Here is a 144,179-nt window from a genome sequence, read left to right as displayed (position 1 = left end):
AATACACAATCCGTACGTTACTTTTGATATCGTAACATTCGTGATATATGGTAATAATAACGGTAATATGGTTGTTGGTGAAACACTGGAATTTTTTCAGTTTTCAAAAAGGGGCATCTCCACCGCACGCTGTAAATGTGCCATTCATATCTTCACATATAAAGGTATCAATGTCGTCATTACAGCCGGATTCATCAACATGACAATTGTACTTTCCATGTGAGCTCTTTTAGGAATATTTTAAAATTTTTAACTGAAGCTGAATTCAATTATTTTTTAAGGAAACAGTTCTTGTAATGAGAAATTGTTGTATTACAATGTCCGAAATTGAATTGTTTTCCGGCGAGCTGAGTTTCGGTGCAGTGAATCTCTGTTTTCGATGCTCCTATTTAAAAATTTTATTTCATTCAAATTTACAATCAATATTCTTGAATAAAGAGGATGATACATGTCCGCTTGTGGATACGGATTTGTCTGCTTCAATTGAATTATCTCTTTGGAGTAGGAATCGAAAGAAAACACATTTTGCACTCTTGGGTAGCCGATCGGTGCACATGTTTCCTGTTCGCTCACGGGTGCCACCTAAACATATAAATAGTAGAGAAATTGGGAAAACGTGTCAACAAAAGTGAAATTTTCAACACCAGAATCACGATGACTACGATTTCTTGATTACGTATGAAAACGAAACCTCGTTAACGACACGATTAACTATTCTGTTTTTTTTTAAACGCTTTGGAACATCAATCTAACTCCTCGCGAAACTTGACACGGAAATCGTCGACGGTGAATAAATTTCTGTCTTCAAATGTTCAAACTACGTATCTACAAGGTGGTTAGTAGTATCATTTCTTACTGGTTATCTGTCAGAGTTTGGTTTTAGTAGATACACCTTTTCGCGCGATGACTGACTAAATGGGTACAATGTTTGAGTGTTTACATCGTGCACTGGAAGATAAAACTGTGGGCTCAGTAAATACTGATATTGGAGCAGAATCCTCTTCTGTAGGGCAATTTGTAGGGCAACTATAATATTGAAAAAGATTCTTTTTTGATCAGCAATTCGTTCACAAATAATTTTTCAGTTTCATTTCGCTTTCAGTCTACTTCCTCCGCCAAATGCTCATGGCCTGGCAGTGAATTCATTCGATGGCCTACAGGATTAAGCTATGCAGGAGTCTGTGTGTTGCGCATGGCTTTCAATTTGTTGTAGATGAAGTTTCTTGATTACAAGAGTTTTGATGAATAGGTCACTTCCCAATGTCATCTTCTCCAGTCCCCCAAAATAACCTCGTATTTAGTGCCTTTTTTGAATTCGAAATGAAAAAATCGGATCCTTCCCCAACATAATTTGGAGAGGGACCAGCTCCTCCAATATTCTAAATTTCCTGGTTCCTTCAAAAAAAAATTAATGAGGGAGTTTATTGACTAGAACTTATAATTCTGTTAATAAAAAAAAAGACTTTGTTCAACAATTTTTCGATAGCTTTGAGGGACATTTTACACATGCACTTTGTAGAAGAACAAGGTCGATAAACGTGTTTCTTTACGCAATAGGCTCGCGGGGTGCTGGTAGAATTCGCGACTGTAACGCAAACCCTCGAAGGTGCTTTTGTTTCGGGTAAGTTTCGCGAATTCTCCCAGCTCCACACGCGATAAAATGAAGGAATTAGAGAAAGAGTCTTTTATTGCATCATTTTTGATCCATGCTTATCCATGTCCACCGGGTACAACTAGGTTGTGTATTGCCCGCGGAACTTGACTGGAGCTGTCGCGCAACCACAATAACGTGGCGGAGAAAACTTTGAGATTCTCATTCTTCCTCTATGATAAAGTATACAACGTTTTCTTTAGATTACTTTCATCTGAGTCTCTTCTGCTCATATTTAACAAAATAGCGCAGTACAACCGATTTGATTTGATTTCTAGCTATGGCAGAAGGTAACCTCCCAACAACTGGAGGAGAACTGGAGGAGAAAAATGAGTTTCCAGCCACAGGTGAAAAAAGGCAACAGGAAAGACTTATTTATGGTGATTTGTACTGTTTATTAATTAAGTATATCTTAATTCTGGTGCACAATTTTTTGGATCATTTCGACTTGAAGGTTTTTAGAATTTACCAAACGCGTCAGTATTAGAACACTAACTGTAGGTGAACATAGTTGTGATCACTCAGGCTAACAAAGTTGAAATATCTTCTCGGTAATTTCAGCAACAGAGGAAAGTCAAGTTACGTCAAGTGACGCTGAACTGGATGTATACAATGACCCTTTAAGAGGTAAGAACACCGGGTGAAACAAGATTTTTGAAAGACGCCCCAGTGAAGTTTTTGTCACATTTACATCAAAATTTGCGTATGTTCTGTAAAAAAGTTTTTGAAACAGAAAAAAGATTGTTTATTCAAATCCAAACTCTGTTACCAGTAAAATGAAAAACCAAAGGAAAAAACAATTTATTGCTGGATCCGATCAAGTAAAATGCATAGACATTATTAATTATTCATAAGCAATAAAACGACAGATTTGAAGGCGACTTCGCTTTGAAGAGTTAAAGAAGAATCGGCCAAAATTTGCCTACTAGGCTATGTAAAACTCAGTATTCTGAGTTTTAGAAGTGCTTACTTGTAAATCAACTCATATTGTTTTGGAGATTAACGATGTATCTAAAATTTACACCTAAAATGAACGATATTTGCGCTGAAAAGGTATTATCCTTTTTGCACTTGAAAGTGTTCTAAATTTGGTCACTTTTAGCATGAAAGTCATTTTCGGCAAGAGAGAGCTGTTAGTACCCATAGACCCGTCAAAGTCGAGTTTTGAAAAATTTGTAAACGGGTAACTTTTCGAGGCCGCCAAAAGGAAAGTATTTACGCTAACACCTTCTTGTACTTTACTGTTCAATACATGTTTGGCAGAAATTTTACGCAATTTGGATATATAAAGTTGGCATCATCCGTCAAGGGTCGTTTCACTCATTACTAAATCATTAACACTAAAACGTTGTGTTTTCAGAAATAGCGAAGGTATGTCTGGAGAAAGGTAACAAAGAATACAGACAAGGAGAAGCTAATAAGGCGATAAACTCTTACACGGAAGGACTTAAAGTGAACTGCAAGGATGAACGACTCAACGCCAAGCTTTACAGCAACAGGGCAACAGCTCATTTCCGTTTGGGTAACAATTTCATATCTAAATATATAAATCTCTCATGCAGCGTTACAAGATAACGGAATACACAATCTGCATCAAGAGAAGAAAAAAATTGAGCAACTGCAGAAAAGTAGCATAAAAACATAAATCGCCCTGTAGCGGATGAAAATGAAGCAAAGAAATGATCCTCATTACATTTTAAGCAATTGTAATTTTTAAAGGCTTCTTTGTTGCAATTCCATATGATGACCACTTTTTTAAACCTTATTACCTGAATCTCATAGAAAACTACGTGGAATGTCTCGATGATGCAACAGTTGCTGTTCAATTGGAACCCACTTTAATCAAAGCTATTAAGAAAGGTGGGTGTTTCAGACATAAGCCATCAACATTCTATTCTCTGATTTTGTCAAAAGAGGATTTTGTGGTCTGTGGCAGGTGACTGCACCCCAAGTGTCAATTGTATCTGGTGTGTCAATGTCTGTCATGTGGGTAAAAAGCAGAAGAAAATGTCAATAAGCTCTCAAATACCGCTGCCTGGTTAGTTCACGTTGTAGAGCACCGGAGGTCGAGGGTTCAAGCCCTAGACCGAACCAACACTCAGAGTCGTAAAATATCTGAGGAGAATGTGCTGTCACCCAAGCTATGACATCTGCAAATGGTCTGATATTATTGTCCCGGATATGAAAGGAAGACCGAAAGCCCCGTTTCTTGCATCTTCTCTGTGACCCTTAGCAGGGGACGTTTAAAAACCCGGCAAGGAGGCACCTGAAAAATTCTCTTTCAAAAGTTAAACTGCTCACTGCAGTCTGCCCGAAAACTTCCCCGAAAAGTGCTGAAAAGCGCATAAGAGCACATTAAAATAAAGAATGCGCGAGATAAATTCGTCGTTATCATCATCGGTTGAACCTTAATTGGTAGCCGCTTTGCATTAGCTCCTTATTGTTCATTTTCAATCCTTCTACAAGTTCAGATTTCCTTTATTATCGCAGTTTTTGTTCCCAGCCAAATGACAAATTAAGTCCATTTTATCAATGCTTTTATACCTTAACAGTGATAAATTACCTCGCCTCACCAATTATTCTCTCCTTTTTAGGAGCAAGAGCTTGTGTCGAACTTTGCTGGTATAAAGAAGCAAGGAGCTGGTTGCATATGGGATTGACCGTATCCTTTGACGAATGTTTCAAACGTGATACGAGATGCAATGCGACTAATATTTCAAGAATAATAAATACGTTTCAGGCAGATTATTCTACACATAGTGCAAGCGATGTTCTCTTATACTGCACTGAGCAGTTTAAAGAAGCTTAAATATTATGAAGGAGTTCTCTCGATTATTCCATGAAACTTTGCTTAAAAGAAGAGACCATATTAACTAATTCTCAGAGTTTCTGCTGAATGCCCCTCATATTTCTCTTGAGACGAATCACCATGACGACCGAACCTAAACTAATAAATGCACTTAAGAGCTAGTCAACACTCTCGAATAACTTAAAATCAAATCTCTTCAAGAAACCCAGGCTCGAATTATCATTCCAATTTGAAGGTTTTATCCAATACTCTCATTATTTTTTAAAACACACATTTCCATTGCATTTTCGCAAATCCGCTCATGATTTAGCAACCCTTGACACGTTTTAAGATTGAAAACAACAACGAACGTCTTCTTCAATTAATAAGGAAATTGAATGCTGAACTAAAAGTCAAAGGAAACACTTATGTCATTCTCGGATGTACTTACTATAATGTTGGGCAGTTCAAAACAGCAATCGTGTACCTTCAACAATGTCTAGAAATTGCTAAAGAAGTGGGAGACAAGGCCGGAGAGGGAAGAAGTTATGGCAATCTCGGCAACGCTTATCAAGGTCTAGGAGAGTTCAAAACAGCCATCAAGTACTATCAACGTCATCTAGAAATTGCTAAAGAAGTGGGAGACAGGGTCGGAGAGGGAGGAAGTTATGGCAATCTCGGCAACGCTTATCAAGGTCTAGGAGAGTTCAAAACAGCCCTAAAGTACAATCAACGTGATCTAGAAATTGCTAAAGAAGTGGGAGACAAGGCCGGAGAGGGAAGAAGTTATGGCAGTCTCGGCAACGCTTATCAAGGTCTAGGAGAGTTCAAAACAGCCATCAAGTACCATCAACGTGATCTAGAAATTGCTAAAGAAGTGGGAGACAAGGCCGGAGAGGGAGAAAGCTATTGCAATCTCGGCAACGCTTATCAAGGTCTAGGAGAGTTCAAAACAGCCATCAAGTACTATCAACGTCATCTAGAAATTGCTAAAGAAGTGGGAGACAAGGCCGGAGAGGGAAGAAGTTATGGCAATCTCGGCAACGCTTATCAAGGTCTAGGAGAGTTCAAAACAGCCATCAAGTACTATCAACGTCATCTAGAAATTGCTAAAGAAGTGGGAGACAGGGTCGGAGAGGGAGGAAGTTATGGCAATCTCGGCAACGCTTATCAAGGTCTAGGAGAGTTCAAAACAGCCCTAAAGTACAATCAACGTGATCTAGAAATTGCTAAAGAAGTGGGAGACAAGGCCGGAGAGGGAAGAAGTTATGGCAGTCTCGGCAACGCTTATCAAGGTCTAGGAGAGTTCAAAACAGCCATCAAGTACCATCAACGTGATCTAGAAATTGCTAAAGAAGTGGGAGACAAGGCCGGAGAGGGAGAAAGCTATTGCAATCTCGGCAACGCTTATCAAGGTCTAGGAGAGTTCAAAACAGCCATCAAGTACTATCAACGTCATCTAGAAATTGCTAAAGAAGTGGGAGACAGGGTCGGAGAGGGAGGAAGTTATGGCAATCTCGGCAACGCTTATCAAGGTCTAGGAGAGTTCAAAACAGCCCTCAATTACAATCAACGTGATCTAGAAATTGCTAAAGAAGTGGGAGACAAGGCCGGAGAGGGAAGAAGTTATTGCAATCTCGGCAACGCTTATCAAGGTCTAGGAGAGTTCAAAACAGCCATCAAGTACTATCAACGTCATCTAGAAATTGCTAAAGAAGTGGGAGACAGGGTCGGAGAGGGAGGAAGTTATGGCAATCTCGGCAACGCTTATCAAGGTCTAGGAGAGTTCAAAACAGCCCTCAATTACAATCAACGTGATCTAGAAATTGCTAAAGAAGTGGGAGACAAGGCCGGAGAGGGAAGAAGTTATGGCAGTCTCGGCAACGCTTATCAAGGTCTAGGAGAGTTCAAAACAGCCATCAAGTACCATCAACGTCATCTAGAAATTGCTAAAGAAGTGGGAGACAAGGCCGGAGAGGGGAGAAGTTATTGCAGTCTCGGCAACGCTTATCGAAGTCTAGGAGAGTTCAAAACAGCCATCAAGTACCATCAACGTCATCTAGAAATTGCTAAAGAAGTGGGAGACAAGGCCCGAGAGGGAGCAAGTTATTGCAATCTCGGCAACGCTTATCAAGGTCTAGGAGAGTTCAAAACAGCCATCAAGTACCATCAACGTGATCTAGAAATTGCTAAAGAAGTGGGAGACAAGGCCGGAGAGGGAAAAAGCTATGGCAGTCTCGGCAACGCTTATCGAAGTCTAGGAGAGTTCAAAACAGCCATCAAGTACCATCAACGTGATCTAGAAATTGCTAAAGAAGTGGGAGACAAGGCCGGAGAGGGAAGAAGTTATGGCAATCTCGGCAACGCTTATCAAGGTCTAGGAGAGTTCGAAACAGCCATGAAGTGCCATCAACGTGATCTAGAAATTGCTAAAGAAGTGGGAGACAAGGCCGGAGAGGGAAAAAGCTATGGCAGTCTCGGCAACGCTTATCAAAGTCTTGGAGAGTTCAAAACAGCCATCGAGTACCATCAACGTCATCTAGAAATTGCTAAAGAAGTTGGAGACAAGGCCGGAGAGGGAAAAAGTTATGGCAGTCTTGGCAACGCTTATGAAGGTCTTCGAAAGTTCAAAACAGCTATCGAGTGCCATCAACGTAGTCTAGAAATTTTTAAAGAAGTTGGAGACAAGGCCGGAGAGGGAATAATTTATGGCAATCTCGGCATTGCTTATTGCAATCTAAGACAATTCAAAACAGCAATCGAGTACCATCAACGTCATCTAGAAATTGCTAAAGAAGTGGGAGACAAGGCCGGCGAGGGACGAAGCTATTGCCTTCTCGGCAGGATTTATCTCCGTCAAAGAGAGTCGAAAACGGCAATTGAGTGTTATCAACGTCACCTAGAAATATCCAAAGAAGTGGGAGATAAGACTGGAGAGGCGTGCTCACTCTGTTCCCTTGGAGGCAGTTTTGAGTACCAGGGAAATCTCATGAGAGCCTTTGACAATTATTACTCGAGTGTAGAATTGTATGATAATATCAGGGCCAGTCTTCAACTCAACGATCAGTGGAAGATTTGTTATCGTAATCAGCACAAAGCAGCATACAAAGGTTTGTGGCGTATAAATCTCAGTCGAGGTCAAGTTGTGAAGGCTCTTCTAGCTACAGAGAAAGGACGTGCTCAAGCTCTGAGAGATCTCATGGTCACAAAATATCAGCCTGGAGATTCTTTAACGCCCAGCGCATCCCGCATTTCTCTGAGGTGGGTTCCATTGAGCACAGTTTTCATAGCCATTAATGGACCATGCGTTTACTTCTGGGTTTGCCTCAGTGAAAATAATATCCAGATGAGGCAAGTACACGTCAACAATTATAAGTTTGAGGATGAATTGGAAGTTTTCATCCAGCACCTGAACAAAACTGCTCTTAAAGAAATCGGTGCAAGAGGTACTATTACAATCGAAAATCCTCCGCTTGACTCGCTGACAGAAGAGGAAGTGGGCAATGATGCGATCCGAGTTAATGTGAAGCACTCCCAATCAAGTGCTTTAAAGAAGCTGCATGACATCATCGTTACTCCTATTGCTGACCTGATCGAAGGCAACGACGAGATCACAATCGTTCCTGAGGGGCCATTTAGCCTTTTACCTTATGCAGCGTTGCAGGACTCCAACTCATCATATCTAAGTGATTCTTTCAGAATTCGTGTGCTTCCCTCTCTGACGACCTTGCAACTAATTCATGATTGTCCAGCTGACTTTCACGCGAAGACTGGTGCATTGCTAGTCGGCGACCCATGTTTCAAACATATCATCTATGAGGGAGGACTTTTGGTGCAACTTCCAGGAGCAAGGAAAGAAGTGGAGATGATCGGACGTATCCTCAATGTTTCCACTCTCACTGGAGAAATGGCAACAAAAGATGAAGTGTTAAAACGAATATCATCAGTGGCGTTAGTTCACATAGCAGCGCACGGTAAAATGGAGACTGGAGAAGTTATCCTGGCACCAAACACCACAAGAGATAACCCTCAGCCGCAAGAGAGAGATTATCTACTGACGATGAAAGATGTCGTAGAAGCTGGGTTGCGAGCACGTCTGGTTGTACTTAGCTGCTGTCACACTGCTCGTGGGGAGGTCATGGCCGAGGGTGTGGTCGGCATGGCGCGTGCACTTTTGGGTGCCGGTGCCAGATCTGTTGTGGTAACCTTGTGGGCGATTGGCGACGAGGGAACCCTGGAGTTCATGAATTTCTTCTACGATGCACTTGCTGAAGGCAAGAAGGCCAGTGAAGCTCTCAATCAGGCCATGAAGTGTCTGAGAGAAATTGAAAATTTCAAGGAGGTTTGGCACTGGGCACCATTTGTACTCATTGGTGACGACGTCAACCTGGATTTCGAGGAGATTTAGAAGCCGCAGCAAGTAATAATTCTGTTGATACATTCTATTCAATAAAAGTTACATTAATTCACTATCTTTGCTCATATGTGAGCAGTGATACTTGCGAGTTATTTTCCTTGCAGTTGGGTTACGAATTTATCTTTTGCTCCGGCAAATTGAGATGCAGCACAATCAAGTGGACACGTTTACGATGATAACATTCTTTTTTGGAAACATGATGGGAGTAAAATAGCAAATTTCTTTTAAAACAATCCTGTTGTGCAATGTATCGTTTCATGTGCTAAGAAATATTTCATGGCAACTCAACTATCCTCCCTAAACTTAGATTCTTTTATTTTTCAGTTAAGGCAGTGAGCATTGGAATCCCAGGGAGTTTTCGGATACCAACAAATGCTGATATTTGGACCAAAAACCAGTAGGCTACCGATGAAACCTTTGTCAAGAGTCTTCTTTTCAAAGCAAGAAGAACCAAAAGACGGCCAAAGTCAAGTTTAACAAGTGAACAGATTTCCATTGATTCAAAAGTTGCCTTTTTGCTTGTCTGAACTGCTTTTACGAGCTTAATCTTTGATATCCTTCTCAAACTACTGTTTGTTTGTTTTTTGATTTTTTGTTTTCATATGATGTCTTAAAAATTATCATGACTAGCTATGTGAGAAGTTATTTTCAATCTAAGTATTTTCTACAGAGAGGATTTGGGCGTAACATTTACGTCGAAGTTGAAACGTCTTGAAAACGTTTTCCAGAGTTTTTTACAGACTTTTTCTCAATCGGTTTAATCTCATGAGCGATATAATGCTATTACAGCCATGTGTGTGTGTAGAGAATTTCCATAGGAATTGGAGAATAATCAGTTGTCCGATTGCTCGATTATCTTAGTTTATGTCAGATGGAAATTGTGATTAACTTTTCGAGGATTTATACTCAGTCACTGGTACTTAAAGTTATTTTCTGCCCATCAGAATTTGGTTTATCTGGACTTAAAATGAGAGATTTTGGCCGCAATGGCAAGGATTTAGTCTTGGTATTAGCTAATTTTTGGGGGTTTCTCCTTTAATTTTGAATGCGGTAAATTGTGTTATTTTTTACAAGCAGAACGATGCATTTTAAGTATATTGTTTATACTAATCGTCCAATGGCAAAACGAGAAGTTTTATTTTATAATTTTAGTTATGGCTTACAAAGCATTGAAGGAAGCTCAGAACGAGCCAGAAAGTTGAAGCCAAATGATTTTATTTAGTTTCTCCGATTAGATTGTTTACTTATTATCTAAGTAGAATAAACTAACATTTAAATTTCAAACAATGAAAGAGGTCGCTTGGTATTTTGTTAAAATGGAAGAGGAAATCAATAAGAAAAGGAAGAAAATTTCTGCATCAACCTGCATAAGCCATTTCTTGTCGTTTGAATTGGTATTCGCTTAATAACTTTTGCCCATTTCTTTGAACAGGTTTACTGAATGAGAGATAAACTTCGATATTTTCTGACTCTAAAACTGCTAATATCGATCATTGGCAGCCGTTTCTTAGGATGTCACGCGACGCACTTCTTTAGCACGTTATCTGTCAGATATGATGTTTTGTCACATCTTTTCGTTTGGAGTAATGAGCGCACCTGTGTCTCATTCGCTCAACCTCTTCCCATTTCCTTGGATAGAGTTATTAAATGAGATATAAACTTCGATATTTTCAGATTTTATATCTGCCAGTTTCATTGGCAGCCGTTCCTTAGGATGTCATGCGACGCTTTTTTTTAGCATGTAAAGCGACATGATGTTTTAGTCATATATCGTTGAAGGGGCAAGAAAAAAGAAATTACCCTTCACTTTAGGAGATGGTGCTTTATTCTGTTGATAGAAAGCGTCCTCATCATGGGAGGTACTCTAGGTCGGTGTGGTTCCCCGAGTGTAAAAAATATTTATGATATTTTTTTCCACGATTGCAAACTTAACTAAAACAGCCTGTTAAAAAAACCGAAACTTTCTTAAAACTGAGGGCCGACCGATAAGAACTTTTTACGGCTAACGGTTGCAGCTAACCCAGAATAACAATAAAAACACATTGTAAGAGGGAAAGATTTTTTAAAGTTAATTTATTCAACAACAAAGGGTTCAAATTTGTCTATTTTTACGCCTAATAGCTGGATTTTCGACCGATTTACGGCTAACGGTTAACCCCATGGAGACCCTCGACTGAGTGACGTGCAAGATGTGAAATAAAAACGTTTTTAGTATTTGAAACTCGAATTTAGAGCGCTGGTTTATGAGGGGTAAGGAAAACCGGGAAAAACAAACCGTGGAAAAATCGTGGAGGTAAGGGTCAACCTGGGAGAGACGGGTATGGGAAGAGTGTTGTCGCTACGCATTCCTGTTCTGTTTAATCTGAGATGCTTAATGAAGCTCACGCAGAAAAAAAAATAAAAAATAAAAAAATATATATATATCTTACGAGATATTCACCGATATTAAGGCAAGCAGGGATAAATTTCCTTCTCACGTTGGTACCTTGTACCGGTTCCGAAAAGTCAGTAAGCCCTGATATTTTGACTTCACCGCAGATCTAAAAAACTGCGACAACGTAAATGTTTCAGCAGAACATCTCAACTGACGATAGCATGTATTAAAATCATTTTCAAAAAAGAGCCATGGGAAGGGGGGGAGGGTGAGTCGAGGTTCCGTTTGTCCCTCCGGGCTGGGAGTATAAACGGCTACGTGGTTACAGGACAGATTCTCAAGAATCTTAGAGCTACGATTTCACAAGGTAAGGATAAGAATTTCCCTGAGTAATTGCTGGACTTAGGCTTCTTTCGTCTTCCTAGATTTTCCCCTCGTGCTTCATAACTCTACTCCATCTGATCACCCTACAGCGTGAATAGAGCACTTAGCGTGGGCTGATTAGCTAATTCGGAATTAGTACTCGAACCTGTGTTAAGCGGTCGGTTGTCAAATTCCCGAATTTTTCCTCTCATGCATGGTCACTTTCACCGCTTTTCAGCGGTGGTCTCTATAAAGCGATTGTGGTCATCCTTGACTGAGTCCCATCGGCCTGTTCGGGTTGTATGGTACGGTTTCTTAGGGCGGAACCACTCGAATAAAACGACGAATTCTCTCTGAAGTAAACTTTATTCCATATTTGTCTCCAGAAATCAGTGTTAGTATTTAGAATTCAAATGTCCTCAACACATTGCAAATTATCTTTCTTCTTAGGACTGTTTGTATCTAACAAATGTTACCCAAGAAAGTTACGCAAATCATTTCCTTAGTAATTACCAAGAGGTCCAGCTGTTAGAATTCTAATTAATTGTTTTGTTTTTACGCTGCATCATCGTTTTGTTGATGTTATTCGATAACTTTTTAGCGATTTTTAAAATAAGCTTCACATGAAAAAGTAATGATAAGTTAGTGTTAGTGTTAACCTGTATTAAACGGTGATAACACTCAGTGACAACACTCAGTTACGGGTTAAAAACGGTTTCTCGATTGTACCGTCGTCGTAAATTTGTGAATGAATGAAATGGTCAGTTATGAAACAAAGAAGACGAGTTCCTTGATGTCATTATTCTCTGGAGTGCACGCCGGTATTTTCGCAAGTTTCCGCCGAGATTCCCACGGGACACCTGTCTGGATCTCTCTCGGGATGCCGGTGAGGAGATTTGTACCAGGGAACCAGCGGGAATTCAACCGGGATCCCCGCGCGGATAAAAACGAGCAAACAAAATTGAATGAAATCCGGTTTCGCCAGTAGTCCCGCCAATCCAATATTTCACTTCCACCTCACTTTCCACTTCCGCTTAGTTCTTTTCGAGAAAGATCAGAGGTCTTCACGATGTTGGAGTTCGCTAGTTGTATATGAATATATTCGCACGTGTGAGAGAAATCGGCCTTCGACAAAACACTCATGTGGTTAATGCTCACAGCTGTCCGTTAACTACGTATTTTCTTTCTTGCCGTTGGTTCTTTGCTCCTCAGTTCCAAACCCACACCTTCCAAGTCTTTCCCCTAATCAAGAACCTCATTAATTCACAACGTTATTTGGTATCGTGCGCCAATTTTTACTTTTCTTACTTTCATAATAGTTAAAGGAAAAAAACAACAACAAAAAAAAGAGAAAAAAAAACCCAACAAACAAACAAACAAACTAAAAATAAATCAAAAAAAGAAAAAACTTCCGCTTAAAACGCCTAAGCAACCTTCCTATATACTTGGCTTTAAGCCTAACGTAAACTGCTTGCTCATTTTGTATATATTACTTTCCAATACCTGATATATTATCTTTTAAAAAAAACCATCAAATTCAAATGTACCAAAGAACATTAATCAACATTTAGAATTCATTATCGTTTACAGAGAAATAGATTTACAAAAAAAACTCATCTGAAATTGCAAATGTTACCATTTGCCTCTCCATGTTTGCTGGATAATATAATTCCCATTTCCGAAGCCAGCAATAAAAATCTACAATTTAAAATTGTTTTTCAATAAGTACTTTTTGTGCTTCCTTGCTCACTTCTCTACCACAATCTACGTGTTCAATAAAGTTTAGCCCATAATTTAGAATAGCTTTCATCAGGGGAGTAACATTTTGACTCAAAAATTTAAAATACAAAAAAAAACAACAACAGCAACACCCAGATACAGACTATATTATACTTTGGTAACAAACGAGGATGACCTTTACCCCAAGCTATAGCAGATCTCCGGAAAAGTGAACCATAAAGAAAGAAGTGTTCTTCCTTCTGAGTTAGTCTCAAAGTTTTACACTGGAACGTCAAAGTTGACGCTTCCAAGAGTCACAACAGATGCCATGAAATGGCGGCCTTGGCGGCAGTACTTGATGAAAGATGGGTTGCGTAGGAGAGTCACAGCCAGGAACCAGCGGTCGACAGCCTTTTGAGACATGCGCCGCGGACGGGGCTTCCGACTAAAGCCTGAACGACAAAGAGAGAGGAACGGCAATATAGGCTGTGTTTGAGAGGTTTGGACGAGATCTGGAGGGACTTCGTCGAATATTTCAAGTTAATTACCCTTCAAAAAATTAGTTCATGACAACAAAGAAATCATAGCAATAGAGAAAATTGGCCAAAAGATAGAAATTTCTTTCGTACTTTGAGTAAGAAGGGAGACAAAATGTCTTTTTTTCCTTCACTATCGCGAAAAAGTTTTTGTTAAAAGTCATTTAAAACAAATATTACAAAGCCTCAGAGCGTCCTGCCTCGATGCCAAACCTACAATATACGAGCTCTGTTGGAGATCCGGCGACAAAATAGATGGCTTAACACACGGTACTTGAAAACTAATTTTAACGTTAAGAACGAAATACTAAAGCACTTCAGATTCAAGGTAAAAAAAAGGTTACACACGTAGGGATGTTTCTTTTTCTCCTCATGAAAGGCCTAAAACTGTTCTATATCACCCAGAATGCAATCATCTTTTTAATGGTCGGCTTGGAAAGTAACTGTCAGTGAGATACGTGTTAGTTCCTCAAAAAACTCTGCAAAGTGGCAGAAAAGAAAGGCTAACTTTTAATATTCCCGCGTGACCACAGAATGGATATGAAATGAATAGCAACAAACCGAACATAGCTCGCATCGTAAGTTTCTTCTCAATAGTACCCATTTTTATCAAATCTAACTTGGGGAATGGGTTATGTTTTCTGCCAAATTCTCCACGATTTCACACTAATAACACCGCTTAACAAAAGAAAATTATGTATTTCTTGCCCTCCGTGAAAAGATCTTTTCTGGTGTTCTGATTGGTTGCTGAGTGCCGGTTGCCAGTGCATAAACAGCGCTGTGTTTTGATTTTATCAAGGAAACAAACGTGCCAATTGTCTCTAAGCTACAGTTGCCCATTCGTGTGCACACTCATCTGTCTGATTATCAATCAAGCAAATCAGAATCCTAGGAATGCATCACCCCAGCCGAGTCGTGATTCTGGAGACAGTTTACTTACGCTCTTGCAGGAGCTGATGATCTTTTTGTCTGTCAATAAGCGACTGACAGAACACTAGCATCACGGGGTGTCTGTGGGCAACCAGCACAGTCACAAAACCAAGGTATGCGACAAAAGCTAGAAAGAAAATTAAGAAACTTTGAAGTGAGAGTCGAAGGTTGTCCAGGATCCCATAGGTTATGCTTTGGTTAGCACAACGACAACTCTATAAATCTCATGCAACCCTCTCGATCGAACAATCAGACGTGAAGCAATTACGAATCGCTACTGAGCCACTACCGTTTGCTGCTTTCTAGGCAATTTGTTGGATCTTGTCACTGAGGAACTTCTGCTTTCCTTTCCTTTCGTCGCTGAAGTCTTATAAACATTAATTTCATTAGTTAAAAGGCTGTTTTAGGAAATAGCGAACAACATGGCAGCATAATAGGTCTGTACGTTGTTTATCTCCCTTCACATAGCCTCTGCCAGTTATAAATTGCTTGTACTGGGTGCGTACTACGTACCTTTGTCCCAAGCCTGAAAACCCTGCATCAGTAATGTTCGATCGATACGTGAGATGAAAATCACTCCTAAAAGCATGTCTTCAGAATTCGCATAAAAGCAGAAAAAAATCCAAGAATTATGTTGTAGAAGAAGAAAAGGTACGACATGATGGAGATTAGCCGCCTGAAAAAGAGAGAAAGAGACCAAAAATAAAGTGTACACGATACGGGCTGAATATTTTAAGCTAAGTGACCCATAAGCAAGATGTTAATTTAAGATAATTATTAATCAACCTGGATGCAACCAGTACAACACACAACAAACCAACAACCACAACTACAGCAACAACAACAACCATCACAGGAACGAAAACAACAACACCCATCACCACGACAACAAAATGAATAACAACAATAAACACCCAAACAACGATAAAAATGTAGATATATGCCAAAAATCTCCTTATCACAGATGTCTCTGTCGGCGATGTTCAATTAATCTACTGCAGCTTTGTATTGAACGTTCTCTCGGCGAGGCGTGAGTTGACCACTAAACATACAATAGCATATGCCAGATACAATTAAAACAATAGTAAAATTTGCTACACCATTGGTCATAAACAGCCAAATAGGACCTAGCGGAGTCCAATACGATCTGTAGTCGTACCAAAATTTGACAAAGAAACTAGACATCGGTTGTGGTTCTACGTTTTCGTTAAAAAACAGTTAAACAGTTACTCGGCGAAATTTTAGACAACAGTACATGACGCGTTCTGTCCACTTACACAGGCATGACGTGTTAAGTGTCCAATTACAAACATGACACTTTCCTATTAGTGCTTAAATCAGGCTGGTGATTACCAATCACGTTCGCGAATTTCGCTATAGTTTTGATTAGTGCACTAATGGAACAGTGTACGGTTCATGCAACATGCCTGTGTGACTATACGCGTTATACGCGTGCTATAATAATCTTGTCAATCATTTAATGAATTGCGGACCTAATTGGACTGCACTCTGTCAGACCTAGTACTAGTCATAAATGCCTACACGTGTTTGTCATGAGTAGATCAGTTGTTCAGGGCGTGCGTATCACACAACAAGAGATTCAGCTCAGACTGATATACAACAATATAAGTCGAGTCACGGAAGACGAAATGTGTTATAAACAGCTGGAACAACACAAGAAAAATAGCCAAGGCCAAAGTGGGTCTTTAAAAACAACATTCCATGAGCACTAGATCGCGTCTCACAACAATTATGAAATTATAATTATAATTATAAAACCAGCTTAGCCACGAAATTCAGATCCTGCAAATATGTTACTGCATCTTGTTTCTCATTTTTAAGATTCAAATCGATACAACATATACATTGGTAAAACTTACAACAAAGCAATTCCGGTTTCTTTCAAATGTTTCCATAATTCTGGGCTGAGCAATACTTTCGATTGAAAACGATTGCCAGAGCAGCAGCCACAGTTGATAGAAAACTTTTCAGGGTGCCAAAATCTAGTAAAGATTCGAAGATAAAAACATCAAAGAGCTTCATGGTGAGATCACATTTGTACCAACAGCATTGCGAAATTACGAGCTCACCTTATAGTATCAACAGTGACTTAAAATTTTCAGGTTCATGAAATACTATTACTTCCCTTTAGCGACCGCGTTGACTCTCAACCATGGTTTAATCATAAACAATCTAAACCTCTTCAAATTTAAGTTTTGGCAACAACATAAAGGTGTCGTTTCATGAATCTACAGTAAACATTCACTCAAACGCGACAACTCTGTAGGAGAATAAAAGTAACTGGGGAAAAAACGTTAAATAGGATCAAGTAAACTTTATTCTCAGAATTTATTATCCCTACTATTGCGTATTTCTTTAGTACATCTGTATCATGTTCAAACAGGGTCAATGTCAGTATCTAAGAAATTGCGCCCCCACCCCTCCCCCCTAAACCAACATTAACCCTAACTTGTTATCGGTTGACTGTTGTTGGGTTAGGGGAGGGGTAGGTGGCAATTACTCAGATATTGATGTCGATCATTCGAACGAACAAAGGAACAAACAGAAGATTTGCATTTAAGATACTGTGTGACATCAAATTCATTTTCTTATACCAATCAATGTGTACTCTCTCTGATATCCAGAAAATCGGAGACTCTTCCCCTAGCAAGGATAAGGCTTGATTCGTCAACGAATTTCTTCTCGTTATAAATTTGTGCACTAATCCGTAAACAGAAGTCTTAAGGTCCAACCAAGCACTCACACTCATTTTTCCGGGTCTAGAGTTCTTGAAAATCTTCCGTTTTCTATCATCATCGTTACATTTCTGTCATCTTCTTGTGTTATCCTTATCATCTTCAAGGTTATTATTTTCCCCATCACTACTATTGTCATCATCATCATCATCATCATCATTATTATTATTATTAGTATCTTAAATACTAGAGCTATCATCGTCATCATCGTCATGCCGCAATGATTCGATTTAGCGCCCAGGCGCTTACATACTTTTGGTACTTCAAGAAAGGGCGCTTACTCGAAACAGGGCGCTTACTCGAAACAGGGCGCTTGTTAGGGACAAGGCTCTTTTCTTTATTTTTTTGTTTTTGTTTTTGATGAACATTAAAATGTAAGGAACAGGGCTTTGATGTTTATTTGAAAAGCATCCAAAAGACTGGAAAATGGATTTGTTGTTCCAGGATCCCTCCTGACTACAACGACTAGCCAAGCAATCATTGCAAAAGAGGAATTCATTCGTTTGAAGGAACTGTGCATTCACGTAGACATAACTGTTCAGAGACTGACAGAGACTGGACAGAGCGGTTGTTTGAAGCCCTGAGTTAGGATTGTATATTTTTCTTTTTGGTTGGTGTGTCTGCTCGGGTTTGTTTTTCCTTTCTTGTTGGTCTGTTTTAGGAAAGTTTGGATCGGGTAGAAAACGGGAAAGAGGTTTGACTCGGGTCGAAAACAGGAAACAGGTTTGGGTCGGATTGAAAACAGGAGGGAGGTTGTACCGTTGCTCTTATGCTCCCTTATGGTAGATATGTCCTCTGACGTAATGACATACAGTGGCCAATCATATCTTGTGATCTATCGAGCAGCGCGCGGCTTGGGACTGGTTAAGAGACTCCGTTGTAATTCTGTCTTTAAGCAAAAGTACTCATTCAAGGGGGTCGGGATAAGTGGAAAATTTGAGCAGTATTTTCCAGTAACAACGGATGAACAACTTCCTGCTGATTTTATGAAAACTTGCTATCTGCATGGTCATTGCACACCAGATCATTGGCCTTTCTCTCACACACATTACTTCCCTGCAGTCTTGCTTTATTTACACTTTTCATTGCTCGACTTACGACTCTAATGACAACATTTTATCCACAAGCTAAGACAAAAGCTCAATGTGATGTCATATCATAATGGTTTTATTTTCTTTAATAGTTGAGGATCATAGATTATGATTCGTCAACGCAAAATTATATACTTTTTGACGCTTCATCCTGATCTGCCAGAGTTGAGATCGGCTGAGAGGTCAAAGTTGTGATTATTTGTCTGCGTCACGAAGTCTTTCTTCAGTCACAGAAGTTTGACATTCAGTTATTTATTTGGAATACTGTGGGTTTTTGCTGTATCGCACTGAGCCTTCCGTTAAAAAAGGTTGTAGTAGTAGATTGTGATTTTATTGCGGTTCCACTGATGTTAGCTTTTACACCTAGCCGCATACTTCATACTGTCACAAATCTAGAGCGCTCTGTTGTTATTCCACAGAGCGCTTCAAGCTCAGTGATCTGAAAGACAATGATCTTTGAAAACCAAATTCCTCACAGAAACTTATGAGCACGTGCGCCACATGAAAGCCAGTACGGTAGCCGTTCACGAACATACACTAACCCCTGAGCCATGCTCGTTTTCCATCCCATCACCTAAACACATCTCTTTTTTAGTACTATTTCTAAATCATTTTAGGATATATTGTACTTGTGGGTAGATTTGTCATAATTTACCCGTTTATGACAAATTCACACAATGATCAAATAGAAAATCGGTGTAAAGACAGCTAAGGCAAGTCCATAGGATATATTCCACTTAAAGGATGAATTTCTCAGAATTTACCCCGTTTTTCTAGAATTTACTGATCAAATGGAAAATCGGTGTAAATTTGGTTACGGTAAGTCCGTAGGATTTATTCCACCTATAGAATCAATTTCACAGAATTTACCCCTTTTGAAACTTTCAAACTTCGAGCAAGGAAATCTTTACGATCTTCTTACACTTTTGCATTGCTTCTCTCCCCTAGATGGGAAGTGACACGCAGAAAACACGGTTACAACGCACTTTGGTTGGAAAATAATAAAACCACATTCTGTTGATTACTAAGTGTGAAGACATAGCTACAACGGAAGACACGACTGCAACGCTACAGGAGGTTTGGATTGGCTAGAAAACAGGAGGGAGGTTTGGGTCGGGTAGTATAGAAATCAGCAAGATTTGAGCCAGGTCGTGCTCCCTACTACCAATTCCTTGTTCAGTTTTTTTCGACTCGACTCAAACATTCTGTCATTCGCTCCGTCGATATCATCGTGCTTTGAATTTACTTCCACACATGGTTTCCTAACTGAACACCTGGAACGAGCTAGTTTCTTGTTTACAGACAGAAAAACTTACCATAATGGACGTCTACAGAATTAGCCGAGCTGGTGTCACCATAGAGTTTTGTATTTTTCAATATATACCCTTCTTATCACGTTCATTAAGGAAAGAACTGCCATGAAAACCTGAGTAGAAAGTAACACATTACAAGAGAGCACCAGCATGTAATTCCTCTATGAACTAACGCGGTTGTTTTACCATTAAAATTCTCCTGCTATGAACTTGCAGCTAATTTGATGTTTGACTCCAGACAAAGATTTGCACTTTGTAACATTCAAAAACTCTTCCACAATATTTCTGAGATCCGTTCTTATCACACCTAATCTTCTGTCTCTGACAAATTTTATAAACAAAGCTCTTGATTGTCAACTCAACTGCTGGCACTCTGTCCCCAGAATTGGAGAGAATAGCACTCGAGTTACCTGTGGGCTGGAAACTTTGAATCTGTCTCGAAAGTAATACATAAAATGCATTTATGTATGTAGGTATGTATGAGAAAAGAAATCAAACACAAAAACATTAATAAGCGTGATAAACTAATGACCACGGTGACGATGATGATGGAGCAGATAGTGTTATTCACTCCTTAAGCAAGTCGCACAGTCAGTCAGTCAGACAGTCAGTCATTCTGCCATCACAGTATCGATAAAAATTATCCAACTCACCTGAAAGATCGTTAAAGCGCTAACCAATGTTGCTGAAATGAATTGCGTCGAAAATTTGAAATCTAAACGTGAAATTCAGATAAAGTTAAAACAAATTTTTTCAACAAACGACTGAGTGTCATTTAAATCATCTCCTTATTCAAATGGTTCCTGTTCATGGCTCAAAGACATGGCGCGAACAAAATATCTTTACATTTCCTTGGTTTGTAGAAGCGACGAAGCCGCCTTGAAAACCAGTTTAATCCAACCATATTCCCCCTGTTTGCAGCAACACAAAAGGAAAGTATAACACCGATCTGGAGTAATTAGAAAATCATGATCATCTGAATGAGCTTATGCAAAAACGAAAGAAATATGTCACTTGATTTATTCATCACCAATGTATGTATCAATGGCAGCTCTTTTCTTTACGTACACGTTCTTTTCAACCAAACATGACAGCCTTACACGTGGGCCAAAGGAATCCATTGGAGCGCTTCCCAGACCAATCACAAAGAGTAATAGGTAAATTAAAAGATTCAAGTACAAATCTAAAAGCGTTTAGTCAAAAGTTCTGCAGTCTGACTGGCCTCGCTAATCCTTCACTATTTAACAATAAGAGTGCAAGATTTCTATTTGAGCAACAGACCGAACTTTCTATCGGTGTACCGGCATAGTAACCTACTTGAGTTGTTGGGAGAACACGACAAAAGTTTGTAAATCACTCGCCCCAGGCTCTTTATTAACAAATTTTTCCCGCGTTCTTTTAACATCCCAGGTGGGTTTTCACACTGGTAAACCTATAAAAATTGCGGTCTATTGCTTTTACAGTATAACTTAGAACAAAGCTGATGGCTTAACCAGTACAATAAACGGTAGGGTTTTAACCAATCAGGGTGTAGTATCTAAGTTATTCCATAACGCGCAGCAGTTATGAGTGCGGTGTCTGAGTCAATCAAAACGCAGAGAAAATCCCATGCGACAAATCTTATGGGTATAGAATTAACCAACAAATCGTAGAAAACTTAGCAACAAGATAGGCTGGTGTTTTTGTCCTCTTTGTTTACAACCGTATAGTGTCAGGCTAGTCCCTTAAAAAAACAACGCTGATAGATGTATTCTGTACCAGGTCACTTCTCCGACATGTCAGCTCGCCAACACTATTAGTCAACTCGTCAACAGTGACATATTTGGTTAACTCTCATTTTATAGTTTCAATCTTAAAGAGCTCAATCCGAGATTGATATTCAATACTAATTAGTGATATACAGTGCGTAACGTGAATAGCCTATGTACAGATTGTAAAATAAAGAAACGTGTCTTGTGGTTAAGTTTTTGATGCCCGGCTGATTTCTACTGAGAGAATACTGTTATTTTCCTGAGAATTCTGTGCTTGATTTTCGATCCAGGCTTTTCCCTCATAAGCTGTCAGGCGATAGAGATCTCATGCGAATAATCCTACTGTGGGAAAAAACCCATTTTACAACTATTGATCTGCATAAAATTTATATGCAGTATATTGTCAGAGTTTGGTATCCAACCCTGCTAGATTATCAATTTTAACCGCGCACGAAATTGATCCTGGATACAGGAGTTTCGTCATGTGAGCGATCTCCGTTTCTCTGGCCAAACGCGTTCCACAGATTTCGTCGCCACCCTAGAAAAGAAAAGTTAATGATATTTTATCAGCAGTAAAAGCCTCCACGCAAACTTTAACAACAATTAACCTTATCTGGGGATGGTTCCAGACAAGTTATGAAGTACAGAGAGGGAGCAAGCAGTAACTCCTCCCCAATCTCAATCCATGGACAGGTTTTTATAGCCAACGTTCAAAACTGTGAGAAGATTATCACCAAAATAGAGAATTATCGACGAAATATCGTGCCATAGAAACACTTGTCTTGTAAATGTCGAAAGTAACCATTATCGCTTTGTTAATGCTTTACTTCGCTCTGTTATTGGTCCAGAAAACTCGCACCACTCTTTCAACCAATCAGATTCAAAACTAAAACCAATCACGACTTGGTCACCCACATTTTCCCGCATTTCAGGATGTTTGGTTGTTTTTTATTTGGACTTGTCGTATGGCTCTGTAAAGTAGAAGCTGTTGTTAAGACAATCGCGATAGAGTACTGAAACATTCAAACAAGTTTTGTCTTGGGCGATATATCGTTTCAACTCAGCGATATACATTATCGTTACGTATCTTGTTTCCTTATGCAGATCTCCAGGAACGTTTCAATTTTCTTTCGCTTATTTTGCGAGAGAGTGGTGGTTTCTTATGCTATCCTTTAAGGCGGAAATTGGCGCACGGCTAGCCAAAATTGATCACCTCGCGCATGCCCGATGTTAAACTGCTGTGCGCCGTGTTCCTCACATGTGACCTACCCTTCTCTCAAACTTCTTTCTCACTTCACGATAGAGCAGGATACCGAACCTCATCCAAATGAATGCAAGGCAAAGGTTGATTGGAACTGACCCCAGATAGGTGAGGTAAAATAATTCCTTCTGGTACTCTCCCTTAGTGAAAAAAAAAAGTAATTAAAAAAAATGAATAAATAAATAAATAAATAAATAGAATAAAAGAATAACAAAAACATATGAATAAATAACTAAGTGGAGGCTGGTCATTATTCATCACCTGGGGGAGGGGGTGGGGGTAGGAGTACTTTGGTTCTTCTATGATAAATTGACCTGATCACCCCCTCAAGACTCTGTACTGTATCCTTACGACCCCCCTTCCCATCCCACCACCTTCCCCTTTGGTCACAAAATAAAAGATCATTAGAAATCAAAGAGTACATGTTAGCAGCGAGTTGCCCATTCAAGGAAATCAAAGTGTGATCTAGATACCTATCAAGAAATGGTCAAAAAGCGGTTTTCTTTTGCAAAAAGAAAAATTCAGCTTTATGGGAGCACACATGCCTAACTAACCATACAATTGGGCGGGATAATTCTAAAATTATCACCACTAATCGGCGTTACCGCCAGCGCCTTTGTTTGGATGCTTGGCATATTACTCCGCCCACGCTCCTTTAAATCGTGACGATGGCGGCCTACTTCCTGACGCCTATTTACACCTCGTCAGAAAACAGGCAGCTAATTAGTGATCATATAAAAGGACCTCTCGTTGCAGCGTTTAGATCACCCCTGATGAAGGCACTAGACAGGAATGTCGAAACGTTGGGTCATTTTAATTGTAACTTCTTCGGTTACATTCATTAAATCTGTAAACCAGAGTAGCATCAAACCATGTCTAATGTAAGAAATGGTCTATTGTTCCGGCCTAACTTCTCACATTTGGTATCAAACAATAGTTCTTTTGTTCTTTGTAACGCCTAGGGACTTTGGCCGAAGCGACGCGAAAAAGTTCGTGACCAATCGGAAATGATTGATGTATTCTTAGCCTCTCTCTACGTGCGTTTTTTGCTCGAGGTATAATGAACTCAAAACGTCGATCATTGAAATATGTAAGATTTCACCATGAATGACCTCGGTGGTCGTTAAATTTCTTGATATTTTAATTCTGCATCATTGCTCATGAACTATACATCAGCTTGTGACACGCAAGTGATAGCCACAAGCAAGAAGGCAGTATTACACCCTACCAGTGGGCGTCCACTACAAATGGGCGGCTTTTATTTCCGATGGAATAAGTACTTCGCTACAGTGACACCCAAATGTAAATAAGAACGTGATGCACTAAGTGTCCTTGTGATTTGGGTGGTTCCGATCTACTCCTGTTCGTGTAAAAGGAGGGAACGAGTTATCTTCAGGTGAAGAGCTGACAGCAGAGTGAGCTTTAAGGCTAAGAACTACACGATGTTCAAGTTCGTGGTATTCCTCCTTCTTTCCGAAAATGCTCTCTCGTTGGAATTGGGCGAGACCCCAGCTGAAGAAAGAGAAATTCAAGGGGAGCTTCTGAAATCCAAGGCTGACAAAGTAACTGCGACTTCCAGCAAAGTAACTGAAGACCAACAGATATAGGAAAAGGTTAGCAAAGGTGAATTCTGATAGTAATTTATTAACCTAGTGGTTTACTTACCAAGTTTACCCGCTAACTAGTACTCCTCATAATCAATCGCTAGAGTGAGATTAACAACCGTTTTTCCATTTGAAATTCGTCTTGGCTTAACGCCGGAAATATTTTGAAAGGTTAGTTCAAGAGGAAACTTTAAGGATGGTCGAAGAAAGCAAAGCTCTGCTGAATTACCCTCCAAAAGGAAGGGGACATTAAGAAGAAAAGAGCACCGTACCAACGCGCGAAAAGTTAGCGGAACATCAACGCAATAAGTTTTACATGTATGCATGTTATACACACCTGACTGAACACAAAGCCATACTACTTACTTGCATGTTATGTACCAAGGAGTTCCTGCCTACGCATGTTTTGTTGGCAAATTTGCAACCTCTTTGGCACATTATGGAATTTTTTATGGCCAGTACAAGTAAAATTAGGTAGTTCTGATGAAGAAGACAACAGTCATCGATAGAATGTGCGAGGGACCTTTGAGCAAGAAACCACAACAACACAAATAATTTATGTTCCCTTTAATCTGCGTAAACAACATACAACGCGCAATTTAAGATCAATGTGATAACACGTTTCAGGATTTTATACACCGACCAGAGATAACTGCATCAAATAAATGGTCATCACCGTAGCACTGCAAATTCTAATGTTTCGCCTCAGCATACTAATAACAATTCATTGTTGTAACTACCCACATCTTCAATTTGCTGCGCTGATCGAGTAATACGAATTTCGGGTTTGAATTCCTCGTGCTGTGGAGCCAAAGCTTACAACACAAGGTATGGCAGGTGTTGCGGTGATAAAATTGTCAGAAAATCAGGCTCAGCCTGTTGCAGTTCCCAACCCTACGACAAAAGAGTCCGAATGTGCTGCGCCGGTAAAGTAGTCGGTAAATCTGGCTTTACCTCAGCCTGCTGTGGTTCCAAATCCTACAACTCAAGAACACAATTGTGTTGTGATGGTAAAGTAGTTGGTAGATCGGTTCCAGCCTTGGCTTGTTGTGGATCTCAAACCTACGACAAAAGATTCCGAATGTGCTGTGGCAATAAAATAGTCGGTAAATCTGGTTTTACCTCAGCCTGCTGTGGTCTACAATCATACAACACGCGAAGCAAAATGTGCTGTGCCGGTAAAATAGTCGGTAAATCTGGCTTAACCTCAGCTGCCTGCTGTGGTTCCAAATCCTACGACACAAGAAGACAATTGTGTTGTGATGGTAAAGTAGTTAGTAGATCAGTTCCAGCCCCACTGGCCTGTTGTGGATCTCAAACCTACGACAAAAGATTCCGAATGTGCTGTGGTGGTAAAATAGTCGGTAAATCTGGTTTTACCTCAGCCTGCTGTGGTCTACAATCATACAACACGCGAAGCAAAATGTGCTGTGCCGGTAAAATAGTCGGTAAATCTGGCTTAACCTCAGCTGCCTGCTGTGGTTCCAAATCCTACGACACAAGAAGACAATTGTGTTGTGATGGTAAAGTAGTTAGTAGATCAGTTCCAGCCCCACTGGCCTGTTGTGGATCTCAAACCTACGACAAAAGATTCCGAATGTGCTGTGGTGGTAAAATAGTCGGTAAATCTGGTTTTACCTCAGCCTGCTGTGGTTCTAAATCCTACAGCTCAAGAACACAATTGTGTTGTGATGGTAAAGTAGTTGATACATCGGCTCTAGCCCCGCTGGCCTGTTGTGGATCTCAAGCCTACAACAAAAGAGTCCGAATGTGCTGTGGCGGTAAAATAGTGGGTAAATCTGGTTTTACCTCAGCCTGCTGTGGTCTGCAGTCACACAACACACGAAGCCAAATGTGCTGTGCCGGTAAAATAGTCGGTAAATCAAGTACAAACTCTGCTTGCTGTGGCTTAAAAACCTTTGACAAAAGATTCAAAATGTGCTGTAGTGGTGAAGTCCAAGCAAAGTCTGGTGTAACCTTTGCTTGCTGTGGTCCATGCAGCTTTGACAGAAGATTCCACAAATGCTGTCAGGGTCAAGTGCGATCGAGTTGTTAAGTAAGAACGTGATTTCTACTGCTGACTGATGTTGTTATAGCCGTGTATGATTTTCCGCCTTTTTAATAATAAATAGAAGTAATGGCGTGATTTACATCTTTTAAACTTCTAATTTTCAATTTCAAAAACTGATTTCTGGTATATAAGTTTAAATCAGTACACCTGTTGGAAGTCCTGTGTTTCCCAATTTTCCCTTCTTTTACTATCAATGTTGTTACTTGTTGGAAGCAAGCAATAAATGTGGTTATCAAACAACTCAATAAAAGTGTTAGAAAAATTCGAGAAGCCGAGTATCTCAAATTTTCTCGCCGTAAGATTTTACGAAATCGTATTTTCATAATGAATTCTAGTAACAAATATCGTTTCTCAAAGCAACTAATACCGGTTCCTTAGTGTTGCACAGCCTTAACTGGTTCACCTAACCCAGCCGAGACCAAACTGACACATCCAAGCTTGGAATTCAACAAAAAGAGGGAGCTGTGATAATTAAAAGATTTAGTTTTTTTTTAACCTGGCAGGGGTCTCGCCCAAATTTATCGAGAAAGCGCTATGGCAAAGAAGATAGAAAACCTCGACCTTGAACATAATTCAGTTTCTAGCTTTAAGTAAAACTCTCTCTGCCGTCAGTTCTATAGCTCATACTTCCGAAACGTGCTCAAAATTACTTCACTTAACAGGAACTGGTTGAACGGGTATTGAATCAAACCGATGTAAGTTCATTTTCCGTTCCTGTGAAACAAAGCCGTGACATGTTGATCACGTCCCGAAATAAATCAGACGTGTTTCTCTCGAATGTTGTTTTAGAAAACTAAAATGACCTTCCTAGTTGACTCTTTTACTCCCAAACATCAGTATCTGTATTCCCCAAACTCTTTTCTATATATTGCCTTAGGTGCTGACAAGAAGAACTTGCTTAACAATCACCAGCGTCTTAAGTTGGTGATCATTTCCTTTATTCTTTTGACCCATCTATAAGTAAAGGCTTTAAACGCAGTAGTTAAATCGACAGAAAATAAAGCAATAATTAGTCGTTTCGGTGCCATTATGAAACAATGAATACTTGATATCCCTAAAGGTGCAATCAAACTACAGCTACTTAAGAGCGGAACCGGAAACTAACAAAATAGCCTCCATTTTACCCGAAAGTACGCTCCTACATTTGTCCTTGGACATTATCTGTTCCTCAAAGCTCTTAGTTTTCCTCGAGCTTCGCTCTCAGGCTGCAATGCCTTGCGTTTGTGTTCGTTAAATCACCGTACATCTTATTTCGAGAGCGCTCCGGAAATTACAGCATGATCAAAGTGGAAAAAAGATCTGTAGACAGACCAGTTGGTCATGTGTTCGGTGCACTTAACGGGTTGATGTGTGGCAACGTTTGATTCTCATTGTGCCCTTATTTTTTTAAAAAAGACATTGATAAAAGTCGTGGAGCATCCGAGCAACAACAGGTGTGTACTAAGCCATTTTTAGCTTTTCAATCGATCGCATTTGGACCAATTTATATCACAAACACGTTCGTGTTTCTGGTTTGGAGAGCTCTCTTCTTCTAAGGTAATTAAATATAGAAATTTAATTTCGTTCTAGGAGATTTATTTACTGAAGTACATGATTGTTTATCTGTTTTGGCCACACACCTTCTCTTAGTTTCCTTCGTTTGAGAAGCAAAATTACCAAAGAAGGAGAGAGTTTTCCGAACTATAAAGAACTGTTTCTGGTTTGGAAAGCTCTCTTCTTCTAGGGCAATTAAATACAGGAATTTAATTCCGTTCAAGGTGATTTATCTACTGAAGTGCACAACTGTTTATCTGTTTCAGCCACACACTTTGTCTAATTTTCTTTCGTTGAGAAGCAATAATTACCAAAGAAGAAGAGAGATTTCCGAACCACAAAAATGGTTCTGGATTGAAAAGCTCTCATATTTTGTCTTAGTTTCCTTCGTTGAGAAGCAATAATTACCAAAGAAGGAGAAAGCATTCCGAACAACAAAAAAACGTTTCTGGTTTGGAAAGCTCTCTTCTCCTAAGGTAATTAAATTTAGAAATTTAATTTCCTTCTAGAAGATTTATTTACTAAAGTTCATGATTGTTTATCTGTTTTAGCCACACACCATGTCTTAGTTACTTTCGTTGATAAGCAATAATTACCAAAGAAGAAGAGAGATTTCCGAACCACAAAAATGGTTTCGGATTGGAAATATCTCTTCTTCTAAGGTATTTAAATAAAGAAATTTAATTCCGTTCTAGATGATTCATTTACTGAAATACATGAAGGTCGCTGATGAAGATCATATTTCCACCAACTTTGCACCACTGCCACGAATGCTTGACACGTTGTTTTATCCAATGACTGCCTTCTCTAAAAACATCCATTTCTGTGTCTTTCACGAAAATTTAACCCACGAACTCCCAGAAGTTATTAACAAATATCGCTACATGTATGACATTAAATAATGTAAATTGAACATAATTGTTCATCTGTTTAGCCTCACACTCTGCCTTAGTTTCTTTCGTTGAGAAGCGATTATTACCAAAGAAGGAGAAAGCATTCCGAACAACAAAAAAACGTTTCTGGTTTGGAAAACTCTCTCCTTCTAAGGTAATTAAATTTAGAAATTTAATTTCCTTCTAGAAGATTTATTTACTAAAGTTCATGATTGTTTATCTGTTTTAGCTACACACCTTGTCTTAGTTTCTTTCGTTGAGAAGCAATAATTACCAAAGAAGAAGAGAGATTTCCGAACTACAAAAATGGTTCCGGATTGGAAAGCTCTCTTCTTCTAAGGTAATTAAATATAGAAATTTAAGTACATTCTAGTTGATTCATTTACTGAAAAACATGAAGGTCGCTGATAAAGATCAAATTTTCAGCAATCTTGCAACACTGCCACGAATGCTTGACGCATTGTTTTCTTCAATGACTGCTTTCTCTAAAAACCTCCGTTTCTGTTTCTTCCACTAAAATGTAACCCATGAACTCCCAGAAGTCATCAACAAGTATCGTAATGTCTTGTATGACATTAAATAATGTGAATTGTAAATAATTGTTCATCTGTTTTAGCCACACACCTTGTTTTAGTTTCTTTCGTTGAGAAGCAATAATTACCAAAGAAGGAGAAAGCATTCCGAACCAAGAAAAAATTTTTCTGGTTTGGAAAAGCTCTCTTCTTCAAAGATAATTAAATTTAGAAATTTAATTTTGTTCTGAGAGATTTATTTTCTGAAGTACACGATTGTTCATCTGTTTTAGCCACACACCTTGCCTAATTTTCTTTCGTTGAGAAGCAATAATTACCAAAGAAGGAGAAAGCATTCCGAACCACAAAAAATGTTTCTGGTTTGGAAAGCTCTCTTCTTCTAAGGTAATTAAATTTAGAAATACAATTCCGTTCCAGAAGATTTATTTACTTAAGCACATGATTGTTCATCTGTTGTAGCCACACACCTTGTTTTAGTTTCTTTCGTTGAGAAGCAATAATTACCAAAGAAGGAGAAAGCATTCCGAACCACAAAAAATGTTTCTGGTTTGGAAAGCTCTCTTCTTCTAAGGTAATTAAATTTAGAAATACAATTCCGTTCCAGAAGATTTATTTACTGAAGCACATGATTGTTCATCTGTTGTAGCCACACACCTTGTCTTAGATACTTTCGTTGAGAAGCAATAATTACCAAAGAAGGAGAGAGTTTTCAGAACTAGGAAGAAATGTTTCTGGTTTGGAAAGCTCTCTTCTTCTAAGGTAATTAAACATTGGAATTTAATTCCGTTTTTGGAAATGTATTTACTGAATTACATAATTGTTCATCTTTTAGTCACACACCTTGTCTTAGTTTCTTTTATTGACAAGCGATAATTACCAAAGAAGAAGAGAGATTTCCGAACCACAAAAATGGTTCTGGATTGGAAAGCTCTCTTCCTCTAAGGTAATTAAATTTAGAAATTTAATTCCGTTCCAGTTGATTCATTTACTGAAATACACGAAGGTCGTTGATGATCATATTTTCACCAATCTTGTACCACTGCCACGAATGCTTGACGCGTTGTTTTATCCAATGACTGCCTTCTCTAAAAACATTCATTTCTGTTTCTTCCACTAAAATTTAACTCATGAACTCCCAGAAGTGATTAACAAGTATTGCTACATGTATGACATTAAATATTGTGAACTGAACATAATTGTTCGTCTGTTTTAGCCATACACCTTGTCTTAGTTGCTTTCGTCGAGAAGCAATAATTACCAGAGAAAGAGAAAGCATGCCGAACCAAAAAAGAATGTTTCTGGTTCAGAAAGCTCTCTACTTCTAAGGTGATTAAATATAGGAATTTAATTCTGTTCAAGGAGATTTATTTACTTAAGTACATGATTGTTCGTCTGTTTTAGCCACACACCTTGTATAATTTTCTTTCGTTAAGAAGCAATAATTACCAAAGAAGGAGAAAGCATTCCGAACCAAAAAAAAAAAGTTTTTGGTTTGGAAAACTCTCTTCATCTAAGCTAGTTAAATTTAGAAATTTGACTCCGTTCTAGATTTATTTACTGAAATACACGAAGGTCGCTGATGAAGATCATATTTCCACCAATCTTGCACTACGGCCAAGAATGCTCAATGCGTTGTTTTATCCAATGATTGCCTTCTTTAAAAACATCTAGTTGTTTCTTTCACTAAAAATTTAACTCATGAACTCCCAGAAGTGATTAATAAGTGACTTTACCCCCATAATATCCTCAGATTATTCAGCCATCAGTTAATGAGAATCAAACTTACTCTGGCATCAAATTCTCGTAACTAAAATATAAGGAAATGTGTAACGGCCAGAGGGGAGAATTTACAATCAGATCTTGGGTTTAAGAGGGTTGGGTCGGAAAATCTCTCAGCGCAACAACCTCCGCAAAACACTGCAATTGCGAATTTGTCATCAATACTTTATTTCGATGACAAACCTTCAACGCGAACCTCGCATCAAGTATATACCATAATCATATGCTTATACGTACTTGTATGGCGTGCATTTACGAGAGAGTTTTGGAACACCACAAATTGCATATCTCCTTTACTTTTGCAAATTTACAATTTGTAGAAACAGAATTAACATGCAACAAGGAGAAGGGGAAACATTTAATTTTCATTCTGTGGTGTGTGTAACCGTGAAATACTTAGAAGTATAATCGTGCAAGGTAAACATTGTCAACAGTAAGTAATGCTCTCTGCAATCCAGTGGAAGGAAAGATATAAAGAGAACACAGCTGAGAATTAAAAAGGAAAGAAAAAATGATTGTACGAATATCTGAGAGTATAATTTGGCTTTGGCACACTTCATATTTAGCTATGTTCGTCGAGTGGATTTCGTAGTTTACTTCTGAAACTGTTTTGATGAATTGCCTTGATCCAAGTGCTATCATAAACAGCAGTACACTACACGAACCTGCATGTAATGGACTGAGCACTAGACACAAACTATGTGGCGATTACATATCACTATCTTTAACTTTTTAACTTAGCGTAGCTTTCTTTTTAAAGAAAAATGTCAAATACTTTAAAATAGTGAATAAATTAACGTCGAAATTCTACAAAAGATACTGAATGCTGAACTGCAGACAATAATGACAAATAATGAGACGAAAATGGGTAAATGACGAATGAAAATGGAAACGACAATTCTATATACAAACGAAGAATAGGAAAAAGGCGCATGTATGTTCAATTCTTAAACATTCTCGCTCCTTTTTGGCTTATTTCCACGTCTTGACTAATAAGTTCGTTTTAACTATTAAAAAAGGCTAAAGCATTACATCACAGTAAGTCCATCACTAGCTGTAAATATGATACTGATTACCTGCTATACACTAATACAGTAATGCTAGTAAACTGGAGAGTGCTGAATGCACTTTTCGTTTCCACTATGGTGGATTGTTAAACAAAATTGTATTCAAAAACGTACGAAAGAAAAAAATCATAACTGCAAGTGCACTAGAGTCTACAAACATGGTCATAAATAGTTGCTAATAAATTTTGATCTCACTTAATTTTTCACTGGATCGAACAAGTCGAACTTGTGATCTTTCCATCACTGTCCATTGATTTCTGCGCTTTTAGAACGATGTCGGCGGTTGCTTTAAACTTGTTACCCTCGCCACCGTTCAGAATCTCCTCAAGCACAGCGACCTGGCGTCAAAATAAACAAATCTCATTCATGTAATGGATGAACTTTTGCCCACTCAAATAAGGGTAGAAAGAGAGGCGGGGACATAATTACAAATCTTTGTGGCTAATTGCTTTTAGGAAAACTTCTAACCCATTTTGGCAAGGGTATTGCAATGAGTACGAAAATGATAGACTTAAATATGTCGAAATCATCCATGTGACTACTTATTGTTTCCCACGAAGCCTTGCGTTTGCCAACGAAGGCTATTAGTTTGTGAATGGGAAGTTTAGAGGCTACCGCTCAAAACCGTCTAAAAAAGAATTTTGACGTCCTATGCGAATGGGTTGATTTGTATTCTTTGTTGCAAATTGAGTTTGCCACGTAAGTATCTTTGTAGGCAGTACTTCACTGCTGATGTCAGCAAATATAACGGTCACGATATGCCGAAGGAAACAAAATTATGAAGCAGCCTTATGCAACTTCTAATTTAGTTTGTGGAATATTCCCGATCAAACATGAATCGAACCCGGTGTTAAATTCATACCTCGACTGTAGAGACACCTTTCTTCTTAGCATCCTCTATTAATTCGCGCATCTTTTTCTGTGGTAAGAGAAAATGGAAAAAAAATTAAAGGTGGCTGGTTGATAATCAACAAACAGATCAAAACAAATATAAGTAAAAGACACTTAAGATTTTATTCGCATACTGAAACAACCACTTTTCGTCGCTTTTCTTTCATAATCTACGAACTGAAATGAATCTTTTATTGTCACAAATGTATTGCGATCTCTAAATAGGGAAACTCATAGAAAACTGATTATAATGTAAAAACATACCATACTATCAGAGCGGATAGTACAAAAACATCGAACGCTTCAATTTAAGATTTCGCCAGGTTCTATTTTGCATACTCAGTACTAAATGACGAACTCAAATCCAACTCTAAGGGCACTATGATACTTCACAGGACTATGTAGATCGCAATCAAATGCAGTAACTTTCTTTATTAGATACTCAACAAAATATGGCGTTTCGGATTGGCCAGTGTCGAATGCATAAATAGGTTAGAGAGTGCAATGGAGGTTATAGGGTGCAACACGGAAATTATTATGGAAACATAGCGGGAAGCGCCAAATTAAAGAAATGGCCCACCGTCGTTTTGCTTTGTCAAACCAAAACAATTAACATTTAACTTCTTTAACTGGTGACCATTCCCTTTATTCTCGTAACCTCAACGTATGATTTAGGGGTAACATTGTAAGGAGAAGTTACATGCTTGTCACTCTTTGGGGTCCAAGCGTGAAAACAACTCGTGTACTTAATGATCGCCCTTTGTTTCATGGGCCAGACATAAATATGCACATCCAAGAACAACCGTTTTGGTTACTTACGATTTTCTTTTCAGATCTTTCGTTTCTTTTCATCGACTTATGCAACTCTAGTTTCATATTCTGGGCTTCTTCCTTCGGCTGAAAAATGTAAGCAAGAATAGAAACCATCAAAATTCCAGTGACTAAAATTGATAGACCACAATTGAATGAATGAAAGAAACACACAGAAAGAAAAAAAAGATGAATAAGTAAATGGATGAGTGGATAAATGGAATGAATGAAAGGAGTAGATAGTTAACAACTGTTCGTTGAAGTGGAGGTAGCACACATACCTAAACAGTGAGATAACATAGCACAAAAAGATGATTTTAACTCATTAATGCCTGCCACGATTACAGTATTTTCGGGCTTAAATCTCGCACGAGTTGCTCGGAGGTGAATACTTGTTTTATCAAATTTTATTAAATCTTAAACGTTTGAATTTTTGGAGCTTTTTTAGCTCCGCAATGCATTTCCATATAAGGTGGCTCGAAATTTGAGCTGATAGCCAGAGTTGAGTGAACCAATCAGAACACTAGAAATGCAATATTCGTATTACAAATTTAATAAAAAAAGGACATTCGGAGTTTGAGTAGCTAATCATTGTGGTCTCTTTTTCGTTTTTTTCCTTCCTTTTTTTGCGTGCGCATGATTAAGGATGCCATAAATTGCGATTCAACTTGACATTAACTTGATGCCTGAAAAAATGGAACGGAATGAATGGTTTGAAAGTAACAAACAAATGAACGAAGGAAGAATAACGAAAGAACCAAAAAGAAAAGAGAAAAAAATACTGGAGATCTCTGCAGTATTCTCACCATAACCTCGCCGTTCTGTACTCCGCTATTTTTCTGTCCTACTGACACTTTCCTGTTTGGGACAGTGCTGATCTTTCTTCCACTCTGCTTTCCCCAAACCTCAACCATGAGAGGAGTGTTCAGCAGATAGTCCACGAACTACAAGTGATAATACAAGGGAGTGAGATTTTCTTCCACGGAAAATCGCTCGGAAAGTCCGGGCCTGGGATTAATTGTGGTTTGCCAAACCACGGTGTCACTGCTTAAAACCAGCGGCAAAATGGGTGAACGCGATCTAATCTGAGGATCTGTATGGAGTGATGGCTTTTACGGCTAACAGTTAAAATTTAAGCCATCAAACGGCAAACGGTCATCTCATTGAGACCCTCTCAGCTCGTCAGCTTCTTTTGAAACTGTCCCGAGACAAAAAAACGACAAATTGAATTTTGAAAGTGTTCTCTTTATACTGGGCTGGGAAAGGCAAAAAACAAAAAAAAATATTAATAACGAGAAAAGCTTATAAAGAAGCACAAAACGGCACAACATACCTGTTTTGTGACAGGATTAAAGGTAAATTTCCTCTCGTGGCTGTAAGAAGGGTTCATTGTTCCAGAGACAGTCTTTGTGCGGCTGTGCTCTTTATCAAGATAAAGTTTGTATTTACACCATGTTTCTCCCTGCGGATCAAATAATATTTACCAATGAATTATTTATGTTTGTTTGTTTTTTTTTAAGCAAAAGAGGACGCCACATGGAATATTCAGCAAATGGACAGTGGGTAGTGTCATGGCGTGATTGAAATCTCATTAATTCTCCTCATCATGTTACGAATAGGAGCATCTTTACCTTCCCAAATATAGCTGGCAAGCCCCTTGCGTGCGGAATTTTTAGTTTGAAGTAGAGACCTCTTCCAATCTAAAGGGAAAAAAAAGAAAAGATCTGTAAATTAATATAAAAAAAAATTGTCATGCTAAGTCACGAGCTAACTCAAGAACCTCACTGTTCCTCTACCAGTCTATCCTCTAGGCTCCAATAATGATTAAACTACGCTTTTTTAACTTTTGCCTTTAATGATAAGTTACTATTTTTTATGTGGCAATTCCATTTTTGTGAGACTTTCATTTCATACAACAAGGCATTCCACGTTGTAGGATATTCAGCAATTCCGCCAATTCACCATTCAATCATTCCGTCAAATAAGGTCACCCAGTTAAACTCAAGGTATAGTGCTTCGGACCTTCCTCGTTTTGCAAATTGGGGGCAGTAGTCGCTGATTGAAATGGTAAAATACTCTCTTCAAATAAATAAAATTTTTCTTCAAAGTTTCCACGATGTGTGGGTCATACCTATTTCGATATCTCTGCAACGAGGTGTTGTTTTAAATTAGTTGTCGGAGAAGCCACTGTGAAATTATTTGAGATGTTTATCTTTTTTTGTAGTGTAAAGGCAAGAACTGAAAAGGATATCTTTGGATCTACTGAACATAATCCTGAAATGATTGTAAGATGTTTACTGTCTTCTTGAGCATTTTTGAAACAAACATCAATTAGCACCGTGAAACTCCTATAGGAGGCAGTAGCCACAAAAACTACACTGGCAAAAATAGAACAGAAACATTAACAAAATGCGAAAGAAAAGAAAGAAAACAAATATAAAATGGAAAAAAAAGAAGAGACAATAAAGAAGGTAAAAAGAACTTGAAAATATACCAGCTCCTTGGGATCCTCCACAAAATCGTCTAAATCTTCTGAGAAGTTCCCATCACAAGGATACGCTTCAACCTGCCGCCAAAACAAGAATTTCTTCAGTGTAAGTGGAGGAGTTTTGTTTCAGCGTCAATGTTTCTGAGAGCGAACTTTTTTCCCGAGGAGACATGAACTCGATAATTCATATCGTTTGCTTAGGTTGCATAGATCTTTGCAACCGATGAACATTATTTTTCTGAAGATAAGAGTAGCGGGGATGGCGCTGTGGCAAGCGCACTTGTCTCCCACCACTGTGGCCTAAGTTCGATGCCCGGACGTGGCGTCACATGAGGGTCGAGTTTGTTGTTGGTTCTCGGGTTGGCTCCGAGGATTTTTCTCCGGTTTTCCTCCATTCGCAAAAACCAACATTTCCAACTTTAAATTCGACTTGGAAACAGTGGACAAGAGAGACCCCTCATGGAATACTCACTGCTAAATTATTATTATTATTATTTTAATTATTATTACTACATTCTACATTTTTTCTATTCTATTTCAGATAATTTCTCCGCTTCTGCGTGTCTGTATGTTTCGATATTTCCCTTTCGTTTCTTTTGTTTGTATTTCGGAAGGACGTCATATGGTTTCAGTACCATTCTTTGAAATTCACAAACACTACAATATGAAAACAACCAAAGGAAAATATTCAAAGTGATCTAAGTTCATTACAAACCTGAAGCTGCCCCTTTTCGTTGCCTTTGGGGTCTGTTATCGTAAGGCTCTCTTCCACTTCAATCTGCGTTGCAAATAATTCGCTATATCTTAGGGAAACTTTTTATGAAATCGTTTTTTTTTTTCTATACCTCTATGTATGCATGTACTTATCTTATGGCTAAGTAGCCTTGAGTAAAACCGAGCGTTCTGATTGGGTCTTCCTTTGACGGGATTTTGCCATATGGACCGTTTTCACGGACACGGTCATACGCCGTATATTCTTTAATTCTATCCACAACTAAGAAATGACAAATGTATGGGTGTGCGGCTTGAACTGCAACACTGGCGTCATAAGAGTACGAGCGTGTTCATGCTAACAGGAAATTACTTACATTCTCTGTCACTGTCTCTTACAGCTTAGTTCCGCCAAATGTAAATATACTTTTTGTTCGCGAAAGCCGGCAAATTCAAATAAAAAAAAAATTAGTTCGATCACCATAAACTGCTTACTAACCTCGTTGCTTGAACCATACTGGGGAACATTAGCCCTCGGTCGTTTTGGTTCGGACCTTGTAGCGCTCGGTTCCGACTGCCACGACCTCGAGCCAATATTCCTCAGTATGGTCCTCTGGTCGGGTCAGTTTATCCATGTACTGGTCTGTCCGTACGTTCATCTGCCCTTCGGTGAAGCTATCATGTCTGTCTTTCTATTTACTGCTTATTACGACATGGTCAATTATAAAATCTCACCAGATAGGCTAAACTTTGAAGATACACCTGGACTGAGCCAATAAACACCTCTGCATCATCAGGCTCCCAAAATGGATCACTTTCCTTCATACAATAATGTTAAAATATATATAAGTAACAGTTTTGTACGTCAATGGTTCATTAAAGACAAAAACTTACTGAACACAAAAGGCCTGGGTTGTTCAAAGTCAAGTTAACCCAGGGTTAGTGTGAAATCTGATTTCAGATCTGGAAGCCTTAAAAGAAAATTCAGTATAATTCTTTCTGCCGACAATTAAATGATTAGATGCTCTTAAAAGAATTGAGGAAATTATCCCGAAAGGGCTTTTGAACCAAGGGAAGAAAGAAACCAGTATTAAAATTTAACCTTGTGCTACCGCTGATCGATCCTCGAACAACTGGACCCTAAAGTCGATAAAGAGGTGTTATAAACTATGAAAAACACTTAAAGACGAATTTTTCGATGGTACTAACGTATAGAATTAAAACCGAGTCATTACGCTCCCAGTCGAGTTGTAAGCGTCGAAAGGATATCAAACTAGCCATAAAATGTTCTAATATATACTGTGTAATGGCGTTTCTTTCTATTTCTTAACTGCCATTCGACCTACCACTTACTCTATACTCATTGCCTAGATTTTGTTGGTGTTGCATTCATTTTATAAATTCATTTGAATGATGAAAAAAATGTTTTTGTTGTTTTAGTCACTCAATAAACTTTCTTTTAGTTCTCGAGTAGAGGAGAAGAAACAATTGAAGACGCAAGGACCTCCGGCAAATCCCAGTCTTCTTCTCCATCGTAATAATTCTGGAACATTTCTTTCATTAGGTACGTTCTGTTGACGAACTTGTTTCTGTCCCAAATCCATTCCGCATCATCTACTGTGCTTTTCATTTTCACTTTGACCTGCGAAAGGGCGACATCAAGGTCCAGTTAAGTTATGATGAAAAAAAGTGTTAGTAAACTTTGAAGTTCTAAAGACTGACTCTCCAAATTCAAAAATTGTTTCTATTTTGCTTTTCTTGTTTGTTTTCTCTTCGTTTGGAGATTTCCTATTGTTTTGCTTATTTCTTTTAATAAAACAATAGTACGAAAAAAGTAAAGGGAAGTCAAGTGAAGAATCAAACAAAGAAAACATGTTTGGTTAACGCATCCTATGTCTAGAAATCTTAAAAAATATTGTTAAGGTAGATCTTACTTCGAGATGTATGGTATGCCCTCAACCCTTTAATTCCCGAGAGTGACCAAGACAGAGTTTCTCCTTACAAATTCAATACGATGTCAAGAAGACAAGTGATAAGAATAAAGACAAATATCTGTTGGACAATTTTTAGATGATCCAATACCAAATTCACTGGACTAACATCATAGGAACTGTACAGTAGACAGTAAGGAGAATTACTTATGAGATCTGGGAGCGAAAGGGTTAAATGCTGGGAAAATCCTCAAAGCCAAAATGATTGAAAGTGTTTTATATAGATTTAGCCAAGCCTAAAAGCGGAGCTCGCATTGTTTTTTCCCCACACAACTTGTCCCGGCCAGGACTAGAACCCGGGTCGTCCAACTCGGAGCCCAGTGCACTGATCACTGGACTACTGAACAAAGCCGTGGTGTTGGCGTGCCCGCAGTACAGTTGACCACGCATGTCAAAAGTTGCACCTTGTACGGTCGTACGGTCGTACAACCGAATTTTTTCGGCTTGATGGGTTACTACTATTTTGTATGATTATGGGGCTACGCTCTGCGAGTTCCGCTATGACCTGAAATTTTTTTTTTTGCCAAAAGGATTATTTTTTCCCAACGATTATAGTCTACGTTTCCTTTCTAGTAAAGGTGCGGAGACCTGACGTCACCAACAAGGAGGACAAGGAGGGATTGTAGGAAATTGAATGTCAATTAACTGCAGATAAAGGGGGGAGGAGTAATAAGAATATTACAGAGCCTCCCTCCCCCCCAGCGATAAAAAATAAATAGTGACTGGTGCCTTACCTCTGTTCTTCCTTCCTTGAGACCACGTGCTTGAGGTGAAACTAAGAGAATTTCAAACCTAACCTGCAAGAAATGATGATTAAAAGTACTTAAAGATAATGAAGATTGTCTTGTGAAGCAAATATGGTGTTTGGGATGCCACATCAGTACACAAGTCACTAACAACAACAACCAATCTTTGTTCGTATCCTGCATTTATATTTTTGTTTAACTAAGAATCAAGAGGACTTGCAAGAGAGATGGCTATTCTTTATATCCATCAAAGACTTGAAAAACCCAAGGCATTCTTAAGTCATGAGTTTGATTCAAGTCAATTATTTTGAGCGTACTCTTTGTGAGTTACAATTTGCCTTGTTGCAATGTTTCATATTCGTCATCTAAGAAACATGTTCATCTTCTTTAAAACGGCTCTGACGACGGAAAATTTGTGGGACCTTTCTTCCAGTCATCTTTTCTTTTTCACGAATTCTTGTTTACATTAAGATTGAGATGATCAGACGACTGAGAAATAACACGTTCAAATTTTTTGTTACTTGCGCGATTATTTCTTTAACAATTTTAATAATAAACATTTACCGGTTTCTTTAGTTCTTCTGCCATTGCATTGGACTCGTTAACCATAGGAACCATCTGTACCAGGTCTTCCTGCAACAGCAGTTCATCTGCAAAAACCATCAGCTCATATTAGACTACGATTTCAAAGAAACAAACATAATCTTTCTGTCTCAAAACGATATTAAAGAAAGGCTTTTTTGCTGACATTGTTCAGATTTCAAGAAAACCTTCAAGCAGCTACTCACGGTGTCTTGAAATATTTAGCTTGATCTTTTCGAGTTCCCTTTTGGGATCTTAGAACTCCACACTTGATCGTACGTCTGTGAATAAGCTCTTAAGCGCGAAAGTTATCAAATAATTCCTGATTTTTAGAGACGACTAGACTATAATGGCAGCTACTTCAAATCTTCAAAGGAATGTAATGTGATCATCCTCCATCTCAAAAAGAAAGAGAAGGAGAAAGAGAGGGAGGAAACAGAGATCTATCTCGCTGGCCGTAACCGTTCCAATCACTCAGGTCTTTAGAGAGTGACTTGCCTATGAAGTGTTTGCATATTCTTTAATGGTTGCAGTTGTTTTTAAATTTATTTTTTGAGAAGATCTGGGAGATTGAGACGATCCTGGCAATTAGAGCAGTTTTCCGTTAGTGTTACAAAAGCAAATCCAAAGTAATTCCAACAACTAATCAAGGAAAAGGTTTACATTTTAATTGGAAAAGGAGATGTCAAATTGAACACAAGCAAACTGCCTAAAGCGCGGGAAAACGCGGGCGATCAGTCGTAATTGTTTTTATTTTGCATTTGATTGATTGAGAGGATGGCATGAGTTTTCTGGACCGATCACAGAGCAAAGTTAAGCACAATTAAAGCAATCCTCAATTTAAATTTCTCTAAAGGGAAACCAAGCATAAGTGACTAAATTGACGACATACTCTTGGTCTGGCCACTGTTCTTCCCCATATTAAATCCAGAATTCGCGGCTATTTCTTCCTGTGCCAAATCGTAAGTTACTTCTATCGTGTCTCCCGCGTTCTTTTTCTTCTCAAATTCAACTGGGTGATGCAGTACGAACAAACTTGCAGAGCCAAACATCACTCTAAAAGAGAACATAAACCTCTAGAACACCTTGAATTTCACAGCTAAGCTAGTCCCAAGTCGTCCAGAATATAATTTTTGTTATAATAAGGGCATTCTGTCAAGTTAATTCTACTTTCACCACGATTGTGCTTAAATTTTTTAAATTGCTGTTGAACATTCGTCGATTTAATATCAGTTTATTAATACAAGGTCACTAAAATTTTACAAACCAAGTGAATAGCAAGCAAGCAAACCAACAATATTGCGAAAACAAACAAAAAAATAGACAAACAGACAGAGGGCTTAACAATTTGACGAATGAATTTATGGACTGTGTGTCTGATTGACTGACTGACAACGACAATACAAGCAAACAAAGAAAACACGGAAACAGACCCAAAATGTGACCTACAAGTATGAATTGCTAACTGACTGAACGGCTTGTGACGGAAAAAGGGCAAGTCGAGAAGGAGGGACAAACAAATGAAAAACCAGCAGACGAATAAACAAACACATTGACACTGAATAGAAATCAAAACAAGACTGAAAATATCTAGAGAAAGAACAAGATTGAAGATACGAATTCTTCGCGAGATATGGCATTCCACCGTGGTTCAAAAGTGAAAAATAAATTCTTTAGAATAGCGCGACATGTGCGGAACAGTTCAACCATAGCTCTACCTGTCATTGTGGTGAAGTTCTATCTCGTCGTGCGTTGGTTTTCCATTAACCATCAGTTTAGCATCGGGATTGGCCAGTATTGTTATTGTGTTTCCTTTATATGTCAATTTGGCGTGCTCTTTAAGAATGCTATGGACAAACAAAGAGGAAAGCTGTTTCTTAACAATAGTTGCGGCGACGACTAAGGCTCACTTTCGATATTATCAACAAACAACCTAAACATTCTGATTCTCGCTAAGAGCAGAAGAGTCTGGAGGGAAATGTTGAATTAAGTATATGCAATATGTCATTTCCTTCGCACCAACTTACAACATTTTCACTTTTCACTCTTCACTGACACGTTCGTCATATTTTGTCTACTTTCCTACAAGTGAAATCGATACTAAAGCTTTAAAAGGGAACAACATCGACATCGGAATTGATTTTGAAAATAAACATGTGTGACTATTTTATTCAACTACGAAGAAAACATTCAGCGTGTATGATATTTCCTCGTGACCTCATAAGCAGGATTCTACCTTTGAGTCTGTAGATATATCCTAAGTGGATCACCAGCCAGAAAACGAAGCCGCTCGTTAAAATCGAGGAATAAGTAGGAAAGAAAAAAATTTGCGCGGAGTTAACTCCTTTTGGACTTCTTGGTGACAATTCCGTGTCATCTACTTGTCATAAACGAGCCTCACGTCGCGACAACTAACAGAAAGGCGCGCGATCTTTTTTTTTTCTGCGTCTTACCTCAAACCGCTTAATAAAATATCCGGTTGGGGATCAGCTCTTTTGTTTCCAATTTTCTGCTCGCCTACGATGAAAAGTAAAACGAACCATAAGCCAATGTTGGCCACGGGTTTCATTAGATTTGGGCAATATCTTTATATAGAGCCAACAAAGCAGGATTTACACCACATCAGTACGTATATTCTCCTTACTGTTCTCGACACAGTTCCTACGTTGCTCACGAGGAGAGTTTACATCACCAACAAGAGCTTCTCTAGTTGGTGATAATTTCCTTTGTTCTTGTGACCTTCATGTGTACTTCAGGGGTGACATTGTAAGGGGAAATTGGATGTTAGTCACTCTTAGGGGTCAAAATGTTAAAAAATGAAAAGAAACCAATAATCGAGCAATGGCAGTTACTGTTGAAAAAATTGTACTTTGTAACTTTGCACAAGACACAAAGTGAGCTTACTTTTCTTTTAGAGATAAGATTAAATGGTGGCTAACTCGTGAAGAAACTTACCTGGTTTGATAAAATGGAAAATTTTTCCTGAAAGTTGCGAGTCCTCATTAAGATTCCAAAGGTGCGGAGTGGTTTTACGAAGCTCTTTTTCTTTCTTTTCTTTTTCCTCTTTGGCCTAAAAAATAATGTCACCACTTAGGTACCGTTAGCCTGGTGAAAAGAAAGTCCCACAACACCGAAATAAACCCAAAGCCTGTTAAAGAATATCCACCCAATACGGTTTCCTTTAAGATGAATAACGAGTAAAAAAGACCTAGAGACCTAAAATCATCAAGGAGTGTTTTTTTCTAAGATCAAACAAGCAGCAAAAATAATTGTTGCACTAATTGCACACTAATTAAACATAGCTCATTTTAGAGATACAGTTATAACACGTTTAATGAACAAATTATCAGTGCACTTTCTTGACGAATGCCATAAAATGTACAGTATTTTGAGCCCACAATCAAATCAAAAATCAAACGTATGGCCTGCGAAGCAGGCGTAAAGAGCTGCACGTGTCACTCAAAGCGAACTTCATGCCAGGCAGTTTAGACTGCGAAGCAGGCGTAAAGAGGTGTACGTATCACTCAAAGCGAACTTCACGCCAGGCATTTCAGACTTTTTGGCTGAAACACAAGGACTTAAATGGATGTACAGTACACAAAGGGCATCAAGGCATCTCATCGCACAAGGGGAAGGAAGCTAGGGGAAGCGTTTTAGCCTCACCTTATTTGCTGATTCCTGCTCAGCCAATCTTTCTTGCCAAGACTTTTTCATCTCCTCCATCTCCCGCTGATTTTGTAAGAGCTGCAACATTTACGTAAACAAAATAATTCTCACTCAAAGGTACGGTGTGCTAGTTCTTATTTTGTGGATCAGTCACTATTCATCACCCAGGGGTGGAGGGGGTGGGGTCAGAGCGACGAAGGGGCTAACGCTCGAAACGTCAGTTTTTAAATTCTTTACGGTGGCCAATTTACGTAATCAACTCAGTTGATAAGACTAAAATACCCTGTTATACTCTCCCACCGACGCACCACCAGATTTTCTCTAGAAACTTACCCTCTTTTAATACGAGATGCCCTATATTTAGGGGTGCATTGTATCGTTATCTGAAGCTGAAGGCTCAACATTGGTGTCACTATTATGTTCTACTTGATCGTTAAACTTAACTTGAAAGTAAGTTAGTCCATTTGTTTGCTTATTAATAATTATTATCAGATTGTTTCGTCATCTCTATTTTATTCAAGAGATCAAGAAGCGGTAGCTACATGTTCAGAATTTATGACAATAAAATTATGAACACCTGAAAGAGGTTCTCATACCTGCTCTTCCATTTGTTTTTTCATTTCATTCACCTCTGAAAATCAAAATTAAACTCAATCAATGTTGGTTTTTTTATTTAGTACAGAATACACATTTACAGCGCGCGATTCAAATTTACACCAAAACTGTCTAATTTGGCTAATTCAAAAGAAGTAGTACTTTAAACATGTTATGACACGCATAATTGTAAAAACGTCGACACCGACAAAACCTGATCCATGAAAGATAAAACCCAAGGGCGTTATGGGAAATGTTCGCGCAGTAACATAATCAGCTTTATTTTTTCCATCATTCATGGCAAGTCTTTGTTATGACAATTCTCTTCTTTCATGAAAGCGTGAAAAGCTTTTCTCATTTACCACGTGCAACTAATTGTGCTTATTCTGTACTTGTGTACCAATAAAGGCGGTGGGTCTCGTCGTTCATGGCTAGCTTTTTTTAGGTAACAACGTTGTTGCAATCGAGTGTACATAAAAGGCTTCAAATTCACAGAAAAACAAGTTATAAAACCTTCTTCAGAAACTCCAACCGTCTGTGGTTGGCCAGGTTCTCCTTGGACTACCATTGCCCCGCCACCTTGCTTTAGCTGTTCCATTAGTCTCTGGTTTTCTTCACGCAATTCACGAATCAGTTTTTCAGTTGGACTTTCATTAATAACAGCTTTAGTTTTAATGGCCTTGGCACGGTCGGCTAAAAGAGAAAATGTTGAGTTATCAGTTTGACTTCTACGGCGACAAAAGCGTCTATAATTCGTTAGCTTCCACAAAATTACAAACTTCTAATAGCGTTAAACTTGTGGAAGGGAAAATTCAAGCAAAACAATATTGCAAAATTTGGGTATCATGCACAGAAAGATAAGAAGCACCAAGGAAAAAAAAAGGCTGAATAGCTTTGAAAGGCCTGGATTTTTCCAGCGAAACATTTGAAGGGCTTAGGATTGTTGATCAATAATGCGTCAAAAAATTAAGTGATCCTAACGTGTCCAAGACACGAGTTTATCCAAACTCAAAGGTTTTTTCACTCTTAGAGCACGAGATGGCACAAATATATTTTTAGATCTCTTAAAAAAAACTTGACTAAGTGAAGGACACGAAATAATTAAGGAGAGTAAATTTCTAAACACATTGTGGTGCTGGGTCAATAGAGGGTATTACAAGGTAATCTCGTTTCAGTAATTGAGTCGATGATATATACTAGCCTCCACAAAGAGTTTCTCGAGCTGACGTTTCGAGCGTTAGCCCTTCGTCAGAGCGAATAACTAACAAGCTAACGGTCGAAATGTCTTCTTTAGAAACTGTTTACGATAGCCAATTTACTTCACCAATATATCGTTCCGATTTCAATGTGTTTAATAGGAAAAGGAAGGAAAACGATAAGAAGACACAAAGAACAACAGCTCACCAAATCGTAGAGTAGACAACGTTTCTTCATAGTTTATATCGGCCGGACTCAAAGCTGCAATCTGTACACATAAAAATAATAAATATCTGGAAATAATTTTATCCTTTTCTTCGTACTTATTATTATTATCTTTGTCATCCTGATCCTGGATTCTGTCAAGAGAAAACGAGGGACAGAGTAAGAGGCTCCAATTCCAGGCCAAGGGATATATCAGTTTATCAAACGGATGTCAGCTTTCTGAGTTGTCCGCATTAAAGCTACTATCGATTCCTGCACTTGAGTGAAAGAACACTCATAACGTCGGACCACCTAAAGATTTCCCATGAAAACTGACTCGAAAGATAAAAGGTTAAAATTCGTAGAGTGGATGTCTGAGGAAACAGACTTCCACTCCCTTAGACACCCAGAAATAACTTCCTTGGAGGCGACATATACCCCAGGCAACATCCCAAATTCCCCTCTCTGTCCCCTCATTCTCTCCTCTCCGCATCTTGATTCTGATCATTTTTTTCCTCTTTTTGGTTATAATGACGACGGCAAAAACAATGCTAACTTTGAACAATTGACATTAAAGTTAAAATGTTGAAAGAAATAAGTCTTTCAAGAACGACGAAAGCGAAGAAAGCGACAACAAAGACGAAACAAAACAAAATATATCAAGAAGCAGATATCCCACAGAGAGGCATTTGCACTTATTATATAGAGGATGATACATTGGCGCGCGTAGATATGGAATTTCTCTCCGAGTATTTAACTCGATAGCTCACGAGTGAGATGTCGAGTTAAACACGAGAAGAGAAATTCCATATCTAAAAATAAAAAGCAACCATGTATTATTTTGTTTATCATATAAACACAACAGCTCTTACAGAGAAGAAAAGCCGACTTCATTGATGAATGAAAACAAATGAATCGACAATCTCCGAATAACAACCGTAGAGTGCATTGGCTCTTAAGATAGAAAAATGCATTGGATCATGATTATAAAAACAACAATTGTCGTAATTTTCTGTTTACAAAACTCACATTTATTATTCTTACCGATAGAAGAAGTCTTTCAGGTAAACGGCCAAAATCGGCCAGTGGCAAATCCACCAGTTGTCGATTTTCATTCTCAGCCGAGAGAAATTCTAACACCAAAGCCACTGAATAAGTAACTTTCGGTTTTCCTTTTAGAATATTGGTTTTCTTCCCCTTCTAGGAAAGTTTGAACCTCACCGTCTGTCAGCGATACGGACTTTTTAGTATTTTAGCCGCCATAATTTCCAACAAAAAACTTGTACTGAGAATCGTGAAGGCTTTGCCGTTCATTCGTCAGCCTGACCGAGTGGCGCGAGAGGCGAGTGACGTGTCAGCAGCTGATTGGTTATATCAACACACGTGAGAAAATACGATATTTTTTTGCGTGTGTTGTTACGACTTTTCTCAGAGCCGGAAATCTCTGTATGATACCGCAGTTTATGTGATAAAATTTTTTTGTATCTTGTCTTGTAGATATGGGTATTTTCAACATACCATGATTGTCTTGCTGTTGCCTCCCAAGGCATTTTTAAGCAGCTTAGTAAGCACAGAATCACGGAATGGAACTAAAAAAGTAGGAAAAGTCAGTCATCGGTTGGTCAACCCTTTACACTCTAACATCAGTATGCATATTCTCCATACTGTTCTCATATACATTTTCTAAGGTAATGACTGGGAGAATCTGTTGAACAATCAAGATATTCTTAGTTTGTGATCATTTCCTTGATTCTTGTGACCTTAAAGTGTAATTCAGGGGTGATATTGTAAAAAAAAAGACATTAAATGCAAGTCACTCGTAAGGGTCAGGGGGTTTAAGAATAAATGTCAGTTTGGCTTAAATTGGGGCTGGCTTTTTGAAAAGCAAAGAAAGGCACAGACAAAAACAACATCACAATCTTAGTTTACTTCACTGCTTAAGGGTTAGCGCAAAAAGTTGAATACATGTCATCAAACAAAGTGCGAAAATGAACTGTAACAATAGAAAAAACAACCATAAGTGATTTATTTAAATTGAGGTGTTTGTTCAACTGTATATTATCCTCTGGTTTTACGTCTTTCGTTGGTCATTTGAGCGACTCACCTTGCGCGCCTTTTTTCCCAGATGCTTGATCCGCCAGCGCTAAAAATCAACGTACGGTACGTTTTAGATACTGACACAAAAGACATTACGGTAAATAAATTAAAAAAAACGCACATGCGGTCGGTAGAAGGATCGAAAAATTGTCAAGCGAAGTATAGAGAAGATCAAGCTAAAATCGTGCACGATACAGGTGTCAAGAAAAGAGATACAAGATTGTAAATGATGTAGACACGTACCTTTAATACAGTTGCCCAATGTGGAAAGGGATTTGTTAATGGCAGATCCCTCTTTTAACCTGTCCCCAGTAGCTCCGGTGGAATCTGCTCTCTCGCTAAAAATGAAAAGATGCCACACTGGTACGAATGAATAAAGGGGGTAAGTGGTGGCGAGAGTATAACAGGGTAATTTAGTATTATCAACTGAGCTGATAACGTAAATTGGACACCCTAAAGAGTTGCAAAGCCGCCGTTTCAAACGTTAGCCCTTCGTCGGATCAAAATTTCTGTATGATTGTTGCAGAAGGGAGAGGCAACGGTAAACTGGTCTTCCAAACTTTACTGACAATCACTAATCATAACCAATGAGGCGCTGCTATGCAAATTGCCTCGTTATTACCCTCCTCTAGCTCTGCCGGGGTAAGGTCGCAATATAACCCAGACACATTGTAAAATCTCCCGTAGCCTTCCACCTGCTCCACTTCGTAAGCTAAAAATCGACGTAAACGTCTTAATTCTAAGTCTGTACCTCGCAACAAAGCTACTAAAACCCTTCGATTCTGACGTATAAAGCGCTTTCCGATTGAGTGTCTTAAATCCCAAACCAAAGAAATCACAACGACCAATTAGACGAAAGGAAAGTACCCTAAATAGCCAATGAGAACTCAAAGTAAAACCAACCAAACCATATAAAGCGCGGGAAAACGCGGGCAACCAATTCGTGATTGGTTTTAATTTTGCATCTGATTGGTTGAGAGAGAGTCGCGCTAATTTTTTAACCAATCAGAGAGCGAAAATGAACAAAGACTAAGCAATCCCATATTACTTTCGACACCCAACGGAAAATTACTCTGAAGGGAATCATAAAGCTAACCTTCCAGCGAGGTCCACCAGGTTCACAATGGACGTTTTAGTCATCATTTGTCCGGCTGCGTTTGCCCCCTTTTGACTAAAGCTTATGGCGACGATTGTGTGGGCACGGCTACCAGATAAAATTACATTCAAAAAACCGTATTTATTAAAGAGATAATGGAAAAAACGCATTAACTATCCTTAAATTATCCGGCTCTATGGTTTATTCAAGAACAAATGAATACACTTCAAGTGAGAAAGGTCTGGGTGCATTCAGTCACATTGGCAAGACTACAATGTACCTCTCAATTCTTCTCATCAACTACTCTTCCAATAGGTTATCGAGTTAATAGAAGTAGAAGGAAGCTATCAATTTTCTAAAGAATAATGATATATATTTATAACTTAGCGAATATAGAGGGTAACTTTCTAAAGAAACTGTTATGCCGTGTCAGTGGGAGAGTATAACAGGGTAATTTAGTATTATCACCTGAGTTGGTAACGTAAATTGGCCACCGTAAAGAGTTTCAAACCTGACGTTTCAAGCGTTAGCCCTTCGTCAGAGTGTTAGCCTTTTTCCATTCGTTCTGACGAAAGGCTAACGCTCGAAACGTCAGATTTATAACTTAAGACGAGTCAAATTTCAGAATCCACCGTTTTCTATTTTAAGGGCGGCCAATTTAGACCGTTTTTTCGTATTCAAGACAGATTCTCACTTACCTGCTCGTCGCATTCATATTAGTAGCGGCCACCGTCCTGTTCCTTGTTCCCTCCTCAATTCGACTTTCAATATCAGGGTAATCCTTGACTGGAACACTCACTAAACTCTCCACTGAGTGAAACAAAAAGGGAGAATGTTACAGAATTGTCACAGACATTGACATTGCAGAGGTGACGTGAATGAGTCAAAAAGTTAAGAGCTTAAGGTGCACAAAAACTAATACTGTACTGTAGTGAAAGTGTTGGCAAAGTGAGGTCAAATGTTCTTGCTAGGAGTAAGTGCGGATATGGGCAAAATACTCACCGAACATGCCAACACATGCATCATCGTACGCAATTCAGTATGTCCCCAGATTTTTTGCACCCAGGGCAAGTTAAGTGAAGATTCAAGATTACATAACCATACTAACGTTAGACCTTTGTCTAATTAAAATTGCTGAGACCATTGTAATTAGATAAGGAGGCTGGCTTTTTTTTAATACCGTAGAAGCCTTTGGAAGGGTGCTGACGCACTTTTAGTCCTCCTTTCTTGTTGCCCGCTGGGTTCAGTAGATCACGGACCTGCATGTGACGAAATAAAACGACGAAGATGTATTAAAACCTCATGAACGGCCATTAGAGCACAGTTACTTCGATTTGATAGCTGAAAGTAGGTCTACTTCACACTTAAAAGATTGTCAATGCGTCTGCTGCATGTGCGTGACACCTGCACTGTCAATAAATGTCTTCAAAGTAGTTTTAATTAGTAGTTAAACTATGATAGAAATGTCTTTCTGCATTGATTTCCCTTTGTAATATAATATGAGGTGAAGTTCCTTTAAGATTTCTCTGTAATGTTCTTTATTTTCTCTCCCTGCTGGTACATTTTTTAGGCAAGGCATCACTTAGAGCAAAAAGTTGGGCAATTCCTGAACAAGTTACACCTATGGGAACCAATCAGATTGCTAGGATTACCAGTAATTTTAAAATGGATGTAAAAAAGATGTAGATATGACTTACCGCTTCATTGTAGATTTCAAGCATGCTAAATGTAACCTGGAATGGAAAATGAATTGAAATTTTCAAACTTAATCTAAATTGTAAATGTCAATAACCTGGTATTGCAGAGCAAGCAAATTAAAGTTGTTAGCCAAAGAATATCAATGACCTCACACACCCCCCCCCCTCCTCCTATTATGGCATGGTACTAGTGATCCCTCCTGACACACAACACCCTCCCCCTGATGGCATGGCTCCAGTGAATCTTCCTGACAGATGAATCTAACACATACAGTGTGACTTACTCACTCTTAACTGATTAAAGCGTTATTGAGCAACTAATTTGTGCAGTATATGCAAAAATGGCAATGTTAGCCATGTACAAAACCCAAAGATATGACAAGCAAAAATACCACAACAGTAAACAATTTTTCAAAACTTGATTATTGATTCTCCATCCTTGACACTCAAAAACCCTCAAGGTACTCTCAAGGCCTTACTTATCAGTTTCCAGAAATTTGAGGTTCTTTAATTTAAATGATTCTCCAAACTTTCCAAGATTGGGAAACAGAATTTTTAAGTCAGATTCTCAACTAATATTTCAGTCTGTGGTAACTGTATGTCAGGATCACCAGACAAGAACCATTTGACAAGAGGAAGTTGATTGCAGATACAGTCACCGTGTATAAAATTGTTGTAAATCATAAGTCACTTAAAATACCTGGTATTCTGTTTCTGACCCTGCACTCCTCTTTTGTTCAACTTCACTGAACAATGTCTCACAAAATATTGGAACAATACCTGTGTACAATATAGCAAAAATTTGACTAAGTTTATGCCATATGTAGCATATGACTCATGTACAACTATAACCTCACTACAAAAACATCAAAAAAGCTAAATTAATCACCATTTCACAAACATTTTCCTATATTTACCCTTATTCTGCCCATAGCCAACCATGGAGTAAGATTTCCCGGACCCAGTCTGACCATATGCAAACAGCGAGCAGTTATATCCATTCCATGCATTTTCGAGGACTCCTCGTCCCAAGTCATCAAAGACACGTTTCTATACAGTAATTAAAACACACAATTAACAAAACAAAGTAAAATAACAACTAACATTTACAAAATAAAAACGGTCACAAAATAAAAATTACTAGGTAAATGAAGTTTTGTTTTGTTCTATCGGCATAAAAAAAGAAGCCAAGCATAGTTCAATTATTCCATCACTTTTAAACTGGCAATACGTGTTTCTTCTTCGAAATTAAAGGATACCACACTTGTTAATACAGTGCAGGCCAACAGGAATCTCAAGAGTGTTGGGGGAACTAATAGATTACTTATCTTTAGCAGATACAAAGCCTCTTTAGATAACAATTGGATAAGATACATGTAAGAATACACCAAAATGCAAGGTATAAAAAAAATTCATAAAAAATGTAATCACAAATGATTGCGATTATAAACATAGAAATATTTGCATGCATTATATTGTCTATGGTAATAGTAAAAAACCAACATGAAAAGATTTGGCTAAAAATTTTTAAAGTCTCAATTAAAAAAGACTGGCCTGGTTTCTATTGTGACTAAACTAATTGCGCCAACTGACAAGCTGTGATAAATCACAGTGACAAATAAGCCAATTGCCGCACCTGATCTGCGTATTGAGGTTCAGCAGATGCAAGATACCCGTCATCAAGCTCTTTGAACCCATCATGTGACCAGTAACTAAAATCAAAGGCAAACTTTCTTGGTTCCTCCCCTGGGGCTCCAGGATCTGCAATGTAGGTATTGTTACCCTGCATCTTGATAATTAATACAGCTGCGCGAGCTTTCTCGCGAGAATTGTGCAAACTGTCAAGGATGTTTAACCTGACTTCATGTGTGCAACACTTGTGTAATTCAATCATGTTAAAATTAGAAAGGGGATAGTACTGTTGTGTCACATAAAATATCCACAACCCTTCTGAAGTAAGGGTTCATGCTGCAGCTTTGGTTTGTCACCTCTCCCCTCCCCCCTCTCCACCCCTTCTTCTTCATGCAGCCTTCAGTACAAAACTAAACAAACTAAGCCAAATGAAAAAGAAAGACTAAAAAAACTGCTACAAAGAGCAGAGTGAAAAAAAAAAAAAGGAAACGAAAACAAAACAAAACAAACCAGTCAAGTAGACAGATAAAAAAATCAAAAATAAAAAAAAAAGTAAAAAAAAAAATGAAATGAAAGAATGACTTGAGACAAAACTCAACTCTAGAGACTGAACAACTTAAATTAATCCTCTAGGTAATTAGAGTGGCTATTTGCATTGCCATTCACGACCATGAAAATGCTTCATGACCCGTCTCTTACAAGCTGCTTCATGAGACATGAATTAAACAACAGTGTAATCTACATGAACATTGTTTAAATTGAGAACCATTCATAAATGCATGTTTGACTAAAAGTTCTGCGTGTTTATCAAGTCTACAAACTTTTTCATTTAGAGTTGTTTGGACTTCGTGAGCTGTCACTCTTCATAAAGTAGCATTCAAAAGCAATTACACAATTGATGACTGTTTTGAATGCAAATTTTCGGGCTTAGGTGAGCCCAATATCTAATGCACTTTATTAAGTCAGCTGTTTACTGAGATAAAATAAATCTGAAATAGGAAATGTATGACAATGATATTCTCCACTAAAGAGAAAACTCATTGACGATTTATTGGAAACGGTCTACCACCTGCTATCCTCTAGGTAATTACTTAATAAGAGATGCCCTACAGTACGAAGACATCTCGATTGATCGGTGAACTGCAAACAACAAATCACAAAAGCAGACACATATATTTAGAATCGGAGTCCAATATTTGCCGAAGCATAGGTAGACGGATTATGACAACAATCCTGCATTACAATATATACGATAAAAAGGATATAAATGGTCGAACCCTCACAGCAACCCGTACGTTCTCGGCCATCTTTAGCGAAGACAAGTGTCTCACAAATTGTCTCCTTGGCTACGAAGATACCCCGTGCAAATTTATCATTCAGCCGACAAGGCCCTTGTTTTCACACTAAAATGACATCCAGTTTGTAAATTAGCACTAAAGTAGTTTTCCAAGGCTCTCGATCTCGAGTAGTTCCAAGTAAGTCACTCGATCGGTAAAATGTTTGCAATCACTGCTGTGAGGTCACGCTGATTATTGTCGACGTCACTGATTGACGACCGTGTTTGTATGCGTTGCGTTGCCAAAAACATTGTATGCACGTCGCTGATTTTCTTTGCCGATCAAAGTTTACTCTGGAAATGCCCACTGTGTAACAACAGAAAGCTAGTTTATTTTTTAAATCGTAGCAGATGTACAATCGCTTTTATGGAGCTCAGCCTCGTCGTCTTTATTAAAATTTTAGTTTAACGCTCCAAAATATCCTTTCCCCTCCCTGGAAGGAAGAAACATTCATATCCCCTTAGGTGTGGGTTAGGGAAAGATGAAGATCTCCCATCGACCCTTGTGGTTATACACAGATCCAAGATGGCGGATGTTGTGCTTTTAAGGGTAATTCGTTCTTCTTACGGTAGAACATGGTCTGGGACTCGACTTCTCAGAACAGCAACAGCTGCTCATACAGGTAATTTCAAAATGCTCTGGTTAACTCTGGTTGAGGACCGGCCTGGAATAAAAAACAGTTATTACTACTATTATTATTGAATACGAGAGTGATCTTAGTAGTAATGAACACCCCTTAAGCAGTAGTGAAATTCAAGCCTGGAAATTTCAGGCCTGTACGGGAGTTGAACCTGTAACCTCTGCAATACCAGTGCAGTGCTCCACCGGCTGAAGTAGTGGCGAGGCGTGAGTGGCCCAGTGGTCAGAGCGCTGGACTCTGGGTTGGACGGCCCGGGTTCAAGTCCTGGATGGGGCACTACGTTGTGGCCTTAAGCAAGTCGCTTCACTCACCTTGCTTCGTCTTCTCGGATAAGACGTGAAGCCGGAGGTCCCGTCTCCTGCAGGGTTTGGGGTAGGAGACGTTAATTTCCCACGCACGAGATTACTGTGTGATGGATGTCCTCCCCTGGGTTGGGTTGGGTGGATTTCTAATACACGTACACGTTTAAACGAGAACTTCGGTACTCCTAGGTGTCACGTGTTTAAATATAAGGAATATAGTGTTCATTATTGCTATGATCATTCTGCTCAGTTCACATAAAACTAAAACTTGGACTGTATACTTTGTATACGATTTTAAAAGTTGAACGCAATCTGCATTAGTTGGATCACTTTTAAAATAATTTAACACCAAAAGCTGGTCAACTGACAGCTAAAAGGTTTCTATAGTGAGTTGTTCTTCACAATAACCTCATTTCTTTGTCTGTACAATGTTTAATTCTACATAGATTATATTTGGTTCTTTATTTCTATTTTTTACATGGCGTGGAATCATTTTCATTCTACAGCAGCCCTGAGAAAGTCCATGAGAAAATCAAATGTTACCAAGCTGAGCCTGTGTGCTTCATGTGTAAAACTCAGAAAGCTGTCTAGTCCATCAAGTGTTGCCATACCAAGTCAGGTGGTTACTGCCAAAAGGTTTGAATAGTTGTTTTCATGTATACCGTTTTGACAAATTATGTTAAAAGAAATCCATATTTATGCAATATCAAAATATTTCCTTTGGATGCCAAATACTCAGGTGGATGCGGTGATGTCATTTTTATTGTAATTTCATGTTTGTTGCTCACCCTGTGTTAGATAACCTAGACCACAAGTATTCCTTCTTTTCGGTGAATATGGAAAAAATTAGTGAAAAGAAATCAATTGACAAGATTTTTGTGAAACAAAACACCTAGCAGATGGGGTTCTTTCCAAAGCCAGTAAGCAAAATTGTGAGAACCTTTTTTCCAGTGATAAGAGCTTCAAGTGCCTCAGTCTGCTCTGGTTTTAGTCAACAAATTGCAGGTCATCAGCCATGATTAATCTGAAACGCTGACAAGCATTGACATGCATGACTTCTTGATGACAGATTTCCAGCCCATAGCCAACAATATTTTTGCACTATGAGCGCAACACAGAATTTAAACTCTTGGACTCAGTCCATAGTCCCTTGTTCAAATTGCACAATGGACTTCACTGATAAAGGGGGGACTGCTCATAGTCTATCTAGATAACCATATGAAACTTCTTTCAGTTGACCAGTTCAATGAAGAATCGCAGAAATTATAACATCATGTATGATACCTGAGCTATTGTTCTCTTTGGTTTGCAGTGCGGAAATAGAAAAATCAACAAAATACCAACCGCTTCACGTGAGTTACAGGGAATACAGAAGTAACTTTGTTATTTTCAAACAAAGCATGCAAAAGTGGAACAAATAAGAGAGAAGTGATTTCAAGTGCTAGTGTCATTTGGGCTGCTTTTTACTTAATATGTATTCACACTATTTAATTGTTTCCTATTTAATTACTTATGAAGTAAATTAGTTAGGTTGGCCTTTTCCACTCTACCCTGGTAAAAATTTCGAAGCAAAACTTAATTTTTACAATTGCTAGTAGCCTTACCATTCTAATCTGGAAAAGTTGTCCACAGATAATGGACCTTCTCTGGAGCACTTTTACAATTGGTAAAAATACTATCATGCAGTTTTATCCTTTCAGTTAAGCTTATTAAGTTTTTATAACAGTTAAGAAAGTAATCAGTCATTACGCTGTCATTGATGCATTTTCAAATTTTTCTGATATAAAGTGGATGAAAAATACTTAATCTCTTTTCCACTGTAATCAGGAAACTTTTGTTCTGTTGTAGAGTGAAAATGCCATTTCAAATAACCACTGGTGTATGTGCAGTGTGATGAAAGCTTGTTCATTAATTAATTTGATTCTTCATTTAGCATTGTATTGTTAAAATATATATCATTTGCTGCAGGCAATGCCATTCTCTGTAACACAAGGAGGAAAATGTGTTGCCCATGTGTTACTGAAGTACAAACCCAAAAGAGCTTTAGTGTTTGTGAGGGCAAAAGGTAAGTGCTTATCAAAGCAGGCACCAACAGATTTCAAGAGATTAGAATGACCACTTCACATGAGAGTTTTGCCCCTAAGCATGCATAAGGGGGTAGTTGGACAACAAATAAACAATTTGGGAATTGTAGAGGTTTTGCATTGATACCAAAATCTGGGCTTGTGTTGCCCATGGAGATGGAGATATGATTTATTTGAAATGTGCATGCCACAAAATGCTGACGTAAACTTTTACTTTAGTTCATTACCTGAAGCCTGACAGAGTTGAATTCCACACAAGTCATGTAGTTGTACTGTATGACTATACATGTACATACATGAGGATACCAAAAGGAGGAGAGAAAGGGGGGTCCCTGATTCCATTTTACATAAAAATTTTAGAAAAAATTCACCTGTCACATTTATTTTAAACAGTATTTCATGTGTCACAAATATATAAGGGAAAATTTGAAATCTAACCTTACCTTGCCTTGTTGAAAAATTCATGCATCAAGTATTAATTTTAAGCTTAATTATGCATCAAATGTAAACCCTTTGGCACCTTCATATATGTGCAATATAGAACATATTCTGCTATGATAATCCCATTTTAAAGTCTTGACATGAGCGTAACTTACACTCCTATTATATCCAAGATGTTTTCTCTGGTTTTGCAGTCCTTGCTGTGGAGCTTGCAAGAGAATTAGAGGAATATGGTCTGAAATGCTCAGTACCTACAGCTGAATATGAGACTGATTCTGACACTGAGTTGGATGGGGTAACCCCTCAGGTGTGTTTTAATACACTGTGTGTTGTTAACTTGGCATAGTATTTTGCTCTGCAATGTGAGTTCATGAAAGAACTACAAAGCGTTTGTGTATGTTTGTTTATTTACTCAATGGAAAGACTGAACATAAAGAAGCTATTCATTGTCAACTGAATCTTAACAGGAAGCTGCGCACATGTACAGTTTACATCCAGTGACCATAGACATTGATGCACAAGACATAGAGGTGATGGACAGACAGTCAGTTGGCACAGCAGTTGGGGAACAGCATTCAGCTGACATTGAGGAGGTAGACAGAGAGCCAATAGAAAGAGAGGTTGGAGATACAATGAAAATGTCAGATGATGAAGGATCATCTATACGTGTGGTAAGTGGCTGTAATCCTATCTTTCCTAAGATCCAAAATTAAATTTATTGTTTGACAAATTAGCCAATTTTATCAAAAATTAATTATTGATAAATGTTAATTATTTTTTCAGATGACAGAGGATGAAGTGCAGTCCATGGATGAATTGCTTCCTGTGGACTTGATTATCCTTGGTTAGACACTTCATAGCCTTGAATGTATTGCTGATATTTCCAATTTTTTGAAATATTTTTTTGAAATCTTCAAATATTAAAAACCTCCTTCTTTCCCAATTCAAAAAAAATAGTGTTTAGCACCCATGTCACAAACCAGTTCAAACAAGTTTACTTTTTTTTTTTTAGTTTATTGTTATTGTTTAATTTTGTTTTAAATCTATTTTAAGCCTTAATTATCTCCTTTTTCTCTCAATCTTATCACCCTCAGCCTGGCAAGTGTTTATCAGCTTTTTTACTCTCTGTTGTGTGATATGTAAAGGATTTGGGCTATCCAGAGTAACTAAATTACTGTCAAGTTTTCCCATCATGGATAGGCTGAATATAGATATTACTGACCATTAATATTACTTTCAGTTCAACAGCCCATGTCAGGGAGATCGTTCACTCTGTACTGTCTGAAAAAGACACATGCAAAAGTTAAACCACTTGACGTGGTTCTTCTTTATGGACAAAATGAAATTCCCTTCCTTAGAGAGGTAATAATTTGACAGATGATGGAGTTGTTCCTAGATCTCACCACATGTTACTTGTTGATCAACTGTTCTTCCCCTTACTTGAATGTTTGTATCATGGTGATTTATTTATTTGTTAGTTATCCTTTGATCGTTTTGTGGCAGATGCAATCTCATGTAGATGTTAAAAAGTTGGCACCGCCATCATTTCAAGGATTGTCTGTGGTGACTGAGGCGCTACCTTCACTGAGTGAAGAAGAAGACTCCATGGTATGTCACTGCTGCAAAGATATACATGTACATGTACATCTATATTATTTTCCGGGCGAGAGAAACTTATGGGAATAATAACTGTTTCCGAGATGTTCTACTCAAGACGTGTACGTTAATAGTTGATGTTGTTTTTTTCTTTAGATGACTCCTGCGAGGCACTTAATAGAGCCACCACCTCCTTCATTCACGGCAACCATTCCGCCAAAGCTCGTACCGTTTAAAGTGTTTAGTCCTCCAGTTCCTGTGCCAGTCAAGGTAGGCAACGGAAGGGGTGTAGAATGCACTTTTCATGTAGCACGTATTGATTATATGATACAATAGTAGGGCGCTTAAGGAACGAGCCGCCAGAGGGATCTTGCATACACACACTCTCCCTTATTGTTAGAAAACAAGCCGGGCTTTCGTGTAGCTTACAAAGCAGAAGTGAAAAATGCAATTGAGACCCCACTTACGCTCACCTCTATACATTGGCTACTTTCCTACCACAGCAATTTGTTTTGGCCCGGTCGGCAGTCTATATATACATTCTTGTTTTATCTTGGCACCAGCCATCTCTCCATCCTTGAAGCGGCCGTTAACCTTTTAACTCCCAAGATCTGATTGTTAATACTCCCTTCTAACTTCCCATATTTCCTTGTAAATCAGTTATGTGAATCTAGTGTTAGATCAAGACAACAACTTCTACCAGATAAGTTGGAGTTTTCTCGTTACCTGTTTGCAGGATAATGTATAGATATTATAGGCAGAAGTTCCATGTTAATCACTTCTAGGAGTTAAAGGGTTAAAACGCGACCTAACCGCGAAAGCAAGCCTGAAATGATAATTTGCTACGGTGAATAAGCATTAAGAAGTTAAGAGTAACCCGTTAAAGGAAAACGGTGATTGAACCTTTCCACTCCCGAGATCTAAATTGTTAATCTCCTTACCGTCTGTTATACAATTCTTATGATGTTATCTCGGAGGATTTGGTATTGGATCAACTAATAATCTTCTAATTGATTTAATTACTTATTCCCATCACTTGTCTGCGTGATATTGTACTGATATTGTAAGGAGAAATTCAGTCTTGGTCACTCTTGAGAGTGAAATGTTAAGATGGCTAACATGAACACGGTTTACTAATAACAGACCTAGAAAAACTTCGGCGAAATTTTTTAAGATGCACGAGTCGCGAAAACGAGCCCCTTTCTACTTTTAGCTTTCAAGCACTGTGACGAATGACAAAGCAGAGACGGTTTGCGCTGCCGTATTTCACTTTTGATAATTCATTGTTATCATGTTACTGTTACAGAGACCGGAGCGCCATGGGCTGGACGACCGCGCCCGTATCTACGTCCGTGGTGGGGGTGGTGGCCAGGGATCACCTCGCTTTGGTGGAATGGGAGGGGATGGTGGGGATGTGATTGTCAAGTGTCTTCCTTACGGTGACCTACGCCATTTTGCTATTAAAGAAAACCGACGGATCATCGCTGAACATGGCACTTCCTTTAGGTGAGAGAGTCCCTGTTGTCATTTTACCGAACCAAAAGGTTATAGGCTTCTGGTTAAATATACGCAAAGCTTCCAAGGGACTTTTTAATGAGACTAGGAGTAAGAGAGTAAGAGCAAGAGCCATGACTGCATGTTTTAAGTTTATGTCAAGTAACCTTTCTGTTTCCAAGGTATCCTGTCCTCTCTAAGGTGGTAGTGGGAGGGGGGGGGGTCATTGAGAAACCTGACGATATCCCAGGTGGAATGATATTTCTGTCATTAACTTTTCTTGTGTAACCACACTGTAAATCTGCTTTTTCAATTCCTATCGTGTAATTCAACTGACCACACTCTTAATTGCTCTCTAACTTCATTGTGTAGCATCGATGAGAGAGGCCGAAAACATCGTGGAATCCGTGGTCGTGACATAATAATCCCTGTTCCGCCTGGAACCACTTTGTCAACAGATGAAGGCAGGATTATCGGAGAACTGGAAGAACCTGGGTCCAGGATTGTTGTGGCCAAAGGCGGCCGTGGAGGTTGTGCTGTCACAGAAAACTGGGGCGGAGAGAAGGGCGATATAAACATGGTTAGATTGGAGTTGAGGCTGAAGTCTGACGTAGCCTTGGTTGGGTATGTACTGCATGTATGTACTATGATAGTGTTTCGCATTCTTCTAATTTAACCTGACACTGTTGTTTCGCACTCTTTTGTTTTTGGTTTTTAACTAGCGTCAGAACTGCCATATTTTTCTGTATAAGTGAAATCATACCCTTTAATTCTGAATAGAAATACAAGTAAATAAAGCAATTTACGTCCTCAGAACATAAAACAAACAAACAAAAAAATACAGAGTTCAGATATTTAGTGTACGGTTTGTTTGTAGATGCGTACTGACATTTATTCAACGCATGGACGAGAAAGCGTAGCCCTCTATAGTAACATGTTCTTCGATGACGTTGTCAGAATGTTACGCCCATAATCATGTTAAATGATCCACCTGCCCGCCACTCTTTTAACCCTTTGATTCCCAGAAATGATTAACATGTATCCTCTCTCTGCAATATCTGTATACTATACAGCAAACAGGTTATGAGACTACTCAAACTTATCAGTTAGAAGCTGTTATCTTGATCTAATACCAAATTCACATAGCTAATTTAGAAGGAAATGTGTAGCAGCCGGAGGAGAGAATTAACATTATGATCTTGCGAGTTAAAGAATTAACTAACTACCCAACCAACCGGCATGCCAAAACCGTTAGGGACGTTTGTGTTTTTTACATGATAACTGAAAGATGTGGTAAAGTGTCCTGGTCATTTTTCACTTGTTAGATTTCCAAATGCAGGCAAGTCCACTCTGCTAACTGCCATCAGTAATGCCAACCCAAAAATTGGAGATTACGCTTGTAAGTCACTGTTTGATTGTGAGTGATTCGTTTTACTGTAAATCAACCCGTCTACTCTGATCAGGGAGATTGTTTGTGTTTTTGTAACAACACTTTGAAAAGGATGTTTAAAGGAAGAAGTCGAGTTTTTAGCGAGCTTGATGTATCATCATTATAGGAGCGAAGCTTTTGCTGTTTCTATCCTTAGACTCTTAATGCACTCTTGAGTAATTTTCGTTTGTCGCTCCTGTCACCAAAAGGAACTTTTCCTTGATATTTGCGATAAATTGTTACAAGATGAACGAAGTGTGACGTGATTCCTTTATTGCTCATAACTGGCTTTTGCACTGGTCAAAATGTAACTTTTCCCTTCGTAGTTACGACAATGCGTCCAAGCATCGGAATGGTGGAATACACGGATCATTCTCAGGTAAAAAGAGTGGTAACCTGCCTACATTTCAATGTTGCATCTTGTTATGTCAGTCTAAAGGTGAAGAGAAACGAAAAGCGAGATAGCAGGAGTGTGAGATCCACATTGCTGTGCAAACGAAGTTCTGTACTTTTTCTTTCTTTTCAACGCTTTCAACGATAACGGGCCAAATATTGACAGGGGTGTCACTTCGGCTTATAGTGTTGGCCTTCTTTACTGTCGGAAATTCAATAGAGAAAAAAAACTGTTAGGTTCAGTGTAACTGGAAGTCTCTTCTTTTCGCAGGTTCGCGTGGCTGACCTTCCCGGATTAATAGAAGGAGCAGCAGCTAACAGGGGACTGGGTCACGCTTTTCTGAAGCACACAGAAAAAGCCAAGGCCCTGGCACTAGTTGTAAGTAACACAAGTCTGTTTAGAGATTTGATTTTAGGCATCCACTCTTGAAACTGCTGTATTCGAATATGTTTTGTTGCCCTTTAAGGGCTTCTCTGTAACAAACCGTATAACTTTTCCACCTATTTGTTGTAAAAGGATGGAAACATTATTGCTTTGAAGTTTTTTTTTTCATTGTCTCCACTTAAGCATGATGTTGTTGTAGTCTCCTTACATGAGTCGGCCCGGTCTCCCGAGATGTATTCACCACCTCCGTATTTTCTACACATTTACATTTAATAACTCATTTCGCCCCCCAACCCACCAAAATTGTACGATGGAAATGCTGTAAGGAAATATATAAATGACGGACTCTTAAATTTTGCTAGGTTGATATCGATGGCTTCCATTTCAACGATAAATTCCCTGCGAGGACAGCATTTGAAAACGTGTGCATTTTACTCAAGGTATTTACGCTATCATTAATTTTCTCCGGGTTAACCAATGACCGTCATCGTCATAATATCATCACAAATACAAGTGAATGATGGAAAGAATCAGCAAGTATGAATGTTCCAAATGTTTTTTTTTTTCGCTTAAAGGAAATTTGTTTGTCTAAAACCTATTCCTCTCCCCTCGGTGTTTGTCTAGGAGCTATTTTTGTACAAGAGAGAGTTGTTGAATCGACCAAAGATGCTTATTGTGACGAAGCTCGACCGAAAAGGGGCAATTAGCAGATTTCAGGCTTTGAAACAGCAGTTGCAGTCTATTCAAGAACAAGGTAAGCTTTCAAACGCACTTGTCGTGGTGTAAAGTAGAGTAACATGCAAGGGATATTTTAAAGGTCAATGTAAAATCGTTTTATCGACTTGAGTGACTTGGGTGAATTCTAGATTCTCTGGAGTGACACAAATGGAAGTATACAACTCTTGTTATATGCGCCCCTCGACTAAACAATGGTTTTGAAATCCTCTTACTGACTTTGTAGTTTCTCATGTTATGAAGGGCCCTTTGTACAACCCACGACAGTATAAAAAACAAACAAGCAAAAAGTTGTATGGTTATCAAGCTGGTATTTAGGCTTAAGAATAGGGAATAACCTCCTGCGAGGGCTCGAGCGCAGACCTCGAGCCAGTTTTCAGCTTGCTCATTGTATGGCCAACTCATCTGTTACGTTGAATTTAATATTAAGAATTTACAATCGTGAAGAAAAGACTGAGTATTAGCTCTGGACCAGGCTCCCACCGGGCTTTTGGTCCAGAGTTTGATACATGAGGCATGGTAAGACTATCAGTTCAGGTGTTTTTAGATGTGATGGAGCCCTCAAGTTGCTTACAATAGTGTCCCTGATTTTAATGTTTTATTTATTTTCTATTTTCAGAGACTCTCCTCTCAGTTTTGCAAGAAATTTCTTCAAACAGCCCAGCCCATCATCAAAATGCAAGCTTAATCGAATTAACGGAGGAGTTAGCGAGGACAAATTTCGAATCGGTTGTACCGTTTTCCGCTGTGACATCTTTTGGTTTTGAGGGCGTTCTGAATAAAATCAAAGAACTTATGTAGATAGGCATTAGAACAATTAAAATTTCATTACGATGAGACAAATATGTACAGATGGCATTTGAATACCTTAGATATCTTAGGGTTGATGTCTGTGTGATACCAATTCATCGGTCCTCTAAATTTTACGTTTCTGTAAGAAAACTGAGAAACACAGTTTGAGATGAAAATATAAAACCAGCTTTGAATACGAAATAAATACCACTCAGACTTGTTGTGCTTAATATTTTGAAACTAATTAACAATTATTGGATTTCTTGCTATGTAACTTGTACTATTATAGAATGTAGATATAAAATACATAGCTTGGGCAAGAAACATCAATGAGGGCGGGCTGGATGAAATGGAAGGTAAAATTTCCTTTTTCCCCCTGTAAAAGTGATTGTTTTGCCTTTCCATTCCATTTGCAGCAAGACCACGATAATATATAACATTAAATTTGAAATTCGATAAAAATTTGACATATCTGCCACACAGCATAACTTGCATTCGATAACTGTCAAACTTTTTGTGACATAAAATGAAGTGCTATGCAATACGCACTTTTTTCTCAATATCTTTGTAAAAGTGGGCTAGCTGTGCTCTCCGATCAGGAAACGCAGGAAGTAATGAGTTTTCTTTTTTTAAATTTGTGAACGTTTGATGAGAATTTCAGCATGTTACCGCAAATTGAATGAAAAGAAGATAGCTCCTTTTAAAAGTATTATTTTGAAAAGAAATTTAAAAATTTCCGCTGTTCGTCACCTGCTTTCGAAGGTGCTAGGAGTTTAAATATTTTATTTATAACTTTCACATACAATAGCGTTGACGTTCCTTATATTAAAGGAAAAAAAACGCGATTACTCAAGAATTTCGAATAAATAATATTTGAATTCGATTTATTAAAACTTTTTATTTAGTTTTCGTGAGTCTGAAAGTATGCTAGACCAACTTTCAGACTTCTTGTCCTGTAATACAATGAATAGACGGCTAGAAAGAGCGCCCTAATTTCCGAGGCATATAACTGCATGCATAAGAATTTCAAACTGTAGGTATTTGCGCTAATGAAATTTCTTCCCATCAAGCGAAATCTGATGCTGCCAACTGCCAATGTTACCTTCACTTACGAAACCACAGAGTTTATCGTGTGAGGACTTCATTAGCTTATGTAAACTTCGAAAGTCAAATATCAGTAACTTTACAAACTCTTTGGAGTCAATTAATAATTAAACACTGAAGAAAGTTCAAAAGAAACTTTTTTTACTGAACGTTACTAACGGCGTGCTCGAAAGATGGTAGGCATTTTTTGTTTTGCCGAAACAAGTATTGGTATTGAGTGTTACTCATGTCGATCCCGTCTTAACAACTGGTTATCGCGATGGTAAGCGAGTGTATTTAGAGCGGATATCGATATTTTGTCTTACTGCGAGCAAATTTTGGATATATGATCTCCCACGCATTTTAGTTCAAGCTTACTAAATACCACATACTGTTGCATTGTCTACATTATGAATGAGGTACTTACGTGCTTTTGATTGGTGCAGCAATTCCAAACAATTCAAAATTAACTTGGCAACGGATCATTAGAATGAAAGATGAGAAACATGCAGATGGCAACCTTTTCGTTGACAATAATTGTGCCTGATGCCTCGGAATAAACCAAACATGCCAAGTTAATAATATGCGGCGGAACATGCTCACTGATTTGGAGGCTGAAGACGGTTCACCGCCTTTCATGAGGATTCACTCCCTTCCAAAGACAAAAGAAGACCGTGAAAAAGCTACGAAAGACAATTCTGGTGTCGGCGGCAGCCATGTTTCGAGCCCAGTTGACATGGCTCAAGACAAAAGTCAGCACCTCTCAAACTCGTGGAGCGAAGGAAGCTGGGCTTTTCGAGCGGAAGATATCGCCGAGGAGTTCCCATCTTTAGAAGTTCGCCACGAGGCCATGAAACGAGTTTTTCAATCGCTCGAACAAGAAAATGACGGACGAACCAGTCGCTTGGAAACCTCGAGGATGCCTGATAGCGACAGAGCCAAAGTAAGTGGTTTTGACAAAGATGAAAGCGGGGACTTTTATGCCAAGCTTCAAGAAGCAGTCGAGAAAAGAGTGACTGCTAATTTTAATAGGTTGTCGCATCCTAGCATGGCAACGGTTGACGTCTTAGACGTGCCGCATGAAAACAAGCCGAAGACGGCTCCGTCTGGTGAAGATAGCACAAATGGAAAGGCCTACTTCTTTCCTGAACTTCGTAGTTTGATCGAAGACAGATTGGAGGAAACCAAAGTAGAAACACTATCGAATAGCTTGGAGCGAGAATTGGCACGTAGGCAGCAGCTCTGTAATGAGCAGGCCTTGATGTTACAGTTATTGATGAATCGGATTCAAGAATTGGAGAAGCGTCCAGTGAAGGGAAGTTCGTCTGGTCCAGTGAATGGATGGCCCCGACGGCCCCGTTCAAACTCAGGTCTGTACTGCTACACCAGCAACTTCGTCGTTGAGAAGGCGACGCAGACACCGAGTGACCTTCACGACGCAGAAGGGGTGTACGTTATGGTTGCGCGAAGCTCAGGAGCCAAAGCCAAGAAGGTACAGAAAAAATTTGTATACGGGTATCCTGAGAGGATCACAGAAGAGAAACAAGTTTCGGCGATCTTGAACAGAAAAATTGTGACGCAGCAAATCGAGTTCTTGCCGCCAATTCCTGATCCATTCGCTAAGCGAAGACCTCGAGAGGTGAAGAAAGCTGGATGGCACACGATGTGACACTGAATGCAAAATACTCACAGAATTTCTCTAATCTTTGCAAAACCGTAAGATTATTGTTTATAGAAATCAGTATGGTACATATTACATTTCTGCGAGTGTGCATGTAGTAGATCTTACACTGCTTTCAACGAGGCCCAAACATTTACCTGGCTTTTGGAGGGGTCAAAAAGTTTCTCTGCGTCACTTACAGTACATATTTCAGTTATGTCGAGGAGAGGAAGAAAAATTGGAAAATTGGCTAAGCTTACTAAGTTTATTTTCATTCAAATAATCATAAGATAATGCACCACAGTAACATTGTAAAAAATACGCTTTCTTGAATCACAGAAAAGGAAGTTATGTTGATACAAGCTTAAAGTAAAGTTTGCGAATAGATGAAGTACATCTACAATTGAAACTTTTTCGTTTACCCATTCCCTCTTTATTATGCATCTGTAAAGCTTATGCATAACTAGTATGTTCCAAAAATTAAAGTTAGTCTTGGGTAAATCCTACCATAAGAATTCCATGGTTCGTTGGGGTTGCAAATAACAATTAAGCTGGTTTACTATTGGCCAGAAACTTCCTGGTGGGTTAAAGCTTAGACTTATTTGGGTCAGTAATTTTCTTTCTTGAATTATTTTCCACCCGTTTGTTAAGGACTAACTTTATCTGCTTAACGTAGGAAGCAAGCTTTGGTTGGAGTTGCTTGTTTGAGTTGATTAAAGGAATATTTGACAGACGCTGTTTTGTTTCCAAAATGCTATACTTTTCATTACCAGTAAGGACTTTGAAAATCAGTGACTCCCGCTAACTTAACATGAAAACGTCACTCCCAAGGGAATGAGCTGACAGATCGCCTGAGGGTTTTGTGTTGGAAGATGCTGCTAATATGAAGATTGGGAAGTAAAAGGAAAATTATTCCCTAACGCGAGCTTATGGTAGCAGAAATGGCGCTACTTTAAGCGAGCTATCGAGAAGGGTGAGGCCTGCAAAATCGACTGATCACAGAACTGAAAGATCTACCTATAATCAAAGCAGTCTAGCTCTCAAACACATCTTTTGGGACGATATACCAAACTATCATGTACAAAAGAAACCAGAAACAGGCTGCACAAAGACGTAAGAGCAAATAAAAAAAAAAATACTCAAGGGTAAGGCATGCAAAATCGACTAATCACAGAACTGAAATATATGACTCTTATCAGAGCAGGCTAGCTAAAAACACTTTTCCTCAAAGACGATATATACCGCACCATCACGTATAAAAGAAACCAGAAACAAGCTGTAGGAAGACGTAGGATCAAATTTGAAAACAAGAATGACTCAAGGCTACAAAACATAAAAAAAAGAAAAAAAAAATAAGCAAACAGGGGAAAAAAAAGAATGAAGCAAATACGTAGATTTTTGGAAGAAATAATGATCACAAATGCAAAATGTTGTTGAGTGATTTGAAAGTTTATTGAACAAATGAGCGTCAAGTACATGTTGTTGAATTATATGTCATGTTACATATCTTGGACTAACTGATTAAATGTTCCAACACCTCTCCCCCTCTGCTAGACATTATTGATGCAAGACCTAGAATTATTTTGAATAAATGTCTCGTTACGCTGTTCAAGGAGGAAAAAACGTAAGGAAGTAACCTAAAAAATATTTCAGCTATAAATCATGTATATTAATAAAAATAAGACAAATACCAGCTAACAATGGTATACAATAGAGCTTGAATATATCATATCTCACGCGATCACCTATAGATAGCGTTCGCAAATTTGTTTCTTCTCACCAACACTTTTCTAAAATTTTTTAAAAGACAGCGATTACTTATTACCACGCTGGCCGTTATATTGCGCGTGTGTGCGCTCACACTTTAAAAGCTACTCGGTCATTTATCAAGCTGGGTAACACATTTCCTAATTACTCACGCGCCTCTTAAGTGGTACCTGGAACATCTAATAAAGCCTACGATGCTTTTTTTTTTGTTTTACCATGCACCGTCTTTATGTGAAGCACTTTAGCTGAAAAATAGGTTGCACAAAAAATGAAAAGCGCTCATAAAATTTGATCCTTCTTAAAACGAAATTTCACTTACGCTTTTCATTAAAGTTTATCATGCATTGAGTCTATTTTGAGACTTCTAATCTATTCATCATGCCAGGTAATACACTGCTTAATTGCTAGTAAAATATTGATAGCGTTCATATATGTTTCTTCTGAAACACTTCTTGTACGTTACCTGAAACATCTAATAAAGCCTACGATTTTTTTTACCGTGCACTGTCTTTATGTAGAGTACTTTGGCTAAAAAAGTGGCACTAAAAGTGAAAAGTGCTCATAAAATTTGATCCTTCTTGAAACGAAATTTCACTTACACTTTTCATGAAAGTTTACCTATGCACAGCGTCTATTTTGACACTACTTTTCTATTCATCACGCCGGGTAATGTACTGCTTAATTACTAGTAAATATTTAGATAGCGTTCACGGAATGTTTCTTCTCGAACAAAATTAAACTCACGTAATTCTTATACGGTAACTGAAACGTCAAATAAAGTCTACGATTATTTATTACCACGCTATTTTATATGTAGAGTAACATTGCCAATAAAATGCATTTTAGCGAATATTAATTTGTTCCTTCTTAAAACGAAATTTCATTCGCGCCATCTTAAACTGTTACCTGTATATTGCGCTCACTCGAGACTACCTACTTCTTACTGATTGGAAATAGATGGAAATAACGGTTATAATTTTTTTTTTCTTCTGAAAACGAAGTTTTGGTCATGCGGCCTTTAGGAGGTCACTGATACATCAAGTAAAGCTTACGATTACTTCTTGTTACCAAGGTGATTGGTACGTTCCGCATTTACTGAGAATTTTTTAGCTAATACAATACGTCTCACAGAATACAAAGACGCTGACGAAATTTATTCCTTCTGAAAACCAAATTTCACTCGCGCTCTTATGATGTGGTTACTTATACATATACATTTGTGGTTTTTCTACGACTACCTTTTTGAGGAGGGTAGTATGATTCATGTATACTAATTCATAGCAGTCTTACTAAAAATACTTGAAGCAAAGTACATTGCGTGAACTCTAAGTCCACTTTGCAACATGCCAGGTAATGTTTCGTATATGCAAATTATTTTTATTATCGGTTATTTCTTAAGCTGCCTCTGATAGATCATTCTTAGGTCGATTTACGCTGACTCCTATTTTTCAATTGAATATTATGGTAACTATGAACTCTCTGTCAACCAAGTGTCTTAATGAACTTGAATCAAACTTCAGTCGAACATACCGTTTGCCATTATACCAGTATGTCATCGTAATTGTCATTTTTTTTTTTACAGTAACTGGTCATTAAACTTTCCTTCCTCAGTCAGCAATATTTGATCTAATTACAGTACCTGTAAAATTCATTCTTGTGAACTGCCGTCTGCGAAAAGAATAACAACAAATGATTACTGCAGGCGTATGCTATACTTAGTCAAACAAGAGAACCGAAGTAAAGCTATTACCCCAACACCAACAATACAAACCCTGCTATAACGCTAAGGAGGTCCAAACCCTTCAAAAAACGCTAGTTAAGAACTTACCAGGAAATGAATCCCTGAAGTGTGTGTGTAACAGCTCATTAGGCTTCTCCTCTGCTATACAGCTGCATTGTGGTCAGTGGAAATCATTCGGTTACTCCAAAACAGTCTGGTCTATTATCATAAGAAGTGACGACACCTAAACGGCTTAGACTGAACTAATGTTTTTGGTTTTTTTTCCCTCTAATCGTTACATGTTTGTTTGCTGGTTTTGGTTCTAATATAAGTATGATTTTGGTTTCTTTCCTAGTTTTTGGCTGTTTGTTTGTTTGCTTTTTAATTTTATTTTACTTAAAAACCCAACGGGTACGCATATATAATCGTACCTGTATACTTCCTGGTTCAAAGTCTGTTCGCGGGTGAAAATTTGCTCAAGTTTTAAACTAGTTACACCTCATCTCAAAGAAAAAATAATGGAAGCTGAAAGAAGGCAAAGAAAAGTAATTCACTGATTTAAGGATGACTTTGTCTTAATAAACTTTACCTACTCAATAACCTATTCCTGAAATCGAGAATTTCTAGATTTCGATCAATTTTAGGGCTTGAGATATTCTGAAAATTTACCATGTAACGAATCATACTGTCCAAACTATCCCTCAAAATTTTTATCGTCACTTCTAATGGTGAATAATTTGCTCTAAAATTAACTTCGTTGGTAGAAAACTTCTTATTGAGTACTGTTTTGGAGTTGACCGAATAGCGGATGGCGGCAAATGGGACATGTGCGGCTGTGGAAAAAGAAATAATAGTTGAGGGTAAGAAATGCTGCTTGATTTTAAATCCCCCTACATCTCTGACACAGCAAAGCTAGCTGATGGGCGGGATGAATTAGCTCTCAAAGGTAAGACTCGAAAGATGCAACACTGAAAATAAAAAAAATTTAAAAAAAAACACTTTTGAGCACTTTTCCTATAAAGCGTGGTCAAGCCCTGCCCAGTCGCGATTAAATTTGAATAAAATTAAACAGTATTTTCCTTTACGATACTGATTCGAAAATTGCTGTCTTTTAGTAATATCACTTGACTTGGGCTAAAGATTTGCAATCAGTGAAGTCGATAAATAATTTAAAGAAAACTTTTTATGCCAAAAGGATTACGAAAGGATGGAAGCTTTTACCTAAGATCAGTAGGAAAAATTTAGTCAAGGAATGTTCACAAGCACGAAACTCGCCAATTGTGGCAAAACAAGTCACCAGAGAAAACTACAGTGTTATTTTCAGATGTGTGTGAGGTTTCAAGAAATACATACACGCCATTTTGTATCATCGCAATGGCACAGTCCTTATGAACCTTGTGAGAGCAGGGCAGAATTTGACAACCACTGAAGGCGTCCTGTGACAAGAGCAAAGAAAAATGTATCAATATAGGTTTTACTAGGACGAAGTGAAAGGATAGAGGCTAGATCAAAATGTCACTGCTTTAAGAGCTATTCCTTAAATTTTGAAATTTGTGAAATGGATGAGATAGTAAGCTGTCTCCAGTTCTCCCAGCTCGTTCATGTTTCCTTAACGCTACGCTAACATGGTAAAAGGTTATGTGTGGCTAAATGTAACTTTTATGAATATTTGTTCAGGCCATGATCGAGTTTTTGAAAAATTGGTATATGTTTTGAGGCATATATGACGTATTAAAAATTAAATATAATGGTAAATATTGGAATTACACATTAAGTTAAGTTAAACTTAATTGGAAATTAATTGCTTCAAGAAGCATAAGAAAAGTACAAGAAAAGGTCATTCCTACAACCACATGACTTTTTTGATTACGAATATACTAGTTAAGATTCCTAACACTTAGGGCAGTAATTCATCCATCGAGCAAAACTACCTCACCTCGAGACATATACAGCATTCATCATGTCCCGAATCAGGTCTGCACTTATGTTTTCCTTCAAGACGTTTGTCCAGGCATACGTTACAAACATCACAGTGGAAGGACCTGTCTCTATGGATTCTATCAAAACACTCAAAGTTAGCAATAGGGAGTCGAATTTGTTACTTTTACTCGCGCAAGTTTGGTAGCCGATCGTATTAAACGGCCTAAACTGGTCAAAATAACAGAACCTCATGCAGATTTCCGTAGAATGTTAGAGGTGTTGCTTCCCAACCCCTCCAATTAAATACCACTTTGTAGCCAAGTATCAGTATGCTTCTAAATATTACACAATTGGTTGAGGTGATACTCCAATTGTCTCAAGTCGGAGATAGGACCATATCTTGTAGATCCTCCAAATCTCTAATTTTTCTCATTTTTTAGGTCCATAAGTCATGCAAAAATGGCTTAATCATCTTACCTACAGATACCACATTTTTCGCAGTGGAAGGGATTTTTATCCACGGAGGTATAATGGCGACATGTTGGGCAGAAATACTCAGACATGATTGCGTTGCAGCCGCCACATTTCTGGCCATTTTCGTCGATCTGAAAACAATGAAAGAAACAAGGATGTAATAGCATCTTTTTTTCGTGCGAGACTTTAGGGTCTATCAGCTGTTCTTTTTTGAGATTAGCCTGTATCAGGGTAAGGTGTTATTACTCTAGATACCTTATCTTAACATGAAAGCAAAGGCAGAGGATCATAAACAAAAATCTCACCTCTTGTTCGTGATAGCAGATAGTACATCGTATGTGTGTGGCATTAACTGCTCTTGCCTGATCCTCACTACAATCTGATTCGTTGTGGCAGCGGTGGCAAGGGAAGAACTTTCCACAGCAGGGAAACCGGACCAAGCATCGCCGTTGATAATGACTGCAAACAGGGCGTGGACTCTCTTGTACAGGTATTGCCATGGGTTGCTGCTCAGCTTCTACAGTCGTTTCATTTGATGGGGTAGATTCTCCTTGAGTGTTCGTCTCATGAATTCGTTGTGTTATGACTGCTTCTGCTCCTCCCATATCGCCTGTTTCTTCCTGTATGCCTGTCTTTTCGACTGTCTGGTTTGCAGGATCATTTTCCCTCGCGCCCGTAGCATTTAAGGCAACAAGCCGGATAGTTTTGGCCATTATGTTTTGAAGGTATCGAAAATTGGCGGTCAATGAATTTTCTGTCCATGAATGCTCGTTCTCGCTCATTGATAGTGAGTTACCCACACTGATGGAGTAGTCATTTGCCATTGAAGCCATGTCATTGTAAGCACATGCCGATCCACACTTACTGAAGAGTTTCTCCCGATTAGCTTCAAAAGATTTTGGCAGCGATGTTGGATTTGACTCGTTTGTCCTCGCAGCAAAGCATTGACTCCGCAGCAACGTATCTTTACAGGACTCTGATGGAAAATGCCAGCTTTCTTTTTCCTTTCCGTTTGGTGGCGATAAAGGCGCTAAGGTGTTATTTATAGGAATAACCTTATCACATCTATTGGCTTTATCGCGTGGAATGAACTCTTCCTTGTCGTATGACTTTTGATCTTTGCTATTGAAGACTTGGTCCTGAGCATTAAATGAAAAGCACTCCTGTTCGTAGTCTTCTTGCCACAGACAGTCTGATGAAGCATGATTATAGTTGCCACCATTTTGAAACGGAAGCAGTAGGCTACTCTCTTTGACGTGACGTGCCAGAAAAACAGGATCTAAGCCAGGTATTAATCTTTCGAGGTCAGAGTTAGCTGACATTGGATTTTTAATGCTGGGCCAAGGTAAGGGGGTTTTAGCGTTGACTGTTAATCTTTGTTTGGGTCTTGCTCCTCCATTGCCCGAGTAAGACTGAAAGAAGTTACTCTTAGGTTCAAGAGGATATCTTGATTCGCAAAGCGGATGTCTATCTGTATGAGACTCGTTTTCACTACCTAAAGTTACACTTTCATACTTTACGCTGGTTTTGAACTTCTCGTCGCTATGAAAGTCCTTGTGAAGATTTTGTGTGAGTGCTGGTCCATCTACAGTATCAACATTATTGATAAGGTCTTCACGACTTCCGCCGTCAGCAACAACATTGCCCCCATGACACATCGATCCGGAGGTGGTTTCATGGCGGTTTGAAAAGGTGGCTTGTGACCTAAAATGTATCTGTCCGTGAGGATCCATTAGCTTCACTGCTCCTACGCTTTGCTTCAAAGATCGCGTTTCATTTTCTTCTTTTAGGTTGGGCCCGTCTACAGCATCCGTCTTTCTTAAAAGATCTACCACGTTATTTTGACTTCTACCGGTATCCTTGTTCTTGGTTCCATCAGGTAAAACGTCTTCATAAAGTGGCTCGAATATTCTTTCTGCTGTCATCTCGTCATAATCGGGACAAGAAGTGCCATCCTTTTCTGGTGTATTGGATTTGTTTGCTATGATTTCCACTCCACTTCGTTCCCTGTCTTCCATAAGGTGTTCTTTTCTAATTTCCAATTTATTTACACCAGGCTTCGTTTGTCTTTGATCAACTGCTATTGCATCTTGTACCTCGTCGTTAGGCATGCCTACCATAGCATGAATATCTTTGTAACAGTTTTTTTCGAGTACTGATCCATCAACAACAACAGCGTTTTTGTTAAGGTCCTCGTGGCTTTCGCCGTCAGCAACAACATCACCCCCTTGACACAAGGACATGGTGGTACTTTCGTTGTGGTTTGAGATGGTGGCTCTTGACTTGGAATGTATCTGTCCATAAGGATAGGTTGGTTCTCTTTTTTTCACAGAATGCATTCCATTTTCCACTTTTAGGTTTGACCCATCCACAGCATCCGTCTCTCTTAAAAGATCCACCACGTTCTTTTGGCTTCCACTAGTACTTTTGTTCATGGATCCATCTAGTAAAACGTCTTCAAGAAGTGGCTTGAATATTCTCGCTGAGGTCATCTCGTCATTATCGGGACGCTTTTCTGGCGTATTGGATTTATTTCCCATGATTTCGACCCCACTTCGTTCCCTGTCTTCCACAAGGTGTTGTTCTCTAATTTCCAATTCATTTACACCAGGCTTCGTTTGTCTTTGATCAACTCCTATAGCATCTTGTACCTCGTGGTTAGGTATGACAACAGAGGCATGAATGTCCTTGTGATAATTTTGTACGAGTACTGATCCATCAACAGCAACAGCGTTTTTGTTGAGGTCCTCGTGGCTTTCGCCGTAAGCGACAACATTACCCCCTTGACACAAGTATCTGGTGGTACTTTCATTGTGGATTGAAATGGTGGCTTTTGACTTGGAATGTATCTGTCCGTAAGGATAGGTTGGTTCTCTTTTTTTCACAGAATGCATTTCATTTTCCTCTTTTAGGTTTAGCTCATCCACAGCATCCGTCTCTTTCAAAAGATCCACCAAGTTCTTTTGGCTTCCACTGGTATCTTTGTTCATGGATGCATCTGGTAAAACGTCTCCAGTAAGTGGGCCAAATGTTTTCCCTGTCGCCTTGTCGTCATAATCGGAACAAGGAGTTTCTTGCTTTTCCGGTGTATTGCCCTTATTTCCTCTGATTTCCACCTCATTTCGTTCACTTTCTTCCTCAGGGAGCTGTTTTCTACTTTTAAATTTATTTCCGCTGGGCTTCGTGTGTTTTTGCCCGTCATGATCAACTCCTATAGTGCCTTGTACCTCTTGGTTAGGTGAGGTCTCCCTGTTGGTTTTGATAGCTTTTTGCTGACCTGCGTGAATATCATTTCTCGCTGTCTCTACGTTCGTAATGTACGTCTCTCTTTCCAAAAGGCAAGAGTTGTCGTTTTCATTAGAAGCTGTGAAGCAGTATTCTTTTTCCAGCGTTGTTTTAGGCAAGCGGCCTCTTACTTCCTCTGAAAGTCTACATTTTGGATGCATTTCTAAATCGTTAGGATCTTTTACGTTGTATAGGGCTGGACATTGTGGAAGTTGATGTATTTTGATCGGTTTGTCTTCTTCCTTTGCTGTCTTGCCGTCATGTGAACTAATTCTTTGGCTATTTTCATTTCTGACACTCCTGGAAATGGGGTTTCCGCTTGGTGTCTGGGCCTCTAAGTTTTGATGCAGAACCTCCAAATTACCACAACTGCTACCATTTTGGCTTGACTGTAATTTTGAAACATTAGTTACTTCTGCTCTGTTTGATTGAATTGAATCGTCTTTTTCGGAGTTTAGTTGCTTTTTCTTCAGGCTTTCTTGTAGGTCAGCCATTAAAGAGCGTCTTGATTTTCTATCTTCTTCAAATAGACGTTTCCCCTCCAACATCTCACAAAGATCTGCTCTGAGCATGGATTCTTCCTCATGGTTTCTCGTGCTTACCTCAACAGTGGTACAATCATGAGCGTTCAATGTAAGACCCTCGTTATTTTCGCTTCTTTCTGAACTCTCTGTCAGATGCTGAAGTGAAGTGTTTTCCTGGTCTTCCCGATTTTGAGAGGAAGCAGTTAGACATCTTGTGTCATCGTCACCCAGATCCACAAAACTTACATCGTGCCTCTTGGAAAGGTATTCCTGGTCGTCTAGACTTCCATGAGCATTATGACATTGACTAGAATCCGCCAAACAGATGTCATCGTCAGTCAATGGACTCTCCACGCTGTAGAGCAGTTGTGATATCTGGCTGACAGCCCTGAGACAATCTAGAACTTTCTCTCTTGTTTGTTGTTGCCTGTATTCCAATTCAGATGTATCAACCTGAAAATAAATTTTATTTGCATGGTAAATACTAAATTTGTTTGTGCAGAACACATCACTGTTAGGAGGTAAATATGAAAAAATATGAATGTGATTTAAATCAACTTTTTAACGCTTGTATTCCTGTTGATTATCAACAACGGCCTTGTTTAATCATTAGATGATGTAAGCATTGCAGTTTTTGTCTCTTCGGTGTTCATTAGAGTGGGTATGACGAGTATAGGTATGACACTTCCATAATTCTATTATTCAAGCCGGCTCAATTTGGAATACGTTTGAGACAATGATAAGGCTTAAGTTTGCTCTTCTTCTATGTGACTTCTTGTTTAAGAATATTCAAACATTCCATACCGAATACTTTACGATGGAAATAGCAGCTGAAGTATAAATCATATTTTGACCTGTTGTTGATTACAAGCCGTGCGATGTAACGCCAATAAAGAATTTGAACTAAAATGAGCGAAGCCTGAAAAACTGAGTCATAAAGGCTCCGACGGGAATCGAACCCGTGCCTCCCGGTCGGACGCTTCTACCAACTAAGCTACAGAGCCATACTTCACAATTTTTCTCGGCTTCTATTTTCTCAAATTTTCTTCAACTTGTAAATTCTAATTTGAAAATTAAAATTTTTTAGATACAGCTTTATACAAAGGACGGAAATATGATTAATTTCAGGCTGCGATTTCTGCAATAATTTTTGTTGCATTGCCTTCCAAGTGCCTTAACTACTTACCACCTGAACAATTTCATTGGTGATTTTGAGGATTCCTTTTAGTAATAATGAGTTCCTATTTGAGGACGTCATTTTTGGAGAAGTGCTTTTAACATGCATATTGTTAAAAGACAAAATCGGCATCTAGCAAGAATTTTCTTCATATGTGTTTGTAACTTATTTCAGTGTTGGAAATATGAATGGAAATAGCATATTAGCATAAGCTATTCAGTTAAAAAATATTGTACACAGTTGATGATTTCCTATTTCGATGGCGGTCTTACTTTGTAAGTAGAATCATTATCTTTTCTTTCTAGGCGAAAATAGTCCATTTAACTCCAAAAAAGTTTGTATTAAGTTGTTAGCGATTATGGCATATTCTCCTATCGCGAATTTGACATGAAAGTAGGTGTTCAATTTCTACGGTATATGGAACTTGCCGCGAAATATGTCAATTATCTTGCGGTAAGATATATTTCAATTATGATAATCCGCTTGATGAATAAGAGAGTAATTTGAACGGGTAGAAGTTAATCTCGCACAGGAATTTCCTGGAAACTCCTCCTTCCTATACTTTCGGTTCTTTTCAGGCTCGTTTTTAGATTAATATCATGTCAAACTCCCGATCAAGAAAGTAATGCTTAATTTTTAATTTCGCATGTTTAACACCTCTTTCTGAAAGGTGACTTAGGGTGTAAACAACCTGTACTTTTCATCTTCGGCACAGAATTTATAATCAGTTCATTTATATAGACGGCAGGTTGTTCTTTTGGGGGCGGTACCTTGGGTACGCCCTTTCTTCCTCGAATTCTCCATTTATTCTGTTGTTCTGTAACAAACTTCAAGGGTTATTTCCTCTCTAGTTATCTTTTTCAGTGTTCTTCTAATCTATGCAATGGGTCGTTTATAATTTTTATATTATCGATCTTGTTTTTGTTTTGGTTGATCTTAACCGCATAAGTATGAAATTCTAGGCAGAAAGTCGTTTTGGAAAGAGTCAACAAACCGAAGGTAAACACTTAGTATACAGGAACTGTTTCACGTAATTCAACATGATTCGCTAGTGAGGTGAGAAATAGTGACGTCGATCACTTTTTTACAGAGAGTAAAGTTAGTCCCCTTTCTAGCATGTTAAATTGAGTTTTTAAGAAAAAAATTAAAGAAAGTATTGAAGGAACGTGGGAAACCATTATTCTTGTTGTCATCATCCTCAAATGCCAAGAAAAGTATTCTTTAGGCATGACTGATATCAAATATCAATTAACTAATATCAAAAAGGGAGAAGATTGAATAGGTTTTACACCTAAACCAACGGAAACCACATCTCTTTACGCTTCTTTGTATCGGAACTTTTCAAGATTCCAACAGGCGTAGTTACAAAATTCGTCGGAGAAATTAGTATTTTGCAATCTACACTTTGGCAGTTCGTGCATGCCTATCCCGCGATACATTTCGCATTTTCGATCAAGAAACCAGCGTCATTGCGATGTGTTTCGCAAAATTACACACTCTACGTCTGCAAAATACAAGTCTCATCCTAGTTCTGGTGATCTTGAGTCCTAATAGCCACATCCGAATCTAACAATACCAATTATGCCATGAGCTCTCCTCAATATCTTCTTTGGGTTTGAGGGCTTGTAGCCCAACAATTCGGGCGCGAACTGTCCCCTTAGGAGTGGTTTGGTAAGATCGGTATATCATCCACTGGGTTCACAGGTTGATATGTTAGTGAAATTGAGTCTAGAAGGCGTAATATCTGTCCTCAACACTTCGTCGATAATATCAGCGTTGCTTTAAATCGCGTACCTCGTTCATTTCGCTGCCGTAATCATCTCTACGTGTGCTCCACCAAAGTGCGGTATAAAGGAGGGGGGGGGGGAGGAGAGGGGTTGAGGGGGATCAATTTCCATCTCGCTTCTTCAGTTACCATCACTTTCGTCAAACACTATGTAAGTTTTAGATAAGGCTCCCTCTGGTCGCACAACAGGAAATGAATTAAGTATCACTTTCAATTAGTATCAAGTATCAAGTATCAATTTCACGAACGCAGCCCCTCATAGTATTAGCTGATGCTGTTTGAGTAAACTTCAGCAATCTTTGGTCTCACAAAAGCAGTAATTTTGCGTTGATAAGTCTTCTTATAGGCTTATAATTCTCAGACAGGTTCGGTTTGTCCTTCTTTACAGAATGGCAAACACAAAATTATAGGGAATGCGCTACAGGGAGAGCCTTTCAAGAAGGTGTAAATCAATTTCAACGCAGCAAGGACAGCCCTGGAAAGTAGTTATAAACTTTCAAAGTAATCGAAAGCATGGATGAAGGCGTTAAGAGGACGTAGGCTGCGTTTACCACAGAGCGAGTAACTGAAGCGTTAGAGGAGATAACATTCCGCAAAGAGAAGTCCTGGTGCCCGCCAAATAATGAATTTCTTGACTGGGGTCGATTACACAGTCTTACGCTCCTCTTGTAAAAAAACATCAGAGAAAAACTTCGCCAGCCAGTGCCAGAGTTATGGGATGGAAATGTACTGAGCCTGTCGGAGGATCTAAGTCGACTTACCGTGTTCGTAAAAGACAAGACCAACAAGGAGAAATTGGCAGGTTACTGTATGGAATTTGGAACAGAGAAAACTGTTGAACTTCGATTTATCCTTCTGTCACGAGTTCAGAAAATCAGTGTGCAGAACAGTGGAATAAATGGGGAAGTTCCTGGGATATTTCGACGGCATTGCTGCTGTACGAAGTGCCACAATAGTTGCAAAGGTTGTGAGAACGAAGGGAAGCATTAATGCCGTGGTAGTGTGTGTTCTCTTCAGTGGCTCGCCTCTGGCGTTTAAGGAAGAGAGATAACCATTTAATTCTTTCCTTTAACGACAGTATCTGCCTCTTCGTTGTCTCGTATCATATCTGCTTCCCTGAGATTCACCAGCCTTAGAGTATTTTCCAATTCACTGAGATTAACTGGTGCCGCGACACTGTTCGGCAGTCTACTTAAATTACTTTTGCAATAATCCAATCGACCAACTTGGCTCTAAAATATGTTTGGGAACTATGATTATCTCTCATACAATGATAATTCGTCGTGAATTTCACTATAGAGTCCTATCTGACTTCTTAATTCGATTGTATCGCATCTCCTTAGCGACCCTTAAACAAGCGCAAAATCCGGGCTTTTCCAGTTTACTAGAGTTTGAAGTTTTTCTAGCTTAAAATCCTTGAATTGCCATTGCCGTTTGAACCAGTTATCCGCAAATCGTTGGCGAAATGATGGTAAAAAAGTCTGTTTTTTGAATGATAGAGTCACTTAAAGTTCCTGTTTAATGCCATTTCATATTTATTAACTCTCCAGGCCCATTTTCTCTACAAACTCGACAATCACGATCAAGAACCACTCCCTACTCAAATACACACAGTTACCGACATACTTTCTCAGTGTAGCCGAAACCGGCAAAAGAATGAGACGTTTAAAGGAGGATAAAGGAGGAACATCGACCAACAACCGAGGCAACCCTAAACATATTGGGAATCATCAAACCGTAAGGAGAATGTGGAGTAACAATTATTCTCCTTTTACTGCAAGGAAATTAAAACGCAATATTGTTCTACTGTCAACGTTGAAAGTTGCAATCTTGCAAAAAATAAAGAGAAAATCAACATTACTGAAGAGATGAAAGGAGATTGTTCTGAAATAACCACATGTAAGTCCAACACTGACAGACCTTGACCTTGAAAGACTATACGGGCGGTTGTTTACACAGGTTGTCACAGAGTCACATAAAGCAAGCCTAAAACAATAATATCTCGACGTAAAGTAAATTTACTCACAGTTTCTCCTTTGTAGACTTGAGACGACCTCTTAGTCCATTTCCACTCATGATTCGAGGTGTCACTGGTTTCACAGAGTGTGACTGACTGATCCAAAGAAGCCTCCGATGAAGTTCTTTCTCGGCAGGGCACTCCATACTTCTCTACCGTCTGACGAATTTCTGTCCAAGAGAGTGTATCAGAAACGCCAGCCTGAAGTGCACTGTTCGAGTCTGCCAAGTCGGTTTTTGTTGTTCTTGTTGTTACGAACTGGATCTCTTGCGTGACTAATTTTCCACTGCGTGACATAATAAACCTTGCCTTTTTCGGATGGAGAACTGTCAAGGAAAAGCTGTGAGTTGGTAGCGATATCGATGAGATTCTTCCTGGATCACTCTGCTGAAGAAGTTGTAGAGCAAATTTTTGGAACATGAAGCAGCTTGTTTGCTCATCTTCGAAGGTCACTTCTGTAATCTTCTGGTACATCGAAGTGTCTATCTCAAAGATAGTCTCTTTATCCGTTACACCATTGTTTGGATGTTCTGATAAACAGAGAGGTAACAGTTCTATTCGACTACCCATAGACAACATGTCTTGGAGGCCACATTTTGTCGTTGGAGTCAAATCCACCATAACCTTAGCCGCGACGCCTTTGGCTTCAGCTTCCATGCACTTCATTTGAAAACACTCTTGAACTGCACGTGAGATCTTTCCTTTCACAGTATCGAGGTCTTCGATATCTAGAAGGAAAGGTGTTCTGCAAGCAACCAAGAAAGCATTTTCGGTTGTATTCTCCTTGTAAGCCAAACTTTGAAATAACGGCGTGTCAATAGAAGCGTTTTCCGCGTCACTCTCTTTCGGGCCAATTTGAGAGGAAATAAGGATGTCTTGAACAGCAGTCTCTCCATTACAGGTGATTATGGATTTTGAGGCATACACTTGAATTCCATCAAGAAGAAAGTATGGAAAACTGCCCTCGTTTTGAAAAAGTTTTGAATATAAATCGTACGCTACAAAAGTCGTTTCAAACATTTTCAGTTCTATAGAGAACAAAAGAAGTAAAATCAACACAGGCCTCAGGTTTCGCTGATAGTCAAACTCTATCGTTGTCGCAACTCCATCAATTCTTTCGACGATACTCTGAGCACCGCTTGCTTCTATGACGCTGCTTAGGTCTTCCAAAAAGTTTCTAAAACGATGGTCATGCTTTAGTGTCCCTTGACATCTAAATTTTTCCTTCAGGAATATGCTGTGTAGGCGGGCAACACCCAAGTAACCTTTGAATACACGTACGCCGCAATGCAACTCTGCGTATTGGAAAAAAAAGGCAGCTTCCTTTATCATTCCAAGACGGAAAAGCTTTAGCCCAGTCTTAATGAAATCGGATGAGTATTTGAAAGAGACCATCGACATCGACTCGGAATACTGATCACCCATTTTCTTCACAGTGACAGGTTTTCGATCAGCTCTGAATTTTCTTAATTGACCATTGCTGAAGTGGTTTAACAAAAAGGCCATTCCTTGCCCGTACTCTGCGACAAGACCTTCAATTCTATCATCAAACACACTCTGTCTTTGAAAGGTTTTGAAACCTTGGGTGATTTCTGTGTACTTCACTGACAACTCATTCACAAATGACACTTGGTAGATGGCCTCTATGTTCTCAGTGGCTCTTTGAAAGTAAAGGTAGGACTCTTCTTCTTGATTCATTCTCGATGTCATATCACCAAGAGACATGTAGCACTTAAGGAGGAGAAAATTCTTAAAGCCAAATATTTTTCCCAAGATTTCAACAGAACTTTTGAACTTTTCCGTGGCGCTGGAAAAATCCCCCGCGAGACTCAAAATCGTACCTTGTTTGTACAACAAGGAAGCAATATTAAAATGGTCGGGTCCAAAAACAGTTTTCAGGATTTTCACAGTCGTTTGCAAGAGCCCAAGGGCAGCTTTGACTTTTCCTCTACGGATGTAGAGCTCTAGTAACTTCTCAAGTGCCTCGATTCTTACATTCATGTAAAGGTTTCCAAACCTGTTCACAATGTCATCGAGTGAATTCAAGTTCTCAATACTGAATACTTCATCAGCCTCTTTGAATTTTCCGTGAAGGAGCAGTACTTCAGACAGATGCAAGCGAATGAAGGTGACAAGATACACAGAATCCTCTCTATTCATTTCTTTGCAATAAGATATCAACCACCACAACGCTTGTTCTGCTTGGTTAAAATTGCCCAGAATAGTATGCAACACTGCTTGATTATTCATTACTGTGAATACTGCTTCAAATGGATATGGTATATTCTTCATTTCTGTAGCTTTGCAACTCTCTACTAATTTCTCCTGTTGCTCAAAGGCTTGACGATACTTTCTGAAAACCAGATTTAGTCGGCTCATGTTGCTCTTTACGGCGAAAACTTTTGTACCATTTAAAGACCCGTTCGAGTTACCAAGGCTCCTAAGAGAAGTTTCAAACGCTTTATGTGCATCGAGCAAATCGCCCATGATCAGGTGAACACACCCCTTGTTGTTGTAGGCAGCAGCAAGGTCATGTGAACGACTAGTTGTATTTGATTGATGATGCAGATCGATCAGCCGGTCATAAGTTCCTCTAGCAATTTCAAATTCGGAAATCAACAATGCAAATGCTCCCATGACGTTTAGTAATCCAGAGTAAAACTGCGCTCCACTCGTACTTGAGTCCAAAAGTAAAGTCCCGTGTTTTATCGAGCAACTCACACCCTTCTCAAGAAAGAGTTGTCTTCCTCGATGTAGGACCTCTAAGCCATATTTTGACGGAAAGTCAAAACATTGCGCCTTATTCATTAACAATAATCGGGAAAGATTTGTTAAACTTCTCCGGGCACTAACAATGTTGTCACCTTGGTGGTACAAGATGGCTTCGTTGAGTACCCGAACAACATTTTCCGAGACTTGCGAAGGAACCCTTATGAGGGTTAATCGCTGGACTGTATCTGATGTAGCGCAGGCCAAATGTGGTTGGATTTTCTGATTTCTATGTATAGCTTTGGTTTTTATCTCTGTCTGTCGTTTCTTTTTCCCACCGTTCGTCTCAGCCTCCACTACGAAGAGATTTTCGAGAAGAAATAAAAATATTATTATGTTTCTAATATATAGATTTAGCCAAGCTTAAAAGCGGAGCTCGCATTTTTTTCCCGCACATCTCGTCAACAAAACTAAAGCCCCTACTATGGATAACTTACGTATATTAATGGATTTTCATTCGCTACTTCTCCGTGTCTGTGTAGAGAACTGGTTCTATTATAGATGCTACAGGGTTAAATGTTTAGGTCAATAGGCAATTTTTGGGGGTCTTCATGAAAAAGCTTGCAGCGAGTGGTTGAAAATTTTCAAAAACAGGAAAGAAAATTGTGCAAACCGTTAAAAAGTTTTCCCAACAATATGCAACAAGAAAATGTAAATTAATCTCGAACCCAGGGTCTCCTCAGCTATTTACAAGTGTTGCACACACGTTACGCTCAAATGTCCGTTGAACAAGAGTAAAGCTATGGCGCTGACGTACCCGCGGTACCAGGGCGTGAAATTAATTTTCTTTTTCTGAAAGCCACTTGGCTCCTAAATTTTTCAAAGTGGTAACCAATTCAAAAAAAGTTCGTCGCCATTTTTAAAGACAAACAAAACCCCTTTTTTTTTACACTGTCAGCGTTCTAGATAGACGTTCCAAAATTAAGTTAGGAAAAATATCTTTAACGTGCTACAAAGTGGACACTAGAATGGATGATATACAAAGTTCAAGCTCACCTTAACCAAAGATTGCGTCTAGTTATCGATCGAGATGCATGTGCTTCGATTTGGACATAAACTTAACGAGGAAGTTTGCCGCGGATTTATCTTTGCAATTCCTTTCAATTCACTATAACTCTAGGTAAGGTTATGATGACGCATTCTAGTCGCCAATTGGGCGACTAATTTTTGTAGGATTTGGTCGCCTAACTGAAAGATTTAGTCGCATTGGCGCCTGTATTTGGCGCAGTTTCACGCCCTGAGTACCGTTGGCCGCGCATGCTAAAAGTAGCACCTTGTACGTGCGGTTGTACGGTCGAAAGTCCTAATTTTTTTGGCTTGATGGGTTTCTACTATTTCGTATAATTATGTGGCTACGCTGCGCGCGCTACGAGCTCCGATGGCGTTGACGTGCCCGCGGTACAGTTGGCCGCGCATACTAAAAGTAGCACCTTGTACGTACGGACGTACGGACGTACGGTCGTAAGTCCAAATTTTTTTGGTTTGATGGGTTACCACTATTATGCATAATCGCAAGCTCCGCTATAAAGCGTCAGATAAGATTTCTTGAATGTGCGCAAGTGAGAAAGCTGGCGTTTTGCAATGGAATCAAGTACACTAGACTCTCTTCTTTTTCGCCTCTCCACATCTTTTTTGGGCGAAACCACTATTTCCTACAAGTTTGAATGTAAAATATTTACGGAAAGTTTAGTGGTTGAAACTTTTATCTGAACATTTATCTTTGCGAACAGTGTCAAAAGAGCCGAAAACTAATAGAGGGAGGAGATTTTTTAAATCAAATCAACGCTATTAAAGAGAATCTCTGAGACTCACTGCTTGCGTAAAAACCGCGGTTTGGGTTAGAACTCGTGTAATTAAGCGGCCTTTTATATCTTCCTATTTGATTATTTTGTATATGATAAATTTCGTGATATTTCAAAGTCTCAACAAAGTGCCACATCATACGCGGGTTCTTCTTGCTTGGTGATATTACAAAAAGCCATAAATAAAAATTAATTTCCACAAAACGTTTAGTCAATATGTGTAGCTTGTAAACTTTAAAACATAATTGATTTCCGGCGTTGAGTTAAATTCGTCTCGAAAAAAACAAAGCGAAACCTCCTCACTCCACCCGCTGTACGACCGTATGGTAAGTTTATTACTCACTTTTAGATTTACCTCTTCTTGAGGGCAAGAAGGATCTCATAGCTTGACTACGAAGATCTGTAAGCCAGCTGACAATGGTAGTCATGGGGCTTGTTTTGCCAAACTTCTTGTCCATCATCGGACCGCTTTGTAATTCAAAGGGTTCAGTCATCTGTGAAAGAAGGGAAGTATTTAATTCGTCAAAAGTAGCGAGTGTTACGCCGGTTTAAACAGCTTTACATTGGCGGAATTTTCGTCTAAGCTTATCCTCTATTATGAATGCAGTTCTTGGCTAACAGAAAACAACGACGAAAAAATTAAGATGCTTTTGGGAATATGCGGCTTTATTTCAAAATACTGTAGGTGATATGGAAACCTTTCCGCAACAGAAATAGAAACAAGAAATGAATATGGAAGCGATCTTCGCAGTTAGGAACACCACTTAGGGGGCGGTCCGCGTAGGAACCGACCACTCGAATTTCAGCGGATCACAGAATTCCTTGAAATTTTTACTGTGAGATGATTAGTCAATTTTATTGGCAAAAATTGTATTTATTTGGCTCGTGGTGCTATTTTGCCGAAATTTAGCGACGATATGCAAGGACGGTCCATGACATAGAAAATTGTTTATTTTAGAGTCAATTTTAAGCTTTTCGCTAAAAGCTCTATAATTTGACGCATTTGATCAAATGACAAAATACTGACATATTGTATAATTTTACGTTTCTTCTATTGATTGATGGCAAAATATCTAAAATCTGACTCAATGATTGAGAATTACGCGGTTTCAAAAATACCACACAGACAGCCCATTTCAAATTTGAGCTAGCGTGCTGTTGTTCCAAGAGCTTTTCTCAAAAGTATAATGGGATCTGGAGTCCTGACAACTATCCGTGTGTAGCACTAAGGCTGGTGTTTTAGAAACAAGAAAAACATTTTTAGGGAATAGTCTTTTCGAGCTGCAGGGGCTCGATAAACTTTGCTAACATTCCATGGTCAAAGTGCGCATCCATAAATTCATCAAAACGTGCCTCAAAATTAAAAATTAGGAAGGTATAAAGGAACGTCTTCTGCGTAACATTATGCTAAATTGCCTTGGCGGACATGTAAAAAACATGTTGACAAAATTCCATCCAGTTACTCTTGACCAGTCTTATGCTGTAAAAAAAAACTGAAATGCTCTGGTTACTTATAATATGTATTATTTATAATAAGTCATGACGAAGACAACTTCGAGTTTATCGAGCTTGAAGATGTTGATTTCAGTCACGTCACGTGGCAATACTTTTGACATTTAGAATGTCACGGACCCATTTTCAACAACATCGAACACATGAACACTGCGTCATTACAGTTATCGAAAGAAATGGTTGACGTCTAAAGTGATACTATTCCATCTTTGTGGTAACTTATACTAAAATTTACCTTATTATGTAATGAAAACTGTAACTTTGTTAAAGACATAGTTACCAAAGATGTCGATTACCGGCAAGCACCTTGTAATGCCATTTTTTTCAGTGGTACAACAAAGTAGTAAACAAAAAATGGTATACATGAACAGTACAAATTAAGTGGCTGCTTAGAGTCTTGTAAATTAAGATTTCTCTTTTCGTTTTGACTATTACCTTCAAGCGGTTTAATTTTTGGATATGTCCACTTGTATTTTTAAATTTAAAGGGGCCCCTTAGACGTGATTATATTCGGTCATTATGAGTAAACAATTCGGAGAGATTCGTTTACATCGCATGATTTTCAATAGGACTTTAAAATATACACTCATTTGAGTCGGCGGGAGAGGTTGTTGTTACGCTTGTGTGTCCATTGTTGTGTTGTAGGCTTCAAATACGTTGGTAACCAAAAGTGTCAAAACAGAGACCTCATCTGATCTTGGAGTCCAGCCAGATGTAGTTGGAGCTACATCTGGAAAGGGAGTCGAAGGGGCCATGCGGCTTGTAGTTTCGATACCAGTCTCTTTAGTCCAGTCTTTTTTTTTCTAGCAGGTCTGTAAAAAATCAAGTAAACAATTCAACGAACAAAGAAACAGATCGTTTCTAAAACACACCTTTGAGGTCACACATGTTGTCTATGTTCCTCAGGGTACACCCAATCCTTTTTTCGGGAAATGCCCTTGCTGTGTATCTTTCTGCAGTCTGTGCAGATTGCTAGTAATTCACACATAAACGATTTCTGTCAAATCGACAATGGATTTGTAATTTTTATACAGGAAAAATCAACACTAGGAATATTAAAACTAGGATCGGACACTGGGATCGGAACAAAATTAAGGCCGGGAGAGTAAGATCCACACCCAGTCATATCCATCTGCTTTTTCCCCCTACCCCAACCACACCCTCTTTTCGGGGGACCTCTAAGTAACAACCCAGTTTCTCCTCTTGAAAGACTTCAGCAACAATAAAAACCTCTGTTTCTTTTCTTGCTCTACACTTAACTTCTAATATAAGCCAAAGTAAGTTGTGTTCTTGACTCACTTGCTTGTAAAATGTCATGACGAATACAAAGTGATGAGATCGACAACAGTACGTGATAAAAGTGAAATCCATTGAAATCTACGCTTTGTCCGCAACGGCTAAAACCAAGCCTTACAAGGAGCGTTTCTCTTCTCCGATTTCCAGATTAGTAAAAACGGCTTGAAAATAGTTTAATTTTTACTTACGCGAACCAACAGGCACGGTGTCTCCCATGATATTAGGGACCTTACGATCCCACAACGGCGACGGCGACGTGGGACTTTTTTACTTCCGGTTACGTACTGCGCATGAGTATATTTCTGAGACGGCGATGTCCCTTCACGCGCGGACGTCTAGAAGCCTTGTTTGACGTTTTGCGAAAACGTGGAAATTAAAACCCAACTATGGCAAATGAATCAAGGTAAAAACGAGACTTTGCGACTAAATTTAAAGAATACTAGTTTTTTTGAAATATCCGAAACGAACAGAGCGTGGAGTCTTTTGTATACGACCACAAACTGAATGGAGAGAGATTTGACTTATTTTGCTTTGTATTTGTTTGTGATTGTACTTCACTCGCTATCACTGAGCTTTCTTATCACTTACCTTCCAACTTTTTTCTCGATCAAAAAAAGAGAACAATTAAGCTTAATTTTATTTTGGGTTTACTAGGAAATAGTAGAGGGATTTTGTCGGCAGCGGTACTAGATTCGACCGATGCAAAGTGTATAAATACTTTCATTGAGCTAATTTTCATTTATAATCGTAGATTAACCTTATTTTACATGGAACTCACTGGCTCAGCGTTAATCAAACGGGAAGCATGAGCCAGGAGAATAGTGTCACGGAACTTTGGCATGGCTTTCTTAAAAACTTTCGTTGACTTAAACACGATAAACATCAATGACCGTCGTCAACGTTCTCGCTCGTAAAATTCGTAATCTCAATTTTGGCGGGAACGCCAACACGACGTGGCCCCGCTCGACCCAGACATCTCACGTTGCCGTCGCCGTCGCCGTTGTCGGATCGTAAGGTCCCTATTGACAAGTTTTCGGCGCCTGCCAGTACTTTCCTAGCTCATGACGATGAGCTGAACAAACCATCATCTTTTGTATTTGTCCTCAGCGATCTCCAACAAACCAGCCCTTGCTAATATTTCAAACACAATGCGGCTATTCTTCATGGCAAATGGTGCGAATCTTCTCCATAAGAATTTTCAATTATCCCCGTCGCAATGTAAGTCTTTTAGACGTGTTGAATATAACATTTGCATAGTACATTGTTTGAAATTAGCTCAATTAAAAGAAAAGCAAACAAAAAGACAAAAAAACGAAAAAAAACGGATATGTTTTCAATGGAGTTACACTTTCGGTGCATAGCAAGGTAATTTTAGTAGATTAATTACAGTGAAAAAGGTAATTTATCGCCCATGTCGTTAACCATTTATTTCGACCACTTAAAAACTGTGTTCGATGATCCGTGACATTCCCGCGTGACATATGATTGGAATCAGCATTCTCGTAGCTCAGATAGACATGTAGTTGTCTTCATGATTACACCGTTTAAACGAACGTTTCTAAAGCTGTAAATGACAGCATTTTAATTTATGTTTTACAGCATAAGACTGGTCAGGACTAACTGGATGGAATTTTGTCAACATGTCTTTTACACGTCTGCTTGAGACAATTTAGCATAATGTTACGCAGAAGACGTTCCTTTGTACCTTCGTAATTTTTAATTTTGAGGCAAGTTTTGATGAATTTAGGGATTCCTCGCCTCAACAAAAAGCTGAGCTAGTTTTCAAAATGGTCACTTCTTCAGATATTGATTTTGAATGAGGAAGGAAGTAATCACAAATATGCATAAATTAAGTCATGCGCACTTTGACCATGGAATGTTAGCAAGGTTTATCGAGCTCCTGCAGCTCGAAAAGACTAGTTCCCAAATATTATTTTCTTGTTTTTGAAACACTAGTCCTAGTGCTAAACACGGATAGTGGTAAAAACTCCAGATTCCGTTATACTTTTGAGAAAAGCTTCTTGGAACAACAGCACGCTAGCTCAAATTTGAAATGGGCTGTCTGTGTGGTATTTTTGAAACAGCGTAATTCACAATTATTGAGTCAGATTTTAGATATTTTGCTATCAATCGATAGAAAAAACGTAAAATTATACAATATGTCGGTTTTGTGACATTTGATCAAATGAGTCAAGTTATAGAGCTTTCAGCGAAAAGCTTAAAATTGACTCTGAAATAAACAATTTTCTATGTCATGGACCATCCTTGCATATCGTTTCTAAATTTCGGCGTAATAGCACCACGAGCCAAATAAATGCGATTTTTACAGATAAAGTAAACTAATCATCTCACAGTAAAAATTTCAAGGAATTCTGTGATCCGCCGAAATTCGAGCGTTCGGTTCTTACGCGGACAGCCTCTCAAGCAGTAGTGAACACAAGGCCTGAAAAATATTCAGGCCTGTACAGGATTTTGAACCCATGACCTCTGGCGATACCGGTGCACCGATCAACCAACTGAACTAACCTGAACTAACAAGCCAACTGGGCGCTAGTTCCAAATAAACCCGTAAAGTGATGAATAATTGACTGTTAAGAGACTCTTAAGAGAACAAAAGCTTGAAGTTTCGACTCTAAGCCCATTACCTCATCGCAAAATTTGAAATCATTGGTAATGACTTAAATGAAGAATATAATCTGCTTTCGTCGGTGGAGGGGTAGGCAACTTTTTGATAGACTCAGCTGCTCGTCACATTTGTGTTACCGCTTGTGGGCAGAAACAACGCATCGATCAATTTGCGCTTGTCTTCGAAACTATGAACTATACTTTTATCCTAGAAATTGCCCAAATGTGACTGATTATTCTGATGCTCTCTCACTAGAAAACACAAACACAAATTTCTTACCTTCCAGCCTGTGCATTAGTTTTAAGCTGGACGCGATGATTCAGCTTTCCACCAGAGCTCCGTGATTACTAACAACCTACGATGTGACAGAGGCAACTATTAGCATCAGTGATGCAAAGTTAACTCAGTGACACTAATTTGTCTACCAAACAGAGCTGTGTGTTTTTTTAAGGATCTTACCGGATCGGGAAAGTAAAATTCGAAAACGAAAAGCTTACGTCTGTAGTTTCCAAGACCACCAGCTCACCTCTGTCAGCCTGTTCAAACACGTATATTCGTGCCAGCGTCAGCAATGTCACGGTTATTTAAATTCAGGAGTAACGCATTCAGGCATGATTTTGAAAGTACGTGACTATCTTTGGGTTTTTTGTTTTATTTGTTTTGAAGAGGATTACTTGTTTTATCTACAAAGGACTACCTCCCGGGATCTTCAAGCTTTCACTTCCCATTTTGTGAGATGAGGCCGAATCTAAAATTTAGGTGACATTAGGGAAAAACCCGTAATCAATTGTTAAGAGATAAATAAAAAATTCACATCTTTAATTCCAGTTAAATGCAATACTGATCAGCTAACCCTACGTCGAGTCAAGAGAAACTCCCAATAATTCAAAATAATGTTTTAACATGATAAAATACACCAAAATTTCGACATCGACACGCCAGTTGAGCACCTTAATCGCGTTTGACCGCCAAAGGATGATTGAAATTACTCAAGCGTGAACTACCCAAACAGTGTTTGCTCTTCAGTGGCTCCAACGCCAATGATCTGTTTTTTTTTTCATTATTATCCAGATCCAAACTGTGAACCTATTCATCCATTTCGAGACTTTTAAAATCAGGGATTCGTGCAAATGTTGGGTCGAATTCATGTCGCTTATGTCGAACCGCCATATTGTATCAGCCGCTTTAGTCTGCTGTTAACATTCACAATTAGCTTTGCGCTTCATACCGGTCCCTCGGCGATCGACCAACACACAAAACGAGGTAAAGTTTCCGCACAGCCCCATACTATTGTAAAACAAATCTGTTTTCCCAATGGAAATGTATTGTTTTCTTCATTGTTTTCTCTGATCAAGAACTGAATGCATAATGCGGTATGGGGCTGTGCGGAAATTTGACCCAAAACCAATTGGGTAAAATTTCCGCACAGCTCCGCACTAAGGTAAAACAAATCTGTTATTCCGATGGCAATGTATTGCTTTTGTCGTTGTCTCATCTATCCAAGAACTGAATGCATGATGAGTATAGGGCTGTGCGGAAATTTTACCACGAATTATTTCATCGACAAAATTGAGCTAGTATGCTTTTAACTTACATAGCTAAGTGCTGAAAATTGCATTAGCTGGGCAAGCTGCTCTTCGTGCATTCGAAGTAGCCGTTCTATTCAGCTCGATTGATGACCGCCTCTAAGTCTTATTGGTACGTAATGCATAATACTAACTAATTCCTCGAACTAACGTCTATTAATCAACACAGTGAAAACTGTGCATCGCACCCGGAACTCAAGAGAACGTTTCTTACCGTAGCACGCAGATGGCGCTTGACACAGAACGTGCAGTAACAAATTCTGGTTCGATTGCTCGGCAGATCGAACCAAAATAGTTACTTCTTCATGTTATAGTATCTCTTTTTTCCTCAAGTTTGTAAGAGAAAGACATAACACTTCCATAAGCAGCCAGCCTGAACAACGAGGCGGCGCAATGTTGACAACCAGACAATTCGCAAATCATCTGCTCACTATTATCACGTGATACGCAATTTATTTACAACCTCTTATCGATTGACTTAGTGCCACTAGCATTGTTCCGCAGCTTGGTCTGTCCATCCGTTTTTATTTAAATCAAAATTATACTTTCCTCAGACTGCGCTTTTTTTAAAAAAAATCATGTTGTAAAATATATTGATAAATGAAAAAATAAACGCGCAAATCAAATGCAAAATCACGTACATTGTACCTTATGCTCTTCGGTTCTTCACTGAGTTACACATTTACTCTGATCAGACACAACCAACTCCTCCGTTCATTTTCGACTAGAAACAGTTGATAAATAGGCCATGATATACGACGTTATATTGTCTTCTTAGTCTTGTTATAATCTAATCAGTTCAATGCATTAGTCCGAAAGTCTATGAACGTCAAACGCAGGAGAATTTGTACACCTAAGAGTGGAACGCAGAAACATCGATCGTGGAGATCGAGCAAGTCATGGATCTAGATAAGGAACACGTATTGGAAAAAAGGATTATAGCCAACATTTAATATAAGAGTTTTCGTTTCTTCCACTCTTGATAAATCATACCAAAAGCAGTACCCTAGAGTATACAGTTGTACTGATTGGACCGTTGATGTAAATTATGAAAGTGTTTACTATTCAAATTCAAGTTATGTTTTCATGAATAACTAGACACTCGAGGGGCGTTCACTCGGGCTTCGTTTCGAGCATTTACTTGAGCATTCACCACTGGTTAGTTTGGTATAATTGACCCTAAGTATATCTCGCATACTGGGGCTCTACATTCATTTAAGGGGTCATCAATTTCTTCTTCATTACTATTTAATTTATCATTTTCTCTTGCATCATACTCCAAAGTAGGATCACTGTCTAGTTACATTGTTTGATGTAGCTTGTTGATGTTTATCATTATCATCTGCATCATTTTGTAAAGCTGTGAGGTTGCTATCAATATTGTTAATATCAACTACTTTATATCTTCGTACAATGGATTATGTACTTTGAGCCAGTTCAGAGCTTTCTGTATTAACTCTGGTAGTAATGCTTGAAAATAAGCATGTCCACTGGATTGTAACTAAAGCATTATTATACCACATCTGTCAGGTGGACAAAGGAGTCGATTACATGTCTGATCACATTCTACAGGTACACTGCAAATGGCACCTTTAATTTTTCTCTATTGTCCTTCAGGCATTACCACAATCTTCTCAAATACTATTCGTTGAGCTATTAGTATTTATTCTATTTTTTCTAGTGAGGATAGTTTTGTGGGTATTTCATCCACATACATATTATTCACGACAGCCTGACATGGTAATTTTCCTTTTATGACCTTTAAATGACATGTGTTGCATATATACTGTTTCCCATCAAACAATTGTTGAATATTGAAATATGATTAGCAAGGGTACTTCTTGTTTATGCATGTTATTACTGATTTCTTATAAAGTATTTGATTACAGACAGTACCTATAACACAAGGGCTTTCTCTCATTTTCCTCTTAAACTGGTTAATACACAATTCCACTGATCTGGCTTTCACTAATTTCTCATTGCATTGGGAAAGTTATTCTTTCTTCTTCCTAGCATCCATAGTTGAATATTTTCTTTTAATGCCTTCTAGAAACCTTTTTTAGGCAACAGGTTCCATGCTGTTATACATGTTTTTTCTGTGTTTTCTCAAGATGCATTTCCTTTCAATTTCAGTAATTCTACATGAACAGCAAGTAAATTGTGTATCATATTCCATACTCTGTTATTCCTCTTTATTTTGAACAACATCACTAATTTCCTCTACTAGATTATTCACACCACAAATGTGTTTTGTCTTTGTCTGTTTCATTGCAGGTGAATGACTGTCTTCAAATGTCAGAAGAGAAAACAATTGCTCTAATTTTGTATTTTGTAGATAAATACAAGCTATACAGTAACTTGAAATCCACATTAAAAAGCCTGTTTTCCTAGAGTGGTTCCTTAAAATCAAGGTCTCTAGAAATATTCTGCTCTCGGTTCAATTACTTAATTCTCCATGACTTACTTCATTAATGTGTACATTTATGTTAGTGCCAAAAATTGTAACACTGTCCGGCAGGGTAACAGATGTTAAATAGTGCTTACTGTGTATTGTATTCATAGTGTTAAGCTGAGATCCATTTTCAATGATTGCATCTATGGCATTTGAGTTCCAGTAACTACAAGGTGAAATGATCGAGTAACATACAATAAAGAATTACTACAAAACAGTGGTCTTTGTAACACTTACGTTGACCCAATGATCTCTTTAATACCTCTCTTACATTGTTGCTTATTGCCACATAATATTTTGTAATTTGTAAACCTTTTAGTTTATACAGATCAGTTGCTCCATATAAACTTTGAGAGTGATGCACTATGGTGTGTGTAGATGATTTATCTAATTAAACATATTTCCCTTGAGTGTGACTTTTACAAGAAACATGATCTCCAGCATGTGATTCACACACTTTGAAATGGCCATTATCAGCACAGTTACCAATACCCATGGCAATACATTAAACTGTTAAAATAAATGACCTATGTCATTCTGATATCAATGACTCAAAAAGCTCTTTCCAGGCCCATACAGTATTGATATCCCTCAATGGTAGGCTCACCATGGACATTACCAGCATAACTTTCACTGTATTCTAGCTGGTAATCTTCCTCGAGTACTGTAAGCATTGATGGTAAATCTGTTAGCAGTAAAAATTACTGTCTTGATAACTGTGACAAACTGCTATATAGTTGATTTCCAAGATGGATTATTTGTTTCAAGTCATCAGGATTGCCTATTACTTTCATATTGTGGTATATTAATGCACATTAACTCATTGCAACACATTGTTGCCCTGCATTTTGTCCAAATACAACAACATCCCCTTGACTATATGTTGCTTTTATTGTTTTACTGGGATCCACATAGTGCATACAAGGAACAGGGTTTTCTCTATATCATTATGGAGCTTATTCTTTGTACAATTGTCCCTTGAATTACACCCTCGTACTCACTATATGGGAAATTACATGAAAAGAACGTTAGGTATTTGAGATAACAACCCGAACATATAATTCTACTTGAATTGTAGACATATCTCATGGAAGAGTTAACGTTTCTTGTTCTAAAAATTGGTTTCCTTCTCATTTTTTGTACAAACCCGACTCTTGTTTTATGTGTACTTTTCTTTCGTGTTGCATTATTTTTAATATGATCGTGGACTTTCGATGACTTTGGTTCGTTTTTACTCAAACGGCTCCGTACCGGCTTTCTGAGAGAGATGTTTTAACATCTTCACTGGTACCTCACTTGATTCATGATTACGCTTATAGCCAAGGCAATCACACACAACATGAGTACAATTAAACAACGAAATCTAAATTGTTGTACTTTTATTGACACATTAGTCATATTGACAACTTTTTCTAGTAGATCACAGTCATCAAGAGTATTCATCATGTCTTCTACTAAGCACAGACAACTCCATGCGAAGAGCAAACCAACATTCACGATCGCTTGTACAATAATAATAGTGACTATATACGAAATACCAAATCGTACCTAACAGGTATTGAACCCAATAAAGACCAATAACAGAAACAGGATATTTAACAGAAGAGCTATGCTTAACCTTACTATTTAAGTTGCTTCTGTCAGTATCCTTATCCAATTCGCTGTTGTTAGCGCCACCTTCGAAGTTGTGTTCACGAACATTCTTGATTTTTTCAGTAAGTGAGGTGTTCGTCTCAGCATCATAGTTTGTTGTTAAATCGGCTGTCACAGTTTTGCCACTATTTTCGTAGTTTGAACTCACATATGGCTCATTTGTTATCTCGTGAGAACCGGTATGAACTTTGCACATTTGGCTAGCTTTCAAGCTATAGAGTTCGTCGACCAACCCATTCGGAAAACGTTCGACTTCATTTTGAAAGTGAGATGAGCGTATAAGACAGGAATCTTCGCGACACAATTCTCATAAGACACTGCATTCTGTAGAATATGATGTTTACGAAGAGCGAGCACATGATAACAAAAGTTCTCGCACTCTCATCCCCAGTTTCCGCGGTTTGCGCAAGGAACGCCTGGGACCATGACCCCCTCTGGCAACTAAGAACGGCTTGCATTTTAAGACTCGGGCTTTACGGAAGCCCGAGTAATTATGTTTTCTGGATTCCCTAATATTTGTTATGGGTTTGAGGGTCACGTTATTTGAGAAACTTATGTCTTCCTTCTTTAATTTGAAACTAAAACCTTCAATTAAACCAGAAGAGCTGTAATCTTCGTCAGCACATTATGCTTCAGCATAGTCTTTAGACAAAAATAGGCCCGAAGAACTTCTGTTTTCAAAATTGTATGAAAAAGATAAACGATATCATACAGTATATACTGGATCATCACTTCGTCTGAGCAGACGAGAACAATATCGTTTAAAAACTTAAACGCGGCTGGGGTGGTTTTGGAATCGCTCATGGAAAGTTCGAAGGTATGGTGGCACCTGGTGTCCCTTGAATCATGAATGAAACAACTGAATACAATATTGTCTCTCTCTTTTTAGTCTGCCATAGCCAGCCTCTCGGTCTTTCTGTTTTTAATGCGAATACAAACTGTGAGTGACGCCGACGAGAACGAGCACAGCAGGCGAGGCCAATGTTAGCGGTTAGTTAAGGGAATGATTTTTTTCATAAACCACTGTTTCTACAATCTACGATAAGTTCAGAGTAAACCGACTATTCAACGAATAAAGAGTATGAATGTCGCATAGATGTAGTATATATCATTAAAGAAATGTAGTTTACGTGGTAAATTCCGTAATCAGCAGAAATGAGCTTTGGTATAAACTACATGACTCACTTATCCTGAACTATAAGTAACAACCTCTAATCGCGAGAAAGGTTAAAAAAAATTGAAAAAAGAAATTCTTACCTAATCCGCAAACAGTGTTTGTCTTTGGGTCAGCGGAAAAAGTTTCTCGTGAGCTTGAATTCCTTTTATTCTTAGTTAACAGTTGGCAGCAGAATATGAAATTCATGAAAGAGTGCTTCACAATTACGGCTTTGAAGATTACAAGTTTCTATTTCGAACCTTGGACGCGGAACCTTTATCGCTAAATTCGCAGAATTGGTTTTCGAATTAAAAAAGAGTACGGGAAAGGCCCTCGTATTTGTTATCTGGCCGCGCTTGTCAAGCGGTGAACTGACCCCAAAGCAAACATACCTGAGCAAACTTAAGGCCTCTAGGAAAAAACCCTACATATAATCTGTAACCATATGATTTCGCAGAAATTCAATCTTAAAACCTCGATAATCACGAGCGATTTAACTGGAAGGACACATGAGCCAGTAACTGAATCTGTCTAGGATTTTAAGAGGTCACGAGAGTAGGTATCGATAATCACCAAAGAACTATCACTTTTTGCAATTTCCTTTACTCCACTGAAAACTTACCTCTAGCACCTACTTTCTTTGCCATAAATTGAGTTATATTTAAGGTTAGTAAACTTAGGACCCCCCTTTACAACGTAGAGATAAAACTGGAACTAGAACATATCTAATTTGCACGAATTCTATTCTAGTCTTTATTCATCATGGTAGCTTTCATCTTCGAGACTTTTATCAATGGAAACGTTATCAATGAATATCGCATTCGCTTGGAAACTTAGGGGATCGAGTATTTAACAACATGGCAGACTGGCAACTGCAATCTCCATATAAAAGCGATCGTTGTGGTATATTTATAGGCTGCTTACCTCAGACAAAGGTATAGTAAGGTCGCCCCCTATACCATTCTTTACACCTTACCTGTCTGACAATGGCTCGCCTTGAAAATCAAACCAAAACAGTTACTTCTTCGTATTTGATGAAAATGCGGTAAAGAAACCTCACTGCTGCTTTAATGACTAGAAAAGGTCGACACTGGCTTGGCTTGATCAGTCCATCCGACTCTGAACTCAAGAGCGTGACATGCTTCAATGCTTTCTTAAGTCACATGATAACTTACCCCATCTTTTTTTTTTTAAATGATCGATTTACAGATACAGATACATTTATTCTGTCTAAAACTTCAGACTGACAGTTATGGAAGTAGCCTAGAAGTTGGTGGTAAGAGATCACAAAGTGATCGCGTACCAAAACGCCAACTCTCTATGCTACTTTCCATATTATTGGAATTATTGGAGGAAATCATTTTATGAAATTGTTTGATGAAATTGTTTGATGAAATTGTTTGATGAAATTATTTGATAGAATCATTTTATAATATCAAAGCGTTGGAATACTCTATGAATTTTGTTATGCTATGGGAGGCTAGCGATTTGATCCCACATCATTTTTCCATTGCGTGACATTCTCAGAAAAACAGGTAACAATGATGTAACTTAACATGTCACTTTACACTCGTCAACCTTCGCAGAGAGGCAGACGGAGATGAACAGTGCGTTCGCCTTCGAAAATGCGTAAATGAATTGCTTTTATTTTTAACAATTTTAGTATCTTGTGGAAGTCTGTAGATATGTTCCTCGCTTTAGAAATATTTCGGTCCGATGATTTATCTCACCCCTCTGTTTGTTTTGTCATAAGACGAATAGGCCGCAAACTTAGAACTCATGTGTAAAGCCACTTATCTATATAGCATGCTTAGCACGGTTTTCGGCTCAACTGTTTTTAATCAAGAGAGACATAGAACTAATATCATAATGGTGCCGCGCCCCCTTAATAGAATAACTCAAATTGAAATTGCTTTTTATTTTTTAAGCAATTAAAATAATTCTGCTTCGTTATCGCATTTTTCTAGCATCGTTCAATTTCAACATTTTTGGTTCTGAAAAACCAAATTTCTTTGAATAGGAGATACCAACGGTGTGTCTCCAGAGAGTGACAAGGTATATTTCTGAAAGTGCTCTCTACTCCTTTCTCGGAACTGTTGATTTTGTCATCATGTGTTACTCAAAAGTCAAACTATTTACATCAAACCAGATGTCGCCACTCGATCATGACATGCAACTTAGACTTAACTTCAGACATTAAGTCAAACGTCTCATAACTAACAGACTTTGTGTCTTACGATAAACAATACATCTTTATTCAAATTGATAGGTAAATCAAAGCAAGTTTATCCAAAGAAGGGAAAACCCCGTCCGTGGAAAGTTCTATTCATGACATCATGACACGTAGAAATTTCAATGCTGAGACGCAATCAATCACCGCCAGGGGGCTTTGGCCATGTTTTGCATAACGTGATCTGTTTACTTCAGTTTGCTTATTTTACAGCCAGATGTCATTTCGAAAGTGAAAGTGCCTTGAAAGCACCTTGGTAGGAGCTTTTGCGAAACTGAAAACTTCAGTTATCAATTTTATCATTCTGCTTCGAACCTTTCTTGATAGTCTTGCACGGCAACGTTTCCCTCCGAATTCATAGGATCACTTTTGTTTGGTTAGCTCGCTGAATTGCATAATTAAACCTTTGAAACATTAATATTGAAAGAACCTTGAATAGTTATTGGCATTCAACCTCAGAACGTCGCTCTTAAGCTATTGAAAGTTTTTCGCGAACGAGACTTCGAAACCTGCAGACTTGGCATAACCTGGAACATATCTACTGCTTGAATTGGTTATCTGATAGAATGATTGTATTATGTACTTGTAATTTGCATGCGCGTATACGAAGATTTCAGAATTCAGAAAGTCCCTGAAAAATTTTATATCGTTTCCCCGACCTTTGAACATTTATCTACAGTTAACGAACAAACAAGGGCCTTTAAGCCCGTGCTTCCCTGAATACAGATGACAAAGTTAAATTAGCTTAGATGCCTGATTTAGATAGATGTTTTATTTGTGAGTAGTGATGATTGATTCGTTCTCCAAAGTGTTGTACTGTCGTTTTAAGCGTCAAATAATATTCTGTTTGACAAAGATGTTTTACGTCTTGTCACGAGCGTGGGACAAAGAAAAAGTTCTGAGTCCCCATGAGGAATCGAACCTCAGACCTTCGGATTCCGCGCTCCAATGCTCTACCACTGAACTATAGAGACTGTGCGGGGAGCGAGGTCTATTACGAAGTTCCTATGACAAGTCAGGCGTCCTGCATACTGCTCAGATCGATAGCGTCGTGTTTGTAAATAGAAGAGGAGAGATGGTAAGTTTTGAGCTCGGTAAAGTAATAGAGCTCGGTAGAGAAATGGAGAAACATTTTGATACTTCCAGCTATATAACATGCAAATCGAAAAACCCCCTGAGTAAATTGGATATTCTTTAATAAAACGCGCAATTTTGCTAAGAATCTCTAAAGGCAATAATTTGGTGGATATTTATGATATTGGCCGGTATTTTTTTCCTGAGTAAGTCGCTAGTCATAAACAAAAAGCTCCTTTAAAATATCGATGCCAATATCTGGCCACTTTGACCACAAAGGCGTCGTCAATAAAGAGAGTAAGGCCAATAGTCCCCCCCACCCCCTTCCTGAATTATAAGAGGCGTGGGAGTAATTAACTCGTCGCGATTTTCTTGTTTTTGAGAGGTACGGTTCCGTTCAATAAAGTTAAACATAAACATGGATAATATAGTCATGAAGTTATAACTAATTATAAGTAATTATGATGATAAAAGTTTCCCAGTCGTGGCAATTTGAATATGTGAACGCCAAAATCTTGCAACCCTTTTAAGTGTAATTCAAAACAGGCATTTTACCGAAAGAAGGGCGATAGCGCTTCGCAAAAGACGAACACTTAAAACTGCAACGAAGCTCAGACGAAGCGAACGACAACAGTTGAAATCCCAATCCAACTTTGCTTTAGGATTTAACTCCAGGACTTTATGACATATTTCCAAAAGAGGGAGACCCGAGCTGGAGACAGACAGAGTACATATTCATTTAAGAATTGATTAATAATACTTACTGGATGAAAGTCGCAAGAATCTGCCAGTTGTTTGCAACACGCTACCGTATTTCAGGAACGAAACTGTCTTGCACTCATCATTAAGTAGATATCCGTGATGTTTAAATAACTCTCATGAAAACATTATTGGATTTTTCGAACGGTATTGCTTCCTTTTTGAAAAAGTCTCTGAACGTTTTGAATTTCCGTGGAAAATACAGCGAATTTGAATAACTTAGGCCCAAATAATTTGGCTGGATGCAAGTGTTTTTTTGTTAAGTGTCCGCGTTCCATTAAAAAACACACTCAATGTACTTGATAATGCCAATATATCAGGCCATGTTGGCCAAAGAGGCGTGGTGAGAAGGAAGAGTATGAAAATAATTGCAAAATGATTGGACGTAGCCCATCGAAACTGATTTAATGTCACGCGATAATTGTTGGCACCATTTTCAATAAGCAATGTGTCGCAAAATATTCAGATTATATGACAATTCAAGCGATCAGACTTGGTTTACGTAGCAATTTTAACATCATTGGCTAAGTGAGTCCTAAACGGTGGCTGTCCCACAATACAAGTGATGCTAGGATTAATAAAAGTTTTATTGAACCTTCCAGAGTGTCGCACTCTTGTAAAAGTTAGCATGATTTTTTTCCCTTTTAGAAACGAGACCGCTCCTGTTTATACCTTCAGCACAGGTAAAAGACTTTCTAGAAAAAAGCCGACGTTTTATTGCCTGCGGCGCGACCTGCCACGACGTAACACTTGATGGGTGCATACAATTTAAGTCTGCAAAAAATAGCTTAGTTTTAGTAAATTAAAAGTTAAAAAAGACGAAGCAAACAAACAAGAGAGTTGAAAAAAATTCAAAAGAACGGGAATGGTTAAGAATTGCGGAGATAAAAACCGACTCTAATAGTCATTAAAAAGTTCACCCAACCATAACTGATCAAGTTCTTTAGTTTGTGGTTTGGCATTTGTTCTATAAACTCTTTGTTAACTTTCTAGCGCCAAGACGCCAGACTTCCCACGAGGTAAACAAAAGATTATAGAAAAAAAAGTATTTTTAACAGCTATACGATTTCAAAGAAAAGATATTTGCACTCATTCAGCCTTCAAGCCACTCTGGTAGGAGCTGTTACACCTGTCCATTTTGAACAAACTCAAACGAAAAGGATTTTTCCTCGGAAAGGGTAATGATCATCGGCTATTCATTTTTCCTTAGATAGCCACCTTTGAAATCTTAGAATTGTACCATCGTACCTCTCCTCTCCGACTGTAAATGTTATAAATTTGGATTTGAGACGCCCTGGCTAATGTGAAAAAGCGAATAAAGCGAAAAACAAGTCAGACAATGATCAAAAGTTCAATTCTCTCCTTTGACAAGGCATTTGTGATAACAGTGTGACGGGTGTCACTCTGTTATCACTGTTTTGTTGCGATGGGTATTTGGACCATTCGTACTATTCGATGACGAATATAGGCTTATTTGGAGTAAAAAGAGTTACCACTAATCCTTTCGTGGATTGCTCGCGCTCTGAGTTCCTCATGTCATTCAGTAACCCTATAATCCCAGAGAGTGACTAACATCTAATTTCTCTTTTCAATATCACCCCTGAATCAAACATTAAGGTCATGAGAATAAAGGAGATGATAACCAACTGAAGAACCTCTTGATTGTTAAACAAATTCTCCTTGCCAGCACATTAGGAAATGTATGGAGAACAGTAAGGAGAATATGTATACTGATGTTAGGGTGTAAAGGGTTAAATGATCTGGCCATTTACCTCCGTATTTCCTTTTAAGTTTTGAAAAACGGTGCGATCGTGTTATTTAGGTTTGCTGAGCGGTACCACGAAATCACCAATCTGGAAAATTATCGTTTCCCTACTACTGAGAGGCAAACATGCAATAACAAGATAAAAGACTAAAATTGTGATTTTTATCAACATCTTCGTTGGTATTGTTCTTCGTTTGTCGATGTAGGAGGTTTATAAAGTTTTTTGTATCTTCTTAACGATCACGCTTTATTGTTGAAAAAAATTAAATCAACTACAATTTTTCATCATCTATACTACTTTGGCATGGAAATTGCTACATAGACTACAACAAGTCACTTTTAATTATTTATCCCCTACCTACAGTTACAATAGTCTCAATATTATAAAAAAATTTAAATGAAGGGTAAATGACAGCCCGAAATATCTTTAATTTGTAAAAAAGCTGGATTGCCAATTAGATACATAATTTTTTTGCTGTTTATATATTTTTATGGTAGTTGAAATAAAGAGCTTACTATGTAAGTACAATAAGTGCACTCAATAAAAATGGGTAAATGAAATTTGGAGAAAAATAGAAGACAGAGTACATATGGTTACAGACATCAAGATTATATGAACCAATTATTGTCTGCGCTGAAAGGAGGATAAGGATATCCAATTGCGTCAAGTTTTGCATTTAAGCACCGGCTGCACCCTTGTGATTTAATTTGGTTTAGTTTAATGGTAACAGCCCCACACTACCAGGTTAATTTCGGAATGTCTTAGAAAATCAGTGACCGGGAAAGTGAGGCGAATATCGGCGATATATTTGCGTCTCTTTATAGAAGGATAAAAGGATTTTCTACGAGATGCCTCTCTAATGCTAATGCCTTCGATGCCCTCTTTTGGTGGTCTCTCTTACTCCATACTCCATACTTGAAAAATGAAGACAAAATAAGTAGCAGACCTCTCTTTATCATGTAAAGCATTCCATTTGTTAAACATATTAAACAGTGAATCAAGAGATTTCTTCCAAAGAAAAAAAGACGATTACAGAACCCATTCCTTCTCCTTGAGACCTGCAAAAAAAAAACCACGAAAGATAAGTACAGTGTAAGACAGTGAAGAAAGCGTAGAAAAGTCTACATAAAAAAACCAAATGTCATAGTTTCAAATGACGTAATGATTTATATTCTGAATAATTTGTTTCCAACAGTTTTTTTTAATTAAAGTAAGCATTTAGATGTTACTATTTTCATAATCATAAGAGAAAGCCGATTGATAAAAATCCTGATTAGCGGGTAATGAACCAATTTATTATTCAAAAGAAACGTGGAAAATAAACGCAGGTCTTAAGAGGAAATATCGACCTGAAAAGCTGAGCGAAGGTTCCACACCTGAGATCGCCATTGCAAATTACTCTGTCTGGGACAGAAACTGACCAAACACAATCTACCTAGATATGTCACTCTTTGCCAGTTGCAGCTTTATTCTGGAATTTGCTTTACTTTTCTACCCGTATATCGTGAACCCTAAAGGATTAACATTGGTTAGATCTTCTAGCCAGTTACACTTCTTCCCAATCTGTAAATTCTAAAGACCCAAAGACATTTACTCTACAGTATACCATAATCTAATCGCTCGCAGATAATAATAATTAACAGAGAACTGTATTCCTTTGTATTTATGAGTCTAGCCAACCGATTCAATCCTTACTAATGATATGTTTGGCTCCAAAGAAAAGGGGAATATTTCAACTGGTTAAATTTCCAATGCAAGATACAGGAGAACTTACCAGTATTACATTCCAGCGGGTGTATTCTTTCACATCCAGTGCAGGTGAGTCCTCAGTTATAAATTCTTACCATTTACTCGAAATCGATGACAATTATTTTTATATCAATGAACGATAACAAAGGGAACCTTCCTCATTGTAAAGGGTGTGTCCCTCTCCCTCGGTTTTCGTATTTGTTTTATTTTTGTTAGTATGTTTGTTTGTAGATTCCTTTGTTTGTTTGTTTTTGTCTTGGTACATTTGTTTTTCACTATCATTTGCATAGTTTCTTGATTGTTAGTTTTTTGTATGTTTTTGTTTTCGTTTTTGTTTATACGTTTGCCTGTGTTTTTCGTTTGTTTGTTTTTTTCTAGTTTTTAATGTTTTTCTTGTCTCTTCTGTCATGCGGGTGCATTTCTTAGTGAAAAAAAAAATTATGTCTAGCCGGTTTAGAAATGTGTCATTTGTTGTGTCCCGCGCAGCAACAGCCATCGAAGTTCAAAAACAAAATATATTGATATGGTAGCAATCTTAGTTACTACAAAATTCCATCCATGGCACCAGTTTGGACAAGTTAGCATTAAAAATCAAGTCACAAATCGATCTTTGATTTCAAAATTTCTGCATGAGTGAGACGTTCATTATCTTCGTGATCTATTTTTTGAGTATAGTTATTTCAATTTGCACTATCATTTTTTTTTTTTTAATTGTTACTGAGGACTAGTTTGAAGTTGGCCGAACAACGGATGTCGGCATATCGGGCACGTTCGGCTGCGAAAAAAAAATACATTACAGAGGTTACTACCAAACAAAGGATCAAATTCATTTTCAAGGAAAAAACCAGCCATCTATGGTGGCCAGTAAGTGCTATTCTAATTGAGAGTAAGATGTATTTTAAGCACTGGTGTAGAAGTTTCAAACACGAGTCCAAAGTCATAAGTATAGATCCAAAGTTAGTACGAAGGATCCAAAGTCAATCATATGCACTTGTAGAATACACTACGAACTACGATGCTTCTATTCTTCATATATTTTAGGTTGTTTAAACAACAACAAAGGTGCCTTGCAGATACGATTTTTAAAATTGTACCAGTGAAGCAGTTTGGAAGGAAAATTAAGTGGCTCCCCTTTCCCATAAACTTGACTATAAATCATGCAAATATTGAAACAAAAAAATTGGCTTTTCAACCTCTGCATTGTTAAGTTATTTTCGCAGTAACTTTCCAGGCCAATGGCACCAAGTGATAGGATCTGCCCTGGGATACCCAGGAGGTGTTCAATGAATACAAGACGTTTCAAAAAGTGTACTTACACCCCATTTTGTATCATTGCAATTGCACAGTCTTTGTGAACCTTGTGAGAGCAGGGTAGAATTTGACAGCCACTGAAGGCATCCTGTAAACAACGTAAAAAAAAGATCATAATTTCAATTTAAAGATATTTTTTCAAATCCTTTCGGGCGTTAAAAGATTGACGAGAAGATAAATTTAAAGAATTACGATCTCCTTAAGCAGTAGGAAGAAGTTATAAAGAAAAAAAATAAATAAAAAGTAAATGAAAACATATCGCATAACAAAAAATCGTTTGAGCACATGTGATCACGAATATGTTTGTTCACGCCATAAACAGAGAGACTTCACCTCCAGACAAATGCAGCATTCATCGTGTCCCGAATCAGGTCTGCACTTATGTTTTCCTTCAAGACGTTTGTCCAGGCATACGTTACAAACATCACAGTGGAAGGATCTGTCGCTATGGATTCTATTCAAATAAATAAGAAGTAATGCAGAAAAAAAAAGTTTTTTTGTTCTGTAATGAATAGGAAACCTACCCTCACCAGAACAACTACACTCACTAGGTTAATGCTACTCCCTCTATACCAGATGGAAACTGCGGCAAAGCAAATAATCCTTCCCCGGCAATTGTTCAGGTTTCCCCTTCAAATTGCCTTCAAAAAGTTTTTTTGTTCTGTAATGAATAGGAAACCTACCCTCACCAGAACAACTACACTCACTAGGTTAATGCTACTCCCTCTATACCAGATGGAAACTGCGGCAAAGCAAATAATCGTTCCCCGGCAATTGTTCAGGTTTCCCCTTCAAATTGCCTCAACATAGTTATTCGCTTGCACTAAGAAAGGAAAATTCTTCGTCAAAGACTGTATCTAAAAGACAGAAGCTTGTGTAGGAGGTTAGTGCGTTCGAGGCCGACAAAAGCTCTTACTTCTTAAGACTATGTAAAAGATCTCGAACTATTTCAAGGCTAAATTCATAATGTATTGAAACATTCTGAAGTAATTGAACATGGCCGGGGAATAATATCTAACCTGCAGATCCCACACTTCGTGCAATGGAAAGGATTCTTGTCAACCGACGTGAAGTGTTTACATGTTGCACAGAAATATTCAGACATTTTCGAGTTGCAGGAGCCGCACCTCTGGCTATTTTCATCGATCTGAAATGCATGGAGAATGTCATACAAATAAGAGATAGAAAATCACTCCAGCAGTCAATTTCTAATATTTCTATTAACATGACCATTTGACAGCATCTGTAAGGACTTTGCGATGTTGCTGTATGTCTCGTCTCAGAAAAAGCGAGAGAGGAAAACTTATATTCTGTTCTCATATAAAATCTCACCACTTGTTCGTTGTAGCAGATAGTACAGCGTATATGTGTGGCATTGATTGCTCTTGCCTGATCCTCAGTACAATCAGACTCGTTGTGGCAACGATGGCAAGGGAAGAACTTTCCACAGCAGGGAAACCGGACCAAGCATCGGCGTTGATAATGACTGCAAACAGGGCGTGGAGTCTCCTGTACAGGTGTGGCTATGGATTGTTGCTCACGATCAGCTCCTAAAGTGGACTCATTGACTTGCGTAAAGACCTCTTGATTACTTGATTCGTTGATAGGTGATGGATTGGATACCTCTTGTTCTCTAAAATCTCTTGCATTTTCTTGTATGCCCACCTTTTCGACTGACTGGAGTCTGCGTTGAGCCTTGTTTGCGGGAGTGACGCTTGACGCAACAAGCTGGACAGTTTGGGCCATTATTTTTTGCAAAGATCCAAGAAGAGAACCCGAAGAATGCTCTATAAATGAAACCTCGTCCTCAGCACTAGTGGAAATTTGGGCAAGTCCACAGTCAATGTTTTTCGTACTGCTGTCATATTTGTTTACCGTCGATTTCACACCATTTACAGCCTCTCGTGAATAAGGGCTGTTAAATAATGACTTGGGCTCAGAAATTACAGGTTCCCCTTCGTCAACACAATGTCGCCTTAGCACCGGCGACAAATCTTCATCACACACACGAGATGGCAAACCAGGGCGTTCTGTCTGAGTCAGAGGCGATAACTGAGGAATGAAACGGTTTTTTTTCACAAAGAGGTCTCTCTGAGGGCAACTTATCCTACCTTCATCAGAGACAAGGCATGATTGACAATATCCGTCTTCGCAAGAATCATCTTTTTCTGCGAAGGAGAAACTTCCATGATCTTTAGATAAAAGGAAATATTGGTTGTGATCGTCCTGCTGATGACCTTCAACTGAAGCATGATAACAGTTATCAGCATTGATAGAGAAATCCGGATTGCTATCATCGTTAATGTGACGCGCTACAAAAATAGGATATGACTTTGAATTGGTCTTTGTGGGTATAATCATACCTTTCCCCGTGGCATTTAATTTTCGTTTTGGCCTTGCTCCCCCATGATCATTGCATGTATCAGGTCTCCTTTCCCCTTCAGTGAGATTGGGAATCGTTTTTCTTCTTGTTTCCTCAAAAGAACTGAGTTGTATGCGTTTTGCTTGAAAGCTGTCTGAGGATCTCATACGTGGATGGCTTTGATGAGCTTCTAAGATATCCTCAAATTTAGGTTCCGGTTCATAGGCCATCGTAGTGGCTTCCGTATAGTTTTCATGTGTTTTTCTAGAAAAATCGAATGCACCTATCGATTTTTCATACACACGGATTTCGCTTGCCTTTGTTATAAAAGTTTCAGCAGTTTCATTCTTATCAGAGTCTTGAAAATCATTATTCGAGTGAATGGGGAAATCATTTTCTGGAGACCTTTCAGATGAGTTACTGTTTTCGTTTTCCAGCAGCTTAGATTTTAGTTGTTCTTCTGAATTTGAAGAGTCTTGTGAATTGATAAAGGAATGAGCTCCCGATAGCCAATCTCTCTCAAGTTGTTTTCTTTGAGCCTCGCAGTCATTTGAGCTAGGATCGGTGTCCAAGGTATGCGTCGATTCTTGGCTTCGTTCCTCAGCTTGAACGTTTGGAAGCCTCAAATTACTGAAGGTACCGTCATCTTGGTAAGGGTATCGAAAAGAAGCGTCATGGTAAACTAGCTTCATGACTGGGGATGCTCTTGAGGAGCTAGGCAAGTAATGCTTCCCAAACCTTTCTTGTCTGTTGGAACTCTCTCGTTCAAAATCGAATGACTTCAAGGGTCCATCCACAACGTCAGTGTGTTCTAAAACCAAGTAATTGACTGATTGTCTTTGGCTTCTTGTGGTTTCGTTCTCATCGATAGCTTTAAAATTTCCATTAATGACTCTTGATTCTTCATCTTCTAAAGAAATGTGTCCGTCCTTCAGACGCTTACTTTTTGATAGTATTTCAAGACTAGAGGGGTCTTGTGCATTACTTATAGATGGGGCTGGCGATTCTGGATCTTTAATAAGTTTAAGTACCATCGGAGCGCCTTCATCGATTTCTGCTACTTCATTTGCTTCGAAGGAGATACACTCCCTTGCCACGTAGAACTTGGAACTTCGGTTTTCTTCTTTAGCTTGATGTCCAAAGTATGGAATCCCAAGAAAATTGACAATACCGTCATTGGTGTTTTGGCTTTCTTTTAGACTGAACATACAACTTTTGTATGGCCCATTTGACTTGATCGACACTCCATCACCACTTTGTTCAAAGTTAAAGGAACTCTCTTTAAATTCCGATTTTCTTTTGTTCAAACTTCCCTGAAGGTCAGCCATAAATGAGCGTCTCGATTCTCTATCACTTTCAAACAAAAGCCTTCCCATCCAGGTTTCATCGCTGTCTTCTACTCTTTGCGTGGAATTTTCTTCATGCTTTATTGGGCTCGACTCAATTGGGGCACAACAGGGAGCCGTCAAAGCTGGACAGTGGCTTTTGGGACCATTCTCCGGTGTTGTTTCTGATTGGTGCGAGTTTTCAGAGATAGGATCCTGGTATAACTGACCTCGGAGAAAAGTAGAATGTCCTCCATCTAGGTCCACTAAACTTACATCCTTATCTTCTTTAGGAATGTGTTCCTGGCCTGTCTGAGTTTGAGATCCAGTATCTGTGAATCCTTTATCATCTTCAATAAGACCCAGACTTACATTGTCATCATCTTGAACTGGAGATGACTTTTCGTCAAGCAATCGAGATATCTCATGTACTTCAGTAAGGCACTGTGCAACACTGTTTTTGAGGCTGCTTTTTGAATCGTTGTCTGAGCTCTTGAGTTCCGGCGGGACCTGACGTGAAGAAATCATGAAGTATTTAATACATCAATATCTCTCACATAAAACGGGCGCGAATTATAAAGCTCAGAGAGCAGATGAAACCAAAAACTCGTCAAGAAAGTAAAAAAGTCATTTAGATTAGCTTTTCAAGAATATACTGCGCATAAATTTTCGACCTTTTCTTGCGCACAAAAATGAAAGGTAATCTGGGACGTTTCCTTTAAAAAATAAGGATAGACATTTAAGTGAAAAGACTGATTGCTACTTTCATTTAACCTTTTCAATTTAAGTATAGGTTTATGTGTGCATCTTAACTGATTTCTCTGTGGCTAGCATTTCTTTTCTCGTCAGTAGCATCCTGCAAGATGTCATTAAAAGCACTCACCTTATTGTTCTGTGCGACTGGGTTATCCAGGTGGTCTTCTAGGTGAATTCCTGATTGGTACGCAACTTGATACTTCTTTGCTAAGGTATCGATGCCAAGCCAAGATATCACATCGGCCACTCTTTTAGGGCATGAAGCTTCGAAGTAGTGTTGAGTATTACATCCTTTCATCGCAAGAGTTGCTGCTGTCTTTTTCACTGTTGTTGTTGCCACGAACTTGATTCTTCGCTTAATCGACCTCTCGTCACGTGATAACGTCAGACGTGCTTTCACTGGTTGACGAATCGCTATGGATATGCTATGACTTTGTACCGCTAGTGTTAACGTTTTGTCGGAGCGGCACTCCTGAAGAAGGTTTAAAACAGTAGTTTTAAACATGTAACTGCTTGTTTGCTCATCTGCAAAGATCATGCACTTAACCTCTTGCCACGTTGAGGTTTGAATCTCAAAAATGCTTTGTTCTTGCGAAATTCCGACTTGAAAATCTTCCATCAAACAAAGAGGGAGGAGCTCAATACGACTGCCATATGACATGATGCTACAGTGGCCATACGCTGCTGTTAAGGTTAGGTCAACAATTACTCGGGTTCCACCGTCTTCATGTTCACTTTCAAAACACTTTAGCTGAAAACATTCGTTGACTGCAAGTGAGATACTCCTCTTCAATACCAGAAGTTCATCGATATCAAGAATGACAGGCGAGCTGCAGGTAACCAGAAACCCATTCGACGAGGTATTCGTCTTGTAAGACAAACTTCTGAAAACCTGTTCTTCAGGAGTAGGGCATTCAGCGATGCTTTCTTTCGGACCAATTGCTGAGGAAACCAGAATATCTTGGAATGCAGTCTCCCCATTGCAAGTTACTAACGTTTTCGAAGCAAAAACTTGAATGCCATCATTGAGCAGAAAATGAAACTCGTTTTCGTTGGGTGAAAGTTTTGTATAAAGGTCGTATGCTGCAAAGGTTGTGTCAATCTCTTTCAATTCAATGGACATCATAATGAGGAAAATTACGAACAGCTGCAGGTTGAACTGATGGTCAAACTCTGTGTTTGTTGCATCTCTTGTGGTTTGATTGACGTTACTCCTTTTTTCATTTTCCTCGATTTCTTTGCTGAACTCTTTTAAAGTGTTGTTCACATCTCGGTCGGCTGTCAGTTCACCAGAATGTTTCTTTAGGAGTAAGCTATGCATCCGAATTAGCTCTGCATTTGAATGACCCTGTTTTGAACGATGTTCCTCACAATGCGCCCCTGCTTGCTCGAAAAATGCAGCAGCTTCCTCTTTCTTTCCCTGCCGGAGCAGTTTCTGTCCAGTCTGCAAAAAGTCAACGGCACATTTCTGAGAAACCATTACCTTTGAGGCGAAACATTCACTTCCCAGTCTTTCTCCAGAAAGCAGTTTTTTGCCTGTCCTGGATCCTCTTAAATGAGGGTTGTTTTCTTGCAGTAACACGGCTAATGCTTGTCCATGCTCAGCAACCAGACCTTCAATCATCATTTCAGACACTTCGCTTCTTGGAGACTTTTTGGGGTTTTTCGTAATCTCCATGTACGTTATGGACAATTCATTCACAAATGAAACGTGGTACAGGACCTCTAAGCTTTCAACTGCTCGTTGGAAGTATAGGTGTGATTCTTCTTTGTGCTTCAATCTCGATTTAAGCTCACCAAGAGACATGTAGCATTTGATGAGGAGAGGATTCCTTTGACCAAACATCATTTCCAATATGTCAGCAGAGGATTTAAATTTCCCAGCAGCACTTGTTAGGTTTCCCGTGAGGCTCAGAATAGAACCTTGCTTGAACAACAGCGAGGCAAGGTCTAAATGATCAGATCCGTAACTCGTTTTGATAATTTCCACGGTTTTTTCTAATAGATTCAGGGCAATTTGGATTTTTCCTCGACGGATAAACACCTCCACTAACTTTTCAAATGCCTCAATTCTTACATTCATGTAAAGGCCACCAAACATGTCAACAACATTTGTGAAGGAAGTGGAAGATAATTTCTCAAGGCTAAATTCTTCCTCGGCCTCCCTGATTTTTCCTTGTAAGAGCAGTACTTCACAAAGATGTAGACGAACAAAATTGAGAAGGTGATTACAGTCCTCTCTCTCCGTCCTATGGCAATAAGATTTTAGGTATTTTAAAGCTTTTTCTGCTTCGTCAAAGTTACCAAAAGAAGTATACAAAACCGCCCGATTACTCATCATCATAAATGAAGTTTGAAAAGGTAACTCGTTAATCTCTCTAGCTTCACAGTCATTCTTTAGCTGCTCTTGTAGCTCGAGGGCTTCATTAAAATTCCTAGATATCAGATGCAGGCGGCTAATGTTGCTATACACTGCAACAGACTTAGTATCCGTGGACGAACGTTCCAGTTGTCGTAGCTTTCTGGATTCCACATAGCTCAGTGATTTCTTAAATTCTTCAGTTGCCGAGCGAAAATCTCCTTTAACAAGTGAAATACATCCTTTGTTGTTGTAAGCAGCTCCTAAGTCTTGTAAAGGGGAATTAGAGGAGGCTAATTGATGATGAAAATCTACCAGCAGTTCAAATGTTTCATGAGCAATTTCGAGCTCTGAGATTAACAATGCGAACGCCCCCAGAACGTTTAATACGCTCAAGTAAAACTCTTCCACACGGATACTTGAGTCATTGGGTGAGGATACTTGATTGATCGGAGAACTTCTGATTTTCTCCTGAAGGTATTTTTGCCCGGCATAACTTGAATCTAACAGTAACGTTCCGTGTTTGATTGAGCAACTGACGCCACCCTCGAGGAAAAGCTCCTTTCCCCAAGCTAAAACTTCCCATAGCCGGCCATCCTCGTTTGGCACCTCAAGATCCTGTAGCTGAATATTTAACAATACTACGAAAAGAGATCTTAGAGCATTTCGCGCATCAGCAATTTGATCACTTTGATGGTAATTGATGGCCCTATCTAGTGCCAGCACAATTTTGTCAATCACTTTACAATTTTCTTTCGCTAGATACACATCTTTTGATTGCAATCTATTCATTTTCTTCTCGCCAACAGATCTACCTTGCAGTCGAACGTCACGTGCACCTGCCAACTCCTCGCTCCGTTCATCCTTACAAAACTTTTTATTGGGTTGTGTTCGGTTGAATTTCCCTTCAACTCCATCTAAGTGTCCTTTTTCTCGATTTCTATGGATTATTTCAGTGCTCTTCTCTGCAAAAAGATATACAGACTGAAATGAGTTCTGATATAATTCTAAGACCTACATCGATGCTATGAGCTAGTCTAGATAGATAGATAACTTTAGTTAAACATGGTGGAAATACCTTCAGCACAATGTAAGAAAATAAAATGTTTAATTCTGCTTAACTCACTAATAATTAATATAGTGCTGTAAGAATAAAAACCCTATCATAACACTAAAACTGCTTTTCAAGGATAGCCGTGGAGTTAACGTTTAAATTCGCTTAAAGAAACTGTTGATTGGAGTTCATTTGAAAGACTGTTCCATAACATAGCACCTCTATAGGAAAAACGTATCTTTAAGGAATTGGTGTGGGGTTGTGGAAGAGCCAATTTATTCTCTGAATTCCTCATTTGGTACGAAGTAAAATCATTTCGAGATATAAATCGGGATTGTTTACAATGATCACCAACGAAATTTGACTGCCTCCCTAAACAATTTATCCTTTAATTGCTTTAAGCAAGACAGGGGTCTATGCGAACAAACTCAGTTTATCACAATTCCTTCTCCTCTGAGATTATCCTTCACTTTACCTCCATAGAGATATTCAGAAACAGAACTTTACAATATGGTATGGAGAAAATTTTCAAATGGTTGAACGCTCCTTTAAGAAGAGCAAGAATCTTAAATATAATGATTATAGCCACCTTGAAAATAAAGGTCTCTAGAAAAATATGGCACCTGCTAAATTCGTAGTTTTTATTATTTATTTTAACATATGTATTTTTCGTCGATTGATATTTTCTAGATTATCGCCACAAGGTTCAGCACCACGCCTAACATGGTCTCGACGTTGTGACAGTCAAATAATTTGTTATGATGATAGCGCTCTCACGACTCACCTGATTTCGAAGAGATACGAGCAACACACTTCTTTTTTAAGCATTTTAATTCAGTTACCACAGCTCTTATTGTAAGTTCCAGTCGTGTTGCCTCTAATTTTCCTGTAGAAGATTTTTTTGATAATTATTTTATGATATATGGTTAGAAATAAGAGTGATGCACCTAAAGATAAAAGACACACTAACAAAGAACAAAATATGAAAGAAAAGCCGTTTGAGATTAAAAATGAGTTGCCTATCTCATTAATTGTGATTTCCCCACCGCTCTGCAAATTTACTTAAATCTGTATCTCAAAATTTACATCTTGTCTTAGAATGCACTTTTTTTTTCATAAGAATCTTTTTTATGAGAATTTTCAAGCTGAGATTGACCAAAATTTTAAGAACATCCTGAGAACATACCCAGGCTGAGAGTCAGTTAAGACCGTCTTCATTTTGCTCATTTCTTTTGGTGAGAAGTATAAATAAAAGGAAAAGAAACGTAAAACCGCGGTCTAACAGAACTATTAACTCAAACACTTGAGGACACAATTTTTAACATCAACAATGCATTTTTCTTATTGCACGATAAACTGATGAACACCTCAATTTGTTGTCGAACTTAGTCTTTTACTAACTGACAGGTTTCCTGGTCATATCCAAGTTGGTTTATTGAAATACTATAGCAAACAACTCTAGGAACATGTCAAGAACGTTCTTAGGTTCAAATCGCAAAGAAAAAAATTAACAACGTTAAGCCTTCGCCCCCAATTAGACGTTCTCATAAAAAAACAAAAGGAGTGTAGCTCACTGGATCTGTTAAGACAGAGGTCTGATCGAACCTACCTTCTGCTCTGCCCTCTCTTTTTTGATGGTGTCATCATCCTGAAACCAATTTTTTAAAAGCTCTCGATAGTGTTTCTCAAAATGAGAGTCCATGAATCCTGTCTTGATACTATTAATAGCATTTTGGTAACAGGTTCCTCCCAATCTCACCAGTACATCAGTAATATCCTTCCAGTAAAGGTTGAATGTTTTGTCATCGACAGCGGCCCCTCTGGCATAACTGTAAACTGTGTCTCTGTAGTACGTAATGCGAACAATATCTGCTTCAGGTGTTGTGTTTTCTGTAGGAGGAGGAAGATCCCAACCAGAAGTAGGAGGAACAAGACCACAAATATTCTTCAGCAGAACCATTACCAGAGTGATATCAAAATGCTGCGATGATACAAGCGATTGGGGATACAATTTTCCCCACTGATGAGTATTCAAAACTTGTTTCTTTCTAAGTGACAGTAGTACGGAATGAATTGGTTTACGTGATAAAAATGTTCCTAGGTTTTCTGGTCGATAAACCTTGTCGAACGTAGTTCTCAGGACCTGAGATCCTACAGCTATCAATAGGCGACATAATCGTGCATAATTAGCTGTTTCTTTCGTAGAGATGAAAGCCGTTGCTTCTGAAGCCATGATTGGTAAATCCTGAAAAAAATTAAAAATTAGCTAGACTTTTTAATTCTTATAGGAAGTAAAATTGTGGATTTCTATGGTATAAATTTTATTTATTATTATTTCTAACTTACGCTAAGGCTTCTTTTGTTAAAATTTGATAAAATGAAATACGATCACTAATAAATCCTGGCGAAATTAACAGCTTATTATTTGTCACGCATCACGGCGATTCTGCGAAGTGAAGAAGGAAGTAATTTCGTGTCGACAATTTATTGTGGTTACATCAACCAAATATCCTGTCAGTCGACTGATAAAAATAGACCTGCTTTGCAGCCGTCTTTGGTGCCTTAGCTGAAACTGTTGAATTCGCGTTTTAACTTGTATCCCGATCCGCATCGATGAGTCAGTTTCCTCAAATATTAACATAAGCAACTGGTAGTTCATGAGCCGCTCGAGTAAAACCAGGAAAACAGCCGATTCTCGAAAACAAGAAGCAAATTTTCTAGCAAAAAAAGTTATCTTTTTCTTCACCATGCCACTCACGGCCTTGCCGTTCAAAATTACTTCAAAACAACAAGTTTAGCAAGCAAAGTTAAACATGGATGCATTGTGTAAATGAACACGCGGCATTTGTAAAATGGAGATCATTAAGTTTGTGGCTAATTTCGACGTGAACGAAAGCCGAAGTTGGGAAATCAAACAAAAATTATATCACCTTCAGCCAGTAGGCAAACAAAATCGGTTTCCAACAAGTTTCGCAAGCAAAGTTAAACATGGATGCATTGTGTAAATGAACACGCGGCATTTGTAAAATGGAGATCATTAAGTTTGTGGCTAATTTCGACGTGAACGAAAGCCGAAGTTGGGAAATCAAACAAAAATTATATCACCTTCAGCCAGTAGGCAAACAAAATCGGTTTCCATCCATGTTAGGCCCTCATGTTACTAAATTGATTCTTCTTTCTTCGCATCGAGAGTTCATAAGGAAACAAAAAACAATATATCACATGATTTGGTTGTCAAGAAAGCTCCACGCATATATTTAAATATGATTTAAATTACTTCCGTATCATTAAATTGAAATCAGCGAAACATTAGCCATTGAATTTAGAAAAACAAGAGATGTTAGAAAATATTTAGTTAGTTCAGTATGATTTTGTCATTCGTTTTTACTTATCATTAAGTTATTATTTGAATTCGAATTTCAAAGTTATTTAGGTTTTAGCTATTGCAATGAGTTTCCAAACGGCGACTTTCTTATCTAACTTCCACTAGTGGACGTGTTTAGTTTATCTACTAACCTTGCTTTGGAACCACAAGAAAGTTGATCGGAAGCATTGAGTACGTTGTCCTTCATTTGAGATATATGTGCAAGCGTTCGGGTCAGAGTTCTGGCAACAAAGGTTTATCCTCCAAAGTCAGTTGGCCACCATGTCCACTCATGCCTAAAAGATAGTGAAAATCTGAGCATTTACTTTAGAGTTTACTTAGTTGAAGTTAATAACAAGAAGGCAATTAGTGGGTGGTCAGTGAGAACTGGAAGCCGTATGAAAATCGAAGTGTGAGAATCAAAGAGAGATTAATCAGGTACAGTCAGGCGATCAGTTACACAGAGTGAAGTAAATCTGATATAAATAGAATTTTATTTAAGAAAACCGAGATGTTAAAGAGTACTGCTCCAAGAACGACAGATCTATAAAGCGATCGTTAAAGCAGTCGTTAAAGCAGTCGTCAAAGCGGTCGTTAAAGCGGTCTGCAGCTAGTTTCCCACCTTCATTATGACCCAACATGCTTGGCAGACATTATTTGCTAACAGAGGTATACAACAATATTGAATTTTTATTTCCCGATCACTAAGAAATCGAGGAAACACCAAGTTGATTACTTTCCATCGATCTTCCAATCTCGAGCCACAAATTGTAGGCAAAAATGTTACGTTGATTTGCGTGACTGCCTGAGCTAGTAATAAATCTAAAATATGTCAAAAACTATGGAATATTTTGTCGAACCGTCCTTCCTGATTCGTGAAAGAAGTTAAAGATGAAAGAAGTGTGATGCATCAGCTGAGCAGTACTTGCTAAAACTACGATAGGATCTCACCATTATTGATTGTTGGAGTTACCCATGAAAAACATAAAAGTTGAAAAACTAATTGGTTCCACTGAATGATGACCTATGATTGACAGGTTTTAACAAGGTTGTTTGAGTGAGAACGGTACCAGTGATGCAAAATATCTGTTGGCCTCAACACTGTCAATATCATGAAGTGTAGTGTGTGAAAACTAGGTTCCATCAGCACAATCGTAAATACAATGCAGGGCGCATTGTCTGTCGTTATAAGCCATGTAAGAGGGAAATTAGAAATACCTCTTGTTCTTTAAAGTTTTAAATCTCAGTTTGGCAAAAACCAGTCTATTTTTCGTACGTCTTTAAGTTACAAAAAAAAAAACATTAGAGGAAGATGTGAGCATAATTTTACCCTATTCGTTAACACTTCCTTCCACAACAAGTCTTCTTATCTACTCAACCATTCATAGCTTTAGAGATTCAACACAAAAGTTGAAAAAATATTTGGGTCCACTGAATAGATGAGCTATGACTGACAGGTTTTAACAAGGTTGTTTGAATGAGAATGGTAATGCAAAATATCTGTTGGCTTAACACTGTCAATATCATGAAGTGTAGTAAGTAAAAACTAGGTTCCATTAGCACAATTGTAAATATAATACAGGACGCATTGTCTGTCGTTATGGCTATGTAAGGGGGGGAAATTAGAAATACCTCTTGTTTTTTAAAGTTTTAAATCTCAATTTGGCAAAAACTAGTCTATTTTCCGTACGTCTTTTAGTAACAAAAAAAACATTAGAGGAAGATGTGAGCATAATTTTAGACTATTCGTTAACACATCCTGCCTTGACAAGTCCTCTTATCTACTCATCCATTCATAGCTTTAAAGATTCAACAGGAAAAAGGTATTAGGGATGATATTGAACACTGACTAGCCATTAATCAAACGAACTTAAGACTTTCCAATAGAATAATTTCAAATTTACTTTGTGACTTCATATCTGGAAACCAGTTTATCTGGTAGACACGACGAATGATGTCAAATACACGGAAAAAAAATTCTAGTTCCTAAGATGTCATCTGCCTTTTCAAATATATTCAGTATTATTAGGATTGCATGGAAATTGTGTGACGTCGAATTTTTCCGATATTTTCTAAACTTACTCCAAGGCAATTTGTTTTGAAACTCGTCAAATTTTCCATTCTTAGACTCCTCTCGGCTTTTTCTGTCTTATTTGTATTCTCTTGAACAATGTGAACGATCATATGTTCGATGCTATGGATCGAAATCGTCCGATATCGGAAGCTACTTGCCCTTGGCTATTATTCGGCATGTCTGCAACTGTGGTCCAGCCAAACAACATTTCGGTCACCAGCCCTTATAAATTTTACAGTCTTAGAACATACAATTACGAAGCTTGTACGACATGACGAAAGAACAAATGCTACGAATCTATATTCTTACGCAGTGCCGATGATGCAATGGAGCAAAAGCACTCAGATTTCCTCAAATGTTGATAACAGCATGTAAAATACCTTTCAGCAAATCCTCTTAGTATTGTTAGACCCGATGATTTCAGAGAACTCAACCGACTATACACAATGATACATATTTCGCAAGATACTGTCGGTTTGTTCTCACCAAATGTAAAATTGTTGCCATACAAACAAAACTACTGAGAGGAAAGCATATTCCGGGGTTTCAAAATCAGTCAAACACTGATCGAAATCACGAAAGTTTGTCGCGACAGAAGCGACGATAGGAGGTTATATCAGTTGCCTAGTTGGGCAATACGATTATTTACGTATTGCGTGCTAAAAAAGGTATCTTATATCGATAGGTAACACTGACCGTGCTAAAAAAGGTATCTTACATCGATAGGTAACACTGACTTGTAATTGCTATACGTGCGTAAGTCTTCTTAGTGTAACTTAGCTAAATTTCATTTACATTCATATCAAATATTTTTAAATCTTGACCTTCAGCGATATCTTAGAATCTGTCACTCATTTCGGGCTATACTTAAGATTTTGGACCGTGCTTACTAATGAGTGCCACTTCCTTATCATAGAAATTAGTGTAACAGAAATACAAGACCGAGGAATCACAGCCTCTAATTTTCCTATTCCAAAAGATGGGTACCGTATTGCATCCCACAGAACGCATGAACGAAGTGACAGAACACAGACTCATTAAAATACTAAATTTCGGCATACAGGCCCTCTAATTACGTGATTTAATCAGTATTCCACCAAAATTCTCCCAGTTTGAAACTGCTGGTGAAATGAAATTTGAAGAACCTTCATTTAGACCTTGGAAAATTAACTGTCGTCACAACGTTGGCATTGAAAAGAATCACGTACGAGTAGTCGAAGCGCTAAGAAATGTCGCCGTCTTCATCTTTAGGACGTAAGCGTAACAACTATGCTATAAAGATCATTCGCCGGCGATCGTATATTCCTCAATCTTGCCCGCTGATTGTCAGTATGAAACCCTCACAAAGTATTCTTATGCTAAAGTTCTTGTTAAATGACACTGAACCTAATTAAAATAGAGAGAAACAGCCATCTGCGCCATTATGATGATTATGCTTTCTACGTGAAACTAACTTCATTCGTCAATATACATCAAGCGAGTTCGTATTATAAATGGAAAAAATGACGAATGCTTAAGGTTACATGAACGTACCGAGTGAATGAAAACTTTTACTGAAATCGGTGTAAAGATATAAATCTTTTGCATGATAATCTTCACGACAATAGCACGCGTTACTCGACTTTTTCACTTCTTACCTTAATCAATCTCGGTTGATCGTCCCTTCAGGTACGAAGAATTGAAGTTAACGGCCTTCACATCGAATATTTGCTCATTTTTCCATCGTGATTATTGCCGCGAAAGAACTTAGGATTCATTTTATCGCGAGATAAATAGCCGCGAGTATCAGGATGGAACAGTCACGTGACCGGGTCACCCGTGAGCGCACCTGTCAACTAATTTTTTTTTCATAAAATAAAATTTACAGATCTATAGTGCCCACAGGGAGCCATTTGCAAACAAAACAATTTTGTTTTAGGATTCCAGGGTTTTTTTTCCCTTTCAATAATACTGCGTCTATCCTTGCTTTCCTCTCCACTGGAGGATCAACAATTGATGATTAAAGCTGACACAGCGCTTTCACTTTCACATGGGAGAATATTTAAAATATCGGCAGGTGAATGTTAACTGTCCAAAAGAGGGCCAAACTCCTAAGTTGTTGGTGTTTGATTTCGTTCATACTTGCAGAATATTTAAGAAGTGTCTACAGTTTGTGGCTCAAGAAATTAACTGAACTGAATCATTTTAACAAAAACGTGACGACATTTGTTTACTGAAGCATTAGAAAATGCTGAGTAAGCATAAATCATGATACCCGAAAAGTGAAAACTAATCAGTCAAACAATCTTAAGTTGCATTATGTCAGTCATAACAATTAGACATCGACCTCTCAATATTTCCATGAAAGTTTTGGTCAATAATGACTAGACTTTTCATTTATTCAAAGCAGAGATAATTTTGTCTCTGAACATTTCATTTTGAAAGCGAAAGTTGGGTTTTCCCTCGATAATGTCAGATCTGAAAACCGTCTAACATTAAGCTACTTTTCATTACAATGAAATCTTAAAGTACTTGCGATTTTCTAAGCCTTTCGTTGAAGCTAGCACCGAATACTTTCTTTTACTGTTTCAGCTGATGTGCCTCATCAAAAACCGGAATAACAGGAACAACATAAGAAATCTTTTGGTTCAGTTCCAGTTCACTGGATTGTCAAGAGACCGTGTTATTTGATATTGAACTCTTATTCTGTTTTCATAGTCTCTCCAGGGATTATCCTAATTACACTTTTATTATCAGTGCTTTGTTTTTCTTTTTCCACAAAGCAATTCGGTCAGTTCAAAACAGTAGAACTGAGTGGTGATGAAGAATGCGGAAGGGAGTAGACATGTATGTTTATGTATTCAGGTCTTGATGGGAGTGCACCAATGATATACAAATCTATTTTTGCAAAAGTCTTTCGTCCCTAGCGCAATACAAAGATTCTTCAAATCAAAACAACAATGATATTTCAGGAAGACGGGAAAGTCCCAGTAAAAAAGACATGAAAACGAAAGATTTCTTTCGTGGTCAGAATGAAAGAGTGATATTTACATTTCAGTGCGGAGTTTCCAAACACACCGTTTCAACCTAAGTAATCTTACTCATTTAATGAGGAGAAAGATATCGAGGAAGCATACGTCAGATTGCTTGGACGATTTTAAGCAGTAGTGAAATAAATATTCAGTATATAGATCTTTCCGATTTGCTTGACAAGAGCATCACGCCTGAAGAGAAAAAAAACACACATGCTGATTTCCTTGAAAGTCGGTAGAAGGATATTCTGGTAGTTTTTAGATAGATCTTTAATGACAGAGGAGAGTTAAAGACTCGGTGACCGGGTTCCATCTTTATCTGTTTAAAGAGAAGCTGTTTGAGTGACGATTTACTCAAAGATCGTACAAAAAAATACTTTGATAAACACTTCACTTAGAGTCAAGTTTGGTTGTAAAAAGTCATAGAAGGTATAACTCTTAATTATGTCAGAACTCACACAGCGTTTATTCCCCTAGATTGTGGGTTTACGAGGGGTTTCAAGGAAATGAATTGGAAAAAAAAAACAAGTTTCGTTAAGCAATTTGAAAGGGCATTCGCACAATGTCCTTCTAGCTAATTATCTGTTCAATGAGTAATTTACCTTGTGACGTTGCATAATTGGAACATACAACAAAACAGCTGTTATTCCTTGGTATAATATCAATTTTAGAACAATTACAATTTTTTACAAAGTAGCTAGCCTCTAATAAGTTCTAGTTCGAAAAAAATCTTGCATAATCACAAATGGCATTAGCCGATCCAAAAACTCAAGTGATGCTGGGATTAGTAGAGGGAGTTCTCTTGAAACCTTCAGAATGTCGTACTCTTGAAAAAGTTCACATGATTCTTCCTCTCGTAAGAACGACGGAGGCTGACGAAACTTTCAACGACAACAGTCCTCTAAGGACTATATACCCTCAAAAGGACGGTCACTCCACACGATCAAATCAGTTACCCTCGAGTTTAAACCATTCATAGTAATTTCTGTTTTATTCGACGAATAAAAAAGAAACAGTGACTTCAAAAATCAGAATGCGGAATACATTTTTGAAAACCATGGTTGTTATAATTATAATTTCTATCATCATCATCATCATTATTATCGTTATCATCATAACCATTACTATCATTATTACCAGTATCATTCCTAATATCAAAATTTAAGGCTGTTGTAACGGAGAAACGTTACCTTTTCCATTTTATCACTCAAGCCTTGTTTAACTCATAGATCTCCTTGTGGACACTACCACAAATGCTAGTTTGGTAAAATTTAAAAGAAATCATGCAGTCACCTGGCGAGGGCAAGAAGGAAATACGTAAGAAAAACTCGGTGAAAATATGATTATGAACTAGTTTGTATGATGCTAGTGCGCAGCCGACCTACAGTTTTTCAAGGCTCAGAAATAGTTTTGTTAAATAAACGATCACACAATCACATGTTTCGTCTCAGGGCCCCTCAAATGCTTGCACATGTGACCGTAAAGCTAATATTTTAAATTCAATTTGACACGGTGAAAGCATCTCGGTAGACAGTTTTCTTTCGCTAAAATTATGTGATGAAATTTTCTGGAAATTAGTGTCTATGCTTCAGGCAAGGCTAAATTGCACAATAATATATTTTTTTCTGGGGTGGGGAAAAAATGCAGAACCACTATTTTAGTAGGCGTAGGAGCGGAGAAATGTTAACCGATGGAAAAATTGTCTTTTTTAAGCACCTTAAAGTCAGCTTTGAGCTGAAAAAGCAGACCTAACGGGAACAGGAGATGCAACATATTTGCTTCCATTTCCACAGAAGGTAACATATGCACGAATATTTGTCCGCGGACTGATTATTTGTTGCTCGAAGCCTACAGTTTTCTTCGCATGTTTTTGCGCCAAATTGAGGACTCTTTGTTTATTATTCTTCACATAATCTTGCAACGCACGGGGAAAATGTTTACGAATAACTTACCATTTATTGCGTGGGATGTTCACTTTTCAGTGTTCTATGGTAGGACCTTATTACGATGAACAATCAAACTTGTCCCTTTTTCTGCAACAACCACAAAGCGCTCTTATCTTGAATTAAATTTTGAACAAATACTTTTATCGAAGTGGACGTAAGGTTTGAAAATTGTGGAATATTTAACAGTTGTGACCCTCCACGGGGTCTCAGGGAATAAGATGAACGCACGTACGCACACGGCACGTTATAACACACTTACACGCTAATGGCATGACTTGCTTACCGTGCAGATATGCGCATAAAAACAATTGATTTTGGAAAGCGTGTTCGTAACCATTATTTATATCTGGCTAACACGGTAGAGCTTGGTAAAATTTTCGCACAGCCCCATACCATCGTAAAACAAATCTGTTTTCCCAATGGCGATATCTTGTTTTTGTCATTGTCTTCTCTATCCAAGAACTGAATGCATAATGTAGGATGGGGCTGTGCAGAAATTTTACCTAGTACATTACTTAAAGAATATAAGCGAAAATAAAGAAGATCTTCTGTCCTATTCGAAGTTGTAATAAAAAAGGAAACATTCACAGCAAATCACGGCTCTTTCCCTCAGGATTTCACAAGGAATTCAGTAGGCACGAAGTGTTTCACAAGGTCCAGAGAAGCTCAGTTTGAAAACATGAATTAATTTTTTAAAACTTAATTCTTACCTTGTAAAATATAAATCCTTATCGCTTCACTCAGTAATGAACCCTCCATGTCAAGTTGCACTGGATACTGAGAATCGTATCGGCCGGGCGTATCGGTGATTTAAAAAGCCCTACAGTTTAGAACGTACTTCTTGTTCAAATCGAAAGCCACTTCAACTTTGGGAGGCGTGCTATAAAATTGGCACGGTCACCGTGTTATATCGTGCAAAGTTGCATGCAAGATGTTAACACGTTCCGGCTTTGTTACCACCGTACGAAGCAAGACAATGGCTACAAAGTTGATGAGGCGAGTAACTAACACGCAGCTCATGTGTTAAAAGCTAGTTCTTTTGTTTTAGCGTGCGAGCGTGCCGTGTGTGTATGTTCACCTTATTCCCTGAAATCCCGTGGAGGGTCACAATTAGTGCGCCTTAGAGACAAGTTGGCTAGCACAAATTTCGTAAATTTTACTAAATCCCGAACGTTGGGATATTTGGAGCCTTTTTTCAGCTCCGCAACAGTTGGCGCAATGCACTTTCACATCACATCGCGTTCCAATGGAGGAATAATGGATTTTTTGTGTGTTTCTATGCAGAGAAAAAACATTCACAACCCACAATTACTCTAGTCGCTCTGACGAAGGGCTAGCGCTCGAAACCGGTCAGCTTTGTAACTCTTTTTATTTCATCAACTCAGTTGATAATACTAAAATTATCCTGTTATACTCTCCTACTGACTAAGCCCAAACTGTTATCTGTAAAGCAGCCCCCACACCTATCCGTATGTTTCGTTCCGGTAAGACTACTTGCTCAAGGCTACTTCTTTTGTTAATAGAAATCCTATCCAAAAGTACAAAAAAAAAATTCCTAGTAATTTCATGTGGAACTTACTGTGACTTGGGAAGTGACAGACAGAAAGGTAGAGGGAGTATGCTTATGTACGAAAAAACTGCTTATGCTTATAATCTGAAAACTTGAGAAAAATGACTTGGTCAGAAAGCAGACATAAAGTAGGGTTAGAGAAAGTTCAGTTGATTATATAAGTCTTTTTTTTTGTTTCAGTTTTTGAAGCAGTTTATATTATATGCACCTAAGCAATGACGATGAAATTATTTTAGGAAGAATCCTTGCGATAAAGTTTCCTATGTACATCACCGATGGAACATGAACATCCTTGACGCCAACGTACTGGTGAATAAGACAAAAAAGTTGAACATCAATTGCGGTAGCCTGGCTCTCAGTCTTGCTAAGAGAAAAATTCTTGTTCATACAATCATGTGACGGGTTAAAAAAAATGCTTCGTAAGCGTTTTTAATAAATGCTTGCTCATCACATTCGAAAGTGATGAGCAAGCATTTATTAAAAACGATTACAGAGCATTTTTAGAATCCGTCACATGATGACCTTGGTGAAAACAAAGAGACTATTATGTTAAAAAACGTGCCAAATCTTATCCCTCCTAACTTCCTGTTTTTAGGCTTCATATATTTGTGGTTACTTTATCCACTCACAGCAGAACTTTTTCCGTTTCTCCCTCTCAAAAACCTCAACGCAGATTAGACTGTTAATTAAGAAAAAGTTCAGGGGGACAGAGCACGGAAACAGATGCTGTCGCCATCATTGACAATGTGCCTACGCAAAATATTTTTAAACTGAATCAGGTTTCTCGGAAACACTTTTTCATTTGTTTTGTCACATCAGAAATTAAATCCATTATGTTCTTTGTTATTTGAAAATTTGCGCAAGTTTATCACGTGAAACTCCAACGTTTATCATGTGATTCTCCCCAACGATCCAATAACATTCGATAAACACAAGCACGTGTCCACGTTGGATTTTTTCCTGTTAGACAGAGTAATTATAGCTTTCTCTAGATTTGTCTATGCATACCAATATTTCCTTTCATTAATCAGGGTGAACGGAAAACAAAACAAGGGGTTTTTCCCTAAAGATAAAAGGTGCTTACTAAGAAAGAAACGATGTGACCTCAGTCAACCGCAACGCCAACGACAGCATATCGTCTGTAATTTTTTCTCTTTTGAAGCGCGCGATTGGTGCATGTGTGCGTTTGTGCGTGTGGTGTGCTGTGTTGTTAAAATTGTTCAATAAATTGGGAAAGTGCTTTAGTGAAAGAGCCGGAAGTTTCAGAAAAATTTTCAATAAGTGCTGAAATTTATGATGACGAAGCAACTCACGGTTACCGACCCCTATCGTGTAGGAGGGCTCGTATAATAAAAAGTTTATTGTTTCTAGTGTTCCTGAAGACAAACGCCGAAAACACCAGCAAGAAGTTTCTAGTGGAAACTTGTGGCCATATAGAACTCAGAACCATGATGATCAAATACAATTTTTTTTTTCATGATTCCTCGGGAATTTCCCTGTCTTCCTCTCGATATGCGATATATTTTGTCATATAAGGCGATAATCATCAACGCGGTTTCATATTGACACAATGCCAAAACGCAGACATGCTTACATGAACGTTTAATTTTTTTGTCTTACTCGAGAGCCTATGAAAGCATTTCCCTTTGCGTGGCTACACTTGTTCAAATGAAAACCAGAATGTATGGGAAAGTCTCGGCTATTTCAAACGAAAGTTACTACTTTGGCTCAATTATTTTTGTTATTCCGACAAAACATCTGAAATGTGTCAAACATAAAGCTATCTGTGGCTCATTCAACTGGCAAAGAGAGAAACCTAAATCACATCGCAGATTTAGCATCTTTGATTCAAATCATTTCCAAAAATTACACGATCTTACGTCGACCCTGAAACTTCTTCAGTTTTACAGAGAATTTAAGGCGTCTTTCATATTCGTCAATGTAGAAAGACTACCTTTCATGTATTAGTGAAAACGGCTTTTTATGAGGGTTTTCCTCCTTAAAGAATTGAAATATGGTTTATATGTCTCTCAATGAAATAAGCATGTTTTGTCAAATAGAATACTTTCTAGAAAGGATACGTGCAACGCGGAATATATTTGTTGACGCTGCAGCTCAGCCTACCTTCATTATGTAAAACTGGCTGTTGAACAAACAGTTCACCGCTTCTGATGTACCTGAAGGCAAACGCTAAAATAGCAAAAACTTCTTGGAAACATATTTCGAAATTGAAAGTGAAAGTGTGGCCATCTTTTGGCCATTTTATTTTGGCCATTCTTTTGGCCATAAAGAACTCAGAGCCAAAGTGACCTGGTTTCCCACTTTGCACGTCTGTCATAAACGACAGATGCTTTCAAAAATAGATCATTACGTAAAACTAAACGCATTCAATATAAATTCAACGGCGCTATTAGTGCTTAGATGACAGTTTTGTTTCATAATTCCACGGGGAATTTCCCTCTCTTTAAGTTTGCCACATATATTTGCCATAAATCTACGAGGTAATCGTCAAACGTCCTATGAAATTAACTCACATTAAAACTGGAGTTGCTTACACAGCTCTTTCACTTTCAATTTCGAAATATGATGTTTCCAACAGAAATAATTTTCTGTGCGGTTAACAAAAATGCAACTTATTTTAAAAAGAACATAGAATGAACTCCATTATTCGACTGACGCACGGTCTTTCAAAGGTCGTTATTCAGTTTGTAGATGTCTGAATGACACGACGTATGATCTATTTATAGGACCTTTTACGGTTTGTGCGGACATGTATAAATTACTTCTATGTAAATACAATTCGCGTTGAATTCTTTTTACCTGCCATGTTTGACGCAATGCATAGTAAGCATAAAGATCAACGCCAGGAGAGCGATCATAAAAAGAGATAATTCAATCAGTTCAACAGTCTCAGCACTTTTTCGCTGTTTTTTATTGAACGATTGAATTCGAAATCGAAACTGCTCAACGGGGTTTTCCCTTAAAATCAACATGATATGAGGTACACCTAAAAACGTTTTCTATTGCCGCCAATATTGATTGACTACTAGAGTGTGCTTAGTTCCGGTCGACTGTCGGAATTACAGTATATTTTTAGGTTCTCGGTAATATAGGGAGCGAACAAGAATGTTTATGAATGTTCTCTTCATTGCAAGCCTATTAAACTTTTGACCCAGTCGTGCGACTAAACTGACAAAACAGGAATAACCTCTTAACAAGGGAAAGTCCCGATTATTTCAACGGGAAAAGAAAGAGGAAAGAAGAGTTTTGTCTTTGTCTGATTTGTTTGATTTTTCAATCCACACAAAACATCTGATATCTGTCAAAGAGAAAGTTATTTAGGGCTAATTCGACTAGCATCGAAGGACTCTGCTTAATAGGGAAAATAACAGTCTCGAAAAACTTAACGTTATCTGTATCTGTGCTCTTACTTTTATCTTTGCTAAGGGATAATCCCGCCATGAAGGAGATTCAATTTTTTTCATGGAATGGCGAAGGAGATAAAATAAAACTGCGACGTTGTAAAAGATAATTATTTTGAAGGTAGCTTTTCAAAAATTGTTTAACGTTGCATCTTTTAATATTAATAAAATTGGAAAGAAAAAAATCCACTCAAGGAGACTACGACAAATGGAAAACAATTTTTAAATTAGATTTAAAAAGATATGAATGACTTGAAAGAAAATTTAAAAAAAGATACGAATTTTCTTAGCATGGAAAATTTTTTTTTGTTTGAGAAGTCATCAAAATATGTACAGAAATTATCGGGTGGCACTATTTCAACCGCCAGCTAATAATTTCCTCAACTTGGGAAAACTTTCTACGTAATTAACAAAGAAAAAACATTTCAAGCAACCACGCTTCACATTCCTTATGCGTCATGACAAACATCTATTAAAGCATATTGAAACTGAACCACGCGAAATTTATGGCCACGGAATAAACAGCTCCACATCGTGTAGAAATAAATTCAATTCACTTTAATTCCTCATCGGCGTAAATGACGTAAGTTGAAACTAAAATAACAAACAATTACAAAAGCTACACAAGACATAATAATGAGAAATAACAAACGGCACGACGGAAAGTGGACCATAAAACACTTATATTGTTACGGCCACTCAAAAGAGTAGGATTGACACTGTTAAGGCCGAAAAAAAAAAAGAAGAAAAAGGACGAGCGAAAACGGCGATTCGTTACTGAACTGCGCTTAGTACAAAAACTAGAAAACAGGCATATCACTGCTATACGTACACGATAAATTATGCGAAGTAGCAATAAGGCGGCAATAAGGTGGCAGTAAAAGGACAAAAAAGGCGCTAACGAAACAATAAGTATAAATGTTCGCCAGTTAAGGGGTGAAAAGACTTCCATAATGAACTTTACACATGCAAAGAATCCAACACAAAAAAACTGTCGCACCTGGAACTTACACATATTTCATGTAGAACCTTTTCGATTCAGTTTACAGTGGCTCCCACTGAAAAGGCTAGAAGAAAACAAAACCAAACAAAATACAAAATTTCTGCCGAATCATTATATGTTGACTTAGTCGAAAGGTGGTTGAGGTAAATTCTAGCAGTTTATTGATGACACTTTGGCGATAGAGTAAAGTTATTTTTTTGACTTGAAGCCGGCCACTGGTCTCCACTTCCTAGTTAAGGGAAAGTTGTTTGGAGGAGTTATGGCCTGGTCAGCGATCGTAAATAAAATATGATACATCGTGCACCGAGGGTCAATATTTGTTGCAAATCACCATTACAGGTAAAATTATCAAATGAATAAAAGTAGCTCGCACAATGTTCAGAGCACTTAACAGTCAAGATGAGAAAGGTAACAAGGAAATACGCTTTTGAAAAAAATCAATTTCCGTTCAACAGTTATAGGAGGCATTCACACAATTACGACCTAATTATCTACACAGTTCTTAATTGACCTCGTTGCGTCGAATAATTGGAATATAAAGCAAAACAAGCCGTTGTGTCTTGCTTTTGTATCAATATTAGCACAAAGGAAGTTTTTACAAGTTTATTAGGATGTAAGTTCTATTTGGAGAATAGAACTTAGATCCTAATAGAAGAAATTGTATCAAGGGCAGAACACCTGTTTCCATGCATCATTCTGGAAAACGTTTGCGCGCGCGCATGACCAAAAACTTCACTGATTTCAGTTTCTGTAAGCTGAATATCATGCCTTTATTGGTCTTCAGGTAATCGTTTCGAATTAAACAATGCTTAACAGTTTTTATTAGATAGAACTCAACTTATTAAGGAGGGGGAATTAATCGCTATTAAAACATCATTCAGCCATCGTCAACTGAGACATGATATCGTGTCCTATGTTCAGCGCTTGTGGCATATAAATCAGTACAGCATTCCCTTACATTCTCTGGCCGCCAAACTAACCAATCAGTTCGAATGACCGAACTTAAATATACTCAATTGACAACAACTCTTCACTCGACTCTGATGATGACTTCCGCGAATTGAAGTTGACGAAACGCTGGTCACCTCTACTGACAACGTTCCTTTAAGAACTACCCTCGCTTGGACGAACAGACTGCTAGATCAAATGTTCCCCCCGGGTTCGAACCATTAAATACGCCAAATCCTTTAGGATTCCCTACGAAAAGAAAACCTATCTTCAATACAGCTTTTTACCTAGAACTATAAAGCAGTGGAACAGTTTGCCCGCCACACCAGCCACAGCCCCAAGTCTTAATGTTTTTAAGAGTGGGGTCTGTTAGCTGAAACATTAAGAACCTTTGCGAACCTGACCGAATCCGAGCATATAAGCCTTGTAGAGAGGGAACGCTTGTAATATGGTAAATAAATAAATAAATAAATAAATGAATAAATAAATAAATAATACTTTATTCGACGAATAACAAAGGAAACACTGGATTTAAGAATAAGAACTCAGGACCAAACTTTTGAATACCATTATTTTGATCACTCTTAACTTTATGTGTATTTTCATATTCATCCTTATCATCATCATCGTTATCATCACAATCACCATTATTATATCACGCGAGAGAATATATTCTCTTGTATCACCATATCACTTTTTTTACATCAAATGTGCCCCTTTCATCTTATTAATCAGACCTTGTTAAATCCTCAGATCTCCTTGTAGACATAGCCACAAATGCAAGTTTGAAGAAATCCAAAAGAGATCATGCAGGGATCTGATAAGGCTCAATTGCATATGTGCATCGAACCAGGACTCAAGGTTCCGGACGCTTTCTAAAGGTTTAATGACAGTGTCACCAATAGCTTACACGTAGCCGTTCCCTCCTCTCGCCAAGGTGAAACGGAGGCGAGGCAACGTTTACGAAAACCTGAAACTAATCGTGTTCCTTGACGTCCCTCTTTTGCGAGAAAATATATAATGACTTTTGATTAGTTAACCCCTTTTGCCGATTCTTTTGTTCATTCTGATTAGCTAGAGTTGGCAAGTTCACTCCGAGTGCCGTTAACCTCTGCATCCGATCGTGGAGGTAGGACTCCAGCCAGACCAGAAGCTTTCCGCTGAAACCGTAATCACGCAGCTTCCTGTGTAGTTTGCGATGAGTCACTTTGTCAAAAGCCTTCGACATATCAATGTAGATAACATCAACCTGACCCCCGTTGTCGAGTTGGAGCCGATGTATTCGAGTACCTCTACCAACTGCGTCACGCACGACCGTTATGAAACCGTTTTGTGAGCTCTCGATCAGACCGTACACGTGGTCTTTGGTTGAATTGAACACGCAACGTTCCATCACCTTGGAAACCAGGCACAGTAGCGAGATTGGCCTGTAGTTCTCGGCATATTTTTTATTATCCTTCTTTAATACAGGGACCACGTTGGCCAGTTTCCAGTCCATGGGAAGGAAGCTGAGTCTGAGAGACTTGTTGAATAGTTCGCATAAGGATGGAACGATCTCATATGCTGTCTCCTTCAAAACCCTAATTGGCACTACAATGTAGTGAGACTGCTATCCTACAATCTACCGACCCTCTACCGCTACCGACAGAGGACATTATGGACTTACTAAACCTTTGCCTGACGTCAACTTACTTTCAGTACAACGGTAATCACTACAAGCAGTTACACGGTACAGTTATGGGGTCTTCAGTTTCTGTTTTTGTAGCTGAAATTGTGATGCAGAACATCGAGGAAAGCGCCCTTTCGACTTACCGAAAAACGATTCCGCTTTGGTTACGCCATGTTGACGATACTTTCACCGCCGTACGACACGACGAAATCGACGCATTCCACCACCACCTTAACGAACAAAACACTGACATACAGTTTACTAGAGAGGTAAACTACATTTTCTAGGCTGCCTGGTAAGCCGTGACGACAATTCACTACGGGCAACAGTCTACAGGAAACCGACACATACCGACAGATTACTGGACGAGTCATCCTACACAAAGCCACAACTATCAGGACTCTTACGCGACGAGCGCAACTAGTATGCAATACGACAGACAGCTTATCGGACGAGAACAAGTACCTTGACCGTGTTTTTTCAATGAACAACTACAACGAAGACTTCATCCAACGTAACACTCACCGACCTACTACTATTATCGATGCTAATGACAACGCAACTCCTACGACCACAGCAACTATACCATACATAAAGGACATATCTGAGAACATCTCGCGCATCCTAAAACCATTCATTATCCGTGTCGCTCACAAACCTATTACCACACTACGTCAGTTACTGACTACTGTCAAAGACAAAGACAAACCGAGGAACAGACAGGGAGTGGCGCATAAGATCAATTGCTCCGACTGCCAGGCCTCCTACATCGGTGAGAGTGGCAGAAACCTCACAACTAGACTGACTGAACACAAACGAGCGACGAGGAAAGTCGATTCCAACAATCACATTGCTGAACATCACCGACTTACGAACCACACTATTGACTGGGACTCTGCGCAATGCTTAACCAACAGCACCAAATACTTTCAACGACTGAACCTGGAAAGCTGGTTTACTAACTTGGAACAGACTTCCCTCAACAGGTGTCAACCACTACCGGCACCATACAAACGACTCATTCACGACATGGACATTACAAACGAACCAAAGAGAACTATCTAACTTCACTAACGGATCGAGACTGACTAATCACGACCGACCTACGCCACTTAAGTCTTACAGCCAATAACATTACGGACGATCAAACTACACTATTACATGTTACCCCCGGGTTCACAAACCATTTACTGTAAAAGTAATTATTGTTTGCGCTTTAATTTGCGCTTGAAAGAGGATGAGGATATCTTGCGTCAAGTTTTGCAATTTAAGCACCAGGCTGCGCCATTGTGATTTAAATTTAGTTTAGTTTAATGGTAACAGCCCTACACTAACAGGTTAATTTCGGAATGTCTTTGCAAATCAGTGACCGGGAAAGAGAGACGACATTCGGCCATATATTTGTGTCTCTCTATAGAAGGATAAAAGGATTTTCTACAGACGCCTCTCTAATGCTAATGCCTTCGATGCCCTCTTTTGGTGGTCTCTCTTACTTCATACTTCATACTTGAAAAATGAAGACAAAATAAGGAGTAGACCTCTCTTTATCATGTAAAGTCTTCCATTTGTTAAACATATTAAACAGTGAATCAACAGATTTCTTCCAAAGAAAAAAAAGACTACATAACCCATTCCTTCTTCTTGAGACCTGCAAAAAATTAAACAAGGAAAGATAAGTGTAGTGAAAGACAGTGAAGAAAGCGTAGGAAAGTCTTTATAAAAAAAACAAATGTCATAACTTCAAATGACGTAATGATTTATATTTTGAGTGATTCGTTTCCAACAGATTTTTTTATTTAAAGTAAGCATTTAGATGTTACTATTCTCATAATTATGATAAACAAATGCCAAGAAGAGAGAGCCGATTGATAAAAATCCTGACTAGCGAGTAATTAACCAATTGGTTATTCAAAAGAAACGTGGAATATAAACCAAGGTTTACAAGGAAAAAAATCGACCTAAATAGCTGAGCAAGGTTCCACACCTGTGATATGCTATTGCAAATAACTCTGTCTACGACAGAAACCGAAAAAACACAATCTACCTAGATATCTCACTCTTTGCCAGTTACGGCTTTATTCTGGAATTTGATTTACTTTTCTACGCTTATATCGTGAACCCTAACGGACTAACGTTGGTCAAATCTTCTAGGCAGTTATATTTCTTCTCAATCTGTCAATTCCAAAGACCCAAAGACATACGGTCAGAATTTTCTCATTGCTGCATGCCATGTGGCAATGGTTTGGAAAAGCTAGCTAAAAAATCAAGTCACAAATCGATCTTTAATTTAAACATTTCTGCTTGAGTGAGACATCAATTATCTTCGTTATCTATTTCAATTTGCATTTTGAAACGTTTGAGTTAACCCTTTTTTTTTAATTGTTACTGAGGACTAGTTTGAAGTGGGCTTCGGCTGCGAGAAAAGGAAATACATAAGAGAGGTTACTACCAAGCAAATGATTAAAGTTTTTAGAAAAAACCGGTCATCTATAGTGGCCAGTAAGTGCTATTCTAATTAAAAGTAAAATGTATTTGGGGCACTGGTGTAGAAGTTTCAAACACAAGAGTCCTAAGTCATAAGTGCAGATCCAAAGTTAGAACGACGGATCCACAGTTACGACTTTTGCACCAATATCTATTCTTTTCACACATTTAAAATAGTACTTACAGGCCACCCAAGCTATCACATGAAAACAGAAACTAGAGAGAAAACATCAGCACGTAGAACTCATGAGCACTAATCAATGAAAAAAAGGTAAATCATATGCACTTGTAGAATAACTACGATGCTTCTATTCCTCATCTATTTTAAGTTGTTTAAACAACAACAAAGGCACCTTGCAGATACGATTTTCTAGATTTTACTGGTGAAGCAGTAGGAAGAAAGTTTAGTGGCTCCTCTTTCCCATGAACTGAACTGAAAATTATACAAATATCGAAACAAAAAAATTGGCTTTTCAACCTCTGCATGTTTAAGTTATTTTTGTCATGTCATGAAATGTACTTAAACCCCATTTTGTATCATTACAACTGCACAGTCTTTGTGAACCTTGTGAAGCATGGTAGAATTTGACAGCCATTGAAGACATCCTACAAACAATGTAAAAAAGAAAAAAATTCAGTTTATAGAGATTTTTTCAAATCCTTTGGGCGTTAAAGGATGGACGAGAAGATACATTTTAAGAATTACGATCTCCTTAAGCAGTAGGAAGAAGTTTAAAAGAAAAAATGTCAATAAAAAGTAAATTAAAACATAACATGTAACAAAAATATTGTTTGAGCACATGTGATCACGAATACGTTTGTTCACGCCATAGGTAGAGATACTTCACCTTTAGACAAATACAGCATTCATCGTGTCCCGAATCAGGTCCACACTTATGTTTTCCTTCAAGACGTTTTTCCAGGCATACGTTAAAAACATCACAGTGGAAGGATCTGTCGCTATGGATTCTATCCAATAATTAAGAAGTAATGCAGAAAAATAACAGTGTTTTGAAATGAATAAAAAACCTACCCTCACCAGAATAACTATACTCACTAGGTTTATACTACTCCCTCTATACCCGATGGAAACTGTGGCAAAGCAAATAATCCTTCCCCGGCAATTCTTCAGCTTTCCACTTCAAATTACCTCAAATAGTTATTCGCTTGTACTTGTAAGAAAGGAAAATTCTTTGCCAAAGTCCTTATCTTAAAGAAAAAAGCCTGTGTATGAAGTCAATGCGTGCAAGGCCGACAAAGGTTATTACTTCTGAAAACTATGTAAAAAATCTCTAACTGCTTCAAGGCTGAATTCATGATTTATTGAAACATATTCTGAAGTAAATGAACATGGCCGGAGCATATCACCTAACCTGCAGATCCCACACTTCGTGCAATGGAAAGGGTTCTTGTCAACAGACGTAAAGTGTTTACATGTTGCACAGAAATATTCAGACATTTTTGAGTTGCAGGAGCCGCACCCCTGGTTATTTTCGTCGATCTGAAATGCATGGAGAATGTCATACAAATAAGAGAGAGAAAATCATTTAGGCAGTCAATTTACAGCATTTCTTTAAACAAGACGATTTGATTGCATCTGCAGGAACTTTGTTGCAGTATATCTCATCTTAAAAAAGAAAGCGAGGGAAACTTAAATTCTGTTCTCAAAAAAAGTCTCACCCCTTGTTCGTCATAGCAGATAGTACAGCGTCTATAAGTGGCATTTGCTGCTCTTGCCTAATCCTCAGTACAATCAGACTCGTTGTGGCAGCAGTGGCAAGTGGAGAACTTTCCACAACAGGGAAACCGGACCAAGCATCGGCGTTGATTATGACTACAAACAGGGCGTGGACTCTCTTGTATAAGTGTTGCCATGGGTTGCCGCTCAGCTTCTACGGTCGTTTCATTTGATGGAGTAGATTCTCCTTGAGTGTTCGCCTCGTGAATTGGTTGTGTTACGGCTGCCTCTGCTTCTCGCACATCGCCTGTTTCTTCCTGTATGCCTCTCTTTTCGACTGTCTGGTTTGCAGGATCATTTTCCCTCGCGCCTGTAGCATTTAAGGCAACCAGCTGGATGGCCTCAGCCATTATCTCTTCTAGGTATTTAAAGGTAGAGGTCAATGAATTTTCTGTCCATGAATGCTCGTTCTCGCTGTGACTGTCCACATTCATCGTTACCACACTGATGGAGTAACCATTTACCATTGAATCCATAACATCACCATCTTGGTTAATTGATGTAAAAGAGGTTTCATCGCAAGACATCATGCCTGGATTTCTTTTCTGTCCATTCTTGATTGATCCAAAGAAGCAAAGCAAAGAAGGCCTTACTCTCTCGTCTGATACGTTTAAAATATCTGATTTGAGTTTACATGACCCATAAGTGGCGTTTAAAATCAATGTAGCATCAGAGTTGCTTTGGTCTTTGCGAAAACTTACATTTACTGGTGAAACATGGTCATAAAATGTCGACAGTACCGCTCCTTTTTAAATCTAAGGGATGGTGGAGATTACAACAGCCATTACCTTGGATCTTTACGGAATGTTTTGGTCTATGTCTTCTTTCCCCATCATAAAAACTGGAAATCGTTTTTCTTCTTCCTTCCTTAAAAAGTCTAAGTTGTGTGCGTTTTGCTTGAAAGCTGTCTGAAGATCTCATGGGTGGATGAGAAAACTTTTCAAGTGCCTCATTCTTTCACTTATGTGGAGGCCACCAAACATGGCATCTAGATCAGTGAAGGAGGTGGAAAATAATTCTTGAGGCTAAATTCTTCCTCGGCGTCCTTGATTTTTCCTTGTAGAAGCAGCACTTCACAAGAATGTAAACGAACAACAATGAGAAGGCGATCTCAGTCCTCTCTCTCCATCTTATTGCAGTGGATTTCAGGTATTTTAAAGCTTTCCTGCTTTGTTAAAGTTACCGAAAGAAGTATACAAAATCGCCTTATCATTCATCATCATAAATATAGTTTGAAAAGGTATTTTATTAATCTCTCTAGCTTTACAGTGACAACGCTTTATTTTTATGGCACGATAAACTGATGAACAACTCAGCTTGTTGTCGAACTTAATCTGTACTAACTGATAGGCGTCCTGGTCATTCCAAATTGGTTTCATGAAATACTATAGCAAACAACTTTAAGATCGTCGTTAGGTTCAAATCGCAAAGAAAAAAAATTAACAACGCTAAGCCTCCGCCCCAAAAATTAGACGTTCTCTTTAAAAAACAATGAAAAAAGAGTGTAGCTCACTGGATCTGTTAGGACATTTAGCTTCTTAACAAACTGATATAACTTACCTTCTGCTCTATCTTCTCTTTTCTTGATGGTATCATCATCTGGAAACCAATTTTTTAAAAGCTCTTGACAGTATTTCTCCAAATTAGTGTTCATGCATTCTGTCTTGATGCTATTAATAGCATTTTGTAACAAGCTCCCCCCAATCTCACCATTACATCGGCGATATCCTTCCAGTAAAGATTGAATGTTTTGCCATCAACAGCGGCCCATCTGGCATAACTGTAAACTGTGTCTCTGTAGTACATAATGCGAATAATATCTGCTTCAGGGATTATGTTTTCTGTAGGAGGAGGACGATCCCAACCACAAGTAGGAAGAACAAGACCACAAGTAATGTCAAAATACTGCGATGATACAAGCGATTGGATACAATTTTACCCACTGATGAGCATTCAGAACTTGTTTCTTTCTAAGTGACAGTAATACGGAATGAATTTGTTTACGTGATAAATAGGTTCCTAGGTTTTCTGGTCGATGAATCTTGTCGAAGAAATAAAATTATGCAATTACCGAGTATATATTTCCGTCATTGAGCTTATTAGGACTCCAGCACCTGAACATCTAATAAAACTTTCTCGTGTGCCTTACATGTATCATTTGTTCGTTGTACTGATAAACACGGCAAAGACAAGGCAGCGAATGATAAACAGTCACTGCAAATCTTCTAATTGGCTCTCGGGGCGTTCATTTCTAATTTATGATATAGCTTGCCTTTTCACCCAGCTGAAACTGTTAAATTCGCATTTTAACACGTATTCTGATCCGCACTGAGGAGTCAGTTTCCTTTTAAGGTGAAGTTTCCATATCTTGTCTGTGAACTAACTGAATACATCTAGTAACTTGTAACAAGATAGAATTCCGTGAGCTATATTTTTGCAGTCGCTGAGCGCTGGACCATGAACTTTCCACTTTCGAACGCTGTCCACACGGGTGGTGTAGCCAAAAATCATTTTTGGTTTGTGGCGACGCAAAAAGAGAATTGGAGAACAACTAAATTATTTTTGAAACATGTGTCCTAACTCCTTTTCGTGGGAAAAAATAAAAGAAAATTTTTTTCGACGGGAAGTCAAGAGGACTGCTCTTAGCGAGAGCGGCACTTAAATATTGACATGCCGAACTGGTAGTTCATGAGCCGCTCGAGTAAAACCAGGAAAACGGCAGATTTTCAGGAAAAAAATTATCTTTTCCTTCACCATGCCACTCACGGCTTTGAAAGCCGTTTAAAATTACTTCAAAACAACAAGTTCAGCAAGCTGAGTAAACATGGATGCCCTGTGTACACGAACACGAGACATTCGTAAAATGGAAATCATGAAGTTTTTGGCTGATTTCGAAGTAAACAGAAGTTGAAGTTGGGAAATCAGACAAAACTTACCTCACCTTCAGCCAGCAGGCGAACAAAATCGTTTTCCAATCATGTTACTAAATTGATTCTTCTTTTTTCGCATCGAGAGTTCATAAGGAAATAACGAAATGCTGCATCACGTGATTTGATCAACAAGAAAGTTCGTTGCATGCGTATAAATATCATGTGAGCGGTATGCTGGAAAGTAAATCACTTGCCCGTCATAAAAAAAAATCAGCGAAACGTAATCCATCGAATTTTAGAAAAACGAAGGAGATATTATGAAATATTTAGTTAGTTCAGAATCATTTCGTCATTCGTTTATACTTATCATTTAGTTGTTATCTGAATTTGAAAAACAAAGTTATTTAGGTTTGAACTATCGCAATGAGTTTCCAAATTATGACTTTTTTGTCTAACTTTTACGAGTGGAAGTGTTTAGTTTGTCCACTAACCTGGCTCTGAAAGCACACGAAAGTTGATCAGAAGTATTAAGTACGTTTTCGTTCATTTGAGAGATTCTTGTAGGAGTGTTTGAGTTAGAGCTCTGACAACAAAGGTTTATTAATCTTCTAAAGTCATTTGGCCACCACGCCCACTCATGCCTATGATAGTGAATATCAGAGCATTTACTTTAGAGTTTACTCAGTAGAAGTAAATGACAAGAAAACAATTATCGAGTTGTCAGAGAGAGCTAGAAGCCGAATCAAAAAGAGTTTAATCAGAGTTACAGTCAAGCGAAAAGAGTTACATAAAATCAAGAAAAAATTGTCGACAATTTCGACAAGTTACAATTTGAACATATATCATTCGCTGAATCTTATCAAGTCCGATAAGCGCCGATCAGACATGTAAGTACTCTTGTCCTTGTTCGATTTCAGTTTGTAAGAGAACTTCTTCATACTGAAATCATCGTGTGAAATCATATGTAACATTGGAAAATTCAGATTTCAACGAATCGTTCAAGTTCAGGGTAACCTTCATGGTATCCCTGTGCTCCGTTCTTTTGATGCACTGTGATCTGTGTGGTCTTGGATCACAAATCCTAATCCGGATCCTCCCAAAGGAACGCACCCTTAGTTAAAGATTCCGACAAAGTCCTATCACTAGGCACGTGCCAAAATGTCGCTGTCTTCATCTTTAGGACATATTTAAGCGTAACAACCATGCATTTAAGATAATTCGCCGGCGATCGTATATTCCTCAATTTGGCCTACTGATTGCCAGTATGAAACCTCCGCAAAGTATTTTTAAGCTACAGCTTTTGTTAAACGACGCTGAATCCGACTGAAATCGAGAGAAACAGCTATCTGCGCCATTATGATGATTATGTTCTGTGTGTAAAACTAATTTCATTCGTCAATATACATCAAGCGAGTTCGAAGTATAAATGAAGAAAATGACGAATACTTAACGTTACATGAACAATGCAATTATGCAAGTTATAACCCAACATTATTTCATGATGACCTAGAGGCTGCCTCGTGGAACGAAGTTCTAGCATTTCAAGATGTTAAAGAGGCCTGGCTGGCAAAGGCCTACACAAAGTTTACTGGAACTGTTTTCAACGATGAGTAGTCATAGGGACACCTGGAGCGTTTTAATGCGTTCGTTGATTGAAGCCAACGAGTCTGTAGAAGAATGAAAAGCGAGCAGTTGTAGAATGGAGAATAGTCGCGATTCGGGGGGTAAGAGGCTTTTTGACGCAGAGAAAAAATGTACTGCAACCGATCTCTGAAACAAAACGAGGAGATCGAAGATGGTGAAACAAAAAAACTTTGCCCCGAATATACAGAAAAAATTAGAACGGTGAAGGTTTCGGTGAATCAGATTCGAGGGAAGTTCGTCTGGTCCAGTGAATGGATGGCCCCGACGGCCCCGTTCAAATTCAGGTCTGCACTGCTACACCAGCAACTTCGTCGTTGAGAAGGCGACGCAGACACCGAGTGATCTTCACGTCGCAGAAGGGGTGTACGTTATGGTGGCGCGAAGCTCGGGAGCCAAAGCTAAGAGGGTACAGAAGAAGATTTGCATACGGGTATCCTGAGAGGATCACAGAAGAGAAACAAGTTTTGGCGATCTTGAACAGAAAAATTGTGAAGCAGCAAATAAAGTTCTTGCCGCCAATTCCAGATCCATTCGCTAAGCGAAGACCTCGTTAGGTGAAGAAAGCTGAATGGCACACAATGTATTACTGAATGCAAAATACTCACAGAATTTCTTTAATCTTTGCAAAACCTTAAGATTATTGTTATGCAGAAATCAGTATGGTACATATTACATCTCTACGAGTGTATATGTAGTAGATCTTACACTGCTTTCAACGAGGCCCAAAAATTTACCTGGCTTTTTGAGGGGTCAAAAAGTATCTTCTCGTCACCTACAGCACATATTTCAGTGATGTCGAAGGAGAGGAGGAATATTGGAGAATTGGCTGAGCTTAGTAAGTTTATTTTCATTCAAATAATCATAAGATAATGCACCAGAGAAACATTGCGCAAAATATGCTAACTTGAATCAGAGAAAAAGGAAGTCATGTTGATGCAAGCTTAAAGTATAGTTTGTGAATAGATG

The 144,179-nt window shown here is 38.4% G+C and overlaps 8 protein-coding genes and 2 pseudogenes across 14 annotated transcripts; 4 read left to right on the top strand and 6 right to left on the bottom strand.

The window, feature by feature from the left end:
- The first annotated feature begins 1,931 nt into the window (after positions 1–1,931).
- Positions 1,932–8,847, top strand: LOC131783497 (tetratricopeptide repeat protein 28). Its single transcript, XM_066173270.1, has 10 exons — positions 1,932–1,998; positions 2,213–2,278; positions 3,012–3,173; positions 3,434–3,511; positions 4,246–4,313; positions 4,792–4,896; positions 5,146–5,568; positions 5,809–5,854; positions 6,335–6,768; positions 7,129–8,847. Exons 1-10 carry the CDS (start codon positions 1,932–1,934, stop codon positions 8,845–8,847), a joined length of 3,168 nt encoding a protein of 1,055 aa, XP_066029367.1.
- A 4,744-nt stretch (positions 8,848–13,591) lies between these two features.
- Positions 13,592–23,585, bottom strand: LOC131774280 (stimulated by retinoic acid gene 6 protein-like; annotated as a pseudogene).
- A 1,882-nt stretch (positions 23,586–25,467) lies between these two features.
- Positions 25,468–26,610, top strand: LOC131771371 (galaxin-like). Its single transcript, XM_059087150.2, has one exon. The coding sequence runs from the start codon at positions 25,468–25,470 to the stop codon at positions 26,608–26,610; it is 1,143 nt and encodes a 380-aa protein (XP_058943133.2).
- A 4,415-nt stretch (positions 26,611–31,025) lies between these two features.
- LOC131771341 (kinesin-like protein KIF28P) lies at positions 31,026–54,345 on the bottom strand. The gene is made up of 31 exons (XM_059087118.2): positions 54,098–54,345; positions 52,837–53,031; positions 52,118–52,250; positions 51,901–51,980; positions 51,201–51,236; positions 50,684–50,762; positions 50,202–50,313; positions 49,504–49,611; positions 48,651–48,745; positions 48,415–48,453; positions 47,829–47,899; positions 46,314–46,374; positions 45,423–45,602; positions 44,912–44,946; positions 44,313–44,393; positions 43,605–43,719; positions 43,103–43,166; positions 42,368–42,496; positions 41,542–41,705; positions 40,632–40,717; positions 40,056–40,118; positions 38,835–38,972; positions 38,066–38,149; positions 37,335–37,397; positions 36,626–36,697; positions 35,763–35,831; positions 35,465–35,593; positions 34,938–35,075; positions 34,141–34,218; positions 33,293–33,349; positions 31,026–32,768 (listed from the first exon to the last, which is right to left on the bottom strand). The coding sequence occupies exons 1-31, from the start codon at positions 54,137–54,139 to the stop codon at positions 32,634–32,636; spliced, it is 2,931 nt and encodes a 976-aa protein (XP_058943101.2). The 5' UTR covers positions 54,140–54,345; the 3' UTR covers positions 31,026–32,633.
- A 343-nt stretch (positions 54,346–54,688) lies between these two features.
- On the top strand, positions 54,689–64,679 carry LOC131771335 (uncharacterized). 2 transcript variants are annotated; one of them, XM_066173272.1, is made up of 18 exons: positions 54,689–54,791; positions 55,621–55,747; positions 56,424–56,463; positions 57,080–57,176; positions 57,831–57,943; positions 58,104–58,307; positions 58,420–58,480; positions 58,877–58,998; positions 59,140–59,244; positions 59,389–59,502; positions 60,539–60,738; positions 61,099–61,350; positions 62,052–62,125; positions 62,482–62,534; positions 62,820–62,927; positions 63,296–63,373; positions 63,558–63,687; positions 64,288–64,679. In XM_066173272.1, the coding sequence occupies exons 1-18, from the start codon at positions 54,695–54,697 to the stop codon at positions 64,467–64,469; spliced, it is 2,157 nt and encodes a 718-aa protein (XP_066029369.1). In that variant the 5' UTR covers positions 54,689–54,694; the 3' UTR covers positions 64,470–64,679. The 2 variants fall into 2 exon arrangements, with proteins under 2 accessions (XP_066029369.1, XP_058943095.2); XM_059087112.2 differs by having other exon boundaries at positions 55,618–55,747.
- A 4,443-nt stretch (positions 64,680–69,122) lies between these two features.
- On the bottom strand, positions 69,123–99,828 carry LOC131771370 (uncharacterized). Of its 5 annotated transcripts, none has more exons than XM_066173254.1 (11): positions 99,702–99,828; positions 92,158–92,233; positions 88,643–88,768; positions 86,788–86,938; positions 81,883–84,938; positions 73,390–77,346; positions 73,088–73,215; positions 72,627–72,747; positions 72,044–72,126; positions 70,799–71,523; positions 69,123–70,638 (listed from the first exon to the last, which is right to left on the bottom strand). In XM_066173254.1, exons 3-10 carry the CDS (start codon positions 88,709–88,711, stop codon positions 71,463–71,465), a joined length of 7,626 nt encoding a protein of 2,541 aa, XP_066029351.1. In that variant the 5' UTR covers positions 88,712–88,768; positions 92,158–92,233; positions 99,702–99,828; the 3' UTR covers positions 69,123–70,638; positions 70,799–71,462. The 5 variants fall into 5 exon arrangements, with proteins under 5 accessions (XP_066029351.1, XP_066029349.1, XP_066029352.1 ...); XM_066173252.1 differs by lacking the exon at positions 99,702–99,828 and adding an exon at positions 93,679–93,859; XM_066173255.1 differs by lacking the exon at positions 99,702–99,828 and adding an exon at positions 93,679–93,859 and having other exon boundaries at positions 86,800–86,938.
- Positions 96,412–99,372, bottom strand: LOC131771369 (uncharacterized; annotated as a pseudogene).
- A 5,049-nt stretch (positions 99,829–104,877) lies between the features above and the next one.
- LOC131771328 (uncharacterized) lies at positions 104,878–116,352 on the bottom strand. Of its 2 annotated transcripts, XR_010718949.1 has the most exons (8): positions 116,255–116,352; positions 112,185–115,381; positions 108,947–111,811; positions 108,634–108,761; positions 107,948–108,068; positions 107,620–107,702; positions 106,329–107,078; positions 104,878–105,612 (listed from the first exon to the last, which is right to left on the bottom strand). XR_010718949.1 is itself a non-coding variant. In XM_066173265.1 (7 exons), exons 2-7 carry the CDS (start codon positions 115,206–115,208, stop codon positions 107,018–107,020), a joined length of 6,282 nt encoding a protein of 2,093 aa, XP_066029362.1. In that variant the 5' UTR covers positions 115,209–115,381; positions 116,255–116,352; the 3' UTR covers positions 104,878–107,017. The 2 variants fall into 2 exon arrangements, 1 of the variants encoding a protein (XP_066029362.1); XM_066173265.1 differs by having other exon boundaries at positions 104,878–107,078.
- A 44-nt stretch (positions 116,353–116,396) lies between these two features.
- Positions 116,397–117,703, bottom strand: LOC136283955 (E3 ubiquitin-protein ligase DZIP3-like). Its single transcript, XM_066173562.1, has 2 exons — positions 117,080–117,703; positions 116,397–116,417 (listed from the first exon to the last, which is right to left on the bottom strand). The coding sequence occupies exons 1-2, from the start codon at positions 117,701–117,703 to the stop codon at positions 116,397–116,399; spliced, it is 645 nt and encodes a 214-aa protein (XP_066029659.1).
- Positions 117,704–134,960: 17,257 nt separating this feature from the next.
- On the top strand, positions 134,961–135,542 carry LOC136283954 (uncharacterized). The gene has a single exon (XM_066173561.1). It carries the CDS (start codon positions 134,961–134,963, stop codon positions 135,540–135,542), a length of 582 nt encoding a protein of 193 aa, XP_066029658.1.
- Positions 135,543–144,179: the final 8,637 nt, after the last annotated feature.

This window comes from Pocillopora verrucosa, chromosome 10, assembly GCF_036669915.1.
Source record: "Pocillopora verrucosa isolate sample1 chromosome 10, ASM3666991v2, whole genome shotgun sequence".
In the NCBI taxonomy this organism is placed as follows: Eukaryota; Metazoa; Cnidaria; class Anthozoa; order Scleractinia; family Pocilloporidae; genus Pocillopora; species Pocillopora verrucosa.
Note: the sequence above shows the minus strand (reverse complement) of the source record. Positions and strands in the feature narration are given on the sequence as shown.

Coding starts and splice junctions, on each gene's coding strand:
- LOC131783497 (XM_066173270.1), top strand. CDS start 1,932: ATGGCAGAAGGTAACCTCCCAACAACTGGAGGAGAACTGGAGGAGAAA. Junction 1,999..2,212: donor AAATGAGTTTCCAGCCACAG/GTGAAAAAAGGC, acceptor CGGTAATTTCAG/CAACAGAGGAAAGTCAAGTT. Junction 3,174..3,433: donor AACAGCTCATTTCCGTTTGG/GTAACAATTTCA, acceptor TGAATCTCATAG/AAAACTACGTGGAATGTCTC.
- LOC131771335 (XM_059087112.2), top strand. CDS start 54,695: ATGGCGGATGTTGTGCTTTTAAGGGTAATTCGTTCTTCTTACGGTAGA. Junction 56,464..57,079: donor CAAAATACCAACCGCTTCAC/GTGAGTTACAGG, acceptor CATTTGCTGCAG/GCAATGCCATTCTCTGTAAC. Junction 62,928..63,295: donor CCAAGGCCCTGGCACTAGTT/GTAAGTAACACA, acceptor AAATTTTGCTAG/GTTGATATCGATGGCTTCCA.
- LOC131771341 (XM_059087118.2), bottom strand. CDS start 54,139: ATGGCCGAGAACGTACGGGTTGCTGTGAGGGTTCGACCATTT. Junction 48,454..48,650: donor ATTGGGCAACTGTATTAAAG/GTACGTGTCTAC, acceptor GTTGATTTTTAG/CGCTGGCGGATCAAGCATCT. Junction 44,947..45,422: donor GGTTGGAGTTTCTGAAGAAG/GTTTTATAACTT, acceptor TTTGATTTTCAG/AGGTGAATGAAATGAAAAAA.
- LOC131771328 (XM_066173265.1), bottom strand. CDS start 115,208: ATGAATAGATTGCAATCAAAAGATGTGTATCTAGCGAAAGAAAATTGT. Junction 108,762..108,946: donor TCTGCTACAACGAACAAGTG/GTGAGATTTTAT, acceptor CATGCATTTCAG/ATCGATGAAAATAGCCAGAG. Junction 107,703..107,947: donor AATGCTGCATTTGTCTGGAG/GTGAAGTCTCTC, acceptor CGTTGTTTACAG/GATGCCTTCAGTGGCTGTCA.
- LOC131771371 (XM_059087150.2), top strand. CDS start 25,468: ATGTGCTGCGCCGGTAAAGTAGTCGGTAAATCTGGCTTTACCTCAGCC.
- LOC136283954 (XM_066173561.1), top strand. CDS start 134,961: ATGAACAACTACAACGAAGACTTCATCCAACGTAACACTCACCGACCT.
- LOC136283955 (XM_066173562.1), bottom strand. CDS start 117,703: ATGGCTTCAGAAGCAACGGCTTTCATCTCTACGAAAGAAACAGCTAAT. Junction 116,418..117,079: donor AAGAGAGGGCAGAGCAGAAG/GTAGGTTCGATC, acceptor TTTTATCTTTAG/GTGCATCACTCTTATTTCTA.
- LOC131771370 (XM_066173254.1), bottom strand. CDS start 88,711: ATGGCCCCTTCGACTCCCTTTCCAGATGTAGCTCCAACTACATCTGGC. Junction 77,347..81,882: donor AAGTCTACAAAGGAGAAACT/GTGAGTAAATTT, acceptor ATTTATTTTCAG/GTTGATACATCTGAATTGGA. Junction 72,127..72,626: donor AATGCTGTATATGTCTCGAG/GTGAGGTAGTTT, acceptor CTCTTGTCACAG/GACGCCTTCAGTGGTTGTCA.